Source organism: Nilaparvata lugens, chromosome 1 (assembly GCF_014356525.2).
Source record: "Nilaparvata lugens isolate BPH chromosome 1, ASM1435652v1, whole genome shotgun sequence".
NCBI lineage: Eukaryota > Metazoa > Arthropoda > Insecta > Hemiptera > Delphacidae > Nilaparvata > Nilaparvata lugens.
Genome location: NC_052504.1, coordinates 44,534,692 through 44,644,961, shown reverse-complemented (window position 1 = coordinate 44,644,961; position 110,270 = coordinate 44,534,692). Strand labels below are relative to the sequence as shown.

General features: G+C 34.1%; 3 protein-coding genes and 3 long non-coding RNA genes across 10 annotated transcripts; 5 read left to right on the top strand and 1 right to left on the bottom strand.

Moving 5' to 3' along the window:
• Window positions 1-13,439: 13,439 nt before the first annotated feature.
• Window positions 13,440-16,782, top strand: LOC120352747 (putative nuclease HARBI1). Of its 2 annotated transcripts, none has more exons than XR_005572086.1 (2): window positions 13,440-13,668; window positions 15,969-16,782. XR_005572086.1 is itself a non-coding variant. In XM_039434798.1 (2 exons), exons 1-2 carry the CDS (start codon window positions 15,735-15,737, stop codon window positions 16,305-16,307), a joined length of 351 nt encoding a protein of 116 aa, XP_039290732.1. In that variant the 5' UTR covers window positions 15,460-15,734; the 3' UTR covers window positions 16,308-16,437. The 2 variants fall into 2 exon arrangements, 1 of the variants encoding a protein (XP_039290732.1); XM_039434798.1 differs by lacking the exon at window positions 13,440-13,668 and adding an exon at window positions 15,460-15,746 and having other exon boundaries at window positions 15,969-16,437.
• Window positions 16,783-18,160: 1,378 nt separating this feature from the next.
• LOC120352740 lies at window positions 18,161-104,017 on the bottom strand. 4 transcript variants are annotated; one of them, XM_039434758.1, is made up of 5 exons: window positions 103,026-104,017; window positions 20,959-21,146; window positions 20,601-20,749; window positions 20,197-20,299; window positions 18,161-18,680 (listed from the first exon to the last, which is right to left on the bottom strand). In XM_039434758.1, the coding sequence occupies exons 1-5, from the start codon at window positions 103,032-103,034 to the stop codon at window positions 18,626-18,628; spliced, it is 504 nt and encodes a 167-aa protein (XP_039290692.1). In that variant the 5' UTR covers window positions 103,035-104,017; the 3' UTR covers window positions 18,161-18,625. The 4 variants fall into 4 exon arrangements, with proteins under 4 accessions (XP_039290692.1, XP_039290697.1, XP_039290704.1 ...); XM_039434763.1 differs by lacking the exon at window positions 103,026-104,017 and adding an exon at window positions 101,871-102,195; XM_039434770.1 differs by lacking the exon at window positions 103,026-104,017 and adding an exon at window positions 26,706-27,158.
• Window positions 34,864-35,282, top strand: LOC120352745. Its single transcript, XR_005572085.1, has 2 exons — window positions 34,864-35,098; window positions 35,198-35,282. It is a non-coding gene; the product is annotated as an uncharacterized LOC120352745 (long non-coding RNA).
• LOC120352743 lies at window positions 41,751-53,616 on the top strand. The gene is made up of 3 exons (XR_005572081.1): window positions 41,751-42,055; window positions 44,052-44,166; window positions 53,066-53,616. It is a non-coding gene; the product is annotated as an uncharacterized LOC120352743 (long non-coding RNA).
• On the top strand, window positions 74,721-76,080 carry LOC111044584. The gene is made up of 2 exons (XM_039434780.1): window positions 74,721-74,916; window positions 75,149-76,080. The coding sequence occupies exons 1-2, from the start codon at window positions 74,837-74,839 to the stop codon at window positions 75,543-75,545; spliced, it is 477 nt and encodes a 158-aa protein (XP_039290714.1). The 5' UTR covers window positions 74,721-74,836; the 3' UTR covers window positions 75,546-76,080.
• Window positions 79,093-80,618, top strand: LOC120352744. Its single transcript, XR_005572082.1, has 3 exons — window positions 79,093-79,177; window positions 79,849-79,926; window positions 80,492-80,618. It is a non-coding gene; the product is annotated as an uncharacterized LOC120352744 (long non-coding RNA).
• Window positions 104,018-110,270: the final 6,253 nt, after the last annotated feature.

Sequence of the window (110,270 nt, the reverse complement as noted above, 5' to 3'; positions counted from 1 at the left end):
GAAATTGCAATATGCTAGAAGGGGCTAGGGTGCAGTTAGAGTTATGTTTTTTGATGTTTCAAATGTGAAAGGATAGGTTAGGGGGTTAGGATTTTGCTTTGAAATCTGAATTATTAAATGTGAAGGGGTTAGTGGTTAGGTTTTTTTGGTTTATATATTCAATAATGTTTCATAAGGTTAGGTTAGGTTTTTGCTTTAAAATTGCAATATGCTAGAAAGGGATTAGAGGTTTTTCAAATAGTTATGTTTATTGATGTTGTAATGTAGAAGGGGAGGTTGAGGGTTCGGTTTTTGCATTCCACATCCACATTCAACAAAATAAAAACAAGTCACGATTGGCAATTATCCAATATTACTAGTAGATGATCGGCTTGCTCTGCTCTGCTGTCTTTTCAATTTTATGAAGCACACACTAGTACAGTAACTTCTCAGAGAGGAGAAAGGAAAATATATTTTCTGTGTGATACTACAGTACTCCATAATTTCCCTCTCAGTATTATCTCATGCTGCTGATATCAACATAAAAGCTGTTGTTCCTTTTCCAATATAGGTAATTCATAATAAGTTTGGAATTATTTTATTTCTATGAATGCATAAATAAATAAATGAATGAGTCGATTCTATTACACATTGACAAATAATCTGATAATGAGATCCTTCCAGAATAATTTTTATCAATGATTAAATTGAGGCTCCATCAATTATTGTTATACTTTTTTTCAATTCAAAGTGAAACTTCAAATCAAATAATTTATTATTAAATCACCATACCATCAATTCATATGATTAGTCCATTAATAAAAATTAAAGTCAAATAAAATTATTCTTTATATCTTCTGGATTAATTGTAACTTACTGGAAACTGGGTATACAGAAAAAAATATTTCATGCTTTTTTCTATTTGACTACTTGCTAGAAAGCCATATTTATTTCTGAGTACAAAATTCATAAACTCAAATAATGAATAGATCACGAAGAAAACAGAAACCTCCATAATTTATTTCCTTTCAATAATATATTTCAAAGTAAAGAAATATAAAGTAATAAATTTGTTGACAGTGTGTGATATAATATATCCCAGAATTAAAATTCAATTTAATTCAATGGAATTGACGAATGCAAATTATATAAAAATCTGCATAATAAATAATTTACACATTCTATGAAACTTATTTAGTAATAGGCTATATCAAATAATAAATAGTCTATTATTTTTGCAATTACTATAACCTACTATTAGCTATCACTATATGAAAAATTACTAATAACTACTGATACTATTCTAGCATATTATGATAATATACGGTTAAAAGAATTCATCTTTTTTCTATCTGTATGAACTTGTGACCCCCGTGGTTCAGAGAACTCGCTCAAGAACTGTTTTGCATTGCAATCTTTAAAACCCTCAACTTTTGATTATACAGAGTTTATGAAAATTAATAAAGCTGCTAAATATTTCTCTTACAATAATAATTTGACAGCAGTTTCCATTGGGAATGTTATTTGAAATGAAAAATTACTCTAAAAATATTACTCTGTCGCTTCAACATCTTTGACACTCATATGGATCCAAAATAATTTTTCCCTTCTCTGTGGTAACATGAAATTATTGTTGTTTCTGTTGTTCGATTTTAGTTGCCAATGTTTATTGAAGCTGTTTGTATTTTTCAATTATTTCAAATTGTAGTGTTATTCTATAGTAGAAACCTATTAAATCAGACATGGCAAGATTAATTGAAGTTTTCTTGACTCTAGCCCGTTCACCTGCATGAATTAGGTATAGACTCAGGTATTTTCTAGATGTGTCGGCCTATTTCTAAATTCTAAATTTTATTCAAAGTTATCTTCTTTATCATCTTTTAAAAGGTCAGGCACAAGTGGATAAAGATAGAAGAATAGCGATGCCGATTCTCTGTATTAATTAATTATATTTCTACACTGTCGAAAACATAATTGGCATCGTTGAGGACCTAGAAAAAGATAGTAGGTACCACCGGCTATGTCGAATGATAGACAAGGATAGCAAAACAAAAGTTGATCAAATTCTGTCATTATTACGTGGACCTCACTTTAGGGCTCTATAATAGTCTTTATCAAAGACCTTGAAGAGATAATCTTTAAATAAGAGATGTATCTTTAAGGTCTTTGGTCTTTATAGTGCCCACGGCTACCTACCATATTATCGACAAACCACAGCATCGACACGACATAGCATCGACAAACCATAGCACCGACAGCTGCTAGGCACCGACATAGCACCATAGCTCGCTGTAGAAATGCTCCTCTAGAATAGAGAAGTATGCGCATGCGTGATAACGTATTTGTTCAGCAGTTCCGTTCACTGTGATAACTGTTACTGAGTTGTGACTGGCATCACAAAGTAGAAGGAATGTGCTCCTGCTGGCTTTCTTCTCTGTGCTGGCATTCAGTTAGCTCGTGCATGTCGCTGGCCCGGCCACATTCGAATTTCACCAAACAAACTATGCCAAGATTTACTACCTATTTTCTATTCTACCTCCAATAACCGATTTTCCACGTCAAAGATAACAGAGATATTGAATAAACTAAAGTGCCGGGCCAGGGACATGTTAGCCCGGCCATCTCTGAATTTCACCAAACAAACTAAGCCAAGATTTACTAACTATTTTCTACCTCCAATAACAGATTTTCTACCTCAAGGATAACAGAGATATAAGCAAAAATATAGAAAGGTCAATGACTTCTCAGCCCGGCCATCTTTGAATTTGACCAAACCAAATATGCCAAGATTTACTACCTATTTTCTACCTCAAACCAAACTAAAATCGAATCATGCATAATGGAGATATTGGCGAAAATATGTAAAGGTCACATGCATGTCGCTGGCCCGGCCACATTTGAATTTCACCAAACAAACTATGCCAAGATTTACTACCTATTTTCTACCTCCAATAACCGATTTTCTACCTCAACCCAAACGGAGTTATAGGGGATTATAAGTTTTCACCCACCCCCCACGCCTATCATCTAACACGAAAACTCGTTTCTAGCCTTGCCATGATTGAATTTCTGAAAAACTAAATGAGCCAATATGTAGTACACAAGCCCTGCTATTATATTCCACGAAGAACAAAATCGTTAGCTCATCACTAGACAAAGTTATTGAGTGTTTAAAGATTAACCCCCCCCCTCCCACTTAACAGCATGTCTCTGGCCCGGCCACATTTGAAATTAAACAAACCAACTATGCCAAGATTTTCTACCTATTTTCTACTATTTTCTACCTCCAATAAAAGATTTTCTACCTCAACCCAAACGGAATTCTAGGGGATTGTAAGTTTTCACCCACCCCCCTCGCCTATCACCACACACGAAGAAACGTTTTTAGCCTTGCCATGATTGAATTTCTGAAAAAACTAAATGAGCCAATATGTAGTATACAAGCCCTGCTATTATATTCCATGAAGAACGGAATCGATAGCTCATCACTAGACAAAGTTATTGAATGTTTAAAGATTACCCCCCCCCCCTCATAACAGCATGTCTCTGGCCCGGCCACATTTGAATTTAAACAAACCAACTATGCCAAGATTTTCTACCTATTTTCTACCACCAATAAATGATTTTCTAACTCAACCCAAACGGAATTATAAGGGATTATAAGTTTTCACCCACCCCCCTCGCCATTACCACACGAAAAAACGTTTCTAGACTTGCCATGATTGAATTTCTGAAAAAATAAATGAGCCAATATGTAGTATACAAGCCCTGCTATTATATGATTACCCCCCCCTCATAACAGCATGTCTCTGGCCCGGCCACATTTGAATTTAAACAAACCAACTATGCCAAGATTTTCTACCTATTTTCTACCACCAATAAATGATTTTCTAACTCAACCCAAACGGAATTATAAGGGATTATAAGTTTTCACCCACCCCCCTCGCCATTACCACACGAAAAAACGTTTCTAGACTTGCCATGATTGAATTTCTGAAAAAATAAATGAGCCAATATGTAGTATACAAGCCCTGCTATTATATGATTACCCCCCCCCTCATAACAGCATGTCTCTGGCCCAGCCACATTTGAATTTAAACAAACCAACTATGCCAAGATTCTCTTCCTATTTTCTACTTTTTTATACCTCCATTAACGGATTTTCTACCTCAACCCAAACGGAGTTATAGGGGTTTGTAGTTTTCACCCACCTCTTCGCCATCACCACACACAAAAACACGTTTTTAGTAATATTTTCAAACTGTCCGAAAATCCACTGTTTCTTAATCAGCCGCCAATTTGTTACTCACACATACTATCTCAACCAAGGACACTCAGACAGTTTCAAAATTATTTTTAGAATAATTTCGTACCCAGGAACAGTGCCTTGAATATTGGTAGGGAATATTAGTAGTGGTTGATTATAAAAATGAGCATGTATTGAACTATGTTTTGAATTGTTACTGATGAAATCCCATATTACAAATAATAATGTTAGGAAATAAACATAAAACAACTAATTACATAAAAAATGCATTGCAAGACGTACCTTTATTTCATCAATAACTATAATTGAACATAAGATACAGAAATTAATATTTAAACTAACTTTATACAATCACAACTAACTGTTCACATTTTGCAAACAGAAAGAATAGAAAAAACATCCTTATTTGCAATGGATGAGAATTGCAAATTATGTGAACATAAGATACACAAGTTAATATTTAAACTACCTATATACAATCAAAGCTATTCGTTCACATTTTGCAAACAGTAAGAATTGAAAAAACATCCTTATTTGCAATGGATGAAAATCGCAAACTATCTGAACATATAATACACAAATTAATATTTGAACTACCTTTATACAATCAAAATTAATCGTTCACATTTTGCAAACAGAAAGAATAGAACGATCATCCTAATTTGCAATGGATGAAAATCGCAAACTATTCGATCATAAGATACACAAATTAATATTCAAACTACCTTTATACGATCACAACTAATTGTTCACATTTTGCAAACAGAAAGAAGAATAGGAAAAACATCCTTATTTGCAATGGATGAAAATTGCAAACTATGTGAACATAAGATACACTAATTAATATTTAAACTACCTTTATAAAATCACAACTAATTGTTCACATTTTGCAAACAGAGAGAATAGAAAAATCATCCTAATTTGCAATGGATGAAAATTCTAAACTATTCGATAGTAAGATGCACAAGTTAATATTTAAAATACCTTTATACAATAGAAACTTATCGTTCACAATTTGCAAACTGAAAGAATAGTAAAATCATCCTAATTTGCAATGGATGAAAATCGCAAACTATGTGAACATAAGATACACAAATTAATATTTGAACTACCTATATACAATCAAAACTAATTGTTCACATTTTGCAAAGAGAAAGAATAGAAAAATCATCCTAATTTGCAATGGATGAGAATCGCAAACTATTCGATCATAAGATACACAAATCAATATTTAAACTACCTTTATACGATCACAACTAATTGTTCACATTTTGCAAACAGAAAGAAGAATAGAAAGAACATCCTTATTTGCAATGGATGAGAATCGCAAACTATTCGATCATAAGATACACAAATTAATATTTAAACTACCTTTATACAATCAAAACTAATCGTTCACATTTCGCAAACAGAAAGGAGAATAGAAAAAACATCCTTATTTGCAATGGATGAAAATCACAAACTATCTGAACATATGATACACAAATTAATATTTGAACTACCTTTATACAATCAAAACTAATCGTTCACATTTTGCAAACAGAAAGAATAGAAAAATCATCCTAATTTGCAATGGATGAAAATTGCAAACTATTCGATCATAAGATGCACAAATTAATATTTAAAATACCTTTATACAATCGAAACTAATCGTTCACATTTTGCAAACTGAAAGAATAGAAAAAACATTCTTATTTGCAATGGATGAAAATTGCAAACTATGTGAACATAAGATACACTAATTAATATTTAAACTACCTTTAATTCCCAATTATCAGGCTTCAGATACAATTCAAACAAAAAATTCCAAGTAGAAAAGATTGGGAATGAAAATCTCTACAATTAATGTTCAGTAACATTTTCATCTAAAATTGGAAATAAGCTCGAAGTTCGAGAAAATAAGATTATTCAATTTGCAAACTGTTGGCAAGTGTTGATTCTATTAAATCATTCACTATGAACAGATAGCAGACTTCATGTGTCTGCAGCGTTATTGTCCTGTCACCAACTGGCTTAGATCTTCGAATAGTAGACTAATTTAGATTCGCGGGAACACTAGCGTCAGTTGATCAATTTTCATAACGGCAAGGAAAGTTGTGTGAGTGAATTCAATCTTCAACTTGGTGCCAACCTAACAAAGTCAACTCAACTTAATGCCAACCTGACAAAATTATTTATTTATTTACCAGTTAACAGCTGTTTCGAAGAGGTTGATCTCTCTCTAGATTATAGTTCTATATTAACATATGGTATGGCCTTTTTTCAATTATAATTAAGAGAATAAGAAGAATATACATGCTAAAAGACGAACTTCAAACCCTTAAAAACCAACCTTAGAGTTAAAATATTGCCAAAAGATTTCTTAGTGCGCCTCTAAAGGGTCAACTGAACATACCTACCAAATTTGAACGTTTTTGGTCCGGTAGATTTTTAGTTCTGCGAGTGAGCCAGACAGTCAATCGGTGAGTGAGTGCCATTTCGCTTTTATATATATAGATCTAAGACTAAGAACAAACTGAGGTGTATTGTTACACTGAAAAATTTAACTAATTGATTTTACAATCTAAACTTCAAAAATTATTATACAGATCTGATAAGCATAAAGATAATTATTATTAAGCTTCATATTATTTCACAATTGAATCTACTACAGCTCTTCTTTCATTATAAAACTACAATCATGTTTATTTATGAACAATCATAACTGTCAACTGAGTACAGTACTTTGTATTGATAACATTATTTGAATCAAAGAATTAAGAATTTATTATCTATCAATCATTCTATTACATCCTTCAAAGTATACTGATAGTAAGATGTATTTAATTGAATAGAAAAATCTATACCAGGCTATCTACCGATGTACTGATATGAATTACATCTATACTATATGCAAGTATTATCTACTATCGAATCATCATAAATAATTATACATCCAGTACAAAATAATAAACCATACAATAATCTTACAATATCAATTTGGAATTGCCTGCTATTAATTGATGTGTACAATGAGCAATGCATTGATATGAGAGAGCTTTGTTAATTTACTCTATTAGGCCACTACCTAGTTCATTCATACTCTCAACTATTGGTTAATATTTTCAAACAGCTAACATCTATATTCCACCGGTTTATAACTACGGCAGGCCTGCATTATAATTATTAGGTATGTTTAGGTTAAAAGTTTAGCAAGTGATCGCTGATTGTCTCTATCAGTCACACACCTCCACCCATTCACTCACGTTGGTTACAAAAGCCTTTCGTTGGTTTTGAAAGCCAACTCACTTTCCCTAGAATAGAGGTTTCTGTAATTCAAACATAGTGAAAACAATAACAAGCTACAACAAAAACCCCTCCACTATCACAAAGGCTATTCAACAGCTTATATTTCAAAATACATTCAGTTGATGAAATTTATAGAAAATGTTTGTTTTAAAAACAACAACCTTCCGAATGTTCAACATTATGGTTCTATTTGGGAAGCTATCAAAATTTTGTGGCTCAATGTATACAATAGATCCGTGCTACTCAGCTATCAAATATTGGCTCATTTAGTTTTTTTTCCTGGCTTGACTGGACACGTGTTTTCGTGTGTGGTGATTGGCGAGGGGGGTGGGTGAAAACTTACAATCCCCTATAACTCCGTTAGGGTTGAGGTAGTAAATCTTTTATTGGAGGTAGAAAATAGTAGAAAATAGGTAGAAATCTTGGCTTAGTTTGTTTGGTGAAATTCAGAGATGGCCGGGCTAACATGTCCCTGGCCCGGCACTTTAGTTTATTCAATATCTATGTTATCTTTGAGGTAGAAAATCGGTTATTGGAGGTAGAAAATAGTAGAAAATAGGTAGTAAATCTTGGCATAGTTTGTTTGGTGAAATTCGAATGTGGCCGGGCCAGCGACATGCATGTTGAAATTTCAACTGATTCGCCAATACACGAAAACACAACATAACCTCTTTATGTCAAAATCAAAACTTGTAACATAACCTCTAGTCCAGTCAAATAGTTTTTTTTTATGGAAACAGCCCCAAAAGAATTTTTCTTGATGGTTCTATACATATTTTGGGTCGCTGAATTCGAATCTGAAATTAGCTGACACGCCAGAGGGTGGCTTCACCCCCAAAACCTCCCAAAATTTCGGACTTTTCCAATTTTTCCATTAATCTCGAGAGCCTTGAGTTTTTGGAGAAAAAGCATACTCTAAAAAATCAAAGATAATAGGATTTCAAATAAATTGAGTGGTTGTGCAGGATTCTACCATTTTTGGTTCCGGAGCTACAAATTTTCAAAAAAGGGGTATTTTTTAATAGTTTCCCAAAATTATTCAATCCTGCAACTCCTACCCTATACAACTTGGATATTTTCCTAGCAATGATTAAAAAAATCACACATCATGTGAAAGAACAATTACATAAGTGTGGCACTCTTCATCTCTAGCACCATCATAATCCAGCTCATACTAGACATTAAATACCTATGTTAAATGAGTTGTCTGGAATAAATCGAAATTGAAATTTGATAAATAATAGAAAATTCCTCCTTGAGTATATTTCAACTCATATTCCCATACAAAAGAAAATGGTCAATTTATAAATTCAAAACTGTGTATCTCAGTAACCCTAAATGATAAAAAATTGTAATTGGTCTTTATTTAAATAACAGAATCTCCTCTTTCATGTGAAGTAAATGATTTTTGTAGAAATATAAACTTGAAGTAAGATTCGTTTGTTTAAAAAATCGAGAAATTTGCAATATTTTTTTCATTCTCACAGTCTTGACATATTTTCGATAATAAACAGTGATGCAAAATCGATTTAAGGCAACTCAACTTATAAGCATTGTTTTTGAGCTGTTTCCATAATTTTCACCAACTCTGTATAATTAAAAGTTGCGGATCTTAAAGATCAAAATACAACTATTAATGAGGGAGTTCTCAACCCAGCGGATCACTAGTTTTAAAGATTGTCAACAACTCAACTACATCTCATCATCAATACTACTACTCTCTACATCAATAACTACATATTACCAGATAATAACTTACCATCCTTAGAAGCAAACGTGATTTCATCAATTGATTGCTGAAATTCATGCTTTTCTGTCAAGTGTCTGACTAACTCTGAATGTTTACTGCTGAATGTTTCTCTGCAGTCTTCAAACGGACATATTGCTCCTCTTTTTGGAGGCCTATTATCCTTATGAACATTTTGAAGATGACGCTGTAAATTTCAATTGGTGGACAATTGTTTTGACGTGACAACATCTTATAAATTGGTTTGCCGGGTGACACTTCAAGAAACTGCTACGTTCCCACGTTATGCGCTCACAATGAGAGCGAGTGAGAGCGTTTGTTTCGGTTCACAGTCGTCTGGAAAGAGCACGAATAGGAGCAGTGGCGAGCAACCAGCAGCGACCCGAAGCATTCACCTGGAGAGAGAGTGAAACTGAGCTGTCAACCTGCGCAGGCGCCGCAAGCAATCTCCTGCAACTGCGCCACTACTTGTGCCACAAATATGAAATTCAGTGTGAGATTCTTTGTATAAATAAATGTTTTAAATATAATTCTTTGTATAAATAAATGTTTTAAATTGTTACTATTACTTCATCCTTCTTCCTACTATACGAATGAATATTAACATTAAAATTATTTTACCACTCTAAGTCATTGTCACGTAAAACTTTCGCCCGTATACCAACTTTACAGGCAACCAGAATTTTTTTTTCATAAACCACAATTAAAATGAGATGATTTCTCAGACATGATGGCTACATGTTTCCACTCATTTACAATGGCTGCCGACTGTACATGCTCATTTGTTCACTGGTTTAGAAAAACAAAGTAACAGTTATTTTTCCAAGTAGCAGCACCACAAAGTAGGAGGAAATCCTCTTCTCTGTGGCAGCACAGAGAAGAAAGAATTCCTTCTACTTTGTGGTCTCAGTGAGCACCGTATCGCGCATGATTTAGTAACGGGTTTTTCCCGTTCCATTCAGTCAGTTCTTTGAATGTAACGTTCTTTGTGATGATGGTTACCGAGCACTGTAACTGGAGCCAATCGTCATTCTATTTGATGATGATATTATTATCCAATGATGATTTATCATTAAATTCAATATAATAATCAATATATTATCATTTTATTCAATAAAAGAAAGATTACTTTTGAAAAATATAATTTTCAGCCAATACGGTAACTGTCTTAAGATGTCATAATTTATTTTCTTTATATTCACGGGAGCTATTCCATCCTTGACAATATAGTTTACTTATCCCAGATGAAGAGAAACCAAAAAATGATCTGAAACATAAGTTTTCAAAATATTTCCCATTTTACAATTTTATTTTCTATCATTATTTCTTAAAAAAATATGATCTAGACAAGACATCGAAGTCTCTGTTACTCTTGTATTTCCATTAATATAAGACTTAAATCCGTTGCTACTAAATCTATATATATAAAAGTGAAATGGCCCTCACTGACTGACTCACTCACTCACTCACTCACTCACTCGCAGAACTAAAAATCTACCGGACCAAAAACGTTCAAATTTGGTAGGTATGTTCAGTTGGCCCTTTAGAGGTGCACTAAGAAATCTTTTGGCAATATTTTAACTCTAAGGGTTGTTTTTAAGGGTTTAAAGTTTGTCTTTTAGCATGTATATTCTTCTTCTCCCAATCTCTTAATTATAATTGAAATTTCCATATCATATGTTGCTATAGAACTATAATCTAGATAGAGTACCTCTTCAAAACAGTTGTTAACTGGCAACTAAATTAATAATTTTGTCAGGTTGGCATTAAGTTGAGTTGACTTTGTTAGGTTGGCATCAAATTGAAGATTTAAATGCATTCATCGCGGAGAAATTGATTAGGCACTGCTACTTCAATCCTGGGAATATTATATTACTAGCCGTCAGGCTTGCTTCGCTCGCCATATCCGTTTAGCCAGACGTTTAGTCTGGACCCCCGACTGGATTGTCCTAACATATGATAAAAACGCTCAAATGAAAAATGCAGGCGAGTGAAGCGAGCCTGCTGATCTTATTCTTGGACGATCCAGTCGGGGGTTCAGGGGGCGGAGCCCCCTGGCTAGACGGATATGGCAAGCGAAGCGAGCCTGACGGCTAGTATATCTATATATACTCAATAATGAGTTTATTTAAAATCATGTTCAAGTTCATATCACCTGCTACACAGACGTCAATATCTCTTGGAATTGATGTTTTATAATTATCTAAACTAGTTAAGAATCTAGGTACCTACATTGCAGCTAGGGGATCTATACATGCCAATCAAATTTAAATATTTACCACTGATGGTTTTAATATTAAGGTATATAGAGTTGCATTCTTCAATATCACAGTTTAATGTAGTAAAGTCTATTGTATCTTTCACATATATACATAAACTTTCGCATTTATTAACTTTTGAACTTTTATTAACTACCCTGTAACCTGGAATGTCGAATGTGAAAGGGATATTTTCATTCATCCATGTTTCTGTAAGGATTATGTCGTAAGAAGTTTGACAGCTTTGAATAATACACAAAAATTCATTGAAATTCATGCCTAAACTATGGACATTTATTACATAAATATTGAAAAAAGTTACATCTTTATTTTCACTAGCAGGTAAGTAACTTAAATAATCATCTATTTCATTTGTTGGATTATTATCACCATCATACAAATTAAAAAGTTCCTCCACATCAGTCATCGCGAAAAACAGAAACCAATCAATAGGCGATGTAAGTGATGACGTAAGCCGTTGCTACGCCGCCATTTTGGTTTCTAAACAAACCGTTGCTATGGTGAGAGAGCATGTTATTCAAATGGGACTAAAACATCACCTTACATTTACGAGTATATCAATGAAATAATATATTTCTAAGAGTTGAGAATATTTTTTTCAAGTTCTACACACTCAAATAATCAATTTCCAGTATTTATTCAGATCGAATAAATTTTTTTGGGACAGCCAAAGCAGAAAGTCTCACGAAGTAGAGCTTATAGTACCATGTCTGTAGTCTGCTATGGAAAACCTACCTGTAGAGAAAGTTGAAGTGCAATTTGAATTATTACCTAGAATTTCATTAGATTGTTATAAAGTTGTATAATTTAAAAATTCATATGAATATATTCTGTTTTCCTATTGTTTAGTGTAACTGTTAGAGTAGACTAAAGCTTAAATATATAGGTTAGGTGTTTTGGTTTAGCTCAGGTACTTACTTATAAGTTTGGTGTTGAGGTTTTCTGAAGTATATAATTGTTTTCAATTTACGTGAAATAGTAAGATATTGAATGAACTCGACACAGTAAAAAGATGGAGATGCTGTGACCACTAATCATGTTGTATACTTCCTACATTCTAACTAAACGGTGATGATGTTTACAAGAATTTAAAAGGGGTAAGTGAACATGTAAAGTAAAGCAAATAATTATGTATTTTATTTGCTACATTCCCTGTAAACATAATTGTATTTGAATTATTGTATTAATAATTCCACTAATGTAGTTATTCTAGATAAATTTGATTTTTATCAACAATAACATAACCTAAAAATGTAGTACAGAACTTATAGAGACGAGCTAGACCTTGGGATTTTCAGGAAATCTAAAAAAATGGTATGTAGCCTGCCTTTTCACTGTAATGTTTACAGTCAGGAACAAAGAAAATGTTCGTTTGCTTCAAACCATTTTCATTTGTCATCGAAATCAGACTGTATATACCGTATTTTCAAGTAAACATTTCTAATGTGAAACAGCAGACTAAAACTTCCAGCATATGCTGTGAAAGTAAACTTATATTGAAAACAAAATAATAATTAAAAATTTTATGTAAGAATTCATGTGGCACTTTAACTTTCTCTTCAACAAGGCTTACCATAGCAGCCTACATACATAGTAGGCCTAATATGCACTACTTCCTGAGACTTTCTGCTTTGGCTGTCCCAAAAAAATTTATTCGATCTGAATAAATACTGGAAATTGATGATTTGAATGTGTAGAACTTGAAAAAAATATTCTCAACTCTTAGAAATCCATTATTTCATTGATATACTCGTAAATGTAAGGTGATGTTTTAGTCCCATTTGAATAACATGTTCTCTCTCCTTAGCAACGGTTTGTTTAGAGACTAAGATGGCGTCGTAGCAACGGCTTACGTCACACTTACATCGCCCATAACAGTCTATTTTTTCTTCTCCTGCTCCAAGTTCGGTCCTATCCACTTTCCGAAGTCTTGTTTACAATTCTCGATTTCGTGCGAAGGTTGTCCAAATCAGCCTTATAGGAAATTCGAATGGGTCTGGTCTCTTCACTCTCTCTCATGAAAACTTTCCCATTTCTGGTCCATACGAATTTGTAGTTTCGATTCTTCGCAAATAATCTCGTTGTATAAAGTAGTTCCTTATAGAAAGGTGAGAGTGTATAGACTATAAATTGCATGCCTCATTGGTTGAGTTCAAAGCCACTGTTCAATTCCATCGGGGTTTTTTTACATTCAGTAAAAAACCTGATCACTGATAGTGGCTCTGAACGGGTTTTCATGATTATGACAGCTGATGTCTCTTCTGCTATTTATATTTTCTAAACAAAACTAAAACCCTAACCTATTTTATTGTAAAATCCAAGGACCATAAAGAGATATAGACCCACAATGCCTATGCCTTCCCAATGATAGCAGCTTCTCTTTGTCTCAGAAACAGAGTAACGGCCAGCAACAGTCACAGTTATCACATAGTTATTCAAAAGTACTCTTTGAGTATCTATAGTGCGGTCCACGTTATAATGGTAGTGTATGATTTGCAATGGTATTGCTATCCTTGTCCATCGTTCAACAAATTTATCAGGTTTCAAAGGTGAAAAGATAGGTTAGGAGGTTAGGATTTTGCTTTGAACCACATGTTTGTGAACATGTTCATGGAATGAACCACATGTTTATGTTTTGTTCTGAAGATGACAGAAGAATCAAATTGTACACAGTTTTGAGTCCAAAAAATTTATCTACTACAATTTTGAATTTATCAGATTGATCAATTTCCAAATACAAATCTAAACAAAACTCTTCCTTCATAATTGCAAAAAATATTGAAATTTTCACTTAAATCCACAAACTCGTGTAAACATCAAAACATATTGTAAATTAAATGAATATATATAATGTTATATTTAATAATGTTTTATTAGGATGGGTTAGGTATTTGCTTTAAAATTGCAATATGCTAGAAGGGTCTAGGGTCTAGGTAGAGTTATGTTTTTTGATGTTACAAAGGTAAAAGGATAGGTTAGGGGGCTAGGATTTTGCTTTGAAATATAAATTATTAAATGTGAAGGGGTTAGGGGTTAGTGGTTAGGTATTTTTGGATTATATTTAATAAAGTTCCATAAGGTTAGGTTGGGTTTTTGCTTTGAAATTGCAATATGCTAGATAGGGCTAGGGTCCAGGTAGAATTATGCTTTTTGATATTTGATAAAGATATTATAATCGAATGATGATTTATCATTGAATTCAATATAATAATCAATATATTATCATATCATTTAATAAAAGGAAGAGTACTTTTGAAAAATATAATTAATAAAATATAACAGTTGTTATTCAACTGATGTTAAAAAACACTATAACTAAGTCAGCATATTGTCATTTTAAAACAAAAACCGAACCCTCAACCTCCCATTTACATTTAAAACATCAATAAACATAACTATTTGAAAAACCTCTGATCCCTTCCAGCATATTGCAATTTCAAAGCAAAATCCTAACCTATCTTTCCACCTTTGAAATATCAAAAAGCATAATTCTACCTGGACCCTAGCTCTTTCTAGCATATTACAATTTCAAAGCAAAAACCTAACCTATATTAATAACACATTATTAAATATAACCTGAATAAAAACTAACCCCTAACTCTTTCACATTTGTTGAACGATAGACAAGGATAGCAACACCATTGCAAATCGTACACTACCATTATAACGTGGACCTCACTATAGATACTCAAAGAATACTTTTGAATAACTATGTTATAACTGTGACTGTTGCTGGCCGTTACTCTGTTTCTGAGACAAAGAGAAGCTGCTTTGGTATGTAATAATCTTATGGGTTGCCCCCTTAATGGCGGATTTTAATTCCAAGTACGACACTAGCGCTGCATGTGAGTCTATGCATCTTTAAGGTCTTTGGTAAAATCAATTAAAATGGAGAGCCATCAAGCCTGTGATCAAGTGATTGGAGTAGTTTTAAATGCTTTGAAAGATAATAATGTTAATAATATTTTAAATGTTATTCCCGCAGTATTGGAACTGGCTATGTCTTTGCAACAGCCGAATCTGTTTTTTAATATTGGAAGGAACAGACCTAGAAACGAAAATTATATTGTCAACGTATTGTAAATCATTCAGTCAACGGTTAAACTTAAAAATATAATCTTTTTTTAGATAAATCTCTCACTGGCCGGGTCTTATGACATCTTGAAGCTTTTTAATGTCTAAAGACGTATGTGAAGGTATCTTATTTATTTAAAGGCTGTATTTAACTTTTTCGGATGTGCTATTGCATTGATTTGTTTGTTAATAGTTACATATAATTTGAAAAAATATTAATAAGTAGTTTGAAATTCAGACATTTGTAAAACATAATTTAACTAGTAGATTTTTTCTGGCTTTGTTTAAGCATCTATGTTGTGTGTGTGATGCTCTCATACTGGGCCTTTTACAGGTATTTCAAGTAAGATCTCATGGATTTCCTGGAATAATTGGTGTCATGGATTCAACACACATCAAAATTAAACAGCCAGTAGATAATGCACATGATTATTACAATAGAAACAAATATCATTCAGTTAATTTGCTAGCTGTTTGTGATGAAAATTGTAAATTTATCAATGTTGCCACTGGCTTCCCCGGAAGACTACATGATGCAAGGGTATTTAGAGTCAGTGATCTAGGGCAAGCTCTTGCCAACGACCATTACCAACTGGTTTTCTTAGATGAACGCCACCTACTTGCCGATTGTGCCTACCCTTTGTTGCCGTACATTATGACTCTTATACTCTGAAAATTATCATCTGTTCGGTCAACAATAGAACATGCTTTTGGAAGATTGAAAGGTAAATTCAGGAGATTAAATTTATTAGAATTGACTACTCCACGCTTATTTACCACTACCATCATTGCAGCCTGTATCCTTCACAACATTGTTATACAAAATGATGGATTAAGTGATGACGAATATGAAAACTATGAAGATGAACAACCCAATGTCCTTGAACATCAACATGATAATATCCAGGCCAATTTAAAAAGAAATGCTATTGCTCAGGCATTACCTTAAGCATATAGTATTATATCCAGCCTACATTAATTCTCAAACTAACAACCAATGGAGATTCATTTAATTAGTATATTTCATATATTCATGATGAGATTGTCAAAGAAATTCTATTCATGTTTAAAAAGATAGAATATTATGTAAGGAAATAATAATAAATACCGTACATTTTCTCAGTGTTGAATTTCATTGAATAACTGTAATAATGAAAGGCACCTCTATTGTAATGGAGCGTTCACCATAATTTATAAAAAAATATAATTAGCTATTATTGAAAACTATCTTCTATTATTTGAAGTGCACTTTCATTTAATAACAGTATTAATACTTACTTGGAATAATACTGCTATTAAACAAGTTTGGCCACTAAATAATATAACGTAATTTTCTATATATTTGGAAAAGGGGACGATCCACCAGTTCCCAGATGGGAACATTGTAAGATTGAGAGTTGCAAAGCATTTGATGGTAAAGCAAAAATTTGCTTTAAATTTTCAATAAAACAATAGAAATTTATTTAAAAAATGAAGAAAAGCATTTTAATTAAGACGAAACTTTCATTTGAATCAAAGCTTGATATTATTTTGTATAATGATATTTTAAAGTGGATCAGAAGGTGTCATACGATGTATCTGGATTATTATCTTCTAAAACATGAATCAACTCCTCATTCAGTAGTTTATTCTTCAAGCTTTTAATGTCTATATTCACTCATTTATTTCCTGTGTTCCAGCTCCATTTGCACTATTTCTTAAACTAGTAGTTCTGTGAACTGTGAACCTCACACAGTATTCTCATCCACAAGTACCTGATTGAAACTATAGACCTTATGGAAATATAGCAATAGACTGGCTTCTCCACATAAACGACAAAAGCTGATAGCGACAACCAGAGACTGTTTTCCAGGTAGAGAAATTAGTCATGGACTCGCCCCGCCAAAACAAGACACTTCTTTTTCAGCACAAGAACGACAAAAGTAGCACCGCCAAAACAAGACTGATTTTCAGTGCTAGGATGGATGTGTCTGACTTTGACGGTGGTGTATCCTGACATCGCCCCTATGCCCTTATCCTGTTAAGTTTAGTGATGTTATCCCACACTTATACTTTTACTCGGAGATTCCCATTTCCGTAGTCTTTACAGGTCCATCGAAGTTATAATTTCCAACTATTAGAGATTAGACAGTCTATTCTCTGTAGCTCTTGGTGTAACATGAGTTCCTGCAAAGCTTATCAAGAAGCGACATACATCTAAACCGTGAAGGCATATAACAGTTTTTATTGATATCAGAATGGGACAGGAGGTTCGGCAGAAGTCATCATAGAAGTCAAAGGCTATTGTAGTATAGACAATACATTATACGGACAATAGGTTATACTATGACCGTCGTCGGTTTCAGTTGGAGAGAACAGCCTTTGAAGCAGGTATGAAGGAAGTTCATAATGAAATTTATGATTTTTTTTCTCTTGGAATTGTATTGCTTTATTACATTCTGCAGCAATATGAGTTAACATACTACACAGATACACGCTCAGCCTTCAGAATGGATTGGGGATTTTCAATGCTGATGAATAAAACTATGATTTATAAACAATATTTTATTACACTGAATATGAATAATCATCTCTTATATTACAAAGAAACACCAAGAAAATAACTAACTACCTACATAACTACTCTAATAATTTGCCCTATTATCGCCCTACAAACTGGACATGTTAGTGGTAACTGGATGGATATCTGTCACCTCCACGCTTCCGTCAGAGTTTGTTACTGAATAGTGGCATTCTTGTGCAATAAATGGATTGCAGCATGCCGTGCACATATTAGCATGGCCGCATGGACTGCACAGCCTAGTTACCTTGTAATCTAAGCACAAGACGCAGGCTGTGCAGCCCTCTCCAGCCAGCTCACTCTCTTCCACATGGGCCGCACCAACCGACCTTTCTAGTTCAACTTTCCGTCGAACTATCAGTTCCAATGGCATAAACGTTTCTGTTATCAATTGGGTTGGCTCCCATATATAATTTGAATATGGGCCCGCCTCAGTAGCAGTAGTTACAACAGCAGCAGTAGGTACTACAGTGACAGTAGCTCCAACTGGAACAAAGAAATTCAAATTATCAAATTGGAATATCTTCAAACTTTCAAGATTTATTTATAAAATAAATCTTGTTTGTATAATTTATTATGTAATAGCCGGTTCTTGAGCTATGATATCAGCTAGGGTAATAAAAATAAATATAAAAACCTTTTTTCTAATGTATGAATTCAGGGATACTTATTTTCATTTATAAAATGAGCTTAAATGAATAAACTTTAAACCCTTTTTTGAAACTAATAAAATTATAGATTAAAAATACAAATTATAACAACTAGTTTCAGTGATCCACACCATCTTCAGAAAGCTGTGCAAAGGCTGAAAATAAACTTTCTACTCGTGATATTTTTCAAAGTTTTTCAATTTGTATATCATTGAGCTATCAAAATGAAAAAGTTTTCTCAGAGAAACATTTTTTCCGATCATTACTTTTTGAGATATGAGCGCCTAAAGTTTAAATTTTTGTTACAGAACATTTCAAATTCAGTAAGAGATTAATCCATGAGATTTAGAAGATAGATTCTTCATAGTATTGTTGATCTAGTAAAATAGAAATTTTCTTAAAATATCCATTTTTAAAATAGTTATTCAATTCACTAAAAATAACTTTTTGTTGAGATGTCATGTCGAAAATTTCATGTTTTCTGCTCGAAATGTCTCAACATTGACGAAATAATCATTAATTAAAAAATAACTATAGGTCGAATAAAATTGATCTAGACACCAATAGAGAGGAGACATTCTCCCCGTTAATATGATATAAAGTTATTACGCATTATGACACCCCATGATTCTGAGAGAAGTGATATTCAAAAGAAAAACAAATCTTTGCGATCTTTCCAATTTTATCATAAAATTTAAATTTCCTTTTAATCCTACAACCCTGAAACTTTTTTTAGCACTACTCTAGGATATCGGGGATGATATTCTACATCCAATACTGATGTTTGATTGGGAATTTGAAAAAGTTGCAATTTTACACGATTTGGCAACACTGTAATTTCTCCGGATGTAGGGCCAAGTCTCAACTAGGTTGAGACTTAGTTTTAAGTAAATAAGACAAAATTAGTCTTATTTTGTACAAACTATAGTCAAATATATTTATGAACGTCATTTCCTTTGAATATGTTGAATATGTTTAAGTATGTTTAACTTATATCGGAAAAGTGTAAAATACCTGGGATGACATCAAGGCTGCTTAGCTCCGCATCCACATCCTCGACGTCCTGGGCGTTGTCACCACTCCAGTGGTATTACTATGGTTGTGATGCGGTGGGAAGCTGACGTTAGAAAAGAGGCCAAAGATATCCTCTCTTCCGCCAATTTTTGCTGCAATTTTTGAATGTTGGAATCCTGCAGGAGCCATTTATTTCCCTCAAAAATACAAAGTAGACTATTGAGAAGTTCTATCGGCATGCAATGAGGACTCCTCTCCAATAATGTAAGCCTATGAGAAATAATGGAAATATGAGTGTATCTCTTTCTCTAGTGGTGTATGAATGCTTTAAAACCTACCTTGAAAAGTTATCTTGGTAATGGAAGTCGAACTTGAGCACGTCTTTAAAGAGCTGGAAGACTGAGTAACTTTTGTCTCTTGTATACTGATCTGCAACCATCCCTAAAATCCAGTCCAAAAATTACTTCACAGCCCTTTGTAATCTGAAGATAAGGTCGACTGATACTTATTACTTATAATTGAAAGAAAGATCTATAACGACTCTATAGGGAATGATCTTGCCCTTGTGAGAAAAAGAAAAATTCACTCAGTATTAGAATCAAATTAAAACTAATTTTAGACAACTATTACAGGTCAACTGTAATAGTTCTATTTCATATCCCTATTATAAAAAATCAGAGTAATGAACAGCTAACTTATACAGAATAGGTGAGAGTTATTACTGATTACTTATTAAGCTCACCCCAAAAGTCCCAAGTATTCCCTTGAGTCTTGATGGTTCGATTAATGTTTCTGTTCAATGATTCCTGGCAGTTGTATGTCCTGCTCTTCTGGCCGTGCACGGAGAAAGCGTGAGGTGTCACTTTTGTGATCCATTCATCCTTAAAATATCTGCAACAAGAGAAGTGATTGAACAATCTGACCAGAAACCGATCCAAGTTTCATGAGGTAACTTTACATGAATGTATGAACTGATTGAGCGTTTCCATTCAGGCTTGTACAGAGTGGATTTGCTTGCCATTATATTGAAAAAAGTAAGATGGTCATGTTACACATGATACAGAATTTCACAACTGCTTCATCATGTGTACGGTACTTACTGTAATAGACGTTTTCCTTTTGTCTGGTAGGCTGGAGGGGTTGATTCCACAAGCTGCTCAATGACTTGAACAGCTTGAGGAATGACCTCATGCGGAAGAAGCGCAGTTGCCATCAATCTTTTGGCGACATTACAGCCGCATTCTTCGTTGTGCTTTAAACCTAGTTTCCGCGCATTTCTGTCTATCGCCTGGAAGGAAAATAATGAATCCTGTAATATTATATGGATATTGAACGTATGACTGACAATTACTTACATGACACTTTCAACCCTGAGGGACGTTTCGTGAGAATTTCAGAATAGTCAATCATTGAGAAGTAATTATCAATAGAAGTCAATCATCAGCTTGTCTCCAATATATGGCAGCGATCCAAGATCGTTTTTGTGAACTTGTGAATAGAGAATCTCATATACTCTCAACTCTCAAATTGAAATTAATCACAAAAGTAATGAAATTAATAATATTATAATAAAAAATATGATTATATTCATTACAATATACTTCAATTTATAAATCTTATACTCATATATGCATGAATCACTCGCCTCAAAATATAAAATTTCATTGATTCATTCAATGTATCAAATATCTAAGTCTTTTTTGAAACGAACATGTTTGATAATTGCATTATAAATATTAACTAATTGATAATAGAATCTGAACATAGCTTTATAAATTATCATTATTGAAATATACATTTATCAAGCATAAAAATACTTTTCATTGAGCTTACTATCTACTAGTTAGGCTACAGTTAATATTCATATTATATATATTTACAGGTACTGGTTACACTTGAATCATTACAAAAGAATATATCCAGTACGAACTTCAAATCATGCAATCATTAATTAGTATTGAAAATCAATTCAGAGGATACTATTTATTTGTTTGCATATTTATTGAATGAAAAAGACTAAGAAATTGTCAAAAAACCACTGATTTATTGATAATTAGAAAGACCGGTTTCGGTTATTACACCATTGACAAATCTCTGAGTTTATCAGAGATTGACAATAATGGTGTAATAACCGAATTGTCAATCTCTGATAAACTCAGAGATTTGTCAATGGTGTAATAACCGAAACCGGTCTTTCTAATTATCAATAAATCAGTGGTTTTTTGACAATTTCTTAGTCTTTTTCATTCAATATGAATAATTACCACAATATCAACTTCTCAACTACACAAAAAGCATATTTATTGAAATGGAGGAACATTCCAACAGTGGTTAATGGTGAATTACTGTGGTCCTTAGTTGACCTATTCAAAATAAATGAATGATTAGTGTTGTTCATTTCTTTCTTTCTCATTGTTAGTCTAGAGTTTAGGGTTGCAGCTGTCGCGTAATCATTTTTGTAGCATCATGATCGTTGGTTCGTAATTATTCATAATATCAACTATACAGCTAACTTCAATTAATTCTTTACAGTACAATTTGAAAAATTAATGAACGGTCTGAAGATGAAATGGAATTTGTATTCGATAATACAATATTTTTCTATATCTACTTAAATCGGCCAAGTTTAAACCGTTCATGATCGTTGGAAAAGGTTATCATGGATATAATTTTCACTAACACTCCACTGGAAAGATGAAAGTGAAAGTGCAGTTGAGAAAAGGAAAAGATATAATGGAGAAGTTGAACAAAAAAGTTAAGAAAAAATAGAATTAGAGGATGAAAAGAAAGGAAAAAACAGAAGAAAAAAAGAAAGAGATGGAAGAAGGAAGAGGAGTGTGATTCACTAAAATTCGTCAGTATTTCCTATAAGTTGGAGGATAGTTAAAATAAGATAGATAGATAGTTAAGATAAATTACATAAGAAAGTTGGTGGTGAAGGGAAGTTGTAAGAGATGTGTGAAAAAAGGTAGATGAAGAGTTGATCATATCTATTTCGAATGCTATTGTATTTCTTTGAATAAGAATAATAATACTATTATTAACAATAATAATAATAATTATTTTTTTTTATTCAGATTTCTCTCACATTACATGAATGATAAGTTTCACAAATTGAATTAATCATTATACATATATCATCTTATATCTATCATACATGAAGTGAGAATCTATTAAAATTTTCTTATTATATTTTTGTGGCTGCCCCATGAAGCTAATTTTAGCTTATATTGAGGCATTGTACATACTCAGAGATATTTTTCAAAGATTTGAATTTATGGATGGAAATGTTTTAGGAAATACAAATTTGTAGATGTGTTTATTTCGTGGTAATAATGTAAGAGTGATATTTTTATCTATTGAATTGTGGAGTAGTAATTTTTAATTTCTATTTTCACTTGTCTGTAAGTGTCTAGATGTTGTAGATGATTCGGTAGACTATTGAGAATGGATGGTATAAAATATTCTGGTACAGCTTTTCCTATTTCAGTGAAGTATTCTGGTGTTCTATATTGTGTGTGTCTGGTGTTGTATCTGTTTTCATTGGTACGTCGATAAGCATTTTCAAAATAGTATTTCAGCAGTATTATATAATTGTACAGGTTTCTGAATGAGAGCAGTTTTAAAGTGTTTGTATCCACTCCTTGGAAAAATATTCTTTTGATTCTGTTGATTAGCTGACTTACTGGGTTCAATATATAATTGGGTGCATGTCCAAAGACAGTTATACCATATCGTATTTGAGATTCAACCAAGCTGAAGTAGACTGTTCGTTTTGCTTTCAGAGGCAGTAATTCTCTCATTTGGTAACACCTATGTGCTATGTACCTCAGTTTTTTTGCTAGTATCTGGGAATGGGTGTGCCACTTCATGTTTGAGTCAAAATTCAGTCCAAGATATTTTACTGTATCTGAGTGTTTAATTTTCTTACAGTTGCATGGATTGAAAGTGGTGAAGCATTTATAGCTATGACTTTTAACTCTATTGTTTGGGTCAAGGATGTTTATACTCATTTTTGGGTTTTTAAATACTATTGTTTTTGTCTTTGTACTGTTTATATGTATATAGTTGTTGTGGAAGTATTTTGTTATTGTGTTCAAATCTTTTTGTAAATTTTCAGCTGCAGTTGTTAAACTTTTACTTGCAAATAGCATAATGGTATCATCCGCATAGTTGTATACTTCTCCCTTGAAGTTGCAGTTTTTAAGATCACTTATATATAAGTTGAAGAGTAGTGGTGATAGAGGGGAACCCTGAATGACTCCAAATGTTTGAGATTTTGGTTTACTAATATTGTTTCCAATTTTCACTATTGTTTCTCTGTCACTGAAATAATTCTTCAATAACTCTAGATCCATTCCCAATACTCCCATCTTGCTCAACTTCTCTATCAGTATTTCATGCTGGATAGTATCAAATGCCTTGCTCAGATCCAGTAGTACTGCAAGGGTTGTTACTCTTTTATCTATATTCTTATTTATTTTGTATGATACTTTTTCTAGCAGTTGTGTTGTAGATTTGCCGGGTACAAAGCCATATTGGTTTTCATTCAGCAGATTGTTTTGTGTTGAATAGTTGAGTAGGTCTGCGTGCATAATAAACTCCAGTATTTTCATTATAATGGAGATCGCACCTATGGGTCTATAGTTTTGTATATCTTTTTTCTGTCCATTTTTATAGATAGGTTTGAGGATCGTTGTCTTCATTTTTGATGGAATTTTTCCTGTTTTTATTATGGTGTTGTATAAGTGTAGTAGGATTTCTTTCAAGTTTTCAAAGTGATCTTTTATATGTTTTGGTTTAATATTGTCTGTGCCGGGTGATGCTGTTGTATTCAGTTTTTTTTTTTACTATTCTTTGTAATTTATCCATGTTTATTGTTTTGACTATTGCTGTGTATGGTTCAGTTGTATGGTTTCATCAGTTTCTGAAATTGATACATCAAGGATATCTGTTGATATGTTTTTATTCATTTCTTCTATTTTATTTTTGAAGTGTTCATTAAAGTCTTCACATAATTTTTCAAGTTCTTCTCCTTCTCTGACTTTAATGTTCCCGACTATTGTTGACTGTATTGATTTTTGCTTTACATTTAGAATTTCATTAACAGTATTCCATGTCTTTTTAGCATCGCCTATGTAGTTGTTTATTCTATTGTAATAATAATAATAATAATAATAATAATAATAATAATAATAATACAGAACGGTGGCTCTGTTTCAAATCAATGATTCATCAAATTGGCTATTATAAAGGGAAAACTCGTGTGAGAGAGAGCTGAGAGAGTGAAACGTGTGAGAGAGAGTGAAACGTGTTAGTGAGAATGAGAGAGAGAGAGAGATATATTGTTTTATTCGCTGCTTTTATTAAAACCTCTCGCATTAAAAAAATATTCTGCAGCTATGATAAAATTATTGCCGGCGTTGAATTATAATTACATGTCTTATGAAAAAATATCACCGACAAGATCAAATTTATAGAGTAGAGAATTGTTCCAGAAACGCTTAACAAGCTTGAAAATACTGGAATATAATAAAGTTGACAAAAATAGAAATTTTCTAAAAATATCAAAACCTAATCGGTGTCTGGGAAAGATTGTGGTATCTGAAAAGATTTTGATTGATTACTGAATGTTCAGAAGAGAAATTATATATGTTTGTCAGTTTTTAGCTAAGTCATTCAATATTTCATTTTATCGATAGTGTAGTGAGATTTTCTTGGAAAAAAATCTTGTGTGGCGCACTCACACAACTTTCCTTGCCGTTGTGAAAATTGATCACCTGATGCTAGTGTTCCCGCGCATCTCAAGTCTACTATTCAAAGATTTGAGCCAGCTGGTGACAGGGCAATAACGCTGGAGACACACGAGGTCTGCTATCTCTTCATAGTGAATCATTTAATAGAATCAACAGTTGCCAACAGTTTGAATTGGATTCTCGAATTTCGAGCTTATTTTGAATTTTAGGTGAAAATGTTACTTAACATTAATTGTAGAGATTCTCGTGCTCAATCTATTCCACTCGAGATTTTTTGTTTACATTGTATCTGAAGCCTTATAATTGAGAATCTAAAATCAAACTTTGCATAGATGGGGCGGAGCTCCTGGAATTTTTATAGATATGGGACTTGTCGCAGTTGATAGAGCTTATCGATGACCATTCCAGGTATAACTTTAATAAAAATCGTTGGAGCCGTTTTCGAGAAAATCGCGAAAAACCCTGTTTTTGACAACATTTTCGCCATTTCAGCCGCCATCTTGAATTGCATTCGATCGAAATTGTTCGTGTCGGATCCTTATATTGTAAGGACCTTACGTTCCAAATTTCAAGCCATTCCGTTAATTGGGAGATGAGATATCGTGTACACAGACGCACATACACTCATACACACACACACATACATACCAATACCCAAAAACCACTTTTTTGGACTCAGGGGACCTTGAAACGTATAGAAATTTAGAAATTGGGGTACCTTAATTTTTTTCGGAAAGCAATACTTTCCTTACCTATGGTAATAGGGCAAGGAAAGTAAAATTCGTAGGTAATTTCACGATCTACAGCTCAAAAACTGGTGCGCCGATAGATCGATTCAAATTTCCCACTTCGACTAGCATTCCTGGCACTATTCGCAATTGGCCAAACTTTTGCGCCAAGGCACATGATTCGTCGACCTTGAAGGCAAGTCGGCGGGCTATTATATTACACTCTTATTCACTCCATTAATTACTGAATAAGACAGAATGATTATCAATTAAAATTTTCTTATTATTAGTAAATTTGGAAGATTACAAATTGAGAGTGTTTATCTGAACTTATTATGTTGTATCCTATTACATAATACTCACAATTTCTGTTCAGAGAAGTACACTCTTCCTTCTTTCTTTTTTTCTTCCGTTTCTTTTTATTTTCTCATAATCCTTCTTTTTCTGATTCTTGTTCCCTCCTTTCTTGTTCTTCTTGCCTTTGGTTTTTCGGTGTCATCTCCTCTCCTCCTCATGTCTCTTCTTCTGTTTCCTGCCTTCTTATCTTGTTCTCCTCTTCTAACTTTATTTCCCCCCGTACATGCTAGCTTGGTATTCTTCTGTATTAGTTTCATGCTTTGTTACATTACCTCTTTTTGTATAACAGGCTTAATATGTTTCACTACCTCTTATCAATTTTTCCATCCCCATTCAATTCACTTTTTCTATGTATCTATTTACTATTTGTCCCAATCCCTTTTCGTCTGATTCCTTTCTCCTTCACCATGAATATGTTTTCTTCTCTCTTTTCCATTTTCAATAATAACATGAAAATTTCAATAATAACATTATTTTTATTATTATTTTTATTATTTTCAATAATAACATGACGTAAAAAAAATTTACTTTCTCAAAATTTTACTTTCTCAAGTATAAAGTGGTGAATGAGAACAAAGAGATTTTAGCTAGACCGTGTCAGCATTACAGCATTAAGCATTCCGAGAATCTGGCTCTCACACGCGCATGTACCGTATGTTTACATTGTAGATCTTCTCGACTTATGGAGTACAGTAAACAGTTCATTTTTATTGCTGATACAGATGTAGCGAATAGCAAGAAATTACAATGATCATAGGCGTCGACTACTAGTGGCTGTCAGGGCTTCATCCCCACCCATACCATCAATCTTTAATTTTCTACTAAAAAAAGATTTTTCAAAAAATTAATAGTGATAAGTGGTGATGGGGCTGACAATTTGGGGAGGAGGCTTTATAATAAATAAATAAATAAATAAATAAAGCCTTTATTTAGTCTCCAGACAACGTTTTTCAATACATCATTAGAAAAAACAATTTACAATTTATTACAAACCATTCATCTTCAGTTTTCAATATACTAGAGAAATTCTTCTTTTTTTATATAAATACATATATAAATCTTCAAATGAAATAGAGTCCGTACAGTCGTACAAATTTAGTTTTTACTCCTGTTATACAGGAGTATTTTTTTTCCTTCCTCGAGCAAAATGAAAAATGATAGTTTATGAAATTTAATGAAATCGAAAGAATAATATAATATAAAGAAGAATATAATAAAACAATAATTTCCTCTTCCAATACATAAATTTGATAATTTCTCTGGAAACTAGGCCCACTAGCGGGCATAGGCCTCCCCCAGGTTTTTGAATCTTTTTCAGCGACGTTTTCTTACAAGCCCAGGTCTGTGCTCCATATATAAGTGCTGGCATTATACATGATTTTATCACTTTGGCCTTTGTTGAAATATTGTGCTCTTTATTTTTCATAATACACTTCAAAGCCCAATACTTCTTCCATGCTATGTTGCATCTTCTCTTCACTTCATTTTGTTCCCTCGTTGCAAATGAGAAGCTTTGACCCAGATAAACCACTTCGTTTGTCAGACTCAACATTCTACCCCCAATCTGTATTTCACAGTTTTCTCTGTTGGACATTATGAAGGTTTTATCCGGATTGATGATGAGTCCAGCCTGTTCACTGGCGCTTGCGAGATCCTCCAACATACCCTGCAGCTCTCGACTTGACTTGGCAATAACCACGATATCGTCAGCGAAGCGAAGATGATTTAGATTTTCTCCATTGATATTGATGCCGAATCTCTCCCATTTTAATAATTTGAAAACCTCTTGAAGAGCTGCGTTGAACAGTATCGGTGATGCCGGGTCGCCTTGCCTCACTCCTCTTTCTAGCTTGAAATAATTGCCTGGTTTTTCAAGAATTACCCTTGCAGTACTGTTTTCATAATAGTGCTCCAGTATATTCATATAAATCTCTGGAACACCTTGATTTCGAAGGGCTGTGAACAAGAATGCATGGCTTATACTATCGAATGCTTTTCGGTAATCAACAAATGCCAAATATAGACCAATTTGATACTCCGAACATTTTTCAATGAGTTGATTGACGACTTGGATATTATCAAGTGTTGAAAATCCTTTTCGGAAACCAGCTTGCTCGACAGGTTGTTGTGTTTCAAGTATCGGCTGGATGCGGTTTGTCAACAATCTCATAAACAATTTTCCTATGGATGACGTGATGCTGATTGGACGGAAGTTATTGATGTCATAGATGTCTCCTTTTTTATATAGAAGTATCATATCGGCTGATTTCCACTGATGAGGGATCTGCTGTTCTTTCAATACTCTATTGAATATGTTCACTAATAAGGCTATTATCACGGGAGCAAGAGTTTGAATTATTTCGTTTGTGATTTTATCGTTACCAGCCATTTTGTTTCTTTTTAGTGATTTAATGCAATCCATTACTTCCTGCACTTGGAAATCTGGTATAGTATCTGTGATGGACGCAGCGTTTGAGATTTCGAAAGTCGCATTCCCAGTACATTTGAATAACTCTTTGTAGAATTGTGTCGCTTTTCCAATTATACCTTGTCTTCTTCTATCTATTTTTCCATGTATATCTTTCAACCCTGTGTTCCATTGAAGACCGTACGATAAATTTTATTTCATTTGTTTAATTGAGCTAGTTGACTCTAAGGCTTCTGATATGATTCGATCTTCATGAATTTTTAGGTCATTTCGGATATGGAATCTCGCTAATTTGCATAGAAGGTTATACTCAATTTTTCCTCTACAGTTTTTGGATTTTTCCTCTTCATAGCTTCTCTCGAACAAATTATATTTTTCGTGCTCTGAGAAATTTTTGTTGGTCTCGTCGATGCTGATTGTTTGAAAGAACTCACAACCAGAGATTCCATCAAATTGTATGATTCCTGCAGTGTCAGGTGCGATTCATTTTCAATTATATGTCGTACATTTGCCGCTAATTCATGTGTCTCTGTTTCATTAAGTGCCAGCATTTTAACAACATTTTTATTCCATGTACGCCTCGGTCTCAATGAATTCCATTCTTTAGACAGTATGATAGTTATCAGTCTGTGGTCTGTGAAGAATTTAATTTTTCCGGTGACGTCGAACTGTTCCACGAGGCCTCTATACGCTGTCAAAACATAATCAATTTCACTTTTTGTTTGCTGATTCGGAGAGATCCATGTCCACTTTCTTCCTCTTCTTTTTTTGAAAAATGAATTAATCACCTTCAACCCTTGTTGAAAACAGAAATCAACTAGCATTTGGCCTGACTCGTTTCTCCTTCCATATCCATATTTACCTACGACATTCGCCTCGTTTTCTTCCTGAAATCCAACTTGTGCATTGAAATCTCCTAGTATTATCGTAGAGTTTTTCCAATTATTGCTTTTATCTTGAGACAAGATCGTAGAAAGAGTCTCGTAGAAAAGTTCTCATTCAATCACATCTGATTCAGCTGTAGGGGCGTAAACTTGATAAATATTCAACGTTCTACAGATTCCAACTCTCAGTCTCAACACTGCAATTCTTTCTGAGAAACCCTTGAGTTCGATTATTTTTTCTTTTTAATGTTTCTTTATTAAAAATCCAACTCCTTTTTGTCCTTGTGTCTCGCCAAAGTGGTAGAAAATGAATTCGCTTTTTCTGTATATATTTTTTTCAGAATTTCTCCTTACCTCTGCTAAACCAAGAATGTCTATATTTGTTTCTTGTAATGCTTCTTCTAATTCACACAGTCTGTCTTCCGTACGAAGAGTTCTTACATTTAGTGTTCCTATCACTAATCCTGGGGGGTTACGGTCACAATTCCCTTCGGTGACCAACCTTTCTGGGGAAATTTTATTTCTTGAATTCCTTGCTTTTAATATCATCCCGTTTTTGTTGGTTGGCAGCCCAGTTTCCATTAAACGCTATTCATTCATATCCAAGTTCTTATCCCTACTTTTCATCTGGAAATAGTTGTCTATAGGACCCTTTTTCTCTACGCTGCTACTTTCCTTTCCTGTCTTTTCGGGTATTCTTTCCTTCTGTTTCTCATCTGATGCCCTCATTTGTTTTGCCTGGCTTTCCTCACTCGTTGGAGAAACACTTAACTCTCTTTTTTTATTTCCTTTCTTATATTCCATCACGACTAATTTATTGTACTTGATTACGGCATATTTACCTTCTTTTCTGGCTGTTACTAGATCGTTTCTAAGGCTCTTCCTAATTTGTTGAACGTCCTCAGGATAGTCTTCAGAGACAGAAATATTAGATCCTTTCAATTTCTTACTATTCTTCAAAACTTCCGTTTTTTTCGACAGCGTTGTCAGCGCCAGAACAATTGGTCTGGCTGTATTATCTTCGTTTTTTCCTATTCTTCTGACAAAGTCCACCTCCCAGTTTTCAATTCTTACATCGAGTTTTCCTCTTATTAGTTCAATAACCAAACTTTTTAGATCGCTCGTATTATCATTCTTCAGCCCGTGTATAACTATGTTCCTCTCCCTGACCTTTTTTTCCAATCGACTTATCTTCTCCTTCTGCTCTTTAAGTGTTTCGTTGATATTGAGTAGTTGTTCCTTCATAACATCTGCAACCCTGTCTGTAATGACACTCACCTTCTCATCAAATTCGGTTTTAAGCTCTTGCTTTAAATCTGCTTTGAATCTATCAAGCATACTGACGAGGTCTTTAGACTCCATTTATTGTCCTTCTTTGTACTTACAATGCTATACAGTTGAATATTTTCCTTTTCTATTCAAAGTTACTCCATTCTTTAAACACTCTTTGCTGTATGTAAAATTCGGAATATCTGTAAACAAGCTGTCGATAGTCACGATAAAGAGCTTAGCCGTTCAACAAGAAGAAAATAACAATGAAGATATAATAAAATAAATGCTGGTTCCTCCTGAATTCTTGAGATAAGATAATATCGTATGTAAAAAATTTACTTTCTCAAAATTTTACTTTCTCAAGTATAAAGTGGTGAATGAGAACAAAGAGATTTTAGCTAGACCGTGTCAGCATTAAGCCTTCCGAGAATCTGGCTCTCACACGCGCATGTACCGTATGTTTACATTGTAGATCTTCTCGACTTATGGAGTACAGTAAACAGTTCATTTTTATTGCTGATACAGATGTAGTGAATAGCGAGAAATTACAATGATCATAGGCGTCGACTACTAGTGGCTGTCAGGGCTTCATCCCCACCCATACCATCAATCTTTAATTTTCTACTAAAAAAAAGATTTTTCAAAAAATTAATAGTGATAAGTGGTGATGGGGCTGACAATTTGGGGAGGAGGCTTTATAACTTTACCTCAATATATTTACGTTGTAAAGTGGTAAATTGTAAATCCTTTATAGATGAAACAGTGTTCTTGATGTTTATAAGAGCGGTTGCTAAAGTCCCTAATTTGCGAATAAATTCGCAAATAGTTAAGGCCGTCCGGCTCGCAAAATTGCTGGGTTCAAACCGCAGCTCTAGCTCAGTGGTAGATACATGAATTTTCCAAATATAATTAATCACCACAAGGTTCAATGACTGGTGATTAATAATTCTTACCGCTGCTTCTGTGAAGTTCTTGAAGAATACCAAGAAGGAAATCAAAAAGATAGCTGATGACTGATTATCAGTAACCATGTATCCAATTGAGGATAATAAAGACCAACTATGGTTTTTTCTAGTTGATTCTTAAAACGCTCGCCATGAATACAGGTATCCACCAATTTATCCTTCTGAAATTCCTTAGAACTTACAATGCCAGTTCTTGAAGCTCTCCAGATCCTTATATGAAATAACTGGAACCTTATTACTATAATTATCAATGAGTTTTTTCTGGCGGACTAGTATGACTATCATCAAAGGATGATAAGTACTGAATGCTCTTAATAAGATCAATATTAATTGATTCACTAATTTTATATGCTGCAGAATATTTTTCTTGGTACTGAGACAGCCCAAACTGTATATCACAAGATGAATTAGGATAAAATAAACTTCTATGATTTTTGTATGCTGACATAAAACACAAAATATATTCCCATAAAACAATATATATATATATAAAATATTCTTATATCTATAACTTTCTTTAAATGAATTCTTTAACGGTTTAACAATTATCACAAGGTTTAATAGCATTCAAATTTGTGAGCTTTAAAAATTATAAATTTGTATTTAATACTGATACATGGACTTCAAGTCAATTCAGAATTCTACAATTTAAAACCTGTTCGGTCTATAGATTTAATAGGACATGCTTTGATCAATTAGCAAATAATAATCATTAAAATTAATATTTAAAAAAAAAAAAAAATCTCAGGGTTTTTAATGAGTCCGTGCCATGCATGGAAGTAAGCTTCCTACATAAATCAAATAAAATTCATAAAGCGTTCTTATAAACTATATGATAGCACTCAACACATTGCGAATTCTTCTTTGACTGATTTTATTTATATAGCGCTTTGATTAATTTCCCAACTCTAATAAAAAAAGGTCTTTATAAAATGAGCTCGTTTGAACAAACACTCACAGTGATGATGTTCTTGGAGGTCTTGTAGAATAAATAAATTATTTCCAATAATTAATTATGCAGGTCCTTTTTGTCTCAGCTGGGCTCGCGTGTGGTCCAGATTTCTTATAGATTTCTTTCCGTATTAAAGATATATTTATGGGAATTGATTACAATTAAAAACTCTTCAACAACACTGAGTTCACAGATAATTAAACATTAATTACAAATAGTTCACATTTAAAAGAGGGATTGGCTTGATAATTTTAAAATTTAACAAGAAGGAAGACCCTAATCTCCATGTGCATCCTTTCAGAACGAGATCACAAGCCAGAAGAGAAGTGGTTTCCAGAAAAATTTTATCTCTTCCTTGAACGATTTGTAAGCCTCTTTCTGATTGGCTTTTAATTTAGCAAAACTCAATACAATTGGTTACTTCAGATTCAGGGTTTCGTCAACTTTATTATAGAAAAATAAATAAAAAGTTTTTATATAAATATATGGAGTGATTGTCTTAAACTATTCTAATAAATAAATTGTGATATACGATGCTATCATGCAACATATATTTAATTTTTTATACGAGTTTTGTATACTCTTGATTTTTGTGCTTTTTTAGATTGTAATAAATATTTATGCGGCAATAATAGTTGTCCCTATTTATTTACATAAACCTTCCTTAGTATATATAATATATCTTTTGTGAGTAGACTTTATAATTCAACTTATACTGGTTGAACGAACGATCAGCTGATTCATTAGGTGTTGATTCAAATAACTATCGTTTTGTCCTAGATCGATTGATTCATTTAAAAGTGTAAATAAACAATTCTAACCTCAAATGTACATGCAAACTTTTTTTTTTTATGATCTGCCAATAATAAATAAGCTTCTTTATAATTTTTAATTCTGCCAAATGGATCCTCATTATTGTTGAATTACAATTATGCATGTTTTTTCTTATCGCTTTAGATAATACGATTACTCTTTATCACTAACAACATTCGATTTTACTTGAGTGGTTCTTTGACTAGGTTATCTTTCCTTTCCATTTTATAATTCTATTAAAGTTCAATAGTTAATTTCAAAAATATTTTGTGGTGCTAAAATACCACGTGACATAATGCACCCTCTGGTTTCTGATACAAAATGACAATTTGAGAATATTATATAGTTTTTTATGATCCTGTTGTTTTTGGATCAGAAATCATACAAGTTACAAAGCCTGTTAATAGATCTAATGAGAATTGTGTCTCCTAAAAGTTCAACAATAAATATAATAACAAATGAATTCAATTCGAATATATACGCCTTACATTGGCTAACCTCCTACTACATACATTACATAAATATAAATCATCTCCTCCTCTATACACAACATAAACATCTTTTTCGATTAGCGCTTCCGCCCTCAGCTGGAAGTAAATTTGAACGTTGGTGCAAAAACATTGCCAACCTAACAACACTATAATTCTCCGGCTTGTAAATATAAAATTTCCTTTTTCTTGATATCGAATAGTGTCTTGTACATTTGATTTCTCTTTCTTAATTAATTTGGGCTTTATGTTTACATAATGAGTGAATTTAATAGCTAATCTTTGGTGATTTACGGACAAGAACTTTTTAGTCATTAACACATGAAACTTTGGCTTAACATTCTTTGGTGGTAACAATGCGGTTTTATCATTTGGCAGATAATTTTATTTATTTTCTCCCTTTGAATTACACACTGATAAAGTACTTTTTACAATATGTTTACATATAATTCACATTCTATGACACTCGAATTTTTGGGGTAGGCAATCTTGGTGATTCATTAGGCATAGGCTACTTGGGTTCTGACAGTGAACAAACAATTTTGTTGGCTTTTATATTACTCAACTGTTGCCATTTTGCTGCCTTTGATTCCTATGGTAAGCTGGCTTTTAATTTGGATAATATTTATTCTATTGGTTTGTGGGTGATGATGGTGTTGCAGATGGCTTCTAAATTTTCTATTTCTTTGTTTTTAGGCATTGGTGTTGCTGGTCGAAGTGGGTACTTGTCTGCTGAATAATTGTGTTGTTTGGCGTTTGTTAGGCACGTACTCATTGAAAGGTAAGACAAGTGACAGTTCAATCATAATATTATTATTTACTTCCTTATCTTTTAGTGTCTCGATAATATAGCTTGAGATTATAAGCATTGGATTTGATTCTGTGAATAATCTGGCGGTTTTGACGACCGGTTCTCCATCAACTCTCTTATCTTTGATAGCCTAGAGTATTTACTTTGTCTATCCTGAACTTTTCTGGGTTTCAAATTAGTTTTGTAAATTTTAGAATTGATTTTCTCAACATAAGATATGCCCTCATTCCTTATTACATTAATAATATTTTCTTTAATTGACAACATAGTCATACCAAAAATTATAAAAATTCATCAATAGCGTTTGTTATATGTTTCCAAACAATATTTCAAAATATAGAATATCAATATTACTTTTGATTTAGCTTTATAATTTAAAGAAAAATATCTCAACAGAAAGTTTAATATGTAAAGAATAGTTTTTTTTTTTTTTTTTTTTTTTTTTTTTGAAATTGCACATAAATTTAATAGATAGAAAAATTCAATTTTTATTGCATAAAAAAATTTAGTATGTTGAATAAAAAAATTATTATTATTTTTTTTTTTTTTTTTTTTTTTTTTAAATGAATTGATGAATTGTTACATTTAATTTTCACATAAAATTTCAATAAATCAAAAAATGTTCATTTCTTTCACTATTGACGCGGTTGATTTTATTGATGCACATTTTGGAAAACAGTCCGTTAAGGCACTCAGTATGATTTTCAGTTAAGTGTGACTCCAATGTGATGACGTTAAGTGTTGGGCTGATCTGGATGCACGTAGTGTTGGGCTGATACTTGTAGTCGACTGATGCATATCAAACTCGATACAGGTGACATCTCAGTTAGCATTGCTTCATGTTTGTAGTAGACGGCTGCATTCCAAACTTGATACCGGTGACATCTCAGTTAGCATTGCTTCATGTTGTAGTAGACGGCTGCATTCCAATTCAATACAGAGTCACATAAATTTTGTATCATATTTGTAATTATACAATGTACATTTCAGGCTTGAAATGACAATGTAATTCGTTTTTTGGAAAAGAGATAGACGCTGCATACAGGATTAATTTAGGTGAGGATTAATTTAGGTAAGGTTTGGTTTTTTGATATTTTCAGCTTTCAAGGTTTAGAGTTCTGCATACAGGAATAATTTAGGAGAGGATTTTTTGAATCAATTCTTTCATGATACTGTGACTGTTCTTCTGAATTCAAAGTTGTGAATGTGAACATGGATGGCAATTACCTCCAGGTAATGCAGTAGTGTTGAAGTTTGAGATACAGAGTCAGCAATAAGCATTGGCATTGCTATTTGCGTATGCTTTGGTGTCGGCTTTGGCATCGGCGTTGATATTGGCATTGGCGCAGGCATTGGCATTAGCATTGGCGCAGATTTTGGCATTGGCATAGCTATTGGCATTGGCACAGGCATCGGCGTTGATTTTGGTGTTGGCATCAGCATTGGCGCAGGCATTGGCGTAGCTATTGGCATTGGTGCAGCATTGGCGCAGATTTTGGCATTGGCGCAGGCATTGACGTAGCTATTGGCATTGGCGCAGGCATTGATATCAGCACAGGCATCGGCGTTGATTTTGTTGTTGGCATCAGCATTGGCGCAGGCATTGGCGTAGCTATTGGCATTGGTGCAGCATTGGCGCAGATTTTGGCATTGGGCAGGCATTGGCGTAGCTATTGGCATTGGCGCAGCATTGATATCAGCACAGGCATCGGCATAGATTTTGGCATTTTGGCGTAGTTATTAGTGTTGATTTTGTTGTAGGTATTAGTGTAGGCATCAGCATTGGCACAGATTTTGGCATCTGCATTGGTGCAGATATTGGCTTCGGCGCAGGCATCGGCATAGATATTCGCGTTGGCATCAGCACAGGCATCGGCGTAGATTTTGGCGTAGTTATTGGTGTTGACATTGGCGTATTTATTGGTGTAGGCCGCAGCATAGATATTGGCGTAGTTATGTCACACTAGTTTGAAAATCACCCAAATGTTCTTAACACTCTTCATGGCGTTCACTTGTTACTGATTTCGAGATTCACATGATAACTATTTCAATGTTAATGTCTGTGCTGTACCTGTTGTCTTAAAATGCTTATAAACTAAGAAGAAAAACTTGATTAGGCTATCCATACAATCTAATACACATGAAAATTATTTTAAGTATTTATAAAATTGAAATTTGTTAACATCTTATTATACAGTCAGCAATACATAAATTGTGAAATATGGACATATCAATGATAATTTAAAAAAAAATCATTCATCAAAATAGAAATATAATTTCATAACACCCTGTATCATTATCAAAATTGTAAAAAACAAACATCAGATTATCACAACAAAAAAAATAATTTCAATATATATTTCAATAATTTCAGACAATTGGTCTTCTATTCACAATCATTTCATAATATATCTGCATTTCATTATCATTTAGTATAACATTTCATTTATAGCATGTTCATTTCACATTTATGATTTATCATTCAGGTTTCAAAATTATTTAGTTTTAATTTTGTTCAAAATTGTATAAAAAGCAAATTATTTAATATTATAATCATCGTTTGTTGGATACTATAGTTTATTTCGACTCTTCAATGTTCTAAACACAAACTACATTTCATGACAAAACTTTACTATCAATCATTAAACAAGAAACCATTCAAAACATCAATAATATTTTGCTTCAAAGGCAAACAATATTCATAAGTAATCATCTTTTTGCATCTATGGCAATCAACATTATAATCAACACAAAAAATATTATCTCATTACTGCCTCTCTAAGTCATAACCTCTGTTATTCCTTCTTTAGGCAATAATGGGTTTCCATCTCAAAAAACAATCACATACCAGCAAAATTCTAATCAACAACCCCACTAAAAATTCTACATACACTCCAGCATCCATTTCAAACGATAATCAATCATATCAAAATTTATAGAACAAACAGTTTTAAAATTTGAAAAAAAAATATCAATTACAAAACACTTTAGAAAAATTTTAGCCTTTAACTCATTTCAATTGATAATATAACACAACATTTTAAATTAACCAATATTTTTTAAAATAATTTAAAATTTAAAGACTGTATAATAAGTATAAACATTTCAAGATTATGATACAAAGATGATCAAGATGAAATACTGGGTAAATAATTCCCTAAAACAATACAAACAAGAGAAAAAGAAAACTGGGTAAATAAATTCCTAAAACAATACAAAGAAGAGAAAGATTAATTAGAGCCTATCCTACATGTCAGTACTGAACTTTCATGAGGAAGTATATTTAATAAAATATACTACTATGGAATTTTGTAAATTCCAAGTATGACTCTAATTTGTTATAATTGTGAGCTATCACTCCCACAAAAACAACTGGTGAAGGAAAAAAAATGTTGACTATTGTGACTGGGTGGAAAGTTCCTAGATGTCTGTAAGGCAATGTGATAGCAGACTCTAGTATCGGACCACAAAAACAAAAGTATGCAAAAGGTTTTACAAACATTTGTTGTTGCAGTCATAAGGTTTTTATATCGCAAACAAGTAGGTCAGATAATCGAGTCCAGCCGTATGTGGTTCACGCCCACACCTCTAAAAAAAATCACACCTACTTGTCTACCAAAAATCCAAAGTATTGGACAGCAAAGAAAAAATAAAATGCAAAATGGGTTAAAAGCCCAGAAGAAAACTATAACCTAATTACATATGGCTTATGGCACAATATGCAATGAAAGATGAGAACATGGGACATAATTGCTCTGAAAAACCTAATTACCTAATATGATACCTGAAAAAAATAGACATGATTAAAATATGTAATACATGATGAAAAAATATACCGCAAGCAAACAATTATTTACACAGCAATGGATAGATTTTAGAAAAGTTAAGTTTTATCAACAATTTAAAGATTAGGAAAATAAGCTACTATTTCAACTTCCAAAATTATTTCAGAAAAAATACAAATTTAAATGACTATGGACAAGATTGGTTAAGATATGTATCATAGAAGAATTTTACTGAACATTACACAAAGACAGGAAAGAATTGAAATTTGAAAAGATCAAGGGCCAAGAAAAATAGGCTATAGGAAAGAAAAAAGACACAATTATGGACTCTTACCATACACTGTGTAGCGATTATGCTATTCTGAATCCCGGCATAACACAGGATTCCTAATCATTGTGTGTTGGGGAATACCCTTTCATCATGTGATTCACTGTCATCATCTTGTAAATAAGCAACTTGAAACAACCTTTGAATACTAATACATCAATGGAAACTTTGCGTTTTGTTTTCTTCAATAGCATGATTTTATTCATGGGTTCATTTATTTCAACCAAGCAGTTTTGCCTACAAAAGTTCGTCATGGTCACTTGAGAGTGCATAGCATACATCTTTTCAATTCTCAGTTGAAAGTTGAACTCATCAACTTGACTCAAAGCAACATTCATTTTGTTGACATTATTCCTAACCTCCACAGAAACCTGTCTCATGTAATCATTCATTTTATTTATAGTTTTCCTAACCTTCAATGTAGTAATCTGATCCATAGAAACATTCGATTTGTTTACTGTTTTCTTAACCTTCAATGTAGCAATAGTACTTTCTTGATAGTTGACTTTCAATGAAGACAACTCCCTACCTACTTCTTTACTCAATTCTACTATCTCACTATGGTTGACTTTTTCAACAACAGTAACTAGGCCTACATTGTCAGAAACTTGAATGAGTTGATCTTGTAACTTAACACTACTATCATCCTGCTTCAATTTGTTTTCATCTTCATGATTATCACTCAATGTTTCAGCAAATTCTTGCTTCATATCATCAAACCTAGCATTAAACCTAGCATTTTGCTCATCAAACCTAGCATTTTGCTCTTGTTTAAAATTATCAAACAGTTGTGTTAAGGCAGCTATTAACTCATCATCATTTTTAATATTTTTCATATTGTATGCCATTTTGCTAGTCTGCACAGATAATATTCATTGGGACTTGATTTCTCTTGAACCGATTTCCCACTCAGCAACAAACCATTCATAACCTATCAAGATATCTATCTACTAATAATTTCTATAACCAGGGATTTCATGGTGTACCATTTGGGACATATTTATTTTGTAATTCGGTCCCACCACAGGGGTAACATTTGCTGTGCTACCAATTTTTCCTTAAACGGTTGGAATAGCATTTAACACCTATCAAACCAAGGACAGTTGTCGGCTCCAATAAAATAGATTCTTGATAAACTGTGAATGGATCTATTGCCTATGAATGAGAAATCCAGTTTTCAGAGCAAATTAACTTATAATCTTCAGATAAAATTTCACAAAATACAGAAAGAGAAAATATCTTAAGGCTAATTATTTCAAGTAACTACGAACTAAAATACTTATCTAGTTTACAGTTGAAACACAGTGGCTATTGGCTTGGATACAGAAAAAACAATTATCCACAAAAAGAACACTATAAACTGTTTAAAACTCAATTTAAAACATTAATAAATTCACGTAAACAGACAATAATTCAGAGCACAAAATTACACACACAACAGCCAGCCATGTTTTCAGAAGAAGAAAGAACAGGAAAAGCTACAAGCCAGAACAGAGAGACCTCAAAAATTCATTGTCCACGCTACAGACACGTCACCACAAAATTATAATTTACAAGTTTAGAATTCACATTCTACATCTGTTCTCAATAAAACTTTATTTTAAAATGTTATTTTAAATTTTTATATATATCTCGATTTGAATAAACGATTTATTCTGTTATTTGTTAACCCTGCCTCGGTGACACCATGGAACAATGCAACAAACATTTACGATAATAAATTCTCCGTCAAAAAGTTTATCCGTCTATTGATAACTCTGACATTTATTATAAAGTTCCATAGATCTCGAATTGAAGATTCGATTCCAATGTGAGAAGAAAACTGTAATATTACAAATATACGCCTTACATTGGCTAACCTCCTACTACATACATTACATAAATATGAATCATCTCCTCCTCTATACACAACATAAACATCTTTTTCGATTAGCGCTTCCGCCCTCAGCTGGAAGTAAATTTGAACGTTGGTGCAAAAACATTGCCAACCTAACAACACTATAATTCTCTGGCTTGTAAATATAAAATTTCCTTTTTCTTGATATCGAATAGTGTCTTGTACATTTGATTTCTCTTTCTTAATTAATTTGGGCTTTATGTTTACATAATGAGTGAATTTAATAGCTAATCTTTGGTGATTTACGGACAAGAACTTTTTAGTCATTAACACATGAAACTTTGGCTTAACATTCTTTGGTGGTAACAATGCGGTTTTATCATTTGGCAGATAATTTTATTTATTTTCTCCCTTTGAATTACACACTGATAAAGTACTTTTTACAATATGTTTACATATAATTCACATTCTATAACACTCGAATTTTTGGGGTAGGCAATCTTGGTGATTCATTAGGCATAGGCTACTTGGGTTCTGACAGTGAACAAACAATTTTGTTGGCTTTTATATTACTCAACTGTTGCCATTTTGCTGCCTTTGATTCCTATGGTAAGCTGGCTTTTAATTTGGATAATATTTATTCTATTGGTTTGTGGGTGATGATGGTGTTGCAGATGGCTTCTAAATTTTCTATTTCTTTGTTTTTAGGCATTGGTGTTGCTGGTCGAAGTGGGTACTTGTCTGCTGAATAATTGTGTTGTTTGGCGTTTGTTAGGCACGTACTCATTGAAAGGTAAGACAAGTGACAGTTCAATCATAATATTATTATTTACTTCCTTATCTTTTAGTGTCTCGATAATATAGCTTGAGATTATAAGCATTGGATTTTGATTCTGTGAATAATCTGGCAGTTTTGACGACCGGTTCTCCATCAACTCTCTTATCTTTGATAGCCTAGAGTATTTACTTTGTCTATCCTGAACTTTTCTGGGTTTCAAATTAGTTTTGTAAATTTTAGAATTGATTTTCTCAACATAAGATATGCCCTCATTCCTTATTACATTAATAATATTTTCTTTAATTGACAACATAGTCATACCAAAAATTATAACAAAGTGAATCAGCATTTTCATTACACTCTCCATAACATAACCTGTCAATAAACAACAATCATATACTCCCGTTTTCAATAAACAATTCACTATTCCTTTCAATTTTCTTTCACACTTTTTATCATTCATTATTATATTTACAACATATTCTTTAATTGACATCATAATCATAACAAAATAGATCAACATACTTGTTAGGCTCATAACATAACCTCTTAGTAAACAATAACCAGATATTCTTTCCTCCAATAAACAATTCCTTCTTTCTTTCAATTTTATTGCACACATTTCATCTTCCAATAATTTCCTATAATAATTCTTTTCATCATAATCTAGGCCCGTATCTGTTATTAATTCTCCATTTACTTTTAGCATATTCCTTTTATTTATCCTGTAGTTGCAATCACGACGGTAAGCTGCTTGCTTGAACCGCGTGTGCTTTGGGTGCATGTTGGTCTCATTATCCCATACATTTCGCTGTTGTCTGCATGCTGCTTTCCTCCAAATGTCATATGGTTCCTCGATATCCCTTTTGCGGTGTTTGAATTTGTTGTGAGGATGATAACCTCTCTTCCGGGGCCTTCCTTGTTGCTTCCTCTGGTGGGCCTTCCGGTGTTGGGTTGTAGGCTTCACTCCGACGTCATCCTGCCGGTCACACTTTCGGCTTGCCTTGGTGGTGGTTTGCTCCTTGAACCTAGTGTGCCGCAGGTGGATCCAACGATGTTTGGGCTGTGACTGTTCCAACCGGGTTTGTTGTGGGGGTGTTGCATGCTGGTACACAGGTTCAGTGCATGGAGGCAGTATTTCATTTTCAGATTTTACTATCGGTGATTCATTAATTATTTCGGTGTTAATGCTGTAAATTAATTTCGGTGGTAGGCTGGTTATTAGTGGTAGATCTTCGGGAGGGAATAGCAGACTTAGTATAGGTTGTTTTTTACATAATGAATTTGATGCATGTTTGACTTCTTTATTTGGTGGCAGGTTGTTGTGGTGGTGGATTTGTTCTGGTTTTTGGTTATCTGCATGTTGTTGTTGATTTGTTTTTATTGTGCATGCTACTGTTTAAGATGTATTTTTTCTGCTATGATTTTGATGTGTTTCACCTTGACTCTTGTGACCTCCATCTCGCTTATAATTATTCCCATTTAAACGATCTCTGCCATCATAATATGCTCCTTTATGTTGTTGTTTACTATTGTAATATTGGGATCTATTTCTGGAATTATTTTCAAATGATTGACCTCTGTTATTATTTTCAGTGTATTTTGTATATTGAGTGTTTGCTCCGGCATTTGACATTTGATTCTCACCATTATAATTTCTTCTGAAGTTATTGTTATTATGCTGAAGAGAATGATTGGGGTTTCCTGCGTGATTGTTTACCTGACTACTTGATTCAGAAGTAACGGATTGGATACAATGTAAATGTTCTATCAGTTCTTTACAACTGGAAATAGGAGATACTGCTAGTGTCATGCGAACATGGAAAGGAAGCTTTTTGGATAGTATATTAGCTAGTGATGAATCAGCTAAAGATTCGTCTAGTTGCGAATTCTTATACATCACATTAGCCACAAATTCTGTATAAGAATGTCCGCCTCTATTATCATATGTGCATGATATAATCTCTGATAGTGTGTCCATCTGTTTACGTTTGCTCCAATATTGCTGCAGGAACTGGGAGAGGAAGTCCTCCAGGCTATTAATATCTCGCATCCGGCTCTGGAAAAACATCAGCAGCTCGCCGAGTAATGGACTGGACAGTTGGAAACGCCATACTAACAAAGAGGTGGGTATCAATTCCTGAATGGCTCTTATCTGATCTACAAATGGTCTGGGTTGCATGTGACGGTAGGAGTTATCAAATTTTCCAAGATTATGGAAAAGTTGAGTACCATTTATTAATTCAGTCAGCAAATAATGCGTTTGACTGACTGGGATATTTTCCATGCATGTCTCTATTCTGGAGACTCGTTCTTCATTTGCGGTCCATTTATCATTCATAGTTTTCCTATTCTTATTCACTTTGTCATACAATTCGGTTAGCTTCAACTGTTGTCCGCCTATGGTATTCTCCAACATGCCGTATCTCTCTCTTGATTTAGTCCCCTCCTCCGTTAAGCTTGCTATACCTGTCTGCAGGTTACTCTGTTCTTTGACTATTTTATTATTATTTTCTTCCACCTTTGACTCTATCTCACCTTTATTTTCTAACACTTTTTCCATGATGGTTCCCATGATAGTGGTACCTAACTCTTTACCTAATACGTCCACCTGTTTTCCTACTTCTCGGGGTACCTCATCCAATCGCACATTTACTTGACAAGTGATTTCATCTATACGGGTTTCTAACACTTTTATGACTGTAGATTGCATATCTATTTTAATGTTGTGAAATGGTGCTTCCTGAGGGGTTATCTCTCATGATAGAGTCCCACGTTGTGAAGCCATATTATGTGAAGTTGTTAATTGTAAATCCTTCACAGATGATACGATGTTTCTGATATTTATAAGAGCAGTCTCTAAATTCCCTCTTTTGTGAATAAATTCACAAAAAATTAAGGCCATCCGGCTCGCAAAATTACTGGGTTCAAACCTCAGCTCTAGCTCAGTGGTAGAAACATGAATTTTATAAATACAAATAATCACCATAAGGTTCAGTGACCGGTGATTGGTAATTCTTACCGCTGCTTCTATGAAGTTCTTGAAGAATACCAATACGGAAAATAAAAGAATATTTGATGACTGATTATCAGTAACCATGCATCACTAGAGAATAATAAGGACCAACTATAGTTGTTTCTAGTTGATTCTTAAAACGCTCGTCGTGAATACAAGTATTCACCAATATACCCTTCCAAAATTCCTTAGAACTTACAACGCCAGTTCTGGAAGCTCTCTGGATCCTTATATGATATAACTGGAACCTTATTAATATAATTTCTTAATATACTTATTCTGGTATATGAGATGAGTATCATCAAAGGATGATAAATATTGAGTGCTCTGAATAAGATTAATATCACTTGATTCAATAATTTTAAGTGCTGCAAAATATTTGTTGATATTAAAACAGCTCAAACTGTATATCACGAGATGAACTAGGATAAAATAAACTTCTACGATTTGTATGCTGACTAAAAACACAAAATATATTCCCATAAAAAAGATATGCATAAAATATTCGATATAACTATAATTCACTTAAATAATCTATTTCTAAAATCTGAATAATTATCACAGGCTTTACTAATATTCACAATAGTGAGTTTCAAATTCATAAATATATTATATTTAATACTGGTACTTATACTTCCAATCAATACAAAATTCTGCAGATAAAAACCTGTTCGGTCTATAGGTTTGATATGATGTACTTTGTTCAATTGACAAAATTATAATTAACAAATTAATATTCAAACATGAGATCTCAGGGATTTATATGAATTCGGGCTGTGCATGGAAGTAAGCTTCCTACATATATTAAATAAATTCATAAATGTTCTTATGGACTATGTGATATTGTTCAACACGTGGTGACTTTTATTTTAATTCAAATTAATTGGAATAGCGCTTTTTTATTAATTAATTACCCCCACTGGACGTAGAAAAAACGAGCTCGTTGAATTATCACTCACTGAATTGAAGTTCTAGACGTTCTCGTGGATTGAATTAATTATTTCCAATAATTAATTAGGTAGGCTCCTTTTCGTCACTGCTGGGCTAACGCGTGATCCAGATTTTTATAAGTTTCTTTCGAATTAAAGCTATTTTTATGGGAATCTTTACAAATTACGAACTCTTTGACAGCACTGAGTTCACATATAATTGAACATTTAACACAAATACTTTACATTAAAAAGGGTCTGGCTTAATAGTTTTAAAATTTTAAAAGGAAGAAGAAAAAACCCTAAACTCCATGTGCATCCTCTCCGGTCGGATCTTAAGCCAGAAGAAGGAGGTTTTCAGAAAAATTTGTCTCTTCCATGAATAATTCTGTAAGCTACTCTCTGATTGGCCTTCAATTTAATAGACTCAATACAATTGGTTGCCTTGGGAATCAGGGCTTCCTCGGCTTTATAATAGAAAAAATTAAATAAAAAAGAATTCTTATACAAATGTATGGAGTGTTTATCTTAAATTGATTTCATAAATAAATCCTAACATGCGATGTTACTATATTCAGTCTTTATATGAGTTTTGTATACTCTTGATTTATCATGCTTTCTTAGATTATAATAAATATTTATACAAAAATAATGGGTGTCTGTATTTCTACACATCGACTTCCTTTAGTATACATAACATATCCTTTATGAGTAAATTTTATATAATTCAACCTGTCATATGGGTTGATCGAATAATCAGCTGATTCGCTCAGTATTGATTCTAATAATTATCGATTTATCCAAGATCGACTAATTCTTTTCAAAATGTAAACAAGTAACTCTAACCTCAATGTTCATGCATTTTATTTTTTTTTTTCATAATCCGCCAATAATAAGTAAGCCGCTTTATAACTTTTTGATCTTACCAATGGGTTCTCATAATTATTAAATCACAATTATACATGTTTTCTTATCATTTGTTGATAATGCTATTACTCCTAATCGCTAATAATACTTGATTTGAGTTGTTTTATCCTTTGACTAGGTCTAACCTTCTTTCCAATTTTATAGTTCTATTATATTTCATTAGTTCATTTTAAAATATTTGGTGGTATTAATTTACCACGTGACACAATACGCCCTCTGATTTCTGATTTAAAACGACAATTCGAGAAGATAATATAAATTTTATGATCCAGTTGGTTTTGGATCAGAAATCATACATGTTACAAAGTCTGTTAATAAATCTACTGAGAATTCTACCTCCTAACAATTCAACAACATATACACAATAAATAAATTCAATTCGAATACATACGCCTTACATTGGCCAATCTCCTTCTATACACAATACACAAATAAAACTATCTCCTCCTCCATACATAATATAAATCTTTTTTCTAATCCACGCTCCGCCCTCAGGCCAGAAGCACATTTGAACGTTGGTGCAAAATCATTGCCAACCTAACAAACTGGTAATTCTCCGACTTGCAGAATATAATATATTTTTTTCCTCAACATAGAACAGTGACTTGTACATTTTCATTTCATTCTCTTGCAGAATTTGGGCTTTGCTTTCATATAATGGATATTTTTAAGGATAATCTTTGGTAGGTTTTATCAACAAGAACTTCTTATTCATCTAATACATTGAGACTTTGGCTTAATGCTTTTGGAGGTAACTATGCGGTTTGATCATTTGGTTACTGGTGGTAGATCCTCGGGGGGAAATAGTAGGCTTAATATGGGTTGCTTTTTGCAGATTGATTTTGATGTATGTTTGGCTTCTTTATTTGGTGGCGGGCTGGTGCGGTGGTGGATTTGTTCTGGTGGTTGATTTACTGTAGGTTGTTGTTGGTCTGTTTTTATTGTGCATGCCACTGTATATGATGTATTTGCTCTGTTACTATTTTGATTATTTTCGTCCTGTTTTGTGAAATTTACTTCTTGATTTGTGAAAGTTATTTTCTGTTTATTATTTCTATACCAATGATGTCTGCTGTTATAATGTGCTCCTCTATCCTGTGGTTTATTATTGTAATATTGTGATTTATTTCTAGAACTGTTTTCAAACGATTGACCTCTGCTAGTATTTTCAGGGTATTTTTGATATCGAGTGTTTGCTCCGACATTTGACATTTGATTCTCACCATTATAATTTTTTCTGAAGTTGTTGCTATTATGATGAGGAGAATGATTGAAATCTCCTGTACGGTCGTTTACCTGACTGGATTCAGAAGTAACAGATTGGATACAGTGTAAATGTTCCATTAATTCTTTGCAACTGGAAATCGAGGATACTGCTAGTGTCATGCGAACATTGTAAGGAAGCTTTTTTGTTAATATATTTGCTAATGATGTATCCGCCAAAGATTCGTCTAGTTGCGAATTCTTACACATCATCTTGGCTACAAATTCAGTATATGACTGTCTGCCTCTATTATCATATGTGCATGATATAATCTCTGATAGTGCGTCCATCTGCTTACGTTTACTCCAATACTGCTGCAGGAATTGGGAGATGAAGTCCTCCAAGCTATTGATATCTCGCATCCGGCTCTGGAAAAACATCAGCGGCTCGCCGAGTAATAGACTGGACAGTTGGAAGCGCCATACTAACCAAGAGGTGGGTATCAATTCCTGAATAGCTTTTATTTGATCTATGAATGGTCTGGGTTGCATATGACGATGGGAATTATCGAATTTTCCAAGACTTTGAAAAAGTTGAGTGCCGTTTACTACTTCATTCGGTGTATACTGCATTCGACTGACTGGGATATTTTCCATGCGTGTTTCTATTCTGGAGACTCGTTCTTCATTTGCGATCCATTTATCATTCATAATTTTCTTATGTGTATTCACTTCATCATACAATCCGGTTAGCTTCAACTGCTGTCCGCCTATAGCATTCTCCAACATGCCGTATCTCTCACTTGATTTTGCCCCCTCCTCCGCTAAATTTGCCATACATGCCTGCACGTTACTTTGTTCCTTGACTATCTCTATTATTTTCTTATTATTTTCCTCCACTTTCGACTCTATCTCGCCCTTATTTTCTAACACCTTTCCCATGACAGTTCCCATGATAGCGGTGCCCAGCTCCTTACCCAATACGTCCACCTGTTTTTCAACTTCCTTTGGTACGTTATCCAACCGTTCATTTATTTGACAGGTGACGTCATCTATACGAATTTCTAACTTTTTGATAACTGCAGATTGAGTATCTATTTTTGTATCTATTATATTTCTCACTTCCTCCCTGAAGCTAGAAAATTTTTCATCCATAGTTTTGATACCTTCCTGTAGGATTTTAGTATTTTCCTCCGCTTTATCCTGGATGGCTTTAGTGTTTTCATTGATATCTTCTTGTATTTTTTTAGTCACTCCCTCCAAGGCTTGGCTGAGCAAGAGTTTAAATTCATTTATAGAATCGTTTGCTATGAGGTTTGTAGTATATCCGACTGAAGAATTTAATGTGGTGTTGCCTTTTCCTAGATTGGTGGTTGCGGATGGCAGTTGACTGGCGATATCGGATGGCGATTGGGTGGCGGCACTCTCCATTCCTTCGGCGGCGCTTGGAGCGATCTGCGAAGACGCCGGTACCGGGTTGGACGCCCTCACTCCCTCATCCAGACTCTCATCGGAATTAATCGCATCAACGACGTTATCGATCTTCGTAGAAGACAATTGGGCCAGGTTTTGCGGGTCGAAATTGATGGAGCATATGCTGCCTCCCTCTCTCTCTCGTGGGGTCTCCGCTGCATGGTCCTGGGGTTGTTGATTGGCCGGTGTCGTAGCTGCATAGTTTTGGGGGTGGTCGCTGAAGTAGGAATTTGCGAGTTAGCTGGCGACTGGTTCATGGTGACGTTATTATGGAATACTTCGAGTAAATAGCCAAGTGTGTTGCCAAGTCTCAGGAATATTAAAATGGATTCAGTGATAGTGCCTATTCTGGATAAAATTGTGTGGTGTTAAAGTTTCAAGTGTCATGTACATATATTACGAAAAGACCTTCGAGTGCTACAGGTACGCTTATCAACATAGACAGATTACGCTAATATAGTTCTTAAAATTTTAGGTAGGGTTTTATCTTCCTTACTAGTAGCTATGCGATTATATTTCAAATAATCTATACCCCTGGTCAGCATACAATATCTAGATTCAAAAAATCAAAATCAAAATTTTACTATAGACTTTTATGGAAATTTCCATCCAATTTTTCTCTATTATGAGAATTATGTTATCAAACTCGTGTGATACAGTTTGTCTGTATTTATGCAGCTTGAAAAATTTTAATTTGAAGAGCAACTCAATTATTTTAGCCAGAACTTATAATAGATTATCAGATATATCTTGTTGAATCAACTTCAGATTATACTTCTTGCAGTTTTCAGTTTTATCAATAATTTTATGAATCATTGATAGTGAGATTGAGTAGGTAAGCTTTTCATCACGCTCCACTGGTTGGGTGCCATATTATGTGAAATGGTGCTTCCTGAGGGGTTATCTCCTATGATAGAGTCCCACATTGTGAAGCCATATTATGTGAAGTTGTTAATTGTAAATCCTTCACAGATGATACGATGTTTCTGATATTTATAAGAGCAGTCTCTAAATTCCCTCTTTTGCGAATAAATTCACAAAAAATTAAGGCCGTCCGGCTCGCAAAATTACTGGGTTCAAACCTCAGCTCTAGCTCAGTGGTAGAAACATGAATTTTATAAATACAAATAATCACCATAAGGTTCAGTGACCGGTGATTGGTAATTCTTACCGCTGCTTCTATGAAGTTCTTGAAGAATACCAATACGGAAAATAAAAGAATATTTGATGACTGATTATCAGTAACCATGCATCACTAGAGAATAATAAGGACCAACTATAGTTGTTTCTAGTTGATTCTTAAAACGCTCGTCGTGAATACAAGTATTCACCAATATACCCTTCCAAAATTCCTTAGAACTTACAACGCCAGTTCTGGAAGCTCTCTGGATCCTTATATGATATAACTGGAACCTTATTAATATAATTTCTTAATATACTTATTCTGGTATATGAGATGAGTATCATCAAAGGATGATAAATATTGAGTGCTCTGAATAAGATTAATATCACTTGATTCAATAATTTTAAGTGCTGCAAAATATTTGTTGATATTAAAACAGCTCAAACTGTATATCACGAGATGAACTAGGATAAAATAAACTTCTATGATTTGTATGCTGACTAAAAACACAAAATATATTCCCATAAAAAAGATATGCATAAAATATTCGATATAACTATAATTCACTTAAATAATCTATTTCTAAAATCTGAATAATTATCACAGGCTTTACTAATATTCACAATAGTGAGTTTCAAATTCATAAATATATTATATTTAATACTGGTACTTATACTTCCAATCAATATAAAATTCTGCAGATAAAAACCTGTTCGGTCTATAGGTTTGATATGATGTACTTTGTTCAATTGACAAAATTATAATTAATAAATTAATATTCAAACATGAGATCTCAGGGATTTATATGAATTCGGGCTGTGCATGGAAGTAAGCTTCCTACATATATTAAATAAATTCATAAATGTTCTTATGGACTATGTGATATTGTTCAACACGTGGTGACTTTTTATTTTAATTCAAATTAATTGGAATAGCGCTTTTTTATTAATTAATTACCCCCACTGGACGTAGAAAAAACGAGCTCGTTGAATTATCACTCACTGAATTGAAGTTCTAGACGTTCTCGTGGATTGAATTAATTATTTCCAATAATTAATTAGGTAGGCTCCTTTTCGTCACTGCTGGGCTAACGCGTGATCCAGATTTTTATAAGTTTCTTTCGAATTAAAGCTATTTTTATGGGAATCTTTACAAATTACGAACTCTTTGACAGCACTGAGTTCACATATAATTGAACATTTAACACAAATACTTTACATTAAAAAGGGTCTGGCTTAATAGTTTTAAAATTTTAAAAGGAAGAAGAAAAAACCCTAAACTCCATGTGCATCCTCTCCGGTCGGGATCTTAAGCCAGAAGAAGGAGGTTTTCAGAAAAATTTGTCTCTTCCATGAATAATTCTGTAAGCTACTCTCTGATTGGCCTTCAATTTAATAGACTCAATACAATTGGTTGCCTTGGGAATCAGGGCTTCCTCGGCTTTATAATAGAAAAAATTAAATAAAAAAGAATTCTTATACAAATGTATGGAGTGTTTATCTTAAATTGATTTCATAAATAAATCCTAACATGCGATGTTACTATATTCAGTCTTTATATGAGTTTTGTATACTCTTGATTTATCATGCTTTCTTAGATTATAATAAATATTTATACAAAAATAATGGGTGTCTGTATTTCTACACATCGACTTCCTTTAGTATACATAACATATCCTTTATGAGTAAATTTTATATAATTCAACCTGTCATATGGGTTGATCGAATAATCAGCTGATTCGCTCAGTATTGATTCTAATAATTATTGATTTATCCAAGATCGACTAATTCTTTTCAAAATGTAAACAAGTAACTCTAACCTCAATGTACATGCATTTTATTTTTTTTTCATAATCCGCCAATAATAAGTAAGCCGCTTTATAACTTTTTGATCTTACCAATGGGTTCTCATAATTATTAAATCACAATTATACATGTTTTCTTATCATTTGTTGATAATGCTATTACTCCTAATCGCTAATAATACTTGATTTGAGTTGTTTTATCCTTTGACTAGGTCTAACCTTCTTTCCAATTTTATAGTTCTATTATATTTCATTAGTTCATTTTAAAATATTTGGTGGTATTAATTTACCACGTGACAATGTCTATCATGTTTTTCATTTCCTCCTTGAATTCAGAGAATTTTCCCTCAACTTTCTCTTTCATTTTTTCCACACTCCCTTGTACAGCTTTGACATCCTGTCTGACGGTTTTGATATCTTCTTGTATTTTTTTAGTCTGCCCCTCTAAGGCTTGGCTGAGCATGAGTTTGAATTTGCTTATGGAATCATTTGCCATGAGATTGGTAGCATAACCGACTGAAGAGTCTAATGTGGTGTTGCACTTTTCTAGGTTGGTGGCGGCGGATGACGGTTGACTGGCTACATCGGATGGTGATTGAGTGGCGGCATTCTCTGCTCCCTCGGCGACGCTTGGAGCGATCTGCGGAGACGCTGGCACCGGGTTGGACGCCCTCACTCCTTCATCTCCACCAGCTGGCCTCTCATCAGCATTTATCAAATCGACTACATTATCGATCCCAGTAGAAGACAATTGGGCCAGGTTTTGTGGGTCGAAATTGATGGAGCATACGCTGTCTCCCTCTCTCTCCCGTGGGGTCTCCACTGCATTGTCCTGGTGTTGTTGATCGGTCAGTGTCATGGTCATAGGGTTTTGGGGATGGTCACTAAAGTAGGAAATTTGTGAGTTAGCCGGTGACTGGTTCATGGTGACAATATTATGGAATACTTCGAATAAGTTGCCAAGTGTACTACCAAATTACAGGAATACTAAAACGGACATACTGAAAGTGCCTATGTTGGATAAGATTGTGTGGCGTTAAAAGTTTCAAGTGTCATGTACATGTATTATGCAAAGACCTCCTTAGTGATACAGGTATGAATACCAACATGGAGAAATTATATTAATATCAGTTGAGAGAAATTATCCAGTATCAGTTGAGATGCCGAGCGGAGTAGTCGTGTTTTTCGTTCTCTGATTTATCAACCGTTATCTCGGTGTTTGTTCTTACCGGACATTCTCACTACAACAGTGTTTTTAACCTCAAACTTCAACAGTAAACCGGTAAATTATAAATTATTCTCGGTTTAGGATCATCTGTCTTGAATATTTAACTTCCTTCCAATCAATTTTCCTTTCCTATCCAGGGGCTTCCTCATCCTAAATAGTCTCGGTCGCCCTCTTGACGTACCTTATTCATCCGATTCCTTTTGTTTTACTCATTCATTCACTATAAATAATCAAGCATTAAAATTCAAGTAATAGTGACTCATAACAGTTATGAAGTAAGATTGGTATTTTTCCTTTTTTCTTTTAATATGAGTGTTTGTGGAAAGTGCTCCAAGCAGATTATTCGTACAGAGAAAAATAAAATAGTCTGTAAAGTGTGTCGGGTTACATTCCATGGTACATGTTGCAAGCTCACAATTAATGAAATAGAGTTTTTATCTGCCAGCAAACAGTGGATGTGTGAAGCGTGTAACAAGGAGAGAAGACTTAGTAGAGGTGAGCCCAACTCTTGTTTAGTTAATACGGAGTTTTCACTAACCACAACAAGTATGGGAATTACATTGGAGGAGCTCAAAGAAATCCTGGAAAAGCATAAGCAGGAAATACTCGACGGCCAGAGCAAGCTAGAATCGCAACTAAATAGATCGATTGAGATGTGCTTCGGCCTAATAAAAGAAAATTCTCAAAAGATAGCTGAACAGCAGGAGACTATTGTTGCTCAAAAGGCTGTGATTGAGACACTAAAGGCAGAGAAAAAGAAATGCGAGTCGAATATGAGTGCTATGGGGAAACGTCTCAGTGAGGTTGAACAGTACTCTCGAAAAAACACACTGGAGATCTTCGGAATTCCTGAGAGCGCGACTGAGAGTGATGCATCACTCAAGAAGACCGTCGTCGACGTAGGGAAAGCGCTGGGGGTCGCCATCAAGGAGGAAGCAATAATCGCCTGCCATCGTATTCCAGCTGCCAATCGCCCTGACAAAGGTATCATTGTTAAGTTTCTACGAAGAGATGAACCTGACGGGCTGCTCGCGAAGAGAAAGGTAAAAAGAGACTTTTCAACTAGACACATACCTGGACGCACGGATGACAACCTCATCTACATAAATATCTTGTTGTCTAAGGAGAGGAGGATTCTTTTTTCCAAAGCACGTAAGTTGAAATCACAGTTCAACTACAAATATGTGTGGACTGACAGGAATGGTAGGGTTAAAGTGAGAAGGGATGACGACAGAAAATCTAAGGTGATTGTGATTGATGATGAGAGTGAATTGAATCGCATTATAGAGAGGGAAACTTTGAAATGCGGACCTAATGATAGTTAAAAATTTTACAACTTATTTCAATTATTTATCATACAATGTCAGACTTAATTCAATGGTTTTTTCACAATGTCATAAAATGCTATCCTGTGTTACTAATTTTATTCCTTGCCCTGCAAATATGTTGTATTGTATGGTGAACTTTTTAATTTCTCCTGGAATTCTCTATTACAAGAACTTAGCCTATACTAGTAATAAGGTCACGAGATGCATTGGAGTATGTGATTATGATTATGCAGAGTACTACAAGCATGCCCATATTATGTATGTAATAGGAGATTATGCATCTAGGCAGATCATCTTTATTTTTGATTACATATTTGTATTGAAATTTTTCCATATCATATTCTCATACCGTGCTGTGGTTCCATTGTTTTTTCTGTGTTATTGTTGTTTCATGTCCACATACACTAAATTTACTTCTAAAATTATTTTTGCATTGATATTATAGATTATGCCAGTAGCAAAACTTCTTTGTTCAATTGAGGAAACAAATACATTTATTACAGGATCAGAAGGCATCTGCATATATCACCAAAATATAAGAAGCATGCACTCAAATTTCGACTTATTTCTATTGCATCTTAACAGCCTTTCTGTGAAACCATTAATAATTATACTTAGCGAGGCATGGTTACAGCATGAGAAGGATGTTCTCTTATACCAAATAGATAACTACGAAAGCTTTTCCGCATTTTCTGCTTTGTCTAGAGCTAGTGGTATAGTGGCTTATGTGCATAAATCTGTTGTTGCAGTGTTGGGAGATTTCGCAATTCCAAATTGTGATTGTTTGCTTTTAAATTGTATCTATGGTAGTCTCAAATTTTCGGTTATGGGAGTTTATAGATTGCATATTGGTGATCGTCAGTTATTTGTTAATAATTTGAGACTCGCTCTTGAGAATATTCCAATAAATGAATTAATTTGTCTAGGAGACTTTAATATTGATATAGGCTCAAACGATATAATTGCGGATGATTATCTTGACTGCTTAAACAGTAATGGGCTCGAACAGTTGATTGATATCGATACTAGGGTAACAGAGATATCATCGACTTGCATCGATCATTTCTCTTATCGCTCTATCCGGGTCACTATCAATAGAGTTGCCGTAATAGATAACTCAATCACAGATCACAGAGCGGTAATAGGCTTCTTGCCAGTTGGACAAATGAAAAGAACTTTGTGTGATTGTCCTGAAATAAATAAACTAGATTATCAGCTACTTTCTAATAACATCAGATCCCATTCATGGACCAATATACTCGAAATAGATGACACAAATACTGCATTTAACAAATTTTATGAAACCTTCAATAGTATTTTAAATAGATCCACAATTAAACGTAAACTAAAAAATAAAATCAAAATGATAAAACCGTGGATGACACCTGGATTGTCAAACAGTATTGCTGTAAAGGATAAATTATATAAGTTACATAAACGAATGCCAAATAATACCGCTTTAAAGAATAATTCATAGCAATGAGAAATAACGTGAAGCAATGGGTAAAAAACGCAAAATGTAAATATTACTCTGACAATCTGCTTTTACACTCCAAGAACTCTAAAAAGAAATGGGAAATTCTGAAATCATTATTACCTGGTGAGAGCAATAGTATTCAAAATATACAGTTAAATGAGGATGGAAAAATCATCAGTGATAGTAAAAGCGTTGCAAATTTGTTCAACGAGTATTTTATTGATCTACCTGAAAAACTCTCCCAATCTCTTCCACAAGTATCAAATGATATAGTCCAGCAGTACAATTGCGAATTTCAAAGCGAGCAAAGTCATACGACCATCTTTCTCAGCCCGATTGATGAATGTGAAATAATTCAAACCGTTAAAAAACTCAAATTAAACGTCAGCTCTGGTAATGATGGATTAACATCAAGAATCTTAAAGGAGAATATCACTCACTTGTCCACTGTTATAGCATACTTATTTAATTTGGCGATAGTTGAAGGGCAGTTTCCAAAAATATTGAAAACAGGTACCGTAATCCCTATATTTAAAAAAGGGGATAGGATGTCCAAAACAAACTACCGTCCCATCTCACTCTTACCTACTCTATCAAAGGTGTTTGAGAAACTTATTAAAAAAAGATTAATGAACTTTTTAGATAACAACTTTTTCTTCTCCAATCAACAGTTTGGTTTCAGGCAGAATCTCAACACCGAGCTTGCCCTTCAACATTTCCTGCAAAATATATACTTAGGATTAAATAAAAAACAAGGTAATTGTGCTGCTGGATTGTTTATCGATATCAGTAAAGCATTTGATACTGTAAATCATGATCTTCTGCTACATAAACTGTGGCGAGCAGGTATTAGAGGTGCACCCTTGGAACTGCTTGGAACTTTCCTACAGGGAAGAAGTCAGGCAGTAAAAATTAATAATCAAATTAGTGACTTGCGTGATATCTGTCATGGGGTCCCTCAAGGGTCGGTCCTGGGACCTATATTATTCTTGATCTACATTAATGACTTATTCAATGGTGACTTTAAGGGACAATTAACAACTTTTGCAGATGACACTGCCTTATCATACAGTCCGGACCAACAGGACCAACTTGCTTATGACATGCAACAGGACTTGAATAAACTGTCATTTTGGTTCACTTGTAATAAGTTGGCAATGAATGTTCAAAAAACTAATTACATCTTGTTCAGTCTAAGTGGCAGTAGAAGTTTTCCTATGCCTATCTTCCTCCACGGATTTCACTGTAGGCGTGACTCTTGCAGTTGCCCTGTTGTGAAAATGGAATCCAATGTAAAATATCTAGGGGTGCTTCTAGATCATAACTTGAATTGGAAGTCCCACATTAAGTCCCTCAAGAAATCTCTTCAGTTCTACCTTAGAACAATATTTAAATTAAAGCAGATGTGCAATAAAAGTACCATTGAAAAGAGATTTTCCCTCAACTTTCTCTTCCATTTTTTCCACACTCCCTTGTACAGCTTTGACATCCTGTCTGACGGTTTTGATATCTTCTTGTATTTTTTTAGTCTGCCCCTCTAAGGCTTGGCTGAGCATGAGTTTGAATTTGCTTATGGAATCATTTGCCATGAGATTGGTAGCATAACCGACTGAAGAGTCTAATGTGGTGTTGCACTTTTCTAGGTTGGTGGCGGCGGATGACGGTTGACTGGCTACATCGGATGGTGATTGAGTGGCGGCATTCTCTGCTCCCTCGGCGACGCTTGGAGCGATCTGCGGAGACGCCGGCACCGGGTTGGACGCCCTCACTCCTTCATCTCCACCAGCTGGCCTCTCATCAGCATTTATCAAATCGACTACATTATCGATCCCAGTAGAAGACAATTGGGCCAGGTTTTGTGGGTCGAAATTGATGGAGCATACGCTGTCTCCCTCTCTCTCCCGTGGGGTCTCCACTGCATTGTCCTGGTGTTGTTGATCGGTCGGTGTCATGGTCATAGGGTTTTGGGGATGGTCACTAAAGTAGGAAATTTGTGAGTTAGCCGGTGACTGGTTCATGGTGACAATATTATGGAATACTTCGAATAAGTTGCCAAGTGTACTACCAAATTACAGGAATACTAAAACGGACATACTGAAAGTGCCTATGTTGGATAAGATTGTGTGGCGTTAAAAGTTTCAAGTGTCATGTACATGTATTATGCAAAGACCTCCTTAGTGATACAGGTATGAATACCAACATGGAGAAATTATATTAATATAGCTCTTAAAATTTTAGGTAGGGTCTTATTTTCCTTAATAACAATAATGCTCTTATGTTTCAAATAACCTATAACCCTGGTCAGCATACAATATCTAGATTCAAAGATCAAGATCAAAATTTTGCTATAAAATTTTATGGAAATTTCCATCCAATTTTTCTCTATTATTGAGAATTATGTTATCCAACTTGTGTGATACAGTTTATATGTATTTATGCAGCTTGAAAAATTTCAACTTGAAGAGCAACTCAATTATTTTAGCCAGAAACTTACAATAGAACATCAGGTATATCCTGTTGAATCAACTTCAGATTATACTTCTTGCAGCTTTCAGTTTTATTAATAATTTTATTTATCATTGATAGTAAGGTTGAGTAGGTAAGGTTTCATCATGCCCCACATTGGGCGCCATTTTGTGTAAAGTGGTAAATTGTAAATCCTTTATAGATGAAACAGTGTTCTTGATGTTTATAAGAGTGGTTGCTAAAGTCCCTAATTTGTGGATAAATTCACAAATAGTTAAGGCCGTCCGGCTCACAAAATTGCTGGGTTCAAACCGCAGCTCTAGCTCAGTGGTAGATACATGAATTTTCCAAATATAATTAATCACCACAAGGTTCAATGACTGGTGATTAATAATTCTTACCGCTGCTTCTGTGAAGTTCTTGAAGAATACCAAGAAGGAAATCAAAAAGATAGCTGATGACTGATTATCAGTAACCATGTATCCAATTGAGGATAATAAAGACCAACTATGGTTTTTTCTAGTTGATTCTTAAAACGCTCGCCATGAATACAGGTATCCACCAATCTCCCTCTGAAATTCCTTAGAACTTACAATGCCAGTTCTTGAAGCTCTCCGGAACCTTATATGAAATAACTGGAACCTTATTAACATAATAATCAATGAGTTTTTTCTGGTGGAATAGTATGACTATCATCAAAGGATGATAAGTACTGAATGCTCTTAATAAGATCAATATTAATTGATTCACTGATTTTATATGCTGCAGAATATTTTTCTTGGTACTGAGACAGCCCAAACTGTATATCACGAGATGAATTAGGATAAAATAAACTTCTATGATTTTTGTATGCTGACATAAAACACAAAATATATTCCCATAAAACAATATATATATAAAATATTCTTATATCTATAACTTTCTTTAAATGAATTCTTTAACGGTTTAACAATTATCACAAGGTTTAATAGCATTCACATTTGTGAGCTTTAAAAATTATAAATTTGTATTTAATACTGATACATGGACTTCAAGTCAATTCAGAATTCTACAATTTAAAACCTGTTCGGTCTATAGATTTAATAGGACATGCTTTGATCAATTAGCAAATAATAATCATTAAAATTAATATTTAAAAAAAAAAATCTCAGGGTTTTTAATGAGTCCGTGCCATGCATGGAAGTAAGCTTCCTACATAAATCAAATAAAATTCATAAAGCGTTCTTATAAACTATATGATAGCACTCAACACGTTGCGAATTTTTCTTCGACTGATTTTATTTATATAGCGCTTTGATTAATTCCCCAACTCTAATAAAAAAAGGCCTTTATAAAACGAGCTCGTTTGAACAAACACTCACAGTAATGATGTTCTTGGAGGTCTTGTAGAATAAATAAATTATTTCCAATAATTAATTATGCAGGTCCTTTTTGTCTCAGCTGGGTTCGCGTGTGGTCCAGATTTCTTATAGATTTCTTTCCGTATTAAAGATATATTTATAGGAATTGATTACAATTAAAAACTCATCAACAACACTGAGTTCACAGATAATTAAACATTAATTACAAATAGTTCGCATTTAAAAGAGGGATTGGCTTGATAATTTTAAAATTTAACAAGAAGGAAGACCCTAATCTCCATGTGCATCCTTTCAGAACGAGATCACAAGCCAGAAGAGAAGTGGTTTCCAGAAAAATTTTATCTCTTCCTTGAACGATTTGTAAGCCTCTTTCTGATTGGCTTTTAATTTAGCAAAACTCAATACAATTGGTTACTTCAGATTCAGGGTTTTGTCAACTTTATTATAGAAAAATAAATAAAAAGTTTATATATAAATATATGGAGTGATTGTCTTAAACTATTCTAATAAATAAATTGTGATATACGATGCTATCATGCAACATATTTTTAATTTTTTATACGAGTTTTGTATACTCTTGATTTTCATGCTTTTTTAGATTGTAATAAATATTTATACAGCAATAATAGTTGTCCCTATTTATTTACATAAACCTTCCTTAGTATATATAATATATCTTTTGTGAGTGGACTTTATAATTCAACTTATACTGGTTGAATGAACGATCAGCTGATTCGTTAGGTGTTGATACAAATAACTATCGATTTGTCCTAGATCGATTGATTCATTTAAAAGTGTAAATAAACAATTCCAGCCTCAAATGTACATGCAAACTTCATTTTTTATGATCTGCCAATAATAAATAAGCCACTTTATAATTTTTAATTCTGCCAAATGGATCCTCATTATTGTTGAATTACAATTATGCATGTTTTTTCTTATCACTTTAGATAATACGATTACTCTTTATCACTAACAACATTCGATTTTACTTGAGTGGTTCTTTGACTAGGTTATCTTTCCTTTCCATTTTATAATTCTATTAAAGTTCAATAGTTCATTTCAAAAATATTTTGTGGTGCTAAAATACCACGTGACAACATATGGTAAGGTCACCATAGATTTTTAATTTATAGCCTAGTACAATTAAGTTCTGTCATACTCTAATAATGAAATTATTCGAGTTAACAAGTAGAACAAACATTCATTTCTATCAACGTGTATCTGTCCACAAACAATTATTGAAAGAGTAATGTCAACCCAAGTAAGAAGCTGCACCAATAATATTTTATAGAGATAGCAGGTTGTGATGAAGAAAAGAGAAGTAGCACTCCCAACAGGAGTGCTTGTCTGTTTGTCTACACTCCCAAATTACAAAAAAATAATTATAAACCAGAAAAACATTTTCAGGGGTGCCGTGGGCGAAGCCCTGCTGAGCACAAAGTGCGAGTTATAAATACTAGGTACAGAAATAATCTTATAACTGAATTTATACAAATTGCAAGATCTCAAAAAAGGTGGCTTTACAAAGGTACAAAATTATATGTCTGATTATATTATAGTAATTATTGTTAGAAATCTTTTGGGTATATTTTTCAAAAACACAGTTAAAAATATTTTCAAGGAAGAATGTTTTAATAAAGTTGCCGATTTTTCAAATCAACTTCCTAGATTATATAAGGTTATTACTCTAATCATCGTACTATGTAACCTTTTTCGATTCTCTGAAGCTTATTTTGTAACTTTTAAATTGTTTTGATGTTGACTATGCATTGGAAAATGTTTTATGTCAATAAATGAATTTTTATTTCTATTAAGTTCAACATCTAAAATAAAGAAACCCGCTGCATCTTTCCACCCTCCAATTAAGATTCGTCAACAAAGGTGGTCAAGTCTTAACAAATTGAAAAGAGCATTCAGTTCACCCGGTAGTATGTTTGATATGATATACATTCCAGTACTTGGATGGTGGTCCCTAAACATATTTTTAAGTAATGGGAATCCATTACTACTGCATTATGCCTCCTTCATTGACAAATCTATACATCCATTAATCTTCTATCTATATATAGGAAGAGATGGTGTCTGTCTTTCTGTCTGTTTGTCTGTGAGCTCATCACGCTTGAAATACTTGACTGATTAGGCTGTAATTCTTCACAAACATGGCCTGTATACAGACAAGTGTCATAGGCCTATTTTTGTTCTGAAAAGTTCATATGCTTTTTTCATGAAGGAAGTTTCCATTATTTGGTTTTCAACAAATCAGATGTTGTAATCATTACAAAATGTATTTCATAACATCTATTAAACACTAGATAAAGATGCACTATTGACATTAGTACAGGTACAGTCTGGTATCGCTGTAGGATGTGTCCTCAACTGTCGTCTGCTGCAAGCAACTCTCTAATTTTTGTACAGGCCCGACTGTCGGGAGACCTGCGACATTCGAGGCCAGCAACGGTAGAGGACTCCTGAAAAAGTGGCCTCAAATGTCGCCTGCGTTATGCAACAGTTGAGGCCTTTTCAATTTTTGAACAGCCCCGACAGTTGAGACCTGCGACCGCAGAGGACTCCTAAAAAGACTCTTCAATTTTCGTACACTCCCGACAGTCGAGGCCTACGACCGTAGAGGACTGGAAAACAGTCCTCTACTGTTGTAGGCCTCGACTGTCGTGCCTTCATTTTTTCATGGACCTGGGTGGTCAAACAAAAAGACGATTGTAGAAAGAAATTCATATCAATTTATTGGCATGATTGTAGAAAGAAATTCAGATCAATTTATTGGCATTACAGAATAACAAAAAATGTCAATTGAATACAATTAAAGCTGCAGTGACTATTCTAACAGCTGTAATTTATTGCAAAAATGACTCCTTAAAATCAAATCAAGTAAAGAAAATGAAAGAAAGTCCATATTAAAATTGACAATAAATGTGTTATTACTTATAAATAATAACAGAGTGGTTTTCATTATCTTTAAGAAATGATATTCACGTGAAGAGATAGAATAATACATTTGCAATCTTCAAGATAAAAACTCCACAATTTATTAATGATTGTCAAATTTAGAAAAGTACATAATTTGCATAATGTATAACTGTGGCTTGGTGCAAGAACTACCTATGTCAAAATATCAACTTTCTCACAAATCAGCTTGAAAGATTGACACCTTGTATTTTTGAACTACAGCATTTCGATACGGAAATGCGAGTGCTAGAAGTGCAGAAGTCGACATTGGTAGTTCTGGCACGGAGTATGAATGACAATCTGAAAACTTATGTCTTCATTGGTAGTTTCCGCACTCTGAGATTGGTAGACAAATTGACATTAACAATTGGTAGACAATCATGACATTGGTAGTATATATTTTATAACTTTGTATTGCTTTGAGATAGGACATTGGCACTTTTGGAACTGAAAATAATCGATATTAGTGATGTATTAGTGTATTAAACTCATTTTTGAAGAAAATTGACATTGGTAGTTTTTGCACTAAGCCACTTAACTTAATATTGATCTATTCTATTGTCATTAATTCAAAAACCAATGTGTATCAAAATAATTTAAAGTAGGCCTACCATGCTAAACACAATTCATCACTAGGCAAATATCACATTCAGACAACTTAAGTAAGACTACATGGAATATTATAAATAATGAGGTGGGTAATAGAGCTAATAATAGAAGAAGTAAATCTATAATCAAAATCAAAACAGAGGATTCAGAAGTTGAAGACCCAGTGAAAATAGCCAACGTCTTCAATGATCATTATGTATCTGTGGCTGAAAAAATACGGAAAGGCAGGGGAAAGCAGAGGTTTGAATATTGTAGGAACACATCAACTAATTCATTAAATTCAATATACTTGACATCAGTATCCGCAGATGAGATTCTGCACGTTATAAGAACACTCAAAAACAAAAAGTCGGAAGGTCATGATGGATTCTCTAACTGGTTGGTAAAGAAATGTGACACTTTTATTTGTACACCTCTTGCCTTTATCATAAACAAATCTTTCGAGGTGGGTGTATTCCCAAGAAACTTGAAGATTGTAAAAGTTATTCCACTGTTTAAAAGTAAGGAGAGGGATAACATAGAGAACTATAGACCGGTGTCAATTATATCCACATTCTCAAAAATATTTGAAAAAGTATTAGAACATAGAATAGTGTCTTTCTTTAATAAGTACAAACTTCTTAGTGTTGACCAGCATGGGTTCATAAAAGGAAAATCCACAGAAACAGCAGTTGTTACCTTTGTGAATAGAATTATTGATAATTTGGATAAGAAAAAACATTCAGCAGCCACTTTTGTTGACCTCAGCAAAGCATTTGATACAGTTGAACTTACAATTCTACTAAATAAATTAGAAAATATTGGCGTTAGAGGGCTTGCACTGAAATTACTTGCGTCATACCTACTTAACAGAGTACAATATGTTGAAATAAAAAACAGCAATGGCAATTTTAAATCTAAGTTAAGAGAAGTCAAATTTGGAGTCCCCCAAGGATCGGTGCTAGGTCCGCTTCTTTTTAACATCTACATAAATGATATAAAGGGCAGTGGATTAGGAGCTGATATTACTTTATATGCGGATGACACTAGCATCCTAAATGCTGAGAATGACTGTGAGCGGCTGGAGTTGAAAGCTTATGTATCAGTCAATAACATTTGTCAGTGGTTCAACAGCATCAATCTGCATCTTAATGTTAGTAAAACTGTTAGAATGACCTTTTCAAATAGTGTATGTTGTATTGGTTTATTGCTGGATGATGAGTTCGTTTCAGAGGTTGAAGTGTGTAAATTTTTAGGTATTCATCTGGATTCTAGTCTTAACTGGCAATCTCATGTGGATCATACTTGTTCTAAACTAAGTTCAGTGATTTTTATTTTAAGAACACTATCCCGCTATTGTACTTTCATACTTAAATGCATATATTTTGCTTTATTTGAATGTCATCTGAGATATGGAGTAACAGTTTGGGGCAATTCTTCTGAAAGAAATGTAAGAAAAATATTTACTTTACAAAAAAAAAGCCATTAGATGTATGTGTAAACTGACGAGATATCAGTCCTGCCGAGATTATTTTAAAATTGAAAGTATTCTCACATTTCCATCTTTGTTCATATATAAGACTATCCTTAGCACCGTTGATAATAATTTTCTACCCACTAATAGCAATATCCACAGTCATAGAACAAGAACAGCTAATAACTATCATTTACCTAATGTTAATTTAGCAATATCAAAGAAAAATCCATTTTATCAAGGAATAATTTTTTACAATAGGCTCCCAAATGAAATAAAATCTGTTAAAACAAATAAAAATGTATTTAAAGCCCAATTGAAAAAATATTTATTGAATGGTGGCTTCTATTCCATAAAGGAATACATGGATAATTAGTGGATACATTTCAATAATATTGTGTACTTATCAATTAATAGCTGTGATAACTTATTGTACTTTTGTGTTTTGTACTTTGTGACATTGATCATTTTTATGTATTTTATTTGTTTTTATAATAATTGACGTTTGCCATATCTGTAATGTACAGTTTTTATGCAATAAAAATATCTATTATTATTATTATTATTATGAAATGGATGGAGCTATGCCAATATCAATCCACACATCCATTCATATTGGTCATTGAAAAAAAAATTATTATAATGGAATAAGACAAGTCATGTCACGAAATAGATTCCAGTTGCTTCTGAAACATTCACATTTCAATAATAATGAAGTGGTGAATGAGAATGAGAAATGATAGGCTTCAAAAAATAGCTCCACTTCTGAATTTAGTGAAGAAGGCCTATCAAAGTGCTATTGTGGCTGGAGAGACAGTATGTATAGATGAAATACTTGTTCCATTTCATGGTCGTATGAGATTTTTACAGTACATTCCAAATAAGAGACATAAGTTTGGAATGAAATTGTTCAAGGTGTGTGTGCAGGGTGGTTATACCTATGACTTCAGTGTTTACAGTGGTGATGATAAAGGTGAATACTCAGTGGCTGTGAAAGTTACTATGGCTCTTATGAGGGACCTCCTTGATAAAGGACGTACATTGTGTACAGACAATTGGTACACCTCAGTAGGCTTGGCTCATGAGCTTCTAAAAAGAGACACACATCTTGTAGGTACCTTGAGGAAGAACAGAAAATATAATCAAATTGCAGTTACTAAAAAAAAAACTTCAAAGGGGGGATTTTCGGCTCGTGAAAGCAATACTGGAGTGGTGGTGCTGAAATGGCATGATAAACGTGATGTTCTAAAGCTGACCACAAAACATAATGATGACATTATAGAAGTTCAAAGAAGAACAACATCAATACAAAAACCCAAGTGTGTAGGAGAGTATAATAAGGGAAAAGCTTTTATTGATATGTTGGACCAAATAAAAAATTATTCCAGCTCACTGAGAAGAGGAGTAAAATGTTATAGGAGATTCTAATTGGCACCAATACAGTGAATTCCCTTCATGTGTTTAATTTACTATCAAATTAAAAGCTATCAATCTCAAATTTCAAAGAAATATTAGTGGAGGAATTGACAGGAATCAATGTCAGTGCCATTCCAATTCCACCGTCACCAGAAGATACTTGATCTCACCGCCTGGTGATGAAGGAAGAAATGGAATGTTGAACTAATGCAATTGTATTTTTATTGGACAGATAACATTATTTCCACCCATTGACAACAGTTTTTCTATAAAATAATTGGCTTATTTTGTAAGTTATTATTATTTTCACTGTACTATTATTATTACATTTCTTATAATTTCAGCAATACAATAATGATGTTTTATTGCAACACCAAACCTCATACTCATTTCTTTGGAATAATTATACCTAAGTATGTGAGGTCTCACTACCAGCGTGGCATTGAGTGTTTAATAGATTAGTGGCCATGCCCTTCTATGTGTAATGCATAAGAATAGGATCTGTATATGCACAGCTGACTTGCAAGGCCTTAAACCCAATCATAGTATGTGGTGCCACAGTGGTCTCACGCGGCATGTGGTGCCACAGTGGTCTCATGCGGCTGTAAAGGCTACAACTCTGTAAATCCATGTTGGTCTCACATGGCACTCTAAGTGTTAACAATGAGAATGGGGTGCAACAACAACAGCTGTAATGTTACATTCCTGTTTACTTTCGGAGACATAATAAGAAATGTTCAATAATTATCATTATTTGAAGGACCCAGTAAACCTCAGTTATTGGGGAATTGCCCATGGCAGAAAACTTAATGGCAGAAATTTAGCCAAAGTGCATTATTTCTTGAGTTTTCAGGCGATGTATATACATTGCCATTAGTGTTTAGAGTTGGGGAGAGTTGGGAGGCTTATTTGCTTGACCCACCACTACTTTTTGAAGATCCAGCTCATAGGATCAACTGACTCTGGCCTTTGACAAGAGCCTGACTCTGGCCTTGGATGAGCCATTCATATGGCAGCTGATTGTTAAAATGGAAATCTTCTGAGAGAATTTATTTCACATGCTTCTTTTTAATTAATTTGCATTTTCACCTTTAAGGAGACAGGTATGCTCAATAAATTTAAAGCAAAAAGTGTCATGAACTACAGTATTAATATTGATTTAGGCTATATTTTCATATATGAAAGATCCTTTTGCCATTACTACTAGATGTTCAGTTAAGTTTTGCTTGAGATTGTCATGTAGGGAGGCTTGACCCATCACTTCTAGGAAGGTTTGACCCAGCCAATATTGATCAAGACCATATACATTACTCAGACCATAATGTTGGTATGGTTTGTGTAGGAAATGGTGAACGATCTGGCACAACAACAAATATCACTGCTTATTGGTGTAAGATTTCGCCTCATATTCTAACCTAGCATTCACAACCTACATTGTCGTCTGCATTTGTTGTTGTTTGGGTGTATGCCATCACACCGACTTACCGATTCATCGCCTGTGCATTTCGATACCTTTTGACCGACTCACCGTTTCGTCTGCACTCACTCAGCTGTTTCAACTATCCAGCTGGTTGACTGTTGATTATCTGCCCAGCATTATTTTGTCTATTATTCATCTAGTGTATTTGTGATTGTATTATTATATTTCTAGCATTTATTGATTTACATTTCATCACTTACAGTAATTTTCTACGGTCGTTTTAACTTTTATATTCTCAATTCACCATGTGCGTGTCTACAATCGTTTCCTTCCAACTCTGCAGTTTTTCGTGGTTCCGCCCAAGTTGGGAAGAAAGCGTCAGTCACCTTTCAACACTCGTTCCATCTACTGACTCATTTGGACTCTCTCATGTCCATTCATTTTTCAATAGCAGGTTCGTAGCCAAATTCATGGCTCCTGCATAATATATTTGACTTAATCATAGTCATCAATACGTCAATCCTTCTTCATGGAATTTGATGCAGTAATTACGTTAGTTTAGTCAACTAAACTTTGCAGTGTTCACTTCATTCAAGAAAGTTTTACAAGGCGTTGTTATGCCAGCTCATTCATGTATGAGGGCTATTTTTTTTCAACTTCTGATGTGGTATAAAAAAGAAACTAGTGAGAGTAATTGAATGAATTTATTATCAAAAGTTATTCACATTATTAGTTACTTCTCAACATAGTCACCATTCAGATTGAGGCATTTTTCATACCTGGGTACAAGCTTCTTAATACCTTGTTCATAGAAGTTAGCCGCCAGTGATTTGAGATGGTTTTTCACAGCATCTTGCAGTGCATCGTCTGTTCGGAAGCTCTGCCCTCCTAGCATTTTCTTCAGCTATGGGAAAAGGTGATAGTTGCTTGGTGCTAAGTCTGGGCTATACGCCGGATGGTCAAAAACGTCCCATTTAAACCCATCAAGAAGACACTTCGTCACAGCAGCACTGTGAGGACGGGCGTTGTCACCCTTGGCCCCCTTCATCATGAATGTCAACTCGTCCATCTTTAAATTTCCTACACCAATCACGCACTTCACTGTCACTCTTAAGCTTTCACCATATACTTGTTTCATTCTACGGTGAATTTCTGCTGCGAATAACCCTTCAGCTTGCAAAAAACGAATTACACTTTGCAACTCACACTTGGCGGGAGATTCTATCATATTAGCCATGTTTATGTGTCGCTAGATGAACTGGTAATGACGACAGATGGCCGAAAACGAGTGAGGTTATAGTGTGAGATGTGCATAGTCAGCTGCCGTGCATTGTTGGCCAATGCCGCTCACATTGCCATCTAGCAGCACGATCGGAAGTTGAAAAAAAAATAGCCCTCATAGTTATGTGTGGTTCCAGTTTTCGTAAGTAGTGAACACATATTTTTCAACTTCCCACGATTAGGAAATTCACTGTGGATTCTTTTCTCAAAAGACCACAATTTTACTTCGTACCTGTATCTTATGGACTTAGAACTTACTTTCTCTTTGACCACATCATCACCTTGATGTGATTATTCATTTGGTGTGCAGCATTTTTTTTCCAAGTATTAAAAGAACGTTATCTGTTCAGACATTACCAACATAAACATTATTTACTTTCATGTAGAATTTCAATTCGAGACATTACATTTTTATTTTCACACTTTTTAATACCCGATGGTGCGATTTCAAAATGGCCGCCGTCTTTCACTCTACTAGCAGCATTCAGCTGAGATGTGACGTCACAATGTTTACATCGAAAATTTAACCTCAAACAATTTGAACTTATATTCATACTCTGGAATCTTTGCTCAAGTGTTCAACGTTTTATTCATCATTCAACTCCATCAGAGAATCAATATCAATATTTGAGGAACTTTGGAATATTTGCCCAGCAGTTCAACATTCAGATTTAACTGGAGAATATTTCTATACAATATCAATACATATTTTGGGTTTTCTATGCCATCACATTCAGTGAAGTATTACTGTATCATTATTTCCTATTTCTAATTTCTCATGTATTTTCTATGTTAGTTTATATGTCCCTAAAGAGGCTCATTAACTTACCCTTTGTAATGTTGCGGTTTCATATTATCCACATATTATATTATTATATTATAGCAATGTACTTTAATATTATCCACATTTAAATAGTGATTTATTAGCTCATCCATTCCATCCAGTTATTTGGCCAAATCTTAGCCTGCGTTCAGAAGTCATTGGTCCTGCACGGGCTGGCTTGTAACCGTTTATATTTCACTCAATTTAATTATAATTTGTATTTAGAATTATTTGTCATTCTGAATTTCAGAGCAGGTGATGTGCTCTTTCTCTGTATCTTGTAAACATTTCGATTTTATTCCACGTAATTATCATTTGTATTTAATTCCAGTTCTAGACTTCAATATTTAATTTTATTTGTTACCACAATTTACAGTTTAATATTTCATACTTGTTATTAGTTTTTTGCAACGTCACCTCAATATTCAAGCTGTGTACTTATTATTGTCATAAGTATTACACCGCCATTAGGTGTAATAAACATCTCTTACATTTATTTCTTTGTTTTTATTTTACATTTCAACCTTTACAGTGTTTCATGTAATTATTAAGGCAGCATAGATATTGATCACCATCAATATCTGCCAGTCTCTCAAAACTTCAGATTGTACTACTTTAGTGCATTCGATTTACTGACAGTGAGATCTGTCACTTACCAGAGATTACTGTAGATGTTTTTCTATTCTCAACATAGAACTTCTACACATGTAACTTTGAGACAGCTGACAGTACTTGACTTTCAGTCATTGTTGGTAATAAATCTATTTTCTATTTCCGTCATTAAATCAGTCCACTTCCCATTTTTAGAGAGCCTTACAACCTCTCTCTGTCAGTTAGGTGATGTTTCAAAGCGCCCAGGTCGACACTCTGTGACTGGACGCTGACAAACAACACCAAGTGTCTCATTGGAGTTTATGTTGACAACCGATTGTAGGCTAGTTACTACACATGTTACTTTGTGTTGTGTCTTGTTTCAAGATGTAATATACCTACAAAAATATCACAAACTCGGTTCATGTTGCGTTCATGGCTGTAAATCCAAGTATAGTAATTGAGTAATACATCTTTTTTCCTTTTCCAAAAGACAAACGTTTAAGAAAGTTATGGATTGGAAAACGAATTCATGGTTATAATTTTGTTGTACATTCCAAAAGACTAGTAGGCTAATTCTGTTACAAGTTTTTTTTCATGCTGTGCCTTGTTTTGTGATGTTATAAATACAAAAAAAAATAACCAAAGAGTCATTCATGTTGTGTTCCTGGATGTAAATCATACTATGGTAATTCAAGTAACACATCAATAGTAAAGGTTGTTGGAATTAGTTAATCTTTTGGATATTGTAATATGATTATTTTGGAGCCCCCAGATGGCTGTATTGATCTGATATCCTCAACATTATCAGGATTTTTTTTAAAAATCATACCTTTCAAAGGCCAGAGCAGGGCTAAACAGTATGTAAAATTAAAACCTCACAAATGGGGCTTCAAGGTTTGGGTGCATTCAGGGTCAGATGGATTTGTTTCCAAGTTTGAGATTTATCAGGGGAAACGAAATGAACCAGTATCAACCAACATCTGGGAGTTACAGGAGACTTGGTGCTACATTTGTGTGAGGGATTGGAAAATAGTAACTAGTAGTTCTGCAAACAGTAGACCTCGTTCATGAATACAACTTTCAATCTAATGAGAAGGGCCAGTACAGTAGGTACAGTATATTGTGAAGATTTAGCCATGTCATCTATTATTTTCTCAATTGTAAGTGCTAGAGACACTGTTTGCAGGGACACCGGACTTATCAAGGAGGTACCTCTATATCATCTCCAAATTTACAATATAAACATATATTACAACTTTTCTAATAATTAATTATAAGACATCGGTCAACTGACGGAAAAATGGAATATGCAGTAGGCAATTTAGATGATGAATTGTCTTACAGACAATGGTGAGATGTAAAATGATTCTGAATAAGATGAGTTTGTGGTGACAATGAAATTGGGTTGCTAATGATGTTTTTCATGAAAAGTGGATTCAATATGCCTATGCAGAATGTTAATGCTCACAAATCGGTTTCCGATCTCATACCTAAAGGAAAACAAAGACTTGACACTGTAGAACGACACAAAATGCACAAAAAATACATACAATACAATGTACCTAATATACAATAACAATGTACCTGATGCATACAATAATTATTGTACCTGATAAACAAAAAATTCAGTTGAAAAATAACTAAAATAATAACTGATAGTTATGAATAAAAGAAGTTGGAGATTAAATAAATGTTTATGATGTGAAAAAGTAGGAGCATGAATTGCTGTATCTTCAAAGTAACTTTTGAGGTTGGTTTACAGTTTTTTAAATATAATCTGGGCTTTGTCCAGAGGTTTATTTTGGAATGCATGACTTTCCGGTGATTTGATGGCCTCCGGAGTTGGTGGTGCTTTTCCATGTGGATCATCTGGGTTTTCTTGTGGTTGTTGTTTAGTTGTCTGTTCTCTAATATAAAAAAACTCTAAATATTATCACTCATTAGTTGGCAATTTCAAGCTCTCCCAAGTAGCTACTAAGTAACTTATTGGTGCCCTTTTTCTCAGAAGGTGCCAACACTTGCATACCAAATTTCATCCAAATCAGACAATAACTGCAACTGTAACTGCGGTACAAACAAACAAAAGCTTTTAAATGAGAAAAATTCCATATTATAAGTTGCTCTAAATTATTATTAGGTTCCCTTAAAACATAAAATAAATAATATAATCACATCTACTATGATATACATTTGTTAAATAATGAGATAGGCTTAACAGTTCAAAAGAACCTGTGCTGGCTCTAATTCTGTGAACTTCCAAAATAGCCAATAATTTGTAAAACATAGATGTAATTTTATAGAATAAAGTAGAAGTATAAATACATATAATAACACACATGCTGGTAATAATAATAATAATAATAATAAATATATTTCTCTTGTTTATATTGTTTTTGATGTGGTTGAATCCCAAATCACTACATATAATTAAGCCATATAAAGATTCTAAAATGAATATAGCTTTATGACAGCTCATGAATATATATTTGGACCCATTTGGTATATAAATTATAATATGGAAAGGTGAAAATCAATATCATAAATCTGTTGCAAATAATTATTACACTAGCTGCCTTCTCAATTGGCTAGTTGTTGGCACAAGTGAGCTTTGGTTTATTTAGGGTTATTTATCAGTTCAATTCTAACCTCCAAATATTTGAACTACCATTCAAAATATTAAACATTATGAATACATGTGGTTTTTTGTTAATAAATTTCTGAAAAATATACTATATCTGATTTACTGGTTACAGCCTTTATAGGTCAGATAACTGTCGTCTATCTGCCATTGATAAGATTGTGATTCTTACTCAGTAATGGAATTTGTTTTGTTGGCTTTATGGTCTATAAAAATTCTTAATTCATAATTCAGTACATCACAATAGTATATAATGTATTGTTGTAAATTGTGCTTTTGTATTAACACTTTATTTATAAAAAGTTTACATTTACAAACAAGATAAAAATAAAATAAAACATTATCCTTTAATATATATCTCATAAAACTCCTCATAAAACTCCAACTAGTTATTTACTTGTGAACGTTCGTTGCTAAAACAGTCACCTTGATAACCGTGCTCACATGATAGTATCCATGTAGGGCTAGCTTACATCACTATCCCCCTCTTAGGGATGTTGATCTCCAATATCCAGATTTCCTTGATAAGGTAGTAGATGATTAATGTGTACAACCTTCGGTTTGGTTCTTCATTCAGTTTTCTTAATCCTGTACATAATTATCCTCTTCACAATGTAGTACTGGCCTTCCCTTGCTCTTTCTAATTTTCTAATTTTGAGCAAACATTTTTTTAAATTTCCAAATTCAATTCTTGCAAATAATAAACAATTTGGATCCTTCGGATTTACAATGAAACTTGAACCTTTGGATATAGCAGCATTCTCAACCATGTGGGCTCCATTGCGTCCCCACCAATGATGTTTCAAACCTCTAAATCGAACAATACTCTGCTCAGCCAAACCTCAGGATAGACACACTTCCTCCCCGCCAGACAGCCATGCTTCTGCAGTTCCGGACAGATGTGCTTCCTCTCAGCTACATGCTGAGGACTGAGGAGTTCCATTCAAGCTAGTGACATCCTCACTTGCTCCTCATTTTCTCACTTATGCATACCCTAAAGCATGTCGTAACCTGCACACCCTAGGCAGTTACCTGTGCCCACACCCTATGTGTGACGAAGTCATAAATTCCTAGTTTGTCTATTTGATTGAAATCATTTTTCATTAACCCTTTAGCGCCGTGCGTGTTCATATGATCACAGGCAACAATGCCAACTTAATGAAGGGAAAATGAAGGGAATTTTATAATTTCATGGTTGGTATGCATGTAATGGCCTTGATAATGTATGATGCAATGCTTTTAGTACGTGTTTGACTTCTTATGAGTGATTGTGCTTCTACAATGACCGATCGAAATTGTAATCGCTATGACTCATCAAATCTGAACTGTATACGGTTGACGTAAGTAATAATTATATTGATTCTATTTTCTCATTCAACTGAATAATGCTGTATTTGTTTTCTAATAATGTTATTCTTAGTATCTTACAACATAACGACAGAAAATATTATTTCTGCTTATTGCTAGATGGCTTTGTTTACTGCTGTGATCATATGGACACGCTAGGCGCTTGCGGGGTCAATGTTCCATTTTCTCCAATTTCCAGATATAACATATGGGTTTTTTTTCTAGGGACTTGACCCTGCAAGAAGCCATTGATATTTTGGAGTGTGATGATGCAGATGATGTCCAGGGTATTTTCATTGAGCCACCCGCACCCAACATTGATACTGATGAGGACTCGGGGGATGAGGATGGGGGAGGATATGTTGATAATCTCACAGGACGACAGTTAACTAGTCAAGTTGAAGTTGTAACAAATAGCAGAAATGATACATCAGTTCTTGATAATACTTTCGAAGATTTGAGCAGTTCTACTGTAGTAAAAAATAGTAAAAAGTTGAAGAAAGAAGATTGGAAAGATGAAGATTTGCCACAGAAGGATGTTTTTTTCCAGAGCCAAATTATGTACCTTATCGGGATAAGTCTCCAGTTGAATTATTTGAAATGTTTTTTGATGACGAAATAATAAAGCTATTCATAGATGAATCATTGAAGTATGCTCTTTTCAAGAATTGTAAAGATCCAAAAATCACGTCAAAAGAATTGGAAGTATTTCTTGCTATTTTATTCCTATCTGGCTACAATCAGCTTCCGAGTAAACGATCTTATTGGGATGGAAAGAAAGATATGAGAAATGAGATGGTTGTGGATTCTATGAGACGAGACAGGTTTTTAGAAATTTGTCGTTTTCTTCATTGTCAAGACAACAACAATATTAACAGAAATGATAAAATGTGGAAGCTGAGGCCACTGATGAACTTACTGCAGAAGAAGTGTATTGCTCATTTTCAGCCTGAGGAGAACCTTTCATTTGATGAGTCTATGGTAGCTTACTTTGGTAAACACTCCTGCAAGCAATTTATCAGGGGGAAGCCTATCAGATTTGGTTACAAAGTCTGGTGTCTGAATACAGTGTCTGGATATTTGATCAATTTTGAAATTTATCAGGGAAAAAATCCATTTGGTAATGAGGTTTATGAAAAAGAATTCGGTAAATGTGCAGCACCATTATTAAAAATGATTGATGAAATCCCAGATGACAAAAAAAATTACATTTTAAATTTTATTGTGATAACCTCTTCACAAGCGTGAAACTGATGGTGCACTTGAAAGAGAGAGGGTATGATGTAACTGGAACACTGCGAGAGAATAGAGTACCGAAGGAATGTGGGCTGACTCATTCTAAGTCATTGAAAAAGAAGGAAAGAGGTTTCTATGAGAAGAGATCAACTCAGTCAGTTGGGATGATTGTACGTTGGGTTGATAATTCAGTTGTTACTGTTGGGTCCACCTGCTATGGAGTAGAGCCGCTCATCCATACTCAGAGGTATTGTAAAGCAGCTAAAGGGAGAGTTCGTGTACAACAGCCAAATGCTATAAAGCAGTACAACAAGTTCATGGGCGGACCGATCTCTCATATTATCGAATTGGTGTGAGATCAAAAAAGTGGTATTGGCCACTTCTAACTTGGATGATGGATGTTGTAATGCATAATAGTTGGGTATTAGCAAGGAAATCTGGCTGTTCCATTTCTCAGTTGGATTTTCGGAGAGAGATTGTGAATTGCTATTTAACGAAATTTGGTAATCCACGAGCTGGAATTGGACGACCATCTATTTCCAAATTCGGTGACAATAATTGTAGAGTCAGCAATGATATAAGACTAGATGATTCGGGTCACTTGGCTAGAGATTGCAACCGGCGCAGATGTGCTGGTGAATGCAAAGGTACAGTGAGAAGTGAATGTATCAAATGTGATGTAGGCCTCTGTCTAAAATGTTTTGTTCCTTTCCACTCCAAATAAAAAAGAGCATAACTGTCATTTGAATATATATAATAATTCGTATATGAATGACTGATAATTCGAAATAATTTCACTTCTATTAGTAAAATTACTATAGATTACTACTATACAGTGAATACTAGTCTATAAAAACAATTTTGAACTCTAATTGAAAGCTTATTTTGTTTCTATAATATATATATTTTTTTTGTCTCTATATCATATATATTTGGTCTTTATCATATATTTGTAACATTGAATGACATAATAAATAATTATTATTACCATCAGATTTTTTATTTGTATTCTCAAGAGAATGTATTATCTATTACTGGATAGTTCAGTGCTGAACGATTCTTGAACGGAGCTCTCTAGTTCAGCTGTAGGCTGTGTGCATGTATTTAGCTTTTGACCCCGGTAGCGCCTAGTGTGTCCATATGATCACATGCCATATCTTGAAAACCAATGAGTGTAATATGTTGAAATTCTAGAAACAGTATTCTTTTTATACCTACATCAAATTCTGAGAGTATCATGAGAAATGAGAGTAAAAAAAAACTCCGGCGCTAAAGGGTTAATCAGACAAAGAAATTTGAATTCATAGAATCATGTTTGAAAATTCATAAATTTTTTAAATCAGTCAGAACAGGTTACAAGAACATTCACTCCAATCGCTTGTATCTCTTGTAAGCCTCTCCACGTGATCAGATTTTCCTGTGAGTAAATCATTATATCTTGTGACACACTAGCAATGTTATACATATATATCAGAGCCAACTTGAAATGTTCATCAAAGTCCTGAGCAAACCATTGGCCATGATTCTTCTGAAAGTCATCCAGCATCTTTTCTTTTTCCCCATCAACACTAACATGAACAATCTCAAACAGTTTGAAAATTTTCCTCAATTTCCTGTTGCAAATTTTGTCTCATATTGGATACCGATTCTAGCATACCTCCTTTGAGTGAACTCACTAACTAGTTGAGTGCTTCATGCAAAACTTTTTTTGTAACAAACTTTAAGCACAATTTTTTAAAGGATTCAATCCCACTTCTGACACCAACGTTGTAAATTGTGCTTTTGTATTAACACTTTATTTATTAAAAGTTTACATTTATGAACAAGATAAAAATGAAATAAAACATTATCCTTTAATGTATCTCATAAAATTCCTCATAAGACTTTAACTAGTTATTTAGCCCAGTCAATGAAGTGTTATAGAGGGAAAAGTTTGGAAGACAATTTTTGACCCCACAGTTCTGTTTAGGGTAGTGAGGAGGTGAGCATATCAAAAGTCCCCACCCCTACCCCCTGAGCTTAGGGGGTGGGGGTGGTTCAAAGGTACCATTTTTTGGTTTCTCGCATATAACTCGAGAACTATACAGTTTACAGACATGACTATTCAATACGAAATTGAAGCTTGCACAATTTCCTATAATATTGATCTGAAAACTTTTTTATATCTCTCTCATTTTTCGAGATATCCGCTCTAAAAGATGTGACATTTTTGAAAAAACACATTTTCCCTCAATTTTGTTGCTATTTTTGCTCTTATACCTTTTTGAATATCGATGGGAAAAATCCATGCTGATCATGAACTTATAGAGCATCAAATTCACTTCAATTTGATTTATAATTTCACAAGTTTACGCACATACCCACAACTGTTGCAGCAGCTTCTGTGTTGAGTGTGAGATCTTCAGTTATGCAAAAATAGACCAATTGACAAAGGAATTTGGAGAGAATGTTTTGAACACAATTTTTGACTTTGCAGCTTTGTTGGGACCAGTTAGGGAGTGAACATATCAAACGTCCCCATCCCTTTCCCTTGTGCTAAAGGGATGAGGGTGGTTTTAAAGTTGCATTTTTCAATGTTTCGCTTACAAGCTCATATATTGAGAAAAATGCGTTCAACCGACATGACTAACTATTCAGGAATGAAGCTTGATAGATTCTCTACAATATTTGTTGTGTGGTGATTTTTGATATCTCCAACAGTTTTCGAGAAATAAGCTCTTAAAATTGTAAAATTGTTAAAATAACAGCTTTTAATCCTATTTTTTGATGTTTCAGGGCCTATTTTTTTTAATCCTATTTTTTGATGTTTCAGGGCCTACAACTCTCCAACAATGCATCATAAAAATGAATGCTCACTGTAGATTTGTAGAGCTCTGTTTTCTCTTTAATTTGATGTATTATTTCACTACTTAATGTTTTCCTTCTATTGTTATAGCAGATTCAATGTGGGGGGTGAGAGAAGAGCAGATTAAAGAAGCTGCAGTTTTGGAAAATATAATTTTTGATGATGACGATGATGTGAGTCAAATTGTTTATCAAAAATATTTATATTTGTAAACTTTTGTTGCTTACAACATTTTAATGAACTCAATTTCGTTCTTGTCTGTCTGTCTTTAACAGAGGTATTTAGTAAACGCAATTTTCGACACCTTCCCAACTAGTCAGAGACTTGAAACTTCTAGGATAGTTCAGAATCCGATAATAATACATTATTTTTTCAACATTACTATTAAAACTAGAATATTTGCAATAAGTAAAAACAAATCAGAGAAATGTAACTATTGTGTTAACACATTTAGTCGAATTCAAACGACGAGTTGGCTACCTTATTAAATTATTATATACTGTATGTTTCTGAATGTCAACATTGCAGTGGCATCTTTATAGACGAGTTAATAGATGTTCAACACTTTTCAATTGTCATTTATTTTTGCATGGATGCATGCATCAGCTTGAATGAGACAAGAATCAGTAAGTATAGAATGTAATATAGGTAATATACATACTATACTCACTGATAAGAATATCCACCCAAGAGGTGGTATTTTTCATGCAGCACAACCTAATGCTATTTTGCTCGTCTGTCATATTCCACCTACCATGACCTTCCACCTACTCATAAGACACTAACTACTGTTTCTAGTCACGACCAAATTTAACATTTTTTTTTTCGTTTTGCATTATTCCAGTTCGATGAGGTGGATGGAAATTTGAAACCTTCTTTCTAAAGAAAGTTGTTCCTAAACGAAGAGATGGAAACTGATGACGTAAGTTCTCTCCTGTGGACTGAAGATGCTTATCAGATATCTTATTTTTGTTTTTATTTTTGATGTTTCAATTTTTCTATGGATTGAATATCAATTTAGTATGAAATTTATCATTAAAATTTATAATTAAATGATAAATTGGAAAATATACTTGAATAATGTCCTCAAGTCTGAGATAAACTGTTATAAGTTTTGATTTTTGGAATCTTCAAATGAATCAAATTTTGTATGTACGTGGATGTCCGCAGCAATATTTTGAATCTTTTTACTTTGTTATTTATTTATTTATAATTTCTACAAAGTAGCACTGATTGAGAGAGAAAAACTAAGGATACTCACTCCTTTTACTATGATGGAATCGTAGCTTAGGAGTTATCTTCATTTTTTGATCAGGCAAGCTCCATGCTTGAGCCGGGCCTAGAGTCGTGCAAACAGATTATAATTTTTTTGATAGATTGGAACAATCTTTTATGGCTCAAGAGTGAAGAGAGTCTTTTATTAGTACTATTTATTGACAAAAAATTAGTTGATTTGATTTCCTACTATATACTGATTTTCTTTCCAGAAGAATTCTCAATTTACTGAAATACAAAACATTCAAGAATGTAAGAGTGACAGAAAGCTGGCAATCAGAAGTGGGAAGAAAAGCAAGGAAGAAGACTCAACCGATAAGTTTCATAATTTTAAAACTTTAAAAGTCAATGGAATGTCCTGACAATGTGAGTTTTATAATTTGTTCCACGACTAAACTAACGTTATGTTTATCATAAATTTTTTAATGCGTCATTATTTCATGTTTTCTGCTCGAAATGTCTAGACATTGACAAACATAATCATTAACTGAAGAAAAACTATAGTTTGGATGAAAATGATCCAGAAATCAACAGAAAGGAGACATTCTCCCCATTATTTTGCGAAAGTCCTACGCGTTACGACGCCCCATGATTCTGAGGGAAGTGATATTCAAAAGAAAAACAAATTTTTGCGATGTTTCCAATTTCAACAAAAAATTTAATTTCCTTTTTAATCCTTCAAACGTTTCTAGTACTACTGGGATATTGGGGATGATATTCTTTATCCAATTATGAAATTAAATAGGGAATTTGAGAAAGTTGCAATATTACATGATTTGGCAACCCTGTAATTTCTTCTAATGAAGGGCCAAGTCTCAACTTATTTTATACACACTATAGTTAGATTGAATGAAAAAGACTAAGAAATTGTCAATAAACTATAGTTAGAATTGTTATAAATTGTTAGTTTATCAATTATATGAATTTAGAGATAATGATTCATTGAACAATTCTGACGTCAAATTGGAAATCAGAGAAATTTGCTTTTTTATACGATTTGGCAACAATTTAATTTTTTTCGGATGGAGAAAAAAGTTTCAACTTATTTTATACAGACTATAGGAACGTATCTTGTGTTCAAAGAACATTTTATCACAGATGGTTTCACCATTTCCAATTACAATCGGTTTCCCATACAGTACACAGAGAAGAAGGCTGTTTTCTGCTTTCAAGTACGCCTATCTTAGAAGCATTTGATGATGGAACTGGTCCCAAGATACATGAAAATACCCTTCATTCTTTTGCAACAAATTACACAAAATCAAATTTACTTTTAATAGTGTAATAAATCACTTACAACTGTTGTGACAACTGTTTTGTTTTCTATCGTCCTTTAGAGTGGAACTGAACCAGGCTATAATGTAGGATATGATTATGTGTTCTGTAAAATAGAAATGTTTGGGTGTTTGTTGTCTCTATTGTGTTTTTGGAATCTTGTAGTGAATGAAGTACCCATTTGTCCAATGTAGCACTTATCACAGTCATCACTTTCTAATTTGAAGAAAATATACCTGGTGTATTGTTTGTTAGGTGATTGTGTTTGAGTGTGAAGGAGCTTCTTGAGAATTGTATCCTGTGTGCTACTTTATATTTTAGTTTTTCAATTAACAGAGGCAAGATTGGCGTACTTGAAAACGAAAATAGTCATCTTCTAATTGTATAGGAGGAATACCTGTGATGAAATTCCCATGGCTTGGCATAATTCGATATAATACATGAATTTAGACCATCTTGAAGAGCTGAGTTAAATGAGCTATATTGCTTGTTAAAATTCCGTATCTTTAACCCTTTCGGTCATAGTGGTATCCTGAGAATACCAAATGTTTATTGATTTATTTTAGCTTCCTTCACAGTGATATTTTGGGGATACCGCATATTGCCATTGGTAGGGAGTGTAACCTGGTGGAAATAGCTGGAACTACGTTGGCCACAAGTGCAAACAGAGCACAGTTCGTATTTCAGCAACAGATGTCAACGAGTGAAGACGAGTTTCATTTCCAGTATCATGCCAGTCAATAGGTCCAACACTAAAATTCCCCCAAGAGGCCACTGTAATTATGACAAGCTATTTAAAATTAGGCCTGTCCTGGATAAACTAAAGGAGACATACAGTACCTGTTACAACCCGACAAAAACCGAACTATTGACGAGTCCATGATCAAGTTCAAAGGTAGGTCATCCTTAAAACTATATATGCCCCTAAAGCCGATAAAACGTGGCTATAAAGTATGGACACGGGCTGATGCCAACGGATTCATTGTCGACTTTGATGTATACATTGGAAAGGTGCATGGGGAGCCTGAAAAGGATTTAGGTCCAAGTGTAGTAAAGCGTCTGTGTAAGGGTCTGTATGGACAAGGCTACGATGTTTACTATGACAATTACTTTAGTTCTGTTGAACTCTTGGACCATCTATGAAGAAATAAGGTAAATGCTTGTGGAACCATAATTCAAAACAGAAAAATTCTACCAAAGAAATTGAAGCCAAATAATACTATGAAGAGGGGTGACCATCAATGGAGAAGTCATCCAATGGGACTGGTGTGTGTGAAGTGGATGGACAGTAAAAGTGTAATGTTTGTAAGCAACCACCACGACCCAACTGAGCTGGATAACACAAAAAGAAAACTGAAAGATGGGACCTGTGTTACCATCCCATGCCCCACAATCGTGAAAGACTACAATTCAAGCATGGGCTTTGTCAATAAAGCAGACCAACTCAAAGCATGCTATGCCATAAATCGTAAAAGTTCGAGATGGAACATGTGAATCTTCTGGCACTTTGTTGATGTGTTAGTAGTTAATGCCTTTGTACTGTTTTCACTGAAAACAAAAGGCATGAAAATGAAGTTGAAGGAATTCAGACTGGCCATGGCCCATGGACTGATAAACAAGTCCAAAAAGGAGAAGGCAAAGGCTAGGATCAATAAAAATAAGTTCAAACCTAACATTCCAGTTGAAGTAAGAAAGGCTGGAAACCTCCATTTGCCAGTATGGTGCACTTGGAAGAGGTGCAATTACTGCAGCAGCGCAGAGAAACAGAGCCTATCTTTCTGGTCATGTTCTGAGAGCAATGTTGCGCTTTGCATGACAGACAAAAAGAACTGGTTTTACAAGTTCCATAAACAATGGAGTACAACAGCACCGAAACCAGCATTGTTTGTCCTTTGACACAGAGAAAAGAGGTCTTCACTCAAGCTTTTTGACTATAGACTCTGTATATTAAATAGACTAAGTATATTTATCTTAATTTTACTGATTTTATATTCCTTTTTTATTTTCAATAGTGTTATACAAAATTAATAAACTTGTATAATAACAATAATGTAATTATATATATATATATATATATATATATATATATATATATATAAATAATAATGTATTCCTCATGACACATTCACAGTGGTATTGTCACAATACCGAACAGTTTTTTGTTAATAAAGTATTTATAAATGAAAAATATTTTTTTATTTTATTTTTCCTAGGTATCACAGTGGAAACTCGGTTAACCGTCACTCTTTCAACTGTCACTCTCTGTTATCCATCACTGCTACTGTACATATGAACATACTTTTAATGAGCCGGATTGAAGACGCGCACAGTGCTGTAGGAGATATGCAGCATTGTTTGAACGTGACTGTACGTGGTTAATGACCTTTAGTCGTCGCGGAACCGGTTGTAACCGGTTTCGGAGTGGAGGGGGACAGCCGATTGTCAGTCCGCTACTTTCTCCCATTCGTTCCTCACGACCACTAGTCAGTGTATTGGCACATTCGCAGCCACATAGAACAGCTTTTGTTTGCACATAGATCAGTGCGTAAAGAAGTTTGCTTAGATCAGTGTGTTTTGTCAGTTTGTACATATAATTTAACTGTTTGTACATAATTTAACTGTTAATTGTTTTGCTTTGAAGATGTCTGAAAAGCGAAAACGAGTTGTATTAGGGCTTGAAAAAAACTCAAGATTGTTAAACGTTTGAGGAAGGGCGAAACTGCTACAAGTATCACGTTGATTTATGGTGTTGGTAGAACAACCGTCAATGACATAAAATGGGATGCTGAAAAGATTGAGCAACATGTGTCAAAAATGCAGAGTACTGACAGGGATGTAAAAACTCGGAAAACTATGAAACCTGCTAGATATGAAGAACTCGACAATGCTGTCTATCAATGGTTCATTCAAGCTCGAAGCCAAGGGATCCCCCTTTCAGGTCCAATTAAAATGACAAAAGCAATTGAACTGATTAAAAAGTTAGATGGGGATCCTAACTTTAAAGCTAGCATGGGTTGGCTTGACAAGTTTAAGTTTCATCATGGCATTCGACAGCTGGACATAAGTGGTGAGAAACTTAGTTTGAACTGTGCAGTCGTTGGTGATTTCAGAGAAGAGTTTCAGTCAAAAATTGCAGCTCTTGAACTTGTAAGAGAATAAGTGTACAACTGTGATGAAACCGGACTCAATTGGGAAGCTCTGCCACAAAAGACTCTAGCGTCACTTTTGGAAAAGGCAGCACCAGGCTTTAAGCTACAGAAAGACCGCATCACTGCAATGGTCTGTGCCAATGCAACTGGAAAACATAGGCTACCCTTAGCAGTGATTGGCAAAGCAAAAAAGCCACTTGCATTCAAAAACTTTAAAATAAATGCTCTCCCTGTGAATTATTTTGCCCGAAAAAATGCCTGGATGGACCAAACCTTTTTTTCAGAATGGTTTCACAAAGTTTTTGTACCAGAGGTTAGAAATCATCTCGCCAAGTTGAATTTGCCGAAAAAAGCACTGCTGCTTATGGACAACGCTCCATCACATCCCTGTGAGGAACTGAAAAGTGATGACAGTAACATAACGTGCCTTTTCCTTCCGGCTAATACAACTCCCCTCATTCAACCCATGGACCAGGGGATCATAGAAAACGTGAAGTGTGGTTACAGAAGAGGCTTCATTGAAAGTTTACTGTCATCTGAAGATGCAACAAACGTAAAGGAATTTTGGAAGTCCTACAACATCAAGGATGCCATTTTTAATGTTGCCAGTGCGTGGGCAGACCTTACAGAGTCCAACCTCAAAAATGGATGGAACAAGCTTTGGCCTGAACTAGAGGGTGAACCTGAACCCCCTACAGACGATCTGGTTAGTGTTGCGGAGATGTTAAATCTCTGCAAAAATGGATTGGACAGTGCCAATCTAACAACAGAGGAAGTGACAAATTGGTTGGAATTTGATGAAGGCTTCCAACTTTTGAGCGATGAGGAAATAATATCCAATGTTCTGCTGTCCAATGACGTTGATGAAGTTGATGATGGCAATGAAGAAGCAGAATCCGACCAATGACCAGCCACTCCGCAGCCGAAAAAATGTTGAGTCAGTGCATCGACTGGTTTGTGAGACAAGAGGAAGCGAATGCCACGCAGATTCTTCTTCTTAGCAAAATACACAACCTGGCTGCCCAAAAAGCTTGGCAAACAGAAAAGCAGAAGAAGATGAAGGACTTTTTTGAAATGTGAATTTATTGTTATTTTAGTGTACGAATATTACATATTTGTGGCAGATCTGTGTTATTCTTGTATGAAAGTATGTACTGTAAATATAGCATTAGTAAAAATATGTATTATCCACTTGAACATGGTTCACATTTTTACAATACCTTTTCAATTTATGGTTACTGTAGAAGTTTATAATGATATTTATGTTATCTGTCTATTCTCTCAACCGTCATAGTCCCGGTCCCGAGGGTGATGGTTAACAGAGGTTCCACTGTACAAACAAAAATATAAAACTTTTTCCATATTTTTCTAAGAAAAAAATTTGGCGTGCAAGAAAGGGTTAAGTTGAAAAAATCAGAACAAAACTTTGAATCTTATAAAAGCTCAATTGAACATAAATAAATACCCTCATCTTATCATCATTAAAGGGTCAATCTTTACTTCACCATTGAAAATAATCAGAATCTATATCCTGACATCCTGAAGGATAATGCTTTGAGGACCAATATATTTGTCAATATATTTGTTGGAAACTTCCTAGGGTTTGAGCTTTTTGTATAACTCCATTATAAGAAACCGTCGCAACATAATATGATATTTTTATTTAATACTAGCTGGTAACCAGTGCTCCGCAAGGGTCTGTTTAAAGCAGAAATAAATTGAATTTATTGGCAGTTTTAAACTGCCTATAAAACAGAGTTTTGTTTCCAAAGTGTTCCAAAAGGAAATTTTGAATGGAATAGTGATGGACAAGATTATGGAAGCAGCAATGGAAGATGAACTTATTATGAAATTTGTCGATGACTTCCACCACAGTCGGTGAGAACAATCTTCCAAAAATTATGTAATCAGAGAGGTGAGAGACTTGGCAAGGCTACTGATTGAAATGAAAGCTATGAAACCTCAGATAACTGATCTCAAAATGTGCATGAATCCGAAATATTTCCATTCAATTGTGAATGCAGCTCTGAACTTGGCTGGATATGAGGAAAGTACAGGGGAAATAAAAACCCATTCAAATCAAATGGAGACCTGTTGATTTTAAAAACGCACGTATCAGGCACTTTAATAACTTAGACAAGCATGATGAACTGCTTGATATGGTAAGCAATGTGGGTCTCAGTAAAGATGAGCTAGAAGCTTGTGAGAGATTCCATATATTTTATGTAACAGGGAAAAATTTGGAAATTGTTCCGATTGTCATGTTACCCATCATGAAAAATGCACTGGATACTTTGCTGAAGTATAGGAGCGATGTTGGGATCACCAATGACATTCTCTTCATGTTGTCCAATAATAATTATATAAATCCAGTGGAAAGTTTGAGATTGATGAAGAAGAATGTGCATCTTAGAAAGCCAGAGCACATGACCGGAAATGGTTTGAGGCACCAGGCGGCAACATTCAGCCGCATGCATTCAAATCATCCTCAGTACAAGGATTTTCTCCCTAGCACTTTGGGGCATACTCTGTCAGTGCACAAGAAGCACTAGTATCTGCCTCTGGGAGTGCTGCAGAAAATTATGGTTTGCCCAATCCTGGACAGGATCATGAGAGGGAACTAACATCCAGAGATGGGGCATGTGAGTGAAGGCAATGATTTGGCAGGTGACGACACTTCAATTACCGGTATTGAAGAGCATAACATCGATGAGCCTTCTATTCTTGAAGTATCAGGTGATGAGAGTGATGAGACTGTAGGTAACAGAAGATTCAGAATGATGAAGAAAAAAAGATGGACAAGTGAAGAACAAAAAATTGTCATATCCCACTTTGGTGATACAATCCTGAAAAAAGAAATTCCCAAGAGGTCTGAAATAGCTTTTTTTTGGAGAAAAATAAGCTTGACAGAACCATAGCACAAGTTATGCTTTTTGTTCATAACCATTGTGTCCAGAACCAAAAGAATGTATCACCAAAAGTTAAGAACATTTTAAATAGATGAATTTTTCTTCGTTATTTTGATTGTATGGTATGTTGTGGTATTTCTCCATAATTGAAAGAATAAGATGTTGATGTTGTCAATACCACTATATTTGTTCGAAATCGATTTGAATTAAAGAGACTGCCATGAAACCTGTTCCTGTAATTTAAATAGATTTTGAACAAATATAGTGGTATTGACAACATCAACATCTTATTATTGACCCATAATTCAACAAACGTTTTTTTGGGTCATTTTTAGTAAATCGAATAATTTTCTCAAAAATTGATATTTTTAGGAAATTTTTGTTTTATTCAATCAACAATAGGCTATCATGAAGAATATATCATTAGAGTTCCATGAATTTATCTCTTACCGAATTTCTAATGATCTGTTGCAAAAATTTAAACTCCATGCACTCATATCTCAAAAAGCAATGATAGGAAAAGAATGTTTTCCTGAGATTTTTTATTTTATTTTGATAGCTTGATAGCACAGTACATAAATAAAAAAAAATTTTGAAAAATAGTAAAAGGTTTTTTAAAGCCTTTTGCACAGCCTTAATCGCTGGTTGTGAAATCTATAATATGTTTGATCCCTGTTGAAGAAGAACATTTTAACAATTTCCGGCCACTTCCTCTTTCAAAGATTGAACGTCGGTCCCTACTGCCTAGAACGTAGTCGTCATCTTGAATTTATAATCATCCCTTCTGTTACCAACGCACAAGCCAAGGGCTCATGTGGGTATCACACACCAAAAATAATACTTCGACACTGCAGTTTTTCAGCACTTGTTTATAATAAACAATGACGATTTTCTAAGAGAAGAATAGTTTGAAGTGATCTTAGTAAAACATAAAATAATATCAACCATATTTTTTGCAGGCTTCAAATAGCTTGAATTAAGTTATTTTCAATGAGAGAATTTATTCAAAGGAGAGGAGCACAGAGGTGCATGAAGCTACCTCGTTGTGAAGAACAGACCGTTGGGTGTGTACTTCAGGAACTCGAGTGACAGTTTGTATTGTAGCTCACAGGACTTAATATTTAGTTATTGACCAAGGAGCTCAGCAAATCTGACAATGAGTGTACTGAGGCTACAGACCGTTGGGTGTGTGTCATAACCCCCTCCTGTCGAATAATGTTGTAGAAATTCACTTACACTGCGGGACTATATTTTATTATAGAACTATTGTACTATTGTGGATTTCCACATTTCTACATGAAAATAATCTTTCTTTACTTTGAGCCTACAAATTAAAATGAATTACATATTTAAATTCAAATTAAATTATATTTGGGTTATTCTCTTTTCCATAGTTATTGTCTTCTTTAGAATTCACAATAATTTTATTCCACCGAAATGTACATATATTTACATCAATTCTAAACTATAGATCAAGGACTGCAAGAATGTTCAAAAACCCTGAGATGCTGTCTGATTATGGGCAATTGCTGCAAACTCTGGAGGCATTCAACAGAACCTTGACCAATGAAGATTTCTATCTCAGCACAATCAACAGCACCGAGGGAGGAGTGTCTGTGGTGTTTGGTTCGCCAGACTTTATGAGACAACTTCCAGAAGCAAGAGAGCTTCATTTGGATGGCACTTTTAAAGTACGGTCAACCATGCCAGCCTCAAGACAGATGCTCACAATTATGTCTATGAATCTCAGCAAGCAATGTAAGTAGGCTATTGTTCAAGCGCAGGGGTTTCCAATCTTTCACGTTGCAGAAAATCTCTCTATTGTTGTTGAGAAAGAACAGCTTATTTTTCGCTCATCTTTGGATTGTGCACATTTGCGATTCCTTCAGCGACCGTTTGAGCGTATTTACTCCTGGTGGAGCTTATTGTGGGATTTTGCATTGCCTGTCGAAGCACTTCAATTCAAATTACAGAAATTTCTTCTCAAATGCTTGTTTCCAAGTGAGAAAAAGTGAGAAACATTTTCATTGTAGTACACCAACAGGACATGAGAGATGTCAATGTACGCTTCCATGAATAGTTACATTCGTTCAAGTTGTCATCTAAAGGATATTGTGTTCAGAAAAACACTTAATAACAAGTCTAGTGTCTCTCTCCATGTTTCCATCATTAACGTCAACATTTTATTTATAGTAGGTACTTTTGTGTGAGTTATTTCAAATTTCCTGTATTTCTTTGCCTCTTTTTATAGTATTGAACAAGCATTAGCGAGTTCTCACTTTTGACTTACTGAAGGTCAAAGTTTGTTGTCAGTCTGTTTGTATGTTCAACAATAGCTGTGGTGCTCCGCAAGGGTCTGTTTAAAGCAGAAATAAATTGAATTTATTGGCAGTTTTAAACTGCCTATAAAACAGAGTTTTGTTTCCAAAGTGTTCCAAAAGGAAATTTTGAATGGAATAGTGATGGACAAGATTATGGAAGCAGCAATGGAAGATGAACTTATTATGAAATTTGTCGATGACTTCCACCACAGTCGGTGAGAACAATCTTCCAAAAATTATGTAATCAGAGAGGTGAGAGACTTGGCAAGGCTACTGATTGAAATGAAAGCTATGAAACCTCAGATAACTGATCTCAAAATGTGCATGAATCCGAAATATTTCCATTCAATTGTGAATGCAGCTCTGAACTTGGCTGGATATGAGGAAAGTACAGGGGAAATAAAAACCCATTCAAATCAAATGGAGACCTGTTGATTTTAAAAACGCACGTATCAGGCACTTTAATAACTTAGACAAGCATGATGAACTGCTTGATATGGTAAGCAATGTGGGTCTCAGTAAAGATGAGCTAGAAGCTTGTGAGAGATTCCATATATTTTATGTAACAGGGAAAAATTTGGAAATTGTTCCGATTGTCATGTTACCCATCATGAAAAATGCACTGGATACTTTGCTGAAGTATAGGAGCGATGTTGGGATCACCAATGACATTCTCTTCATGTTGTCCAATAATAATTATATAAATCCAGTGGAAAGTTTGAGATTGATGAAGAAGAATGTGCATCTTAGAAAGCCAGAGCACATGACCGGAAATGGTTTGAGGCACCAGGCGGCAACATTCAGCCGCATGCATTCAAATCATCCTCAGTACAAGGATTTTCTCGCTAGCACTTTGGGGCATACTCTGTCAGTGCACAAGAAGCACTAGTATCTGCCTCTGGGAGTGCTGCAGAAAATTATGGTTTGCCCAATCCTGGACAGGATCATGAGAGGGGACTAACATCCAGAGATGGGGCATGTGAGCGAAGGCAATGATTTGGCGGGTGACGACACTTCAATTACCGGTATTGAAGAGCATAACATCGATGAGCCTTCTATTCTTGAAGTATCAGGTGATGAGAGTGATGAGACTGTAGGTAACAGAAGATTCAGAATGATGAAGAAAAAAAGATGGACAAGTGAAGAACAAAAAATTGTCATATCCCACTTTGGTGATACAATCCTGAAAAAAGAAATTCCCAAGAGGTCTGAAATAGCTTTTTTTTGGAGAAAAATAAGCTTGACAGAACCATAGCACAAGTTATGCTTTTTGTTCATAACCATTGTGTCCAGAACCAAAAGAATGTATCACCAAAAGTTAAGAACATTTTAAATAGATGAATTTTTCTTCGTTATTTTGATTGTATGGTATGTTGTGGTATTTCTCCATAATTGAAAGAATAAGATGTTGATGTTGTCAATACCACTATATTTGTTCGAAATCGATTTGAATTAAAGAGACTGCCATGAAACCTGTTCCTGTAATTTAAATAGATTTTGAACAAATATAGTGGTATTGACAACATCACATCTTATTATTGACCCATAATTCAACAAACGTTTTTTTGGGTCATTTTTAGTAAATCGAATAATTTTCTCAAAAATTGATATTTTTAGGAAATTTTTGTTTTATTCAATCAACAATAGGCTATCATGAAGAATATATCCTTAGAGTTCCATGAATTTATCTCTTACCGAATTTCTAATGATCTGTTGCAAAAATTTAAACTCCATGCACTCATATCTCAAAAAGCAATGATAGGAAAAGAATGTTTTCCTGAGATTTTTTATTTTATTTTGATAGCTTGATAGCACAGTACATAAATAAAAAAAATTTGAAAAATAGTAAAAGGTTTTTTAAAGCCTTTTGCACAGCCTTAATCGCTGGTTGTGAAATCTATAATATGTTTGATCCCTGTTGAAGAAGAACATTTTAACAATTTCCGGCCACTTCCTCTTTCAAAGATTGAACGTCGGTCCCTACTGCCTAGAACGTAGTCGTCATCTTGAATTTATAATCATCCCTTCTGTTACCAACGCACAAGCCAAGGGCTCATGTGGGTATCACACACCAAAAATAATACTTCGACACTGCAGTTTTTCAGCACTTGTTTATAATAAACAATGACGATTTTCTAAGAGAAGAATAGTTTGAAATGATCTTAGTAAAACATAAAATAATATCAACCATATTTTTTTGCAGGCTTCAAATAGCTTGAATTAAGTTATTTTCAATGAGAGAATTTATTCAAAGGAGAGGAGCACAGAGGTGCATGAAGCTACCTCGTTGTGAAGAACAGACCGTTGGGTGTGTACTTCAGGAACTCGAGTGACAGTTTGTATTGTAGCTCACAGGACTTAATATTTAGTTATTGACCAAGGAGCTCAGCAAATCTGACAATGAGTGTACTGAGGCTACAGACCGTTGGGTGTGTGTCATAACCCCCTCCTGTCGAATAATGTTGTAGAAATTCACTTACACTGCGGGACTATATTTTATTATAGAACTATTGTACTATTGTGGATTTCCACATTTCTACATGAAAATAATCTTTCTTTACTTTGAGCCTACAAATTAAAATGAATTACATATTTAAATTCAAATTAAATTATATTTGGGTTATTCTCTTTTCCATAGTTATTGTCTTCTTTAGAATTCACAATAATTTTATTCCACCGAAATGTACATATATTTACATCAATTCTAAACTATAGATCAAGGACTGCAAGAATGTTCAAAAACCCTGAGATGCTGTCTGATTATGGGCAATTGCTGCAAACTCTGGAGGCATTCAACAGAACCTTGACCAATGAAGATTTCTATCTCAGCACAATCAACAGCACCGAGGGAGGAGTGTCTGTGGTGTTTGGTTCGCCAGACTTTATGAGACAACTTCCAGAAGCAAGAGAGCTTCATTTGGATGGCACTTTTAAAGTACGGTCAACCATGCCAGCCTCAAGACAGATGCTCACAATTATGTCTATGAATCTCAGCAAGCAATGTAAGTAGGCTATTGTTCAAGCGCAGGGGTTTCCAATCTTTCACGTTGCAGAAAATCTCTCTATTGTTGTTGAGAAAGAACAGCTTATTTTTCGCTCATCTTTGGATTGTGCACATTTGCGATTCCTTCAGCGACCGTTTGAGCGTATTTACTCCTGGTGGAGCTTATTGTGGGATTTTGCATTGCCTGTCGAAGCACTTCAATTCAAATTACAGAAATTTCTTCTCAAATGCTTGTTTCCAAGTGAGAAAATGTGAGAAACATTTTCATTGTAGTACACCAACAGGACATGAGAGATGTCAATGTACGCTTCCATGAATAGTTACATTCGTTCAAGTTGTCATCTAAAGGATATTGTGTTCAGAAAAACACTTAATAACAAGTCTAGTGTCTCTCTCCATGTTTCCATCATTAACGTCAACATTTTATTTATAGTAGGTACTTTTGTGTGAGTTATTTCAAATTTCCTGTATTTCTTTGCCTCTTTTTATAGTATTGAACAAGCATTAGCGAGTTCTCACTTTTGACTTACTGAAGGTCAAAGTTTGTTGTCAGTCTGTTTGTATGTTCAACAATAGCTGTGGAGCGAATTGAGGGGCCTGAGATGCAAAAGTCTCATTCTCCATTTTTTTGAGAAATTGAGTTATTTATATGGCTGTGTTCATATTTTGAAGGGGAATCAGACTGTCTGGTTGTTTTGTAGCAAAAGTAACTTTTACAGACCTAAAAATGGTATTGAAAATCACGATTTGAATCAAATGTCACATTTACCAGTCGATGTTTTGCAGAAAAATTCCCACTCTCCAGTTGAGCCAATCACAGGGCATCTGGAGGTTGCAAAGCATCATGGGTGTGCTCAGTTCTTGTGCTTGATGGTTAGATTCATTTGTTTTGATCGTCCACTTTGATTTGTTATATTATTATTTTGATTTAGTTCAATATCTAAGAAGTGAGGAATTCAATGGAAGAACAAGTCAAGATTTCTACTGGACTGACAAGAAAGTGGAAGCAAAATGCTGCAAAAAACAAGGTAAAAATTTGTAAGCTTGAGCCTTTACTTTAGCATATTTTTGAATATGTTTCTTAATTGAAATCTCACATACGGCTGCCTAGAAAAACAACTAGAACCAAGGGAAATATTACTGACTTCTTTCTCATTAACATTGATGAGAAGCTAGTAATATTTTTCTACTTTTTAGGTATTCAGCAAATCACATGCCAGCATTTCCCACTTGCAACCATGACAGAAAAGCATTCAAATGCAAAGCAGTCCCTGCTCAAGATATAAGGAGGTTCCATCAAAATTTCTATTCCACAAAAGATAAAATCAACCAGGACAATTACATTTTGAAATTCACCTCATCTGAACCGCATCTGAAAAGGAAAAGAAAAACGAGTGGGCGCTACAGGACACAACCAACTAGGACCAAGTATATCATCGGGACAAGAGACAACAAAATTATTCCAGTTTGTCTCAAAACATTCATAGTCCAGTCACTATATACATTGGTGCATGCAATTTATATTGTAGTTCTGATTTTTTAATATATTATTTGGGTAAATAATAGAAGTCCAGAACCAATTCCTTCATGCAAAATTTCCTTGTGCTAGATACAGGGTGGCCCAAAAACCTTGTATTTCCGGCTCATTCTCCAGTTTTCAGCCATTTCTGCCTAATCTCGTAATCGGGCAGAAAAACTTGGTCTTGCCTTTTTTTTAGATCATAAAATTCTGAATGGAATGAGATCATTGGGAACTCTCTATCTCCAATGAGTACTGAGTTATGATTTTGCAAAAATGGGGGAAATTTGAAGAAAAAATCAATTTTGATGAATTTTAGTTTTTGATCAACAATATCTTCCGATTGTTACCATTCAGATGTAGAATTCAAAATCCCTCTGGGCGTATTTTTGTGCTCTACAATCTGAGATCAGGTAGAGCGCTCTCAAGGCGAATAGAGAAAGGAGGTGGGTCGGATTGAAAGATAGGAGAGGGGGGCATGCCTGTGTGACGTAGCTGCAGTCCTACTAGCTCCTAGACATTTGACTAGTAATCCGGTTTCCGCCGCGTTCGATACACTGTGAGTTTCAAATATTTGCAAATGCAAATACATTAGTTATATTAGTTAGCAGTTAGTTTAGTTTAGAAGTAGTTAGTAGTAGTTTAGAAGTAGAAGTAGTTTAGTTTAGTAGGTGAGTTAGAAGTGGAAAATAGTTTAAACTCTATTTATTGTGTAATAAACGTGTATCACGATGCCTGGAATGCGATGTGCGGTCGCAGTTTGCACGAATTCCTATTTTAAAACTAAATCAAGGCCAGACGGTGTGTCATATTTTCGGTTTCCAAAAAATGAAAAGTTATTTAAACTGTGGGTCGAACGTTGCAAACGTAGAGACAATTTTAATCCACTTACTTCTTATATTTGCTCCGACCACTTCATGCCTGAGGACTTTGTTAGAGATTTGAGAGCCGAACTTATGAAATCGGGAACTAAGAAAAAAGTGTTAAAAAAGGAAGCCATCCCATCGTTGCTGTTATTACCTAAAAAATCCAGTGTCACACCATTAGTGAGAAACAATAGCAGAAGGGAATCACAGGAAAGAAAATTATTAGTTGACGAGCTCCTAGTGCAGTCTGAAATTACGGATGAGAATCTGAACGTTGAATCTGCTGAGGATCATTGTTACTGTTTATTGAGGATCATTGTCATTGTTTATCATAATAAACAAGATAATGAAGAGACAGATTTCAAAGATGAATATTTGAAATTGAAAGATAAGTTTGATTCATTAAAAGAAGAACAAGATAAAAAAATAATAAATTTGGAAAATGAGTGCCATACTTTGAAAAAAATATCGCAGAAACAGTATCAAAAGAAGTCAGAACATTCTTAATGGGGTATTTTCAAAAGCTCAAATTGATCTTCTTTTGAATAGGAAGAAGAAGGTTAAGAATTGGAGTAGTGAGGATATTACAAAAGCATTCACAATACGCTATCTGAGCAAGAGATGCTATATTCATATCCGTACTAAAATGCTTATACCCCTGCCAAGTCTTACGACCCTTAAAGAATGGGCGGCAAGGCTCAATATCCATCAAGGCGTTTTTAGTCGCGTGCTAAACATCATGGAAGTAGCTGCGACAAAAATGACAACGTTTGAAAAACTCACAGTTGTGCAATACGATGAGATGAAAGTTATGTCAGTGTATGAATATGATTCAGTGAAGGATCAAGTTATAGGTCCACACGACCAGGCTTAGGTCGTTATGGTGAGATCTTTGTGTGGCTCTTGGAAACAACCAATATTTACAAAATTCGATCAAAAAATGACCGAAGAATGTTTAGACGAAATTATTGAAAAGCTTTATGCTATTGGTTTTACAGTAGTTGCAATTGTGTCTGATTGTGGAGGCGGCAATATAGCTGTGTGGAATCAATAAAATGTTTCTTATGATAAATGTTTTTTTCTCACATGTAACAAAGAGAAACATTTATTTTTTTTCTGATGTTCCACACCTACTCAAACTCATTAGAAACTGGTTTATTGATGGCGGTTTTGTTTATCCAGATGGAACAAGAATATCTCCAGATCCTGTTAAAAAGCTTGTAAATGAAACGAAAAATTTGGAGATATCGTCATGTCACAAATTAAATATGAAGCATATTAACTGTGAGAAATTCCAGCGTCAAAATGTACCCCTGGCAGCTCAACTCATGTCAAACACGACAGCCTGTGCACTGCGACGCTACAACATTGGAGAAGAATCTGTGCGATTAACTGCTGCAAATTTCATCAAGGCAACAAATGACTGGTTTGATGTAATGAACAGGAAGTTTCCAAATTCAGGCATTCATCTTCAAAGTGCATATGGACTTCATATAGAAGAGCAAAGAGGCACCTTGGGAAACTTCATAAAAATCATTGAAGAGATAAGATGTATTGATCGGAGATCACTGATAGCTCATGATAATGTAAGTGCGAGTGCCCCTCATAGAATTAAAAATAAACCTAAATCTCTTCAGTTATTTCAAAAAGGAGTGATAATGTCTTCGAAATCAGTGATGAGTTTGTTTGAAGAGTTGAAGCATGACTTTAATCTATCATAATAACTTCAAAGCTCAACCAAGACAGTTTAGAGAATTTATTCTCACTTGTGAGAGGCAGTGGGGGCTGTAATGATCATCCAACGCCGATTGAATTTTTGTATCGCCTGTGCATGATTGTACTTGGGAAAAATGAGAATCTCCGGACAAACTGCAACACAAATCAAACTGATGATGAGTTTATTGTTGGAAGAGTTTTAGAAGCAACAAAAACAATTCCAAAAGATGAAGATAAAAACTTGGACAGTGACACAGAATGCAATGATGATTTTAATGCAGAAAAACTATTAGAAATAGGCTCTCTACCTGGAGATAATGATAATTTGAAGGAACAAATTGAAGAAGATGGTCTTTGTTATATAAGTGGGTGGATAGCGAAAAAACTGAAAAACAAATATCCCCATTTAGGCAGCTACACATTCAAAACAAGCCGTGAAAGTGGATCGTGGGTTCAAGATTTATCAGCTGGAGGACTTACAGAGCCTTCTATAGAATTTGAAGACATTATCAACAAATTGGAGCATTCCTTCAAGAAATTCATGGGTGAAGGTCTTCCAAATGCACCTTGTTTGAAGAAGAAACTCGTATCACACCTCAAAGATGAATATAAAGAAGTTGACGATGTGATAGTGAACTTGTTTGCTAAGCGACGTATCGTGATGAGAGTGAAATATTTAAACAAATTGAAACAGGACACAAAAGTTTCTTCAAGATGCAGGAAGTTGCAGAAAGTTACAGTTTAAAACTGTAATGCGTCCTACAGCTGTCAATTATCACTTTTTGGTGAGTATAATATTATTGATATACAGTACCATATTCTCATTTTATTGCTTGAATATAAATTTGTTCATATAGGCTACCGGTGAATATAGGCTACACATATACGAAGTTCATAAACATATTACTGATGAAGAACCTCACTTATTTGAGTTTCACAGGGACAGCCTTAATTATTTTCTAATTTTAAAGTATTTACTAATTTGAAATACAAAGAATTTGAATTATAAAGGTTAACATAAATTGAATTTGACTTTCATAGGTTCAATGTAAAACTCAAAAATAATACTGTGCTGTGATATTCAAAAGAATACTCAAAAGCTCAAATATTCAAATTGTACATTACTGTACAATTTAAAAACAATATTAATGTGTCAAAAACATTTCAAATTATTGGTACGGTAGGCTTTATTATTACTATATATATGTATACTATAAGTATATTATATCAATTGTTGTGAGTTGATGCAACACAATAAACAACCAACGAATCAATACATGCAATCAGAAACATTATAATTATGTTAAGTCAATGACCGCTAGCCGTCGTTCTGGGAGGAATGTCTATTTGTTGACTTATTATGGAATGTAGATATTTTATTCTTCAGCGAGGTTCAACAGTACATAACATTTATTATAACACTACTAATCAATTAAACATAAGCGTTTATCAATGTAGTCTTTTACCAATAGTAATACTGTAGCAGTAAATCGAGTGAGCTGTGAGGACTGCAGCTACGTCATCGCTGAAGAAAAGTAGTGGGGCGAGCTTTCAGTCCGACCCACCTCCTTTCTCTACTCGCCTTGGAGCGCTGATCTCATATAGATTTAATATAATATAGATTTAATCTAATATAGATTTCCAGGTACACCAGACAACAATGCTCCTTGTATTGTGAAAAACACCTAATTTTCAGCTTCAACCATCATCACCAACTACATTGTCCTTACATTGATATTTCGCACAATGACATAAGTTCATGATATTATGTTCTATGAGAATCACCCGTTAGACGCACTTCATTTCAGTATTTCCTAGTGGAAAGGCGCACTTAAGGACACCTCAAAGATCAAAATTTCAAACACATCACTTTTGACACAATGCTCAGATTTTATCGTACCGCACTTCATTCTTCTCGGCCCGTCAAGGCAGTCTAAAATCATAAGTCAAATTCGGTCGAAAAATGGAAAATTTATTGTTGAGCGTACTTAAGCCCATATTCCAATATACAAAAAATGGCTATTTGATGTGTCCTCAAAAAGGCAAGAGCAAGTTTTTCTGCCCGATTACGAGATTTGTCAGAAATAGCTGAAAACTGGAAAATGAGCCCGAAATATGAGGTTTTTGGGCCATCCTGTAACTAGCACAAGGAAATTTTGCATGAAGAAATTGGTTCTGGACTTCTATTATGTACCCAAATAATTTATTAAAATTTTATTGAAATAAAATGTATGTCATTATTTGTGATTAAAATATATAGGCTTGATAACACTAAATGATTATTCATTTATTTATTTATTTATATTTTTTACAAAGAAACACTGATTGGGAGAGAAAAACTAAGGATACTCCTTGTACTATTTCTCTCCCAAAATTAGATAACATTTAAAAATAATATATTAAAAAATCAGAACTACAATATAAATTGCAAGCACACCCCCTTCTTTATGTCTATATTGACTGGACTAATATCATTGGTGTTCTCAATATTTCACAATTTCGAATAAATGGAATTTTGAAACGTTTCCGTGAAACAGGACTACTTTGCAAGGAAAATAGAGGTGGCGACAGGGTGTTTGTGAAAAAAAAAACGTAGCAAATAAAGAGAATGTTATAAGTTTTATAAATGGTTTCAAATGCTCAGAGCCTCACTATTGTGCAAAACACACAGGCAGAAAGTATCTTCCACTCGAACTGTCTGTCAAGAAAATGTGGGAAATGTATAATAAGTCACTTACAGAGGATACCATAAATTTACTTTATGGTACTTTAGATTTATTTTCAACACAAAGTATCATCTAGGTTTTGGCTCCCCAAGGGTCGATGTTTGTTCTACCTGTCTTCAACTAGATGAGAAAATAAAAAATACGATATCAGAACAGGAAAAGGAAAAGTTCATCACTGAGAAACTAATCCATAAGTTGCGAGCCAAGGCTTTCTACCATGCGCTATGGAGCACTGACCCAAAAATTTTGACTTTCACCTATGATTGTCAAAAAAACTTGCCTTTGCCGAAACTGCCTGACCAGGCCACGTATTATAGCAGACGAATATACCTCACAATTTTACTATAGTACAGGTAAATTCAAAGAGTAAATTGACCCCTGATAATGTGACTGCTTACAACTGGACAGAAAATAAGTTTCCCAAGAGCTCAAATGAAATTGCTCCATGCGATTTCAATACTTTGATCACCGCAAACATTGAAGAGCCTGTGAAGACAATTCGACTAATATGTGATGGCTGTGGGGGCCAGAACAAGAATTCTATTGTTCTGGTCATGACTTGTTTTTGGCTGTCTAAATATGCACCCAAAAATGTAAAAAATCTGGAGCTGTTCTTTACCGAAGCTGTGTGCAAGTAGTTCGTATGGTTTCAAGCTTTGCTTGAAAAAAAACTTGCAACAATATCCTTTTTTTATCATTATGAAACAGTTTTTTGCAGTTTCCCAAAAATTTAGAAAAGTGTGTATCAATGAGAACCCGACAGCCGAAAAATTGTTCAAACTACAATGACACTTAATTTGTTGCCAGCAGAGAGAATAGCAGAAGGTTTTGATGTCATTCAGCAATTCACGACAAACAGTGATCTGCTCAGGCAGATAGAGAGATATCTTCAATATGTAAAAAGTACCTGGATCCAAGGTTAGATAATAATAAACAATAGACAATATTATATAATAATAAATTAGGTTAGATAATATTAATTACAATAATAATAATGCATCAAAATTAAAAAAAGAAATATTTATCCAAATTTGTAAACATGACATCAAACAGGCCAACTTTGAAATAGTGTAGACGAAATTCAATCTCTGAAAAGACTGATAATTGTCATAACCACATACAAGTTAAAAGTCGAGATACCGGTTTCGATTGTTACACCATTGTCAATCTCTTGTAAACTGCAATTGAAGTCAAGAACACATCAGAATAAATACTATTTATGTAGGAACGTGATTGGTAGATGAGTGACCCATCATGGTGAAGGCCTGCCATTGGCCCAAAACCAGCCGCGCGCCACACCGCCTGGCCGTGGCCAGCTATGCATTGCCTAATATGAGCGTGTCTCGCTTTGACCAAATGACAGGCCTTCACCTTGATAAGTCAGTCATCTACCAATCACGTTCATTCATGAATGGTATATATTCTGCTGTTCTTGAATTTAATTATAGTTTACCAGATTTTTTATAGTTTACCGGTATCATGACCTTTAATCATTTATATGTGGTTGTGATAATTTCCAGTAGTTTTATTCATTACTAGCCAGCAGGCACTTTTCATTACTACCTAACTAACCTTCACCTTGGTAAAAAATTAAAGAATAACTAAAAAAAATAAATAGACGTCTAACTTTTTCAGTGGAAACATTCACATGAAAAACACAAAGAATAAATGGAAAGAAAATTTGAGGATGATCAAAAATGCATTGAAAATTCAAGGAAAGCTGCAAAAAGGCTGATTTCTGGCGTAATTTTGGGAGAGTCCTTCAACTGATTATATTTATATCTTAAACAAACCTTAGTATTAAATTTCAACATTTTTGGCTAATTAGTTGTCAAAAAAATCGCTGGAAACCGCGAATATTGGGCATATTTTTGGGATGTTTTCAAAATTCCTTCTTAGTGCGCATCAAAAGGTACAACTGAACATGCATGCCAAATTTGAACTTATTTGGTTCAGTAGATTTTTAGTTTCCATCTATTTATTTTGCTGATGAATGAATGAATGGATCAGTTAGTGCCATTTTGCAATAATTTATCAATTTAAACAGAAAACATACGACATAGATGTATTAAAAAACTCTTAGAAACTTACATTATTTTAACTTACAAATTTTTTATAGTTGTGCCATCTTCATCAACCATGTAGGGAGTGGTGTTGATTTGAACGGTCACGACCACAGAGCACGAGATAGAGATAAATGAAGCAGTAGAGATCAGAGTACGCAGTACAGACAGATGGAGCAAAAAGGAGTACCTAGTAAGGAGTATCTAGTAAGAAGTATTGAGGGAGTATTCATGTGGGTATTTAGGGGGCTATTATGGGTTACAAGCAGGAGATTTCAAATTTGAGTGGGTTATGGATAAGGAAAGGTGTAGATTATGAATTCATAGAAAAGAGGAGATTTTAAATTAGAAATCAGAAAAGAATTAGACTAAAATTAGAAAATGGAATTATAGAATTGAATTGGAATGGAATTTTTTCTTTATTTTAATTGAAAATTTGATGATATAGAGTTGATAGCTGTGAAATTTATTTTATTTTGATTGAAAATTATATATATATATATATATATATATATATATATATATATATTATATATATATATATATATATATAGGATATATATATATGAGGGAGGAGGTAACATTCAAACCGTGTTTTGTCCACTTTTTTTGAAAAATGAGATTTTGCTAGATTCTTAATCTGCCGTGTCATTTGCACCTATTTCACATAGGATTCCAGTCGAAACGTGCTTTTTTCCTTTATAAAAACATAGTTGAAAACCTAGGTTTCAAATAGAGTGTGTTTTGTCCACATCTCAGTTTCAAATCAAAGTGAGCTTTGTCCATCTAGCCAATGGGAATACTCCATTTTAGTCATGTGACAGCGGATCATCAGCAGCTACATAACCTAACTTTTAGAACATGAAACTCTGCTGTTCGGTGTCATGTTTAGAAGTGAAGGCCTATTCAGTTTGTTGTTATTATTATAGGCAATTAATTATTATTTATTATAATAAAGTATACATAGTGAGTGATTTTGATGGAAGTGTTCTGGTTGGGGAAAGTAGTGTTGGTAGCAGGAAGCGAATTAAAACAAGAGGAAAGCGTAAGAAACTGAAAGAAGAACGTTATTCAGCACCTCATAAAGCTCTTGTGTTTCGACCACTCATAATACTCGTAAATTTGTCTGCTACAAGTTTACACCGGTAAAGTTTACACACAGTAAAGGCTTTTTATAGTCATATAAGAGAGGAAGTACCTGATTCATTCACACTTTGCTTTGACCTTCAACAAATTCAACCGCTGTCAAAAACGCCAATTCAAGAAGCCTTCTATGCGAGACAAATCAATCTTTATAACTTTTGTATTACAGATTTGAAGACTATAAAGCCTACATTTTACATTTGGACTGAAAATACAGCAGGTAAGGGAAGCCAAGAAATATCATCTGCTCTACTTCATCATCTCAAATCTATTGATTTTAACCTCGCCAGAACTAACTTCTCTTTCTTCTTCATCTATGGTTGGGTGAATAACACTAGTGATGACATACTATCGATAGCACTATCGATACTATCGATAGTCTTTCCACTATCGATAGTTCCCGATAGTCAAACTATCGAAACTTTACTATCGATAGTTTAATATGGTATTATTTTTCTGCAGTTTAGAGAATAGAGGTTATGTTAAGACGTGTTGTTACACAGTGTGATTTATTAGTACCGTAAAGTGGGGTAACTTGAAACAGCGAGGTAACTTGAAACAGTCGGAGGTAGTTTTTTAATGTTGGTAGTGGCAGCACTGCGAACAATATTTTTGAGGTTATATCGCATGGTGTACACTCTGGAAGACTTCAGCTGACACTATTTACGAAAATTGATAGTTAATATCAAAGGTAAGCATAATTTTTTTATATTTTTTTAATCTCATGTTTTTTAACCTAAAAAATGCTCGTAGAAACTTCATGTGGAAATCATACTAAATATTATTGTATCATATTGAAATGAGGTGTAGCAAAACCTTACTTATTTCTGTTTCTGTTGATGTACATAGATTACGGTTAAAAGCTTTTGAAAAAATTATAAAAAAAAATTTTCCAATGAGTACAATTGTGGGGTAACTTGAAACACGTTTCAAGTCACCCCAAATTCAATTTTATCATACAGATTTTTTGATTTTTATTGTTTTATCTGACCATATTCATATTTATTTTAATGATATGAAGTATGAGCTGCAAAATTACAGTTTTTGGTTTTGTTTCTTTGCACAGATTCAAGCATGGTGAGGAATCACCAACGGAAGCCAGGGGCACGTAAATACAAGGACTTCAGTGATGAGACTTTATCAAGAGCAATCAAGGAGATTAGCCAGAAGACGGTAACCCTACGCAGAGCAGCAGAAAAATATGGTATTTCACCTGCAACATTGAGTAGGAAAATGAGAGGTATGCATTTAAAGAATGTTGGGCGACCTTGTGTTTTATCTGCAGAGGATGAAAAAGTATTGACTCAAGGATTAGTTGTAGCTAGTGAGTGGGGGTTTCCCCTCACAACGTTTGATCTACGATTGATAATTAAAGCCCATTTAGATAAAAGAGGGGTAAACGAGCCAAGATTTATCAACAACATGCCTGGAATTGAGTGGGTAAGAGGATTTTTAATTAGACATAAGGGTCTTTTATCGCAACGTCTATGCCAGAACATTAAAAGAGCAAGAGCTCAGGTTAGTCATGAATTGATACGTGGGTATTTTGAGGAATTGAAAGATTCATTGGCAGGTGTTTCACCAGAAGCTATCATAAACTATGACGAAACCAACCTTACGGATGACCCCGGCTGTGTGAAAATTATTACACGACGGGGCTGTAAACATCCTGATAGGATTTTAGACAGTTCCAAAGCTAGTATTTCAGTGATGTTTTGTGGGACTGCTTCAGGCATTCTCTTGCCACCATATGTATGTTACAAGGCTGAGCATTTATATGATTCATGGACCATTGGAGGTCCAAAAGGAACCAGGTACAACCGCTCAAAAAACTCCTGGTTCAATGGTCCAATCTTTGAAGATTGGTTCCTTACTGTTATTCTCCCATACTTCAAAAGATTAGCTGACAATTCACCCAAAGTATTATTGGGTGATAATTTATCTAGCCACATCTCATTCAATATAGTCCAAGAATGTGAAAAAAATAACATTCGTTTTGTACTCTTACCACCCAACAGCACTCACCTATGCCAGCCGTTGGATGTGGCTTTTTTCCGTCCTCTAAAAGGAAAATGGCGTGCAACATTGAACGATTGGAAAATTAAAAATCGCGGCTGCATTCCCAAAGATAGATTCCCAGCACTTTTGAAAAAATGCATTGACAGTTTAAATGTTGATGATGCGTGTTCAAAAAATTTAATTAGTGGCTTCAGAGCCACTGGGATACATCCCATTGATGTTGAACAAGTATTGAAACAATTGCCAATAAGTAATCAAGATCAGGAGGAAAGAGGTAGAAATTGGTGTGGGACATTGGAAACATTTCTAAAAGAGAGTAGAATGACAGAGACATCTTCAAATGTGAAACAATGGAAGAAGAGAATACATATAACTCCAGGTAAAAGTGTAAGCTCTGAAGATTTTCACAATTCAAGTGCAAAAAGGGGTAAAGAAAGTGATGAATCTGATATTGATGAACCATGCCCGGGCCCTTCTAACAGTTCATTGGAACCTCAACATGAGAAAGATACTGGTATGTGCCAAATAAGTGATGAATCTGATGTTCATGATGAATCAAATGTTGCTCATGATGAGTCTGACTATTCTTTGGATCAAAACGATAATGTGGCAAAATTCAACTTTAATGATTTTAATGACAATCTCTAAATCTCATGGAAACAAAGGAAAAGGGCAGAAACGGAAGGATATTGAAAAGAACAGAATTGAAAAAATGAAGAAGAAGAAACTCAACACAAGACAAAAGGACAGAGATGAAGAACAAGTTGATAGGTTTGATGAAAAATGTGAGATAGAACATAGGGATGATGATACAGTAGTGAATATGATTGAAGATACAGTAATAGGGAGAGATGGGAAATTTATTTGGAAAACAAAGCAGATTGATGCATCAAAAGGCAAGCTACCTGCACGAGATATAGTGCATATTCGACCAGACCCTACACCACAAGCAAAAAATGTACTCACACCAGTAAGTTCATTCAAGTTGATTTTTACAGAGAACATTGTAAAACAAATCCTCATCAACACAAACAAGGAGATTGCTGTACAGAGAGAAAATTATAGCAACAAAAATCATTCTCCACTTTCAGATCTAGATATGGAAGAGCTTGAAGCCTTTCTGGGCTTATTAGTGTTATCTGCTGCTCTGAAGGACAACCATCCTACAACAAATGTCATGTTTGATACCGCTTACAGTGGAGATCAGTATAAATTAACAACAACAGAGAGTAGATACAAATTCTTACTGAACTGCTCGAGGTTTGATGATAAGGATACAAGAAATGCCAGAAGAATTAATAATAAATTGGCACCAATCTCGGAAATATGGGAATTGATGATTCAAAACTGCAGACAGAACTATAAACCTGGGAGTTACCTGACAATAGATGAGCAGCTGGTTGGGTTCAGAGGCAGGTGTCCTTTCAGGATGTATATACCCTCTAAACCCAACAAATATGGTATGAAAATTGTGATGTGTAGTGATAGTGGAATAAAATACATGGTAGATGCTAAACCTTACTTGGGGAAAGGAACCTATACAAGCAAGATTCCAGCAGGTAAATATTTTGTGGATGAACTAACAAAGACTGTGAAGGGGTCAAACCGCAATATAACAATAGACAATTGGTTCACAAGTGTAAATTTGATCCAATGGCTACATGAGTGTTAGTTGACAGTTGTGGGTACAATGAAAAAGAACAAGCCAGAACTACCACCAGAAGCAACTGATAAAAATTTCAAAAATCGTGTAGCTCCTTCATCACTATTCTTCTTCAATGAAAAGATGACAGTAGTGTCTTATAAACCCAATATGAAAAAACTTGTTGTACTGGCTTCCAGTATGCATGGTGCTTCAGTTATCAATCAGGAAACTAAGAAACCTGAAATAATCCACACCTACAATGAAACAAAAGGTGGAGTAGATTCATTCGACCAAATGTGCCAGAACATGAATCAAGGAAGAAAAACAAAAAGATGGCCATTGTGTTTTTTCTTCAACATGATGAACATATCAACTATCAATGCATATGTAATATATGCACATAATCTGTATTCCAGAAATCAGAAGCCTTTGTCTAGATTAGATTTTATGTTGCATCTCCACAAAGAATTGACAGAAGGCTGGGTGAAAAAAGAATTCAAAAGTACCCAAAAATGAATACAAAATTGAGGCAATCAATCATGTCTCTTGTTGGAATGGAAAATGAGCCAGTAAGCATGAATGATGACCAACAAGGACCCCGCAAATATTGTTTTTTCTGTCACTACAAGAAGAGGAGATTCACCACAACGTACTGTAGATGTGGCAAGCCAATTTGCAGGGAGCACACAGCCAAGTATTGCAGTGAATGCTACAAAGCACAAGCCTGAAGCAAACTATTATTAAATAACTTTCTTTGTGATTTTTAAGTTTTTATAATCACTTTTGTATTACAATCTCTTGATAATTTTGAAAAAAAGTAAAAAATAATTTATAAAACATGTGTATGAAGTGATATATGAATAAATACAGATTTACAACAATGTGCGTAAATTTTACTCATCAGTACCAACAACTGGCATAAAATTAACAGTACCTTTCTAGGGTTAAGATTCTAAAGTTTCCAGACGTGGATTAGTGATTTTAGTGTTTCATTTTGTGTTTTTGGCTTTTTTAATCAAAAGATTTTTCCAATTGAAATTAAGAATAAGTATTGCAGTTTTCCATCATGGGAGATTGTGGTTATGTTGGTGGAGTGGAACTTCCTACAGGACTCCCCACAATCCAAGCCATATGCTAACAACAACAACAACAACATTGTATTATATATTATAATATACAGGAAGGTAAAAGTGTGGAGGATGCAATAGTCAAGTTAGTAAATATTATATACAAGAATTTTAATGATAAAAAGAAGACTTTAGCTGTGTTTATCGACCTCAGTAAAGCTTTTGATACTATACCTCATGACAGACTACTCGAGAAGCTACAATATTTGGGGATACGTGGCATCCCACTAATATTATTCACTAATTATTTGAAAGAACGCTCTCAGTATCTGACCTTGGATGGTAAAATGAGTACCATTAATTTATCTAATTATGGATTGTCTCAGGGGACAGTATTATCTCCAATACTGTTTCTAATCTATATCAATGATATTCTTAGAATGGGAGTTTAAAACTGTGAAATTTTGTCCTATGCAGATGATACCACCCTCGTTTTTTCGGCTGATTCCTGGGAAGACATGAAGGTCATCTGTGAAAATGGTCTAAGAAAAATAAAAAATTATCTGGATGAACACACCTTAACATTGAACTCGAAGAAAAGTGTTGTTCACTTATTCATTTATTCAACTTTCTCACCTAATAAGTCAGGTCTCCCTAGAAATCTTGATGAGCTAAAAATTCATTCCTGTTTGCTGAATGTCAATGGAACCTGTGACTGCCCTAGCATAATAGGTGAAAAAAATACAAAGTTCCTAGGTATTATCCTTGACCAACACTTAAGATGGGACACACATATTAACAACTTATGTCGTAGGTTAAGATTTTTGATTTATAAGTTCTACAATATCAGCATGCTGAGAGATAGAGATATTGCTCGACTGGTATATTTTGCTTATGGCCAATCGGTCCTGCAGTATGGAATTAATTGATTCCATACAGACAGTATGGAATCATTGCCTGGGGGGGAGCCAGAGATGTCCATTTCAATAAATTGTTCATTACACAGAAATTTTTAATTAAAGCTATATCTTCCAAACCCAGACTGTACCCAACCAACGATCTATTTACCGATTTCAAAGTTTTAACCGTTAGACAGCTGTATTCAAAAAGCCTCATCCTTTATATCATAAAAAATAAAAACAAATTCCATCTCCGTGTGACTTAATATAATTTAAGACCATCTAGTACAACTTATAATTTTGACCATACTGTTCTCGATGTATGCTGTAGACAATTTGTATTTGTAGCAAATAAATTAGTCAATTTTCTTCCTGGTGAGGTACTGGGTATCGCAACTACTTACAATTTAAGTATGATTATAGATAAATACATATTAGATTACAAGCTTGATGAGAAACTATTACAATAACGTTACTTATTATAAATGTCCATATTTGTCTCCTTTTCATTTTTTCTTTTTGGAACGTCGATATATATTTCTTCTAATTAAAACTCGAGTGACCCATATCCTAAAATACTTAATCAGATTACGCTGTGATTTGTCTGCTGAATTGAATAAAAATATATAATTTATTACATGCAATATTAAAAAAAAAACATAAAAATTTCTTGATGAACCTGTCTCTCTCTTCTTAGTTTTTTTTCTTTTCCTCTCAATTATTATTTTTAACCGCTAATTCTGAGTTCTTTTTTTTTCTCATTTATTTTTCCCAACTTCACTTTCAACTACTATTGAATTCTATTATAGGACTCATATCTGCGCACAGGTTCAACGCCTATGCAGGTATTAATATGTTCCTCTTGAGTTAGTGTACTGTACTTTTTTGCATAGATTAACATTTATTATTATGTATTTTTCTATATTATACACTGTTTTGTAAGTCTCACTAGCGTTTCTCTTTGCTGTAAAGTGTTGTACCTATTATAATGTTTTGTTTTTGTTTATTTTGGGAAATAAATAAATCAATCAATCAATTTCCATTTACAATAATCGAGTGCATAAGTGAATACATAACTCAATGGAACAGACTTGGCTACATACTTGATCAAATTTGGTGAGTTTTTTTTTCAATTATATATTACTCTTGATAATAATAAATTGTAATGCAGAGTTTTTATGTTATTTCAAGTTTAGAAGGAAATCTCTTGTCAGTCTACAGTAAGATTATGCTTCAATAGAAAAAAGAATGAGTAAAAGGAAATATTACAGGCATGGTCAAGGAAAATTACCCACAACAAACAAACCACAACCACCTCCCTCCCACAGCCCCACCAACAAATTAGTGCTTCACTAACTTTTTACAGCACCGATTGCCACTGAGGAAGATACAAAAAGTTCCAGTGAAGATACAAAAGTGCAGCCAAGAATTGACAGCTCCCCTACAGAAGAAGCAGCTGAATACACTAATATGTATGCTTTACAAAATAATACTGCAAGATTCAAGCATTGTACAGATCTTGAAATTGAAACATTGTTTGGATTGCACATTGCAATGGGTGCTATCAAAATGCCATGAGTGAAGCTGTATTGGAATAAGTCTCTTGGAATATCTATGTTTACTGATAACATGACTAGAGATAGATTTTTTCTGTTGAGGAACAATTTACA

Bases quoted from the DNA above. Each gene is read 5' to 3' on its own strand.
- LOC111044584 (XM_039434780.1), top strand. From the start codon at position 74,837: ATGAGTGATTGTGCTTCTACAATGACCGATCGAAATTGTAATCGCTAT. The intron at 74,917-75,148 runs GTAAGTAATAAT...TTTTTTTTCTAG, and splicing joins CTGAACTGTATACGGTTGAC to GGACTTGACCCTGCAAGAAG.
- LOC120352740 (XM_039434758.1), bottom strand. The intron at 20,750-20,958 runs GTAAGTACCGTA...CTCTTGTTGCAG, and splicing joins AAAGGAAAACGTCTATTACA to ATATTTTAAGGATGAATGGA. The intron at 20,300-20,600 runs GTGAGCTTAATA...ACTGGATTTTAG, and splicing joins GAATACTTGGGACTTTTGGG to GGATGGTTGCAGATCAGTAT.